Source organism: Rousettus aegyptiacus, unplaced genomic scaffold (genome assembly GCF_014176215.1).
Source record: "Rousettus aegyptiacus isolate mRouAeg1 unplaced genomic scaffold, mRouAeg1.p scaffold_m13_p_1, whole genome shotgun sequence".
NCBI classification, from domain to species: Eukaryota; Metazoa; Chordata; class Mammalia; order Chiroptera; family Pteropodidae; genus Rousettus; species Rousettus aegyptiacus.
Genome location: NW_023416284.1, coordinates 75,881,394 through 76,009,557, shown reverse-complemented (window position 1 = coordinate 76,009,557; position 128,164 = coordinate 75,881,394). Strand labels below are relative to the sequence as shown.

Here is a 128,164-nt window from a genome sequence, read left to right as displayed (position 1 = left end):
CTCCAAACATAGGAAGAGGCAATGTGATTAATTTAATTTTAGAGTTTTGGTCCTCCGCCAATTTTTAGCCACCAAAGGTTGTCCCCTTGAGGCTGCCCTACTGAGTTCCATGCAGAAGGCGACCTAGATTCTAACGGGCAACACTTCCAAGCATTTTCTTGAGGGCTGCCTCAAGGGGGCTGGTAAGTCCCTCTCCAGGTGGTTGTTTCCTCTGCTCTTATGTAACCTTTCTGAAGCTGATAAGGCAGTGGGGGTAAAGGTGAAGTCATGCTAAGGAGGGAAAAAGTAAAGAGCCCTTTTCCTCCGTGTTTCTTGCTGAAGGCAGGCTGTATGCTTCCCCTGCTTTTATTTGGACTGCTATGTCCAGCGTCAATCCTGTGATCCAGTGTACCCCTGGCTTCTGAGGAGACATCCCCACTAACCTGCTTTTTTCTCTCCTCAGCTGTTTTGGGTGCTGAGCTCAGCACGGGGGCCAACGATGGAGGAGAGAAGCCCTCTCCCAGTGACCCCTGGAGGCCCCGCCGCCGCTCGAAGCGCTGCTCCTGCTCTTCCTTGATGGATAAAGAGTGTGTCTACTTCTGCCACCTGGACATCATCTGGGTCAACACTCCCGAGTGAGTCTCTAGAGGGCATTGTAACTCTAGTCATTCCTTAGCTCTGGCTTCAGCAGAGACCGGACCCTAGTAACTCTAGTTACATTTCAGGGAAGCCCCTGGTTTGGATTCTGGAAGTAGCATTTCTGACAACAGGGTAGTGCCTCATTGGGTGGGGATAGTGTCCTTCCATTCCTGAAAAGAACAAGACAGCCTGGGTCTTAGCAACAGAGGGAAGGGTCTTCTGAGACACTATGGGTCAGACTACTCATGCCAAAATAGATGGAAAGAGCTGATGGCAAGTGGCTGCCACACATTCTGAGGAGAAAATTTAAGTATGAGGCCTCGGGGGAATGTTTTCTCAGTGGGATCTGCCCCTGTTTAGGGAATAAGTTGCGGAGATCACATGGCTTCTGATGGGAGGGTGGAGACTTAAGAGGCAGAAGGGATTATAGCTTTATAATCCAATCCCTTCTTTTTACTTAGAGAGAAACTAAGACCCGAAATGTTGAAGTCACTGTGCTGTGCGAGTATGGGCTGTGGCAGTACTGTACCTCAAACCTGGATGTGCCGAGTCTTCTGTACTTTTCCTTTAGAAAAGCTCATCTCAGGACAGCAATAGAAACACTGTCCGTAGACTTCCCTTCTGCCTCCAAAGTGTAGAAAGCACTTTCTCCCCCTCTGCCCTGAAAACTAGTTCACCCATCAGCAGTAATCAACAAAAACTTGTTTATTGTGCCTGCAGTTTCCCAGCATGGCAAGGGATGACCAAAATCCAAACAAAATCAAATCAAAACCAAACAAAAGCCATCACGAGCCTAATACTTAGTAAGGTGACTCTTCAAAGGGGAGAACTTTGTTTCTTAGCTGGGAATCAAAGCAGACACATTGGAAGTTCCTGGAGAGCATTCTGGCAACAAGTCCTTCTGTAGTCATATTACCAAATTGTAGGGGACTCGCAAACATGGGAGTAGTAGGTGTTCTTCCGCCCCCTCAGAGGGCACTTCTAGCATTATCGTATGACTCGAATTGAAAATAGGTGTTCCAAATCTTGTGTGTTATGGTTTTGCATGGTTTCAAAGTCCCTCTTTTCCCTTTCCCCATAGCTGTTAGCTAAATAGAATGTTAGAAAAGGAAAAAATATGAAACAAACACCAAAACAGAGATGTCATAATTTGGGATAAGAAACAATGCTGCTTGTGTCGAGAGAAGAAATTGAACTTTGTTAAGAGTGGAAATGGAATTTCATTGAATTGGAAAAACTGGTTTCTCCCAGTTGGGTACATACGCTCAGGGCCATTGACAAGCATGTGATCCTGACTTGCCATGCTCCACTCTCTTAAGTTTCTCTACCAGACACCCTGTAGTGAGCTCCTGGTGTCCAAATGGAATAAGCGTGACTCATAGAATGTATCATTTTGATGACTGTTGATTATGCTAATATATTTTATTCCTCTCTTTTGATAATAGGCATATTGTTCCGTATGGACTTGGAAGCCCTTCTAGGTCCAAACGATCTTTAAAGGATTTATTTCCTACAAAAACAACAGACCACAAGAATAGATGCCAATGTGCTAGCCAAAAAGACAAGAAGTGCTGGAATTTTTGCCAAGCAGGAAAAGAACTCAGGTGAGTAGAAACACCATTGCTTTCGAAAAGTTTTGTGGCCTCCCGATCTTCTTCCTGTTATAATGCTGCTAATAAGAGGCATAAACTTCCACTTATAAGATAAATAAGCCATAGGGATGTACTGTATAGCACAGAAAATATGTCAATAATGTCATAATAACTCTGCATAGTGACAGACAAATACCAGACTTACCATGGTGATTCCATTGTAAGATATATAAATATCGACTTACTATGTTGTACATCCAAAGCTAATATAATATTGTATGCCAACTACACTTTAATATTGTTTTAAAGAGATTAACAGAGATACTGAGAGCAACTGAAGGTGTCATTGCTGAAATGTTTTTTCCTATGTGTATTTTAACAGGGACCAAGACACTGTGGAGAAAGGCTGGAATGACCATAAGAAAGGAAAAGACTGTTCTAAGTTTGGAAAGACATGTATTCATCAGCAGCTGGTAGAAGGAAGAAAACTAAGAAGGTAGGAGGCCCACAAGAACATCGAGCCCCCATCACCAATGCTAATAGTCTGCTCCTCCCAGTCATTCTTGAGATCTTCATATTTTATAGATTAAAAAGAGCAAAGGAATCTCTGTCAAATACTTTTTTGAAGACCTTAAATGCAGAGTGCTGCCCACTTTGGTGATCTTTAGCACATATTTTCAGTAGGAAGGGGGATTGTTCACAAACAAAATATATTTAGAGACACTTATATCCAGTCTTTGCCCTTCTGAGTCAACATATTTACCACTTTCCCTGAGAAATTGAAAATCATTTTAGAGAGAAGTCTTTTTTTTTTTTTTTAAATCGAAGTGTCATGTATGATCAAGTTCTTCAAAATGTAGCAGTTATTCAAATGGCCAAAGGGAAAATAAAGTCATTAGGTAGGGTTGGTGAGAGTTAGAACATGCTGTTTTTTGGGGTTTATTTATTTATTTCAAATAGGGAAGTACATTTGGTGGAGAGCCAATGCCATTCCCAAAAGCACTCTTGTTATCTAGTTAGTCATGAGCTGGGGCAGAGAAGGGGTCTGGATTAGGCAATACCACAGGGTTGCTTTTAGCTGCTCCACAGTGATGACCCTTCCCAGTCCTAAGTATTTGGGAATTCACGACCTAGAGGGAGGAAGCCTGCTGTCAGCTCTGTTATATGTTTTACTTTTCCCTATCTTGGTCTGTGGAAACTTTTCCTAGAAATCCAGTGGCAAGAAGTTTTATGATCTAAGTGTTCTGTGTATGGGCCCAGCCTTCATGAACAACTTCTGAGTTGTTTACCACTAACATGTGGGACATCATCATACCTGCCATTGCAGTGTCCATATTTATGGTCTCAGGCCACTGATGCTCCACCCAGATTTCAAGATTACATAAACCACAGCTTTTGAACTGACTTGGATTATTTTTTCCCTATTAGTTTCTGTTATATCAACTATCAAATCAATTACAGTTCTTCCCTCTTTCTCCTGCAAAAAACATTAAGCCTGTAAAAAAAAGTTTCTTTTTTGTTTTTTTGTTTTTTCAATTGCCATACAACCTTTGCTTTGGGCCAATGCATACACCTCCTCTCTTTTTATGTCTTTCCTAGTAAGGTGGTGGTGGGTGGGATGGGGATACAGAAGAAAAGAAAATACATCTAGTTTGCATTAAAATTGTACTTTAAAATTATATTTAATGCCCAGTTCCCTTTAGATATGACCATATCACCCTTCATCTCAGCCCTTTTCATTCTAGGTATAAAAAGCAGGCTTTCTTTTCACTTGAGGTTAGCAAAGGGTAGCACACTGTTGCGGTTGGCGGTGAAAGTTCAGGAACCAGACTTAGATTTGTTTGTGCCAGACTCTAATTTTAGATGTTTCTTTTGCCCAGGAGTGATATTTTTAAAAAATAACATTTGTTTTCTCTTGTCTCGTTTTAATAGGTTGGAGGCCATCGGCAACAGCATCAAAACATCTTTTCGTATTGCAAAGCTGAAAACTGAACTCTATAGAGAGAAGAAAGTGAACCACAACCGAACACACTGATTACAGATTGTCCTGTCTGAAGCCATCTCCTCCGCAGAGAGAACCGTGCTATGCGGCTGACTGCACTCTCTCCACACTGGCTGGGATCAGAGCAAAAGCATCCTTCTTGCTTAGATCATTTCTTGTTCCAGACTGGCAAAGGACAAGCATCCTCCTCCTAAACATTCCAAGAACGATTAAGGAGTCCCCCAACCCTTTTTCATTTGCTTTCATCAGTGGTAACTGCTTTCCTCTCTCCTCTTTTGGGGTGACAATGGACCACTCAGAGAAAGCAGAGAGACACAATGACTTGCAAATTATGGTGGCATCCTTCACAGGGAGGAGAGGAGACTCCACATGCTGCAGGTGGGGTTCCTGAAGAGAGTATGAAGGGAGCCTTTGTGTCTCACTTAGGCGCCTGGCACATTTCAGGGAGAAACTGTAAAGTCCACGCAAAGGTTTGCTAAGGAATGCACAAATTGAAAACTCTAGTTAAAGAAAAAAAGGATTTTTAAAAAAAAAATTCATAAATGCAAAACTGAAAGAAACTGTTACTACTGTAAATCAGGATATGTTTCATAAATATGAGTCTACCTCACCTGTATTGCACTCTGACAGAAGTATTTCCCCACCTTTAATTATTTGCCTCCCAAACTCTTCTCCTTTCTATTATCCCCTCCCCTGAAACCTCCATACTAAATCCTAGCCTCATTGAAATCTGGTCTAAAATGTCAGTAGTAGATATAACATTTTCATGGTAATTTACTAGCTCTGATCCATAAGAAAAGAAGATAATTGAATCAGGATATTCCCTTACCTTGATCTTTTTTGGAAACACAATGGTATGGGGTTGTTTATGAAAGACATTGAAGAGTAAATGTTGGTTAAGCTTTAAAGCAGTAAAATTACTGTTCTTTATGTAACTGGCGAATGGAAGAGGTTGGATTAAATTTTGATGTACTTATTTTTTTATAGATATTTATATTCAAACAATTTATTCCTTATATTTACCATGTTGAATATATGTCTGGGCAGGCCATATTGGTCTATGTATTTTTAAAAATGTATTTCTGAATGAAATTGAGAAAATGCTTTGTTTTGCCTGTCAAGGTAATAACTTTAGAAAATAAATATTTTTTCCCTACTGTACTGATTTTGAATCATTTCTGAAATTCTTAAGAAGTGGGTCAATGGTAAGAATTATGAAGGGAAACGATTATTAAAGATGGTTTCTTAGAAAGGTGACAATCAGAAGGAAAATAGTTTTTGCTAATTAAAAATACTTTGATCTATACTTAAAATTTGCCTTTCCATTTCATTAAGGTAAAAACAAAATCAAAACCAGCTTTAACCCCTCTTTCTTTCCCTGCATAGCAGCCTTCTGTTTCCTCTTCACCTAAAAACTCTCCAGGGACTTCATCCATTAGCTTTGCTTAGACTCTTAGACAGTATCCAACAGTTTAAGTGGATGGTGTGGTGAGAGGAGCTTTCTCCATATTAATTGACTGAAGGAAGCAATGGCAAAGCAACCTTCCAAAATATGCCCAATCGTACATAGTTCCATACCAGAGTAGCTTTGAGAAAATGGCCTGCTCAGAGCAAGTTAAGGGCCTCTAATGGCTTTTTATTTTCTCTGATTAAGAATTTTGTTTATTCAGAGCCACTGAATACCTTCACTCATTCATGGTAGCCCAGGACTGGACACATGCCCATGGAGGTAGAGGTACTAAATGCTAATTCTGAGTGTCCTGCATCACAGCACTGCCCTCCTCTCTGCTTTGCCTTGCTGGCCTTGCCAAACCATTGGGGAGAGCAGAATTATAAATGGTTGTTACCAACAGAAGCCCATAAGAGCTTGATCAACTTCTGAGAATCTTTACCACCCTTCTTTAATGGTGTTTGAAAGAATGTGTGGCATTCAACAAATATTAGCTCACAGTGATCACTGCTGTCGAAACAGTGACACATCTGAAAGATGTTAAATAACAGCCTTCAGGTGTGCTTCGTCAGTGTCCTGGGCAGAATTTCTATCTTTACTGGCATCGTTTTTCATCCTTCGCTTTTTTTTTTTTTCTTTTAAGGGACAGTCCAGTATCTTTGGGTAATTACTTATAAAGCTCACTTTATCTAGCAAACTGTTTCTCAGTGTACAGCTCTCAAGGGGACTGTGAAGTTTTGCCCACATCGACATGGGACTTGGCTTACATTTAGCCACTTTTCAGTCTTTAGTGACCAATCCCCCTGCATCGTGAGTTTCCTCATTTGTGAAGAAGATGCGTGGGAGAGGGAGGAGGGAGGAGGCTATGGCTGGGAAGAGTGAAGGGCTAAGCTTGGAGGATGTGGGTCTAATAATACATTTAAGAGGGAGTTGGGATGGGAAGAAGTTGCTGAGTAAAAAGACCAACAAAACAAGCAATTTTTTTTTCTTTTTCTTTTTCTTTTTCTTAAGTAATTTGCACCTTTAAATCCTCTTTCTCCATGCTTCCTGCTTGAGTAACTGGAAAGAATGTAAAGCCCACTCTCCTGGAGCAAAAGAGTCAGTAGTAAAATAAGTTGGAAGATTCATAGGAAATGAATATTTTTAAAGTGTGCGCAGGTAAGATTAAATAGTATTCAAGGCCCAATCCAGCTTGAGGGGTGGAAAGATGGGATGGTCTGTCACACTTCCCATAATCTTTTTTCTTGAAAAAGTGTTGTTTTGGGAATCTCATTTACGACAGATTTTTCTCTTCACACTAATGGCCAAGCAGAGCTTTGATCTCAGGACTCCAAGGACCAGAGGATCCTGGATAGGGAGTGGTGACTTTTGATGGAAGGAAAGGAATCCAACTTGAATACATCATTTTTTCCCCTCCAGGGAATGGCTTCTTTTGTGATGGAAACCATTGGCTTTAATTCAGCACATGCTTCCTGAAATCCTCAGATTTTATGTACCAAGTAGAGTTCTCAGTACTCAAGGAATTACACTAAGCCAGAGCTCCCTTAGGAAGGCCCTTGGTAACATCAAGAAAGAGCAATCTTTTGTCTTTCCAGGTGAAAAAGCCAAGGCCCAGAGAGGGAAGTGACTTACCTAAGGTAACACAGCAGGCATCTCTGAGCCTGAACCCTTGAAGACAGATGTTTTTCAACCAGAGGCACCTGGAGGTCAGTGGAGACAGACACCCTTAATATAAGATTCTGGGTGGTAAAGGCAAAATCATTCTTTCTGAAAACTTTGCCTTCCAGCTTCACAGTTGCCAGATCCAGCCTCATAGGATGAAAGGGAAGAAATGCCAGGGAAGGAAAAAAGGGATATAAAGAGGCAGACAAATCTCATGGCATCATGCAGTAAATTTTTATAGGGTGAAATGGAATATACCCAGGAACTTTTAATTATTAAGCTGTTTTAGGGTTTAATTACCAAACAATCTTTAGACCATATAAGTGAAGGGGAATTCTCTTGGTTCATTCACTTACTCTATAGTTCAAGGCAGTGTTTTTCAATTTTGCGTCTAAAGTCTTTAAAAATGCTAATTTTTAAGCCCAAGTTCTCAACATGTAAAATATTGTTTTCAGGCCCGTGTTCTCAATGGAGTTCTTTCTACCTTGGCTTCCTCTTACCTTTGCACTCACAGTTCTGGGGTCCTAGGTCTGGAACTTAGGATATATCTACTGCAAATAAGTGCTGCTGTCCTCATAACCTTATGATTTAACAGCAGCCCCTCACCTTTGTAGATAACTGCATTTCCCATAGCCTTTTCACATGCCTTCTCTCATTTGACGCTCTCTCTCAACAACCTTTTTGGGATGTTGGTGTCGTAATTTTATATTCATTGGACAGGTGAGGAAAACAAATGTATTGAATGAGTAAGTGACTTGTTCAGACTCCTCTGTCAGGCAAATAGCACTACTGGAACTCAGGACCCCTGACCCTTTCCTTTAAACTGCCCCAGAACAGAGAAAGATCCAGGGCTGGGGCCATTGGGTAATAAAAATGAGAAGGGCTCAGGCCTTGGGGACACTGAAAGATGGAAATATTGGGTCCCAAGCATGACAGACTGCTCACAGCTCTGAGAGCAGTAGGACTTCAGGGATCTGACATGCAGTTTTGCTGGTTTGGAATCTTTTTGTGTTTCTGTATTTCTTTTTTTCTGATATCTTTTTTTCGTATTCTGAGTTATTCCAGGCCTCCAATCTAACTGCTATGGAAGTATCCAGGGATGAAATTTGTAATATTAAGCTGCTACTGGCATGGCACGGGCACAGATCAATTATACAGGGACAGAGACATGGGACAGATTCCTGGTGGTCCCCAGTTGGGCCAGAGTTAAACCTCCAGGCACAACGTTAGCTTAGGGAAAGTCCAGTAGTCCAGGAAAGGGGTTGGCAGCCACTGCAGAATTTCCAGTTTTCTTGTCGCTATGGCTATTTACTAAAGAGGAGAAAAGTATTTCGATATTTTAAAAACTGAAATAGTCTCACTGATATATGCCCCTGTGTATGTCAGACTTGGAATCATCAAAACTCTTTTTCACTTAATAAATTAGCCTCTTTACATTTTCGCTGAGTGGGATCACATTGTCTCCATGCCTGAGGAAGTTTAATGCCAAATCTTTATGTTCATGTACCTTTGTTGTCTTGCTACATTATCATCCCTCCACATTGTTCTTCTCACTCTCCATGTTCTCCTCACTTATGCTTGATCTCCTTTGGTAGAAGTGGAAATATCCGAAGGTATTCTTTGTCTTCTTGGAAGTTTAGCAAAGCAATTTTGTGGTTGGCAAATCCGATGTTTGCCTTAGACCAGGACTTGCTAGTGTTCCAGATCTGCTCCTGGATTGTCATAAAAAAGAAGTTGCTTGTAAGGTTGGGTCTTATCCTCTTAGATCAACTCTGGATGGTGAAAAGGTGGCCAGATTATTTATTATTAAAACTGGGACACCTTTGATAGTGCTTGGTGAGTATCTTACAATTAGCAGAGGACCACATTCTGTTATGGGCAAACTGGGACATATGATCACCCTTGAATGGTATAAGCCTTGAAGCAGGTTAGAATTTCAGAACCACCTTGGTCTCTTAGAGATGACCTGGACATGGGCCCTGTTTAAGCAGACTCAATGTTTATATCTCTTTATCTGCAGACCAGGCTAAGGCAGAGGATGTTCACCTTCTTGAGTGCCTCTGGCATCGAGGAGAAATGTAAAACGTGGCATGTTCGAGTTTTGAACACAGAGCTTTGGATATAATAGGTTAGGTTAATAAATGTGCAGATGAGTTTCCGAGTTTTGTAAGTCAGAGGTGAGGGTGATAATTCCCAGGCCAGAATGAGACTAGACCATAGAAGGTTTATAAGAGCCACTTAAAGGGGTCTCTTTGGAGAGTGTGTGTAGCTGAAATATTTCTTCAGGCTCCACCCTGGTGGTAATTATTTGTCACAATGGAGTGGTTCTTTTTATTTCTCTTTACTCCAATCCATCCTGCACATCACCACATAATAATAATCTTCCCCAAATGCTTCAATCATAATTTCAATGAATGTAGAGCTAGAAAGAACTTAAAAACAATTCGTTATCTCTCCATCTCAAAAATATATTTCATTGACATTCTCTGCTTAGAGAAAAAAAAATATTGCCTACTGAGACAAGGCATATGAGAGAAAGACTAGATTCAAAAGAAAGGCTGGAAAGTTTTGGACATGCTGAGTTTTATATTTTTAATATGAATATCTTCAAACATATCCGACATTTGAGAGAATAGTATAATAAACCCAATATACCTATAATATAGTTTTGACAGTTGTCGAGATATGATTGATATTATTTCACTTCTACCCACACTCTGCTCACCCCCACTGGATTACTTTGAAGCCTATTTCAGGTATCATTGTCATGTCATCTGTAAATATTTCAGTAGGGATATAATGAATTTGATATGCTTGTTCAACCAAGTCCCCACAGGGACTCGGATAGTCAGGTTTAGTTATAAGTGACATGAGTCAGGAAGCAGGGATTAAAATCAGAAAACATTAGTTTGAAGAATTATAGTCAGATATTGAAGGAAGCTGGAAAGATTGAAACCTGATAAGGATTGACAATTTAGGAAAGTAACAGGAGACTGTCTAATTTACAGATAGGTACCCAAACTGATTTTTCCATAGTTGGAGAGTAAGTTAATAAAATAGCCACCAGAAAAGATAAAGTTGTCATATGTATCAGTTCTCCACAATTTAAAAAAAAAAAACAAAGACAATGAACAGGGCTATAATCTGAACCTGGAAAAGTGTGCTATATGACATATAGTTTTCCATTAAAACACAAAATTTCTCTCTACATTTGCTCCACTATTGATCAAAGATAATCTCAAAAAGAGTTTATTCTTGATCCCAAAATAAGGCTAGTTTAATTAAATTTTGCATAGTTATTTAGATAGGTATAACAACAATGGTAATTTACTATACAGACCATTTTAAATTTACTTTTTGGAAATATTCATAGGGAATTTCATATTGGACTTTTAAAGAAGTCCCGCGAGACTACGTAGTCAAATTGAGAACTCACTACCTGATTTCACCTGTAATAGCTATAAATTTGAGGATATTCCTCTTTCCTTGAAGTTTCCCAAATATCCTAAGATTCATGTGCCTGCTGAGAAGTCACCTTGCTTACTCATCTGTAAGGCTGGTTAACTAGAGATCAGGCCTGTTTGCAGACAAGAATCTTGTGAGCATTGGCTCTATAAAGCCAATCTTAATTCCTTAAAAGAGCTAATCACATCTGATTAAATGAGTATCATTCTCAAATATGACATTCCAGGCAAAGCTTGGTTGCATAACCCATATTTTCAATTATGTCATGGTAGCGAAAAGAACAGATTCTTACTGGACCTATGCAGCAATATTGCTATGAAAATAAAAATACTCAGTAAGAACTTTTGAATTCTGGAGTACTCAGACAAGGAGAATAAAGTATCACTTACAAACGTTTCATTTCAGTTTACAAAAGCAGAGTCTACTTAATCACCAGTTATAAATACTTTAAGAGGAAAAAGAAAGGATTTTCTTATATATCCAAAAAATAGAATATTAGAACAACCATATTCCCAACAAAACTTCGTCATTTCTCATCTGCTCATTCAGTCTTATGTGAGTAAGTCTTGTTCTGCTCAATCTGGAGTTAGTAGTATCATGAACCCATCTGTTTCTCAACTAGAGTTCTAGAAATCCCAGCACAGTCCGCTGCATGATCTCCAAGTCATTTAAGTGATGCCACCAGAACTCTGTACCTAGAAGTACTTGGCATATTCCTTTTTTACAAGGCTCTGAGTCAGACCTTCTGTGTTGAAAGTGAGCTCTTTATTTCAGCTACAAGATTCAGCTACAAGCCAGAGTGTAGCTGATTGCAAGAGCCTCCAGGGGAGCATTAGACTAAAATAAAAATCCACCTGTAGATGACTATCAGTGATTAACTTGTTACTGATAATTTTCAATAGTGCAAAATCTGATGATAGTTCATTATAAGAATAATGCAACTGACAAGGATATTTGGTTGTTTATGTGGAATGCAAACAAAGATACTACAGTCAGCCCCAAAAGTTTTAAACAAAATCATCATAAACATAATGACTACACTTGTTTTCAGCGAGTGGATGTTACATTTAATTTATAAAAATAGATGAATATTATCTTCACAGAAAAGAATAACTTCAGATATAACTGTAATAATCCTGATACAATATAGTATACCAAGCATATAGTTTTAATATACAAGACTAAATCAAGAATATCAAATAAAAAGATTCTGTCAGTCTAGAGTACATCCGAAACATTCATCTGTTAATAAAACTCCATAGGGAAGTGATGTGAATCCCAAAGTCGCTGGCCCAGAAGATGCCAGCTTCACATTAAAGAAGTAAAATTGTGACCAGGTTAATATTTTTAAAAAGTAACTGAAATTATGACCTATATAGCACTATACTATTGTTGTCCAGTATTAGGCAAAGCAGCACTAAGACTCTGATAAATAGCAACATGCCATGGATAGTGTTGGCACTGATAATTCTCTAGGAATTCTGAACATCAGAATCAAATCTTTCCTGTGCTGCCAATAGACAAGGGTCTGTAGCACGTGGCCCGGTATAGTACTCACCAATGGGTCTCCATATTGCCAGTCAGGAGAAAGAGGGCTCTGCTAGCCTCATTTCCTGGTGAGAATGGATTTCTGAAGATGAGGTCTAATTCTATACAAGCCTTTGTATCCAACTGAGAGAATCCTTGTTTACAAGGAGAATGTGGGAGGAAAGGGGAGCCAAATCAACACAAATGTGTGAAGGAAATTGCCCCAAATGTAGTTAAATGGCTAAGAGCATGGTCACTGGGTTAAGCATACTTAGATTTAAATCATGAGTCTGCCACTTACCTTCCTGAGTCTCCATCTATTCATATAGAACATGAAGATAATAATACCTACCATATAGTGTGATTATAAAGATTAACATTCCACAGAAAAGAGAACTCCAGAGTTCAGCCCACAATATATCACATAAACCCTTTGCTATGTGCCTCCAACTTACTTTTCCTGTTTTATCTTCACTCTCTCTTTCTACCTTCTATTCTGAGTACATTTTATGGCAAAATTTACCAACTTTGGCGTGCAACGGAATTACCTATAAAGTTTGCCCAAAATGAAGATTCCCAAGCCATAAACCCCTATGATCTAGTATGTGGTGAGATACAGAAAACTCTGTTTTAGCAAGTATCTAGGTGGTTCTGGTGTAGGTGTCCTTTAGATTATAATTGAAAAAAATATTACGTTAGCTGTTCCTCATTCTGGCTGTGAACTTTCTCTGAAGGCTGGGTTTTCACTTGCTGCTTCCTGAGAGCAGAATGCTGGTGAAATTTTATTTATTCTTCTCTTGTATGAGGTCTTCCTGGACTTCTTCAGGCAAAGACTTTGTCATATCATCTCTGGTATTTGTTTACACGTTGAATTCTCCACTTGACAGTGAGCTCTTGTAGTGGAGAAACTGGGTCTTATTTATCTCCATATTCTCAGCATCTAGAGAAGGAACGCTTTGAATGTCTGGTAATTGAAATGACAACCTCAATTTTATATTTTGAGGAGAATGATTGGAATCTCTTCCATCCTTGGCTTTAAATGCACACACAAGCCTGAACTGAGAGTCTTACAAAGTTTCAGGCTAGAAGACAGTAAGTTTTGTCAAGCCACAGGATTGAAAAAAATATTCGTAATACATATGTCTAATAAAAGACTGGGCATCTCTCTGCAGTACCGGTCTCTAAGAAGTGGTATTAACACATCACTGTAATAAATCAGAAAAACAGTGCCTGTTAACACAGGTTTTCACATGCAACTCCTTTAATTCCTGGCAAAATAGAAATCTGATCTGCTTTTGCCAAGTAGATAGTTCCCTTGAGTAGAAACGAAAACTTTCCTAGCATTAACCTATCTCTGCTATTTTTGCACATGGTTTTGTTACTAGAGCAATGACAGGTGGCTACCATCCAAGTCAAGCCATCTGACAATCACCCAAAGTTAGCACTAACAGACAGCTGACATTCTGAAATCAAATAAAGCATGACGAGGTGCTCCTTCTAGGACCAGTGCTTTGTAATTATATGTACGCGACTGATATCCATTTAAAATGTGAGTAAAAATTGCTCTCTGGTATGGGCAACAAAAGAAGCCATGAAATAAAAGGTAATTCCAAATAAGTTTACATGACAAATTTAGTAATATGTAAACATGCAGAGCTTTACAACTTCATGAATAAAAAAGCAGCTCCAATGTTAGGAATGAAGAGAGTCACTCACTCCCTTTAGGAGCTGGTCGTGACTGGCAGAGAGCCTGAAGGACTTCTGACATTCTATTTATTTCTTGGTCTGGGTGCTGAAAACATGAGTGTATTTAGCTTGTGGGAATTCTTCCAGCTCTACATTATGATATATGCTCTTTCAGTATGTGTGTTATGTTTCAAGAAAGTTTACCTCCCTCTCAAAAAGCAGCCCTCCGCCTCCACTTTCTTCATTAAGTAGATTCTGAACAAATATGTGCAGTCTAAGTTTGAAGGGGTGTCAGAACTGCAGCACACCTCAGAGAGCATCGATGGCTTGGTCTGGCCTGGGCATCAGATGTGTGTTTTCACTCCATGCAGTTCATTTTACAGTTGTTCGTGACTTAATTTCCCTCTTGGGAGTAAAGGGCCCCTTAGCATTTTTCTTGAATAACATCCTCGTCTTCACTGCATGTTGCCCAGGAGCCATTGCCCTGCCTCAGATTAGTTTACCTGTACGTGTTGCCCGGCTTTGTCAAGTCTTGACGCCATCCCAAAGATGGTAAAATGAGCCAAGTGACTTCATCTCTCATGGCACACCTTGAGGACATGACTTGGACATGAGCCAATTTACTGCTCACGGCCTGAGAAACATTTTTTCCCACGAACTAGTTTACCGCCCTCTCTCTTACAAAGAACTTCCTCCATGGGAAAGGACACATCGGGGACTACAGAACATTGTAACTAGTGGGAAATATGTTTGACAGTGGCGATACTGTCCCCACTCTCTCCTTCCCCACCCACTCCACACTGATGTGTCAACTCTAATTTCTTACTAATGCTTGGGTTTCACTCTAAGCTCTTTCTCTCTCTCTGCTGGCTCATGCCCATCAACAAATATATCTAGGAAAAGAAAGAGCATCAGGAAAGACTGGCCTATACGTAAGCAATTCTTTGTTGTGGCTTACTGGCTTCAGAAGCTTGGAGAATGTGACTCCTGGAACTCACTAATAGAAGTAGATTCCCTATGAGAATGCTTCTCTCCGCCTATGGCCTAAAACTAAAGATGATGATGAGCATCGATTGGCAGTATGTGTTTGCTGGTTGACACTTGACTGCAAGACCAAACTGAGCATTTACTTCCTTTCGGTCAATTGCACTAGTCCTTCCATTTGGTCAATTCCATGACTCTCTGACCCAGGGCCAGAAGAACTTTGCATCTCTGCTAAGCTGGACACAATTGTAACACCAAAAAGTTTGTGCTGAAGTACACAAGAAGTTAGATGCAGAGTTAGTATTTTGTCAGGTTGCAATAGTGTTGCACCCAACTGGTTTCAGGATGTTTTTGTTTGGCTTTCCTCCAATAAATACTATCAGAAATTTTGTCTTTGGTTTCTACAAATTATGAATCTTTCTTATTAAAAAAAAATATGGGGTATAATTCATATACAATAAAATGCCTAGATCTTAATTATTCGGTTTGGTGAGATTTGATAATTATGTATACCTATCTAAATGAAGATATAGAACATTTCCATCACAGAGAAAAATCAATTGCAACTTTTTTTAGACAGTTCCCTTGCACAAACACTTTCTTACCCCACCCTACCCCCAATGAAACTTAAAGGAAACCATTGTTCTGATTTCTCACACCATAAATTAGCCTATATAAAATGGAGTCATACAATATGTATTCCTTTGGGTCTGGCTAATTTTTCTCAACATATTTTTTTTGATATTTGTTCATGTTATTGTCCACATTAGCAGTTTGTTCTACATTATTCCTTAGTATTCCATTGTGTAAATATATCATAAATGTTTACCGATTCTCTCATATGGGTACAATTGGATTACTTCCAGTTTGGAGCTATTATTAAGACTGCTATGAACATCTTGTAAAATCTCTATGTGTTCACTTTTTTTTACTTATGCCAATATTTAATATTTGCACTTTTTATTTATTTCATCCATTGTGGCTTGCGTGAAATAACATTATGGCATGAGTTGGCACTCCTTGATGATCTGTGATGATCTTTTCATGAGCTTGTTGGGCATCTGTTCTTCTTTTCTGGCTTGTCTGTTCAAATCTTTTGCCTATTTTCACTTGGGTTGTTTGTCTTTTTATTGTTTGCTTTTAAGAGTTTTCCATATGTTCTGGATATGAGTCTTTTATCAGATATATGTATTATGTGTATATTTTCCAAACTGTGGTTTGAAAATTCATTTTTAATGGTTATTTTTGATGAACAGAAGTTATAAATTTGCATGAAGACTGACTCGGCAAATTTTTTTTTTATGTTGATTGCTTTTCAGCTCCTCTTTAAGAAATGATTGCCTTTCCAAAGGTTGTGATAGTTTCATAAGTTTTCCCCTAAAAGTTTTATGATTTTTGGCTTTATGTTTAGGTCTGTGATTCATATAAAATTAATTTTATGAATGGTATGAAGTAGGGGGGTTGAGATTCATTTCTTCCCCCCAAAATCCAGGTGTTCAAGCAGTATTTGTTCAAAGACTTTCATTTCCCCATTAGAATGACATGGTGCTTTTGTTGAAAATCAGTTGGTATATATTTGTGTGCTTGCCTGTTTCTTGGTGCTCTATTCTGTTCCATTGATCTGTTTCTAGACTCTTTTCAGTTCTGTAGATTATGTTCTCAATTTCTATAGCTTTAGAGTAAATCTTAAAATTGGTTAGCCTGAGTCCTCAACTTTTTTCTTTTTTATTAAGATTATTAGGTTATAAATCCTCAGGGTTTCCATGTTTTTGTTAGCTTCTTTCTTTTAAGTAGTCAACCAGATTTTTGATTGAAATTGAGTGGATTTTATTATCAATTTAGAGAGCTGTGACATCTTAAGATATGGAGTCTTCCAATTTATAAAAATGGCGTTTCTTTCCATTGACATAAGTTTAGCTTCTCTTAATGTTTGCAGTTTTCAGTATAGAAATCTTACACAAATTTCACTATATTAATACCTAGTTATTTAATTTTTGGACAATGCTATTATAATTGATGTTTTAAAATTTTATTTGCTAATTTTTTTATTGCCAAAGTATAATGTATTACTGAGTTTGTATCCTGAAGCTTTGTTAAATTTACTTTTTAGTTCTAATAAAATTTATGCAGATTCCATAGCATTTTCTATGCATAAATTTTTTTTTTAATAACACCAGTTTGATTTCTATCTTTAAAATCTTCATGCTTTTTATTACATTTACTTGTCTTATAGAATTGTTAAATATTGCTGAATAGAAGTGTTAAGAGTGCATAGTCTTGCTTTACCCCTTAGAGGAAATTCATTCAGTGTTGTTAGTTTGAAGAATAGCTTGTACTTAGATTGAGAAAGTTTTATTATATTTTAGTTTGCTGACAGTTACTATCATGAATTGGTGTTGAACTTCGTCAAGTGCATTTTCTATAGCCATTGGGATGATTTTATTTCTTTATTTTCCTAATATGACGAGTTACATTAGTTAAACCAATCTTGCTTTTCCAGATAAACCTAACTTGGTCATAACTTATTATTGTTATAGTACCTTTCTGAAAATACTAATATTTAGGCTACCTTGAGGTCTGGTTATAGTGACTATTTTTTCTTTTGACAATTTTTGTTTTGTTTTGCTTGTTATTTTGTGTGTGTGTGTGTGTGTGTGTGTGTGTGTGTGTAATTCTTAATTTTAGATTCTATGACAGACAGTATGTATTAAAAAGAATGGTAGAGACTGATACAATTCTTATTTGTACCCAGAAAAAGGCAGGTCTCATCTTCTGTCAAACTTTTAGTATGAAAGTTTGGTCAATAATTTCGTATTTTAAATTGGCTGAGCGCTGATGTTGCTTTAGTTATATCAGCACATCACTAGTTTCAAATTCACCCAACAACACACTTCTTCAGCCTCCTATTTAGTATAGGTACTGAGGTGCCAGAAGGTATCTTTCAGGTCTTTTATTCTGCCCGGAGACTTCTGGAGGCCCTGTGCCCTGCTCACAGGAGTGGGTCTCTCTCAGTATTTCTGGTCCCCATCCCTAGACTGTCACTTCCTGACACTTGGTGTAAAGCCAGGAGAGTAGGGTTTCTCTGAGTTCTGACCCACCTTTTAGACTTATGTAGATCTTATGCAGCTGTGGCTTTCTCAGCTGTCCATCCCCAGATGTAGACAATGCCTCAAACTTAGCATATAGTCCACAGTCAAGGGTGAGTTCTCTTGGTTTTCCTGCTCTGCCCTCAGCCTTAGGCAGACCCCATGTACCTATGCTTCAGAAAGGTGTCTCTCAATGCTCTGATGCTCCCCTTGTGATAGACTGGTGCTGCCTAATATTGAGTAAGTTCTGGAGCATGGAAAGTTTTCAGTTCTCCTGCTTTATCTTCACACTTAGGCACATTGCATATTCCTGCATTCTTCACAATTCTTGACTCTTTCCCAGTTGCAGACTGTCACTCCCTGCTATTTGCTATAAGGCTTGAAGGGTAGGGCAGTTTTCTCCATTCTTCTGCTCTCCTTCCATGTTTAGGCAGCTGGCATATTGTGTTAGATTCAATCTGCCATTAGCTCAGATCTTTTAAGACAGGATCAGGACTTTTCATTCATCTCGGCTTGGGATTTAAATGTCAATGGGACTTCAAATATCTCTTTATGCTTCAAAAATAACAAGCAAAAAAACCCAAAATGCAGCTTTCTGAATTTCGGGATAGCTCTCTCTGCTTTATAGTCTGGTTGCTCGATTTTTATGTCAAGTTTTTCTCTCTGGTCATTCATCTAGTTTTTGTACTTTGTGTGGTCTTTCTTTTCCCTTTCGTCCCTAAATAGCTTGTTCTTGGTGAAAGACTGCTGTACCTCAAAAGGATTTATCTCAGTTCTTTTGCCCTGATCCCAGCCTTCATCAGGCCACTGTGCTACCCTTAGTGAAATCCTGCAGTGTCTCAGGGACACATCTTGTAGTTCTCTTCCTGCTTCCTGTGAAGGCCCAAAATGCCTTGACAGGATCCTATCTCCTGTCCTGTCTCTAGCCATTGAAAGCCTCTGCCTTGCACTAATCAAAAGCCCCATGAATCTCATGAAAGATATTTCTCAAGACTTCTGCCCTGCCCCCAGCATTCTGTGTATTATCCCTATGTTTTTGGTGAAGGCCCATTGGAAAAAATTAGAAAATGGATGCAGACTCAATTTATAACTGGGGCTTTTTGAGACTCCATTCCACCATCCTAGCCAACCAGTAGGCATCAGAGTCCTTCAAAAGTTCAGCTGACTTCTCACCCTATCCACAGTGGACTCATCCTTTCCCCACCCTTGGCCAGGGCTTGAAGCAGTCATAAGCTTCTCTCTCATGAAATTCATCTCATTTAAGTTTTTTTTTTGCTCCACAGTTTCTGATGAGTTTCTTCAAACTATAATTATGTAGCTTGTCTGGATTTGTTTCAGTGTATAGGTGAAAGCAATGATCTCTTGCTACGTTTTATATCCTACAGGAAGAAAATGTCTAAAAACTGTGTAAAAATTATATAACTGCAATTCTATTAGGAAAAAAAAAAAAACCACTGGTCACCTTTTCTAAGTCAGTCGTTCTCAATTAGAGATATTCTTGCTCCCAGGGGACATTTTTGATTGTCGTGGTGGGGGAAACAGTGTTATTGGCATCTGGTGGGTAGAAACCAGGGATCTTGTTAAATGTCCTACAATGAGCAGAACAGCCCTCAACAACTAAGAATTATCTGGGCCAAAATGTTAATGGTGATAAAGTTGAGAAACCTTGTTCTAAGGGAATATGAACAAATGCTCATAGTAGATTCATTATTGTTTTTTTTTGTTGTTGTTGTTGTTGTTTTAGCAAGTTCTGGTGGTTATCAAGCAAATCAAAATGGAATGGAAGAGAAAGAAAGAATGTATGTATTATCTCTGTAATCCTTGGAAGACAGCAAGTGAATCTTACACATTGCCACATCTCCTGTCACAATGACTTGCCATAGTCAGATCAATAACAGATCTTTGCTGAATGAATATGTAAATGAATGTGTGAGTGAATGGTTCAGTGAATGATGTGAAGGTGTCACCTGCTATGTGATAGGCCTTTTCTATGAAGTCTTTCCCTGAGCACTTCAGTACTTGTCAAAGGACTAGAGTATTTAAAATGTGTCCCAGGAGTTAGTACAGTTATGTCCTGCTTTTAAAAGTTATCTAGTTCAAGTATCTCCTTACTTAGTTTATATGTTCTTTCAAAACCATCCTTTTAATTCTATATTTGTTACTGGCTACTACTGTGAGGCACTGTGTTGGGCTCTAAGATGATATATTGACTACTGCATGGGCTTTGCCTTTGAAGAATCCTTTCTAGTACATGCTTGACAGAAAAGTATGTATCCTGGAGTCACTAAAATCATGTTTACGATTATGGTTATTCTGAAAAGATAAGGAGAGACAACTAAGTTTGCTGTATAGTTGATTAATAAATTTAACTCACTTGCTGAAACTAGCATTTTTATTTTACCAGTTATCAGTAGAAATTCATATTTTCAAATAGTATTTTGGGGATAAGATGCAAATCTTACAACCAATTTACCTAAACAGAGAAGTACTTTGAATTACACTGATGCAGTTGCTGGCCTTTATCTTTATTTTTATTTATTTATTTTTTTAGTTATCTGATGCAAATATTCGAATGGATGATTTATTATTATTTTTGAGTCCTGAGGCTTTTTCACTGGGGCCTAAATAGTTAGTAAGGAAATATTTTTCAAATATATTCCAATTCAAAGGATTTAAGTAAATTACGTGTGTATGTGTAGGCATGAATAGCTATGCTTTGCATTGTATAAGAAAGTTCCAGTGGTTTTCTTTTCCTTTGACAAACTTTCGGACTAATTAATAATAAATAATAATAATTAATAAACTTTCTCCATCTTTTTGATAACCCTTTTAACTCCCCTCCCCCTTATTTATCCATTTTATTTTTCTATAGATATCCTGGATTCATGAGATTTAGACTCTTTCTTAAAATCACTGTAGTTTTAAGAGTTTCGGTCGAGGGGTAAGGACATGGTATTGCCAGTTCTCAGGCACAGGCATTTAGAGCACAAGTCTGTTTCAATCAAACCTACCCGGAACTAGGACCTCAGCCAGTTCCATCTACTCATGATCACACTCTATGTATTCACCTCCCAGTTAGGTCATCGTGAATGAGGTCCCCTCAGTGACCATGTAAGTTAAAAGGGGAAAACCCCATCTGAAATGAAGAAGCCAGTTTGTGGTTAGAACAAAGGAATGAAAAGCATACAGTGACTAGTGACTTATTTCTATGGGGCTCGGGGACTAGGCACGTCTCAGGTGTGATTCATGAATATGGAATGTGTTCAGTTAGCTTAGGGAGGCCACAGACTGTATTTGCTATCCTTGTAGAAAGTGCCCTTTATTCAGCCGAGAGCCCAGCCTACTAAACAAAACTGCATGATTCTGAATTTGAAAGAGACAGTCTCTACAGCAAAGGCTGGAATCTTTGTTCATCTTGGAGCATTTACTCTGTAGTAGATCACGGAAAAACAATATCCTTTTAATTTCTCATAAAATCTGGACTTAGGAATGCTGAACTCATCAATGAAAAATGAAGCCCACATCAATATGCCTTCTAAAACAAATTATGGTTCCTCCATACTGGTCTCTTTTCTCCTTTACTCTGGTAAAAGGGACAAGGGTATTTGCCCTTCAAGCCATTACTATATAATTATCATGGAGATGAGGTCAGCAGATACATGGTGAGTGCTTAAAGTGACAAATTGAAACCTCACCTCTCTCCTCTGCTCCTCCAACAAGGATGTGATGAGGAAATATAGGAACAGGGAGGCACCCAACCCACCCACCCACCTACCCACCACCAGCCTAGCAGGTTATCTCACTGCTCTAGAGGTGGCCCTTCCTTTTTCTTCTCAGTTTGTAGTACCCCCAGGGGCAAGACATCTAAAATGGGTTTGTCTATCACTTCTGGGTGGTAGGAACCCTGCCAGCTCATGGTGGGAGATTCATAGCTGAGGAGGGACCTCGTCAACATCCTGGGGGTGGTAGCAAGATCTCACTCATTAAGTGTTTGTTTCAGGAATCAACCACCTAATTAGGACTTTTTTTCCTGATAGAATTAGAAGTATACCTTTTTAAAAAAAAATGGCTTAAGAAAAAGAAATGAGATTAGGGTGACCATACGACAATCTTTTAACATATGATAGCTGCTGAGACCTAGATAAGAGTAATATACACTTCTAGCATAAAGAATTACTTGGCACTTGATATCAAGACTAAATTATATTGTGAAATTTTATTCCCTGGTTATTTTAAAGAACACGATAAAGCATAATTTCTCTACAATTAGCAAAATAAAGCCACCTGGAGGAAGCACACAAAGGATGATTTATTCATTTACTCAGGAAAGTTAATTCAGCACCTGCCAAGAGACAGGAAGTGTGCAAGATTGTTCCAGAGAATACTGTTAATTGGACCCAGCCTTTAACTCTCATGTAGCTTATAATCTACCTACCATAGAATTTGATGACTAATTGAAGTTCCTTGTTTTTAATTTAATATAGAAAAAAACCATACTTAGTAATGTTGACAAACTAGATTTTAATGCCTGGCGTTTTATATAGATCAGGCTAGATGGTAGAGATCTGCCTTGCTTTGCAGTTTGCTTTTTAAAGATCCATCATCTCACAGATGAACTCAGTGTGTCAGTTTGGCTCTTTGGCTTTTTATGCTGCTGCTTTATTGCCGCCCTCCATTCTTAACTCTGCATCCACAGAGCTGTTGACAGGGAGGTGGGGAAAGTAGAACACATGACAGACAATCGGCAGTAGCTATTGGTCAGTAGTTACTGGGTACAAATCTCTTGAGCTAGTGTTGTAGGTCTGAGGGACTGACTGAATTAGGTAATTCATCCATATTCTGCTCAGTGCGATTAGGTAAATTGCTAGGGCCAGTGTATATCCTGGAGAGATACCAAGAGCAACATGTGCCAGGTACTAAATAGAACATGGAGAGACTAGATTCCCATCCCTGAGGAGTTTCCATTCTCCATGGAACACTAATATTCCTCCTCTTCCCTGAGAACACCTCAGGCAATTTAATTGTCAAAGCAAGAGGAAGGCTCAGAAACCTGTACAAACTATCCAGGAGTGAAGGGAAGAAGGAAGAGAAGAAGAAAGGTGAGGATTTTATTATTGTCTCTTGCAAGAACTACTGATACTTAAACTTCTGTATTCCACTTCCAAATCCTGGGATCTTAGTTTGCACGCAGTTTATAAAACTCATAGAAAGCATCAGTTTATCAGCTCCAAATCTACACAGTGTGGTTCGTCAAGAACGTTAGGTAAAGATTTCATTTCTTTCAGTTCTAATCTAGCGATATTTGCTAAGTGACAGACATATGCTAATGCTAAAGATGTGGGGATAAGCAAGACGGCATGTTAGGAAGTTTACATTTGCTGGAGGACATCATCATGAACAAATGAAATTATATGAGACTAAAAGAAATATATGCTAAATATAGGTGTGATAAGATGTAGACAATTTTGATCAGCAGAATTCTTTATTGACACAATAATTTGTTTGGATGAATTGTTTGGAGTATGATTCCAAACATACTCTAGTAATAATGGATGGTTTCTAAATTACCTTAAGGAAAGAGCGAATATTGTTAACCAAAGAGCATTTTATATCTGAACACTATGATGGATTTGATTATGTGCTTTTTGGGAGAAGTCTCTGGAATAGAGATGAATACCTTTGCGTAGCATGGAGGGAAAAATATTAAGTCAGCATGGAGCAGGGATCTGGACAGAAGAGAGCTGTCTACCAGACAGCATAATGGTCTAGTGCTACTTTCAACATGGCTGGCGGTGGTACTGTAATATACAATCATATGCTGTCTAACAACATTTAGGTCAACCACAGACCTCATACAGGACCGTGGTTCCGTAATAAGATAATGGAGAAAATGGAGGAAATTCCTATCACCCAGGGATGTGGTAGCTGCTGTTACATTGTAGTGCAAAAGCATTACGCACATGTCTGGGTTAATGCTGGTGTAAACACACCTACTTGTTGCCAGTTGTAAAAAAATATAGTACATACAATAATGTACAGTACATAATACCTGAAATGATAATAAATGGTTGTATTTACTATTCTGTACTTTTTATCATATTTTAGAGAGTACTCTTTCTACTTATTAAAAAAGGTTTGCTATAAAAGAGTATGCTGGCAGAAACCTAATACATCCCATGTTTATGCATCTCTCTCGATTGCATTATTTTCTCTTGTGCTTGATTTAATCTCATGTTGTTTTGTACCGTAACATGCTGTTTAGGCTTATAGCCTGGGGCAATATGCTATACCATACAGTGTAAGTGTGTGGTAGGCTGTATCATCTAGCTTTGTGTAAGCACACGCTATAATGTTCATACAATGAGGGAGTTGTCTAACGACACATTTCTCAGAAGGTATCCTAGTTAAGTGGTACATGGCTCTAAATAGTCCCCTTCTTTAGGACTATCAAAGGAATCTCTGGTAAAGTAGACAATGGTTAATATGGCTTTTGTCTGTCTTTTTGAAGAATTTGAAACCTCATTTGAAGTTCTGTCCGGGTTGGTGGTAAGAGGGTGAAAAAATCAGCCTGTGCAGATTCCATTACCAGTAATGACTACCAACAACATCAAGTGTCTGGCTTGTGGAAATCGGCTCTTAACTGATTTTCCATCTTTCACCCTTGCACTCCAGTGATGTTTTCTACACCAAGCATTCCAAATGATCCTTTAATAACATGAATCTGAAGGTGGCAGACCTCTTTTCAAAACTCTCCAATAGCATGCATTTCATTTAAAACAAAATCCACTTTCATAACCATAGCTAACAAGTTCCTACTTGTTGGGTCCCTGGCTGCTTCTCTGAGCTCATTTCCTGCCGCTCCCTTAATTCTTACTCTGCCGCAATCTCATTTTCTTCTCCTCGTTGCTCAAACACTTGAAGCACTTTCTCATGTCAGACATTTGCATTTTTGTTTGCTCTGCTAGGACATCATCCTTCAAACAGCCATCTAATTCATTTTTTCTTTCTTTCATGTCTTTTCTCAAATGCCGTCTTCTTGTTAACATCTTACTAAGGATTCTTAGTAAGTATTCCTCTACTCTCCCCACGCCTGACCTGGCTCTATTTAATTTACAGAGTTTATATGTTTGTTTATTATCTCTCTCCCCACCCCACCACCTGTGTGGAATGTAAATTGCATAGGAGCATGAGCTTTGTCAGTGTTTGGGTGCTATATTTCCAAAGCCTAGAATTGTCCCTGTACAATTGTCCCTGTACAAATGTAGGCAAATAATAAGAGATGTTGAATGAGTGGGCAAATGAATGAATGAGATTGTACAGATAGAGACCATAGAGTAAAAGAGAAACTTGAAATAGATTAGAAACCTAGCCAGCAACTAAGGTTTATAAGAATAGTGGTAGAGAATTGTTTCCAAATAATCCTATTCATTCTTTAAAATTTTTGACTTGGAGCAAGGCACATAATGATATGCTTTGTTTTATCAAAAGGATAAAAAAAAAGGGATAAAACCTCTGAGGGAGGCAGAGGTGAGAGGGTAGGTCTGACCCTTTCCCTGAAGATTCACGAGTGGCCTTTGGGCAATAAAATTCCAAGGCAGGAAGCCTTGGGAAGGCAACCCAGGCAAGTGTGCATCATCATCCATGCACCAGGTCTTCCTGTCTTTTCATGCCATGGGGCTCAGGTCACTTTCTGTTCAGGTAGCTGACCACGGTCTCTTTAGGTTAGAAGCATAGAGAATAAGTTGTAGTTGTGACTACTTAGGGAGCAGGGCAGAGAATGAAGAAGAGTGGAAAAGAAAAAGGAAAAAAAAAAATAGTGAAGCTAAGAAAAGGTTTTGGAGTAAGTATGATATAAAAAACCCCAGCCAGGTGAAATATGAAGGCGATGCAGAATTTACTCACTTTTTCTCCACTAGGGTATTGCTCTTGCCCACTCTATCTTCTCCATCCTACTTTGGATCACCAACTAGGAGAAGAAACACAGCAATTACTTGGGTCTTTGTATTGCTGAATCACAGATACTTGGGCTACAACTTAAATTTTAGATAATAAGACACTGCAAATGATATATATGACAATAACAGTGACAATAATGGCTATGATTGTTAAGTGCCTCTACTGACCAAGCTCGATAAAGCCCCTTTCCATATAGTACCCCCAATCTTTACATCAGCATTATAAGGTAGGTATTATCCTCATTTTAAACATGAAGAAATTAAGGCTTGGGACACATCAAATGAATCTAGAACTTTTGCATCTTGGAAATACTCTTCTTTGATATATCTCTCTCACAGAAGCTGACATGCAGCCTTAAGTAGAGTTGAGAGTTACTCTAAGTAGTAATGAATTGAAGGAAAGTAGAAAAGCAATAAGAACTAAATTCTCATTATCTTTGACATAATAATAGTGTGTGACACTGTACTTTAATAAATTTCTGGAGTTAAGGGAATAAATAAAAATGTCAAAAATTAATGATTGCAGACAGGGCAGCAAGAGGAAGGGACTCATGTGAATTCGTCATTCCCCTACCTACCTTACTTAAACCCTATGTTAAAATGACAATATTGTGTGCTTAAAAAGTATGAATTATTAGACATAAGGGACTTATTTCTTTGGGGAGGGTGGTTCAACTATTAGAACTGCAAAGGAGAATCTTTAGCAAGCTCTATAGTTGCTGGATAAAAAAAAGACAATAGAAGAGAATATCTCAGGGAGTAAAAGGAAGTAAAGATTTGTTCTAAAATCAACTTTTGATTACTTATCATCAACGGGCCCAGAGTGAAGAAAGGGACATAGAAATGTAACAAACAAACAAACAAACAAACAAAAACACAACAATCTCAGAACCTCATTTTCATTTCCTCCAGCAAATCTGCTTGGGAGGCCATTAAAAAGTCATTAAATTTATAGATTATATTTTAGTTTCCTTCTGTGTCTTTCCTCTCCCTTTCCTAACACAAAAATGGACGAATAGAGGGAATTCAAGACTTTATCATAGAATGATTGAGATTTGGTTGTTTGCAGTTTTAAAGGGAAAGAAAACTTATTCTCTAATTTCTTTGTGTGTGGCTGAAAGCTGTCTGGTCTATCAGGTGACCACATTAAAAGCTTGCTAATTCGTCCATTAAAAGATTTGTCAGCTAAACAGCCCACCACACAAGAGCTGCCTTAGGCTTCAGAGGAAAAAAGCCAAAACAAACATTGGTGGGGCCCTTGGATTTGGGTCACTGGAAGGAAAGGAAAAAAAAAATGTTTACGGGCGCCTGACTAGTTATCTCTTCCCAGCCTGCTGCTCTTGGCGTTGACTGCCGTGCGGCCAAGTAGCCGGATGAAGTTCCTTGCTGAGAGGGCCCAACCATTCACTCACCCCTTACTTTTAATTCTTTCAACCATTTATTCATCCATTCATTCAACCTCAGCTGACTTGACTTCTTCTGTAACTCTACAAGCTGGGTCTGAAGGAAATTTAGAGTGCCTGTGAAGAGTCTCAGATGAACTAGATTATAATTAATGTCACTACACTTCGAATATAAAAGAAATGCTTCTGTTAACAAAGCAGTGAAGTCCTTGCCAGGAGAGGACAAATAACCAAGAAATCCATAACATTTGAGGCCTAAGCTTTCACCTATTTAGCTCTTATCACTGTGTAGCGTAACCGCCTACTTATCCGTGTTCCACTCAACAGTCAGCTCCTCGAAGTCTTGTATCCCAGCACCCAACATAGTTCTTGGCAAACAGTAGGAGCTTAACAAATATTTGTTGAGTAAATTGAATGAGATTGGGCAGTTTCCCATGATGTCAGCTCATGAGGTCTTTTTTCATGAGGTAGCTCAACTCAGCAGCTCCTCTGGAGGATTCTAGGATAAGTGAATACCTTGGGGGCAGGGACCACCTCTCTTTCATCCTTGTATCTGGAGCACACTGTTTGCTTAAGTAATGAGTGAAGATCTGTATTGCTCAAGGTGTGTGTGTGTGTGTGTGTGTGTGTGTGTGTGTGTGTGTGAGCGAGATAACCTTTTCGGATATTTCCACCCCATCTTCAGCTTGGAAGGTCTTCAGGAGATCAGCACAGATGCCTGGGCTTTCCTGGAAACCTCCAGAGAGAATCAAATCGAGGGCACTTTATACAGGCCATACTAAGCTGCTAGGAAACAGTTCAGTGATGCAAGGAGTTGGCCAGTGGGGCAAAAAGGCCAAGCCCTGTTAGCCAGTTTGGGGATAGAAATAATAAGAGCAGAAGAAAAGGCTTTACCAATAGTATTTCATTACGACTTCCAGAAAACCACCCAGGAAACACACAGCCCACTGCTGATAACTACGAAAACAGGAAATGGACAAAATTAAATATAAGATGAAGAAATAAATGAGTAGTTTAATAGGAAAAAAAGAGACCTAGGGCTTTTAAATTTACCATGACTCTACCTTACTCAAGACCATTCATAAAAATAAATTCAATATGAACTTGAATTAAATACAAACATTAAAACATAAGAATTATAAGAAAATATAAGAGGATCACTTTTATCTGACCTTTTGAAAGGGAAACTATTTTTAAGCACAAAAGCAAAAGCAGAAAGCCAATTACAAAGCAGCACCTTTATGTATTATATTAGAATACATAGAGAAAGCTTCATTTTCTTCTTTAAGACTTCATTTTTATACTTTAAATAAAATATGTGACTGTCAAAATCAAAACAAATAAAAACATGCAATTAATAATTAAACCAAATGAAAAAAGGTATGCATTTGTTCCCAACGTGACACACTGGACAAAACACCACCCCATTTCCCCCTGAGGTTGTCTTTTTTGTGTGTGTTTGCTATTAAATTTCCAACCTACCTTCAAAAAATTGCATAAACACATATGCAGAGGACTAAGGAAGGCTCAGAAAGTACATAGCACAATTCATCTCTGGTCCTGGAGCTTATCAAGAAATGATCTGTATTTTTAGATGTCCCTTTCCTAATTATCCTAATGTCCAGGTATTTCCATCTTGAGAGAAATTCCTTCTTTCATTGGCCCTAACTCCCCCTCTTACATTTTACACTTGTTCCTTCCTATTTCTTAGCATGGCATTCTAAATTTCTCACAGTGGTTTCCAATAACCTGTATTCCTAGCCCCCTGCCCCCTTTGGCACAAACACACATAATATACTTCATCTGCCATCTAGTACACTTTAGACCTTCGTATTGTTCTCTCTGCCTGAATTTTCATTTTTTCTCTTTTCCATCTAGCAAATCTCATTCATTCTCGAAGACCCAATTCAAAAGAGATTTCATGCATTATCAAGCCTTTCCTAATGCTCTCTGTTGGAGGGCACCTCCCCCTTCTCGGTTCCTACAACAGTGCCCCCACATGCCCATTTTTCTACTTTATCACATTACAAGTATTAGCTGCATGTGGGTTTGTACCCCCGACCTAACATGTTCCTTGAGTCTAAGTCTAATTCAGCTTTGTGTCCTCGATGTCTTACACAGTGCCTGAAATAGAGTAGATACATCTTTGTTTTATGAATGAGTGAATGACACAGGGAATGACAAAATAAAAGCTGGTTGTTACTTTTCTCTATGAAATAGTTTTTAATTCTTTAAGGTGGAGTATCAAACCATTCTTTAGCAATTTGGCCTGAGAGAATTTTCACTTGAAGTCACGTTTGTTTTATGTCTGTCTCATTTTTCAACCTTTTGCATATTAGAATCTGAAGCACAGGATTGACCATAAAGTATCCATAAAAAAGGTCAAGGAACACTCCAGCCTTTGGGTTCTATTTCTTGTTATTGTATATTTAAAGATTCAGGTATTTCCAGTTACTTAGAAGTAAATAAATTCCTAGAGCTTTCCCTTATTTGTCTGAATTAGTGTATTTATTCCTGTGACAATTATTATATTACTTCTGTAATTCCAAAGAGCAGCTAGAAAGCTTCCAGAATACGTGTTGTGTGTTTTAGTGAGTAACTTATTTACTTAACCACAAAATTGGCCCACTATATGCTAATAGGCTACTACCTTTGCTGCCTTTCTTTCCTTTCTCTTTAAAATTTTATTTTTTTATTAATTACTTTTTTTATGGTGACATTGGTTAATGAAATCCAATAAGTTGCAGCTGTACATTTTAACAGTGAGGCATATATATATTTACATTGTGCGTTCACCTCCCATAGTTAGATTTTTTTCTGTCACCACATATTGACTCCTTTTACCTCATCTACCTCCCCTTCTTGAAGGCCAACCAAAAGTCTAGAGGCATCGAAGGTGAAGGGCCAGCCTGAAAGGACCAGTTTATTAACTGGTGATCAATAAGTAACTTTTATTTTATTGAGGGTTACCCTGTGCCAGGTACCTGTCATCTGTTATCTTATATATAATATTCATAATAGCCCTATTTTATTATTATTAATTTATCATTATTCACAGGTATAAAAGAGAGCCTTTTATAGCTATAACTAATAAATAACTAATAAATAGAGATATAGCCAAAAGCTCGCAGATTCTAAAGCACTTGTTCTCTTCACTATACCTTGTTATCTCATAATAGGGGAAATTTGATAAGTCAACAGGGGATGATAGTGAGTTTTTATCAGAATCTGTTAGGGTTCCTTAAAACACTGCACTCACTATGAAAAAGCAAATCCTCTGAATGTCCAGGGTTTCTCTTAGGTAGACTGATTAACTGAGCTTCTCAACAGTTATTCCCTCAGGAGAATCAGATGTGAGCTGGTGCCAACCTCGCCCAAGGTGGTTACCTGCACCAGAATATGATGGGAATCTGTCCTGTTCTGCAATTAACTCCAGCCTTTTATTTTTTACTCAGTAGCCCAGATTTTTCCAATTGTCCCATTTGCACAGACCAAAATTTCAGTCTTTGCTGGTTTCAGAAGTTCCTTATTTGTGTATTCCCCTCCCCAACTCTTTTTTTTTTTTTTTTTTTTTTTTTTGCCTATTCGGGAAGGAATGAGGAAAGGCCACATCCAGACTTTCCATGTGGGTCAGAAGTGACCCCTTTTCTTGCAGAGTCCTGAAGGGCAGAGCTTGGCTGAGAGTTGACATGATTTCACGTACCTGCTGACAAATAAACAAAGGAATTTTACTCGTAGCCCTAACAATAACAACAAAAATCTTCTGTAGTCACATAGCCCTGTGGCCTTAAACATGGAAGAATCTAGAAATAATCCTCGAAGCTCCTGCAGGCAACTAAATTTTACCTGCTCAGCACAGAGCTATGCAGGGAGGAATGTAGGGTTTATCTCCAGACCTTCACCCCACACTTCTCACCTAAGCAGTGGTTTGCCAGTGGCCAGCTGATAAGGGCTTTCCCTTATCACTTTCCTACAAGGAAAATTTGCCATTTAACAGATGAAGTGGGGAATCCGCAAGCCTAATTTAGTGTTAAATGTTTATTTCCTCTGTGTAGTTCTATTTCACATATTTTTCTCTTCCTGGTTAGAACTGATGAATTACTTAAGCACTTAATGAGACCTTTTTTCTTCCAAACGCCAACAAATGAAAACTCTGGCTGCCATGCACATTTTACTTACCTTCTTCATCCAGATAGCTCCTTGTTTGAATCAGACAACACCCAGAGATTCACAGGCTGTTCAATCTCAAATAAATATTAGAGAATCACATTAACAGCAATAATAGTACTAATAACATTTATTGGGCCAAAATTTTTGCTAATTTTTTTCTTTTTTTTAGGCGAGGTAACCCTTTTTTGACCTCACAGATTGCAAGGACCTTGTCAGTTTACAATCTTTTTATTTTTTACACCTATAGCACCTGGTCTTCCTAGGTGGTCCCCCATCCAAATACTAACCAGGCTCGATCCTGCTCAGCTTCCGAGATCAGACAGGATTGGGCTTGTTCTGGGTGGTATGGCTGTAGACCTTTTGCTAAATTCTTGTGTTTTATTGTTTCATTGAAACTTCATAACAGTCCTAATTATCTCCACTGAATGGAGAAGTGGGCTGAAACTAAGGGCGTTAAAAATTTCGCCAAGCCCATTCTCCAGCCCATTCTGGCAGAAACATGGTGCCACCCTTCCTAACCCAGTCGTACTCCTTCAATGCAACGAAAGCATGAGGACATTGGTGACAGCCTTAAGTTACACAGAAGGTTACTGGCCACATTGCTTCTGCTGTTAACGGACTGATAAAACACACAATTCTCTGAGATTTAAAGAAATGAAAGTGTGTATTTAGAATGATGGTTATTACAGTTATTTAAAAGTAGGGAAAACTGGCTCCTTCAGAAATCAGAACGCCTAGGTAGCTCCTTTAAATCTGTTGATGTGTGGTGAAGAGATTTGCAAAGCTGATGATGCAGATAATGCCCAATATTTTGTTCATTTACATTGGCACTCATGATAGAGAAAAAAGTTAACAAATAGGACATCCCAATCTTTCCTTTTACAGTTCTTCCCTTCAATTCTCCCCTTAGCCCTGTTCTGCTAGAAACACATTTCTTTGCTCTCTCAGTTCTTACTCCTCCAAGACTGTAAAGGAAATTCTGAGTTCGTCTGCTTGCACCTGGCTTTTGTGATGTAAAATAGGGAAAGTGGAAAGAGAGGAGACAGAGGAATTGAGACAGAAATTTAGAGAGCCAAGGGAGAAAAGGAAGAAATGAGAAGGAATCCAAAAAGCTGGGCCAGAGGAGGCTGTGTCTTTGCAGAGAACAGGAATACTGAGTTGAGAATGAGGGATGAAAGTTGAAAGTATGAGGTTTGCGAGCAGCAGCAGGTGTGGAGAGAAGAGGACAGGAGTTTTAAGAGGGATTTCTGAAGTTGGTGAATTAGACTTTCCTCCTGAAAAATTTCTCAAGAGACACAGTAATGATTTCAATTACTTTTTAATTTATGTTGATGCAATAACAGGACACACGGAGCCCTTATTTCTACATGAGTTGCACAATCTTTTCCAAGCATTTATCGAACATCTATTTTGTCCTAAGATGCAAAGATAAACAAGGTCAGAGCTTTACCATTATGATTTCACTTATATGTGGAATCTAAAGAACAAAATAAATGAATGAACAAAACAGAAACAAATGCAGATTCAGAGAACAAACTGATGGTTGCCAGATGGGAGGAGGTTTGGGGGACTGAATGAAAAAGGTGAGGGGATGAAGGAGTACAAATTGGTAATTACAAAATAGTCATGGGGTTGTGAAGTACAGAACTGGAACCATAGTCAATAATATTGTAATAACTATGTATAGTACCAAGTGGGTACTAGACTAATCAGGGAGATCAATTCATAAATTATATATATATAAACATTTAATCACCATGCTGTACACCTGAAACTAATGTAAAATACTATTGAATGGCAAATCTAATTTAAAAAAAAGAGAGAGAGAATGTTACAAACAGATGTCGCCCTTCCTACCTGAAATGTAGCTAGAACTTTGCCCTTCTTGGCTGTGTGCCACCTGATGGATAGATCTGGACTCAATAAGAAACAAAACAAAACAATAACAAAAAAACAAATTCAAGGTTCTTCCCCGGGAAGGGGTGGACTATAACCCACAGTGTTGGAATTGAGCTGAAAGGCAAATTGATTCCACTCCTTCATTTTACAAATAATGAAACTGACGCACAGAGATGAAGTGGCTCACTCTCCCAGGGTTATGGTGCAGCAGGACCCCAACAGGGACTGAGACACCTCACCATCGGTGTCCTTGCACAGTGAGGCTCTAAATCTTTACTAAATGAATCTGAGACCCCTGCATGGAATCCTGTCTCACTGATCCACAGTGGAAGTGGAAGGAGCTGTCAGGGACTGTGAGAGGGCCTGGGTACACGCTAGAGTCTGGAAGGTCCTTGCACATTGCCATGGTAAACGTCTGTGACGTAAGTCACACCCTCACTTGGAAGCAGGGTAAAGGCCTTCAAGGCTGCTCTCAAGTCCTGTACCCTCTTGGATTTGGGTGTTAGCAGCCCCTGGATGTGGACCAGAGGACTCTGGTCAATTCAGTATTGCCTTTTGTGGAGGGGAAAGGGACAGAAGGCAAAAGTGGCTCTGCTCTTTTCTGAGGAGTGTGGACTTTCTGCCTCTCCCCACAGCCTCATCAATGGGAGGCCCACTCATGGGTGATAAATTGACACTTGGGAAGATCAAAGGTTCACCAGGACAGTAATTCATTGTGGTGATTTATCAGCTGTTTGGGTTTGTCCTTGTGGGGAAAGAAAAGACAGTTCTGCTTGAGGTGCCACCAAAATGCTGCCTTCATGGTGGTGGAGCCGAGGAGGCTGGGCAGCTGGACATGCCCCCACCTGGGCTATTTGTCAATGGTGTCAGTCACTCTGACACCTGACTTACTTGTTCATTCAGCACGTGGGAAGGAAGTATTCCACTGGGTGATAATGTTGTGTGAACCGACCTTTCTCTGTCAGCCCAGCAGTGAGCCTGCTACCCTCCTGCAGAGCAGCTCAATCTCTGGAATGCAGTGTCAGGACAGAAGAATTGGGGTGGGGGCAGATTTTGTTGTCACCAATGATTCTTCAGGGCTATGGGTCTGCCAAAGTCCCAGCAGCTGGAGGGAGTAAGCAAGTGCTTTTCCTTTCTTGCTTTCTCTCAGATGTGTGGGCCTCATCCTGGTGTCCTCTCCAGAACCATTAAGGAGGGTATTCTCCCGGAGGCACTGTGACCCGGGTCAGCCCTGGGCTCTGGACACCCCACCAGGGGCCAGGGTAGATGACAGTCATCCTAACCTTTCCTACTCCTCTCCCAGAAATGCAGGCCACACCATGAATTTACTGTGTGATCTTGAACAAGCCACTAAACTTCTCTGGCACTCGGTTTTCTCCAATTATCAATAACTTACCTCTGTCCAGTCTTAATAAGCTATTGTGTTTTCCGGTGTGTAGTTTGTGTCACCCTCTGCCACCGCTTCATGTCAGAATTCTTAGGGATGTTTCCTTAAAATATGGATTCCAAATGGATTCCAAGATCTCATGTCAAGGAATTCTAATTTAATGGTACTGGGTGGACCCAGGTATCTGACTTGTTAACAAACTCCCAAGATGACATTTTAATGCATTTTGCTTCCCTAAATCTATGTTGTGGTGCTAAACTGAAACATTTCATTTAGTGCTGGATTACGTCATGTATTGTCTTGGTTTCTAATTACTTCACTCATGAAATGCCAGTCTGCTTTGACAAGTGTGCAAGCTCCATGACAGCCAGCGCTCTCTTATTTTTTTTCTTTTTCCAAATTACCCTGCAGGAGATATTGATTAGAAAAGGGCATGTGGGAACTTTCTAGGGTGACAGAAATATTAGGAGTTTAGGTTAAACTGATGCAGCCATTTGTCAAAATTCATTGAACTATAACATGAAGACACTTGAGATTGTATTTCACAGTATCTAGATTATACTTCAATTTTAAAAATTAAATCAATTAATAATAAAAGGAACAACAACACTGACTCAAAATTCATCTACAGATAACACGAAGGCAGCCAGCATGAATCAGAAATGCTTCCTTTAAGGTATTCTTGTCAGCAACATTAGAAAAGTCTCTGTCATTAACAATTTATTTCTAAACTTAACCATTTCCCACCTTCCCCACCAATGGGAAGGCAAGCCAAACATAGCTTCAGCAAGTGGAGTGGGGACTGGCAGAAACTCTAGAATGACTCAAGGGAGCTGAATGGAAAAGGAGTGTCCAACTTTTTATCCCGTTCTAGGCTTTTATCGGGCCCACGACCATCATCAGCCCTAGTAGCTAGCTCCCCTCCCTGCGTCTTCCGGTGCTCTCTCCCAAGAAAAGTTGTGAAGACTGCCCATTTCATTCTAGACATTTCTCTTGGGGTGGTTTCACAAATAAAAATTTCATTCATTCATTCGTTCATTCATTCATTCCGCGTTAATTAAACATCTCTGTATCAGGTACTGGTCTGACCCTATAGTTGCAGAAATGAATGAAAAACAGCTTCTGCCCCCAAACCTTCTCAGTCAAGGGGACCTGCTAAGTAAATATGCAATTTTAGGATAAGATATGAACCATCCGTCACAGGTCCAGTGGGCCTGTGACCCCAGAGGAGGACACATCACTGTAGGATGGGGGGAAATGGCTCCTGAGGCATCAAGGGTCTCTGAGTAGAGGAGGAGGAGCTCCGGGAAGACGAGATGGGATTATTTTGGCTGGGGCAAGTGACAAAAAAAGAGGTTCTTTAGACCAGGAATTATCTAAGGAGTTTGGACTTTATCCTGAAGCTGCAAATCCTGTTTTTAAAGTTTTTATCCTTAAGTAAAGGAGTGACACGCTTTGTATTTTATTTCCCTCCCCCTTTAACCTAAGGAAATGCACAGTAATTTCTACTATCCTGGTCTCCACCCTAAACTGCAGAAAGGCCCAGGGTTTAGGGTTGTACGCCCTTGGGTGTCACCTTCACCACTCCCCTTTCAGTAATGAGGAAATCCAGAGGCTCAACATGTGAACCTCAGGTTCTTCAAATACGATCTTAATATCTGAATCCTTATCTTCCATAATCATACCTGGGCTCTTGAACTTACTGCTTTTAGTGACTTCCAAACTGTCTTGTTAAATAAACGGTTCCAGTTAAAATGTAAAGTAACATCTCACCCACCCCAAGATGGTTTGTCTAGTAACCTCAACCACGCCAAAGAGAGCTGGGAGTAAGAAAGTTTTCAAATGTATAACTTCAATGTCACTAAATTCATGCTTTAAACATTGTTGGGACATATTCAGTTGTTCAGTTCTTAGAGGCTGATCCACTCATGTTAAACACAACTGAGACAAGCCTGGCACTTTCCCTTTCCAACCCAGGGCAGTTTAGAGGCAACAGCTGAGAGTGAGGGAAAGAACAATTCCATAGCAAGCAGGCAGGAAGGAGAATTTAAAAGACACAACCACCTGTGGCCACAAAGAAGAGAGACAAAAAGGTCTCATACCTCCCCTTGGCCATGTGGGCATTTCTGTCCAGTGAAGCAAAAAATTTCATTGTTTCAATATAACAACCATTTTAATAGTCATATAAAGGCTACTCATGTTTGTCATATTCTGTTTAATAAGACAGAAACAGGTATGATATACTTTAAAAAAAATCCATCATAATGATGATAATATAATAATATTGGTGATTCAGGGAAAATATTTCAGTTGTTTGGAAATTTTATTTACAAGGACTATGTCACTCTCCCATGGAACAAATGAATGAAACATTTCTGTGTTCATAAATTGCACTGAATTCTATCAGTTAAATAATGTAGCTGAAATGGCCTTTACAGCTAATCTTACAAATGGAATTTGAAACCTTTCCATTCCCAGTTTCAACTTTCCTCCATGGATAACAAAGTGCTTAGAAAGGGCTCCTTTAACCCCTTCGTACATTAACGACAGCAATGCTTACTGAGGCTGACGTAAGGGTCTTTCCCAACACCTGTGAGAAGACACCTTTTCCTTCCAGCCCCTCAGGACTGCATTGAGAATAGTTGCTTCTCTGCATTAGGTTTCCAACAGCATCTATTCTTAAATCAAATGACTATTACAAATGAATCCCATGTACATTAGCATCTGGTGACAGTGTTATGGGTGGACAATTTTCTAGTAAGCCAGCATTAAGGATTTACTTCTGATTCTGTTAACCAGGGTGTGGTAATCTGATCAAGAAGATGCTGTTAACCAGGGTAATCTGATCAAGGATATGCTAACGGCCAACTGTTAACCAGGGTGTGGTGATCTGCTCAGGGATGTGCTGGTTGCTATATAAACTGCCTCTTCTGGGAGCTCGGGGCTGATCTCTTCTAACCCTGTGTGGTAGAGAGTCAGTCGCTGGCTGGCTAATGAAGGCACACAATTCATCTCAATTGGCTCCCGTGGGTCTTGGATTTGATTGCATCACAACAGTCTGCTGTGACCATAATCAACACAGCTATATGCAAGTGATGTATTGGTGGAGTGTTTGGTGGAGATGGAATTCTGACTCGAGGCTGAGTGAGGTTGGGATCCTTGGATGGTAGCCTCCAAGCTTGAAATCCAGGGCAGGGTGGGGTGGGGTGGAGTGTGGATTAAAAAGATCTCTATAGGAGCTATCATTTAGTTCTTTGAAAACACTATGCTGGTAAAAGCTCTCAACTTCTATTCTCTTTCTAATTGATTATTCTCTATAATTTACAAAATACTTTCAAATGTACTACCTTTTCCCCTACATGCTTCCCAGGGCTTCTAAAACCCTCCATTTTTGTCTTACTTTGGCTCCATATGAAAAAAACACATTCAGAGGAATGGCGAGTCTCTGTTTCTGTTAATTGAGGTAACAAAATGGAAGTTTCTTCATTGGCTAACTCGTGGTTTTTCTGAAATCTCCTTCTGCTAAAAAATTAGCATAATCAAAGGGAAAAATAAAAGTGCTGTTTTCCTTCTCCATGTTTACTAGCATCATTCAAATTCTTTAGTGTTGCTTCTAACAAATGGTTTACTTGGTGAGGTCCAAACCCTCGTGCTGGCTCAAGTCAGGGTTTTAGGTTATTTTTGCTCAGTGACACTCCTCATTTTCCTAGCCTTGCTTTGAGTTGAGTCATATAGTAGCCCGAATAGGAGAGAGCACAAGAGATACACGCTCAGGCCACTTAGCATCTTCATATTTGGCTTCCTCAGCTACCACATGAGGCTAACATACCTCCATTCAGTGTTGCCTCTCTCACAAGGTGGTAGGTGACCAGTGGGAGACCAGCCACCTGTGAAAGCACTCTTTAAAGTACGAACCCTTTACATAACACTAAGACAAGGTTTATTTTCTGATACACTAATCAATTGCAACTCATGGGGCTAGAATGCACCCTTCCTTCTCCTTGAGGAATTGTTAGAATTAACCTCCAAACAAATAAACTCGCAGAAGTTATTTATGCATATTTTGGATATAATGTTGAGTTCCATGCTTCTTATCACTTTATACAAAGCTACTCTCTTGAGAAATTAGTGACATGGTTAAGGCTATTCAATGTATTGCTTTAGGTATTTGCTTGTTGCAAGCAAGAGGAAGAAGAGTATCAGGAAAGTCTATTTATATCTGCTCTTCACTTGAAATGTTTCCTGGCTTCAGTGTGTTTGCAGAAGGATAGTGAGTCAGCCAACTCCTGCTAGTGGGGATGCCTGAGGGTATTGTTGCAATGGGTTCCATTGTGTGTAAAAATATGGTCAGTCACACTTCTTGCTGCACTTCGAATTTTTAGCTTCTCACACACTTCCGGTGGGAGAGAGTGAGACTGAACAAGTGTCTGTGGTATGAGTGCGACCTTCCTGGCATTTACGGCCTCAAGAGTCTGTGGATTTGGGTGGATGCTTTATTTGCCTTTCACCTGCTTTGCTGAGCTCCCAGCCAGCTGGTATTTCCACTACCTCCCTGTTGTCTGCTGCAGCTGGGGATGTTTTGGCTTTTCACTGATTGGAACTAATTATTGACTCTGTGGGGTAGGTTATCATCTTATGTTAATAGCATTACAGGAGGCTTTGAGATGCTGCTGCTTGATAAGACTTTCTGAGGCTGTTCTCCTGGGGGCTCCCAGGAACCTGAGAATGACACCCTGACCCCACAGGGACCAACCTGATTTCCTGAGGAGGAAATACTTTGCAGTGAAGGCAGGGAGCACCCTGTCCTCAGTCTGGCTTCCTGATCTAACACCAGGAACCTCAAGCGGCCAAACTCCTTTAGGCAATGAGGTTCGGGTTTCACATAGAGCTGTCCTATTTGGCAAAATTAAGCAGCCTGTTCACTTATATTTTGGACTACTCTTCTGAGCTTCCTAAGGACACCCTGCAACCTGTTGTGGAACCTTCTTGTTGTGAAGTTAGGGGAAGAACAATTCTAGAAAGGTGTCTAAAGTTAGTCAGCCAAGACTATATATTGAGAGTTCCTTTGGGGCGGACACCACATGGACTCTGGGAGACGGGGAGGGGTTAGAGATTCAAAGGGAGAGAGAAATGTGGTCAAGGAAAAGGACTAAAGTGAGGGAGACATTTGTCCCCACTTTTGCCCTTGAGTAGTGAGTACTCTAGCACAGGGACAGTACCCTGGCCGTGGAACTCTGCTAGAGGTTTAAGGAACATGCTTTCACCATGACTTGCTATCACAGTCTGAGTGAACCAAACATGACCGAACTCTTTCCTAGAGGCTCAATGCCCAGAGTGTACTTGCTACTTTTCATATACAGCAAAAATCTTCGGTTCACTTCAATTTGTTCAGCATTTCCAAGCACTCAATACTAATTGGTATGAAATTCGTCAGAATGGTGATAAGCACTAGTGTGAAACGGGCCCTCCCTTTCCGTGACCTACACCCCACATTTTTATCCATCTGTCTATCCTCCTGGCCAGCTCTCCATCCCTTCTCTCTAGTCGCTCAGCAGCTGTCTTTTCACCTCTTCCAGCAACCCTGACCCCCGAACAAAGCCTGCTCATTGGGAAAGAGCCTAAACCAACTTCATCCACACTAAAAAAATTCAATCTGTTACCGGTTCCAATAATATTGTCATGATTATTATCCTTATTAGGGAAAAAAAGCTCTAAGTCAAAGAAAAACATATCTAATGGTTAATTTCTGAGAGAAGGGAAACACGCACTTATTGAGTATCTACGATGTCCCAGGGATCATGCTATGCACGTGATCCAATTTAATCTTCAAAACAATCTTCTGAGGAGGCAGTTATATATTTATTTCCCCAAGAAGAAAAAACGAGAGTAACTTCTCTAAAGCTACACAAAGGTTTTGGCCTAAAATGGCTTCTGGACTAATTGTTCTACCCCTGGTTCATCAGGATTCTGGAGTGCATGGCAGTATCTCAGAGCTCCTCCCAGGAAACAGAAGAAGCTGAGCAATTGAGAAGAGAATCTGGGCTTTCTCCTTAGCTTCCACAGCAATGCCACTTGCATACATTTTAATATTGGATTTCAGGAAATCTTCTGTATTAAGAGCTTAACTAAAAAATAAAACTTTAAAATAACTTCTTTGGAATAGGGAATTTTTCGAGGAGATTTAAGCAGTGGTATAATGTGGTCATATTCACTTTTTAAGATATCAGCCTGAGGCTGTGTGGAGAATGGATGGAGCCCTGAAACAATTTTCCAGGAAGAGATACAGAGAATCTGAACTAAGGCAGTAACAGAGGGTGTGGACACAAGGAAGCAGAGGTGAGAGATGCCAAGGAGGTCATCTTCTTAAACCCTGGTGATTACAAGCATGGTCTTGCGGAACAGAAACCTCAGCATCATTTGGAAGATTATGAGAAATACAAATGCCCAGGCCCCACAGTAGAACTACTTAATCTGCATTTGACAAGATCCCCAGGTGATCCATATGCCCTTTTGAAATTTTAGAAGCTCTGCCTAAGCCTGCTAGCCCGGCAGAGTGGGATGAAGAAAGACTATTAAGGACTTTGACCCACTTCAGACATTACAAATAGGTGATACCTTTCAGAAGAAATACTTCCCCCTCAGTAGCTTAGTGGCTATGGAAAGGGCTTTCTGATGCCGTGACTTCTACCTAAATGAGCTGGCAATAATGATGTTGATGTCCTACTGCAGACACATCACAAGAAAGCAAAGTTCTTCAGAAAAGACTAATTCTGGGAAAAATAAAAAAAAGGCAGCAGGAAGAGAGGAAGAACATATAGGAGGTGGATTGACTCCATAAAAGAGCCATAGGCATAAGTTTACAGGAGCCGAAATGAGCTATTGAGGATAAGACGTTGTTGACAACGCTCATGGGGTTACCAGGAGTCAGAGCTGACTCAACAGTAAGTAACGCACATTTGCTTTGCTATGATATTTTTCTTTGCTCTGTTGCTACAGATTTTTTCAGGCGTCCAGGCCCATTTTCCCTGACTACAGGTGTCTTACTGAATTGGTTCATTGTGAACTATTGACACCTAGATTAACCCTGACTTTCTTTTTTTCTCCCCCCAACACATCCTTATCTAATGTTTTATTCTCTCAGGGCTTGCAAATTTAAGCTAAACAATACTCAGATATTTTACTTCTTCAAAGAAACATTACAGTATTAACAGAATCTTAATTCAAAGCCATTAGAGATTATTTAAAGCATTGAGTTAATGAGGAAACACTTGGAGGTATGGGGGCCTTTGAGATCCCTGAAACGAGACAGCATCACCTCCTGTTGCTCTTCCACACATGCGTGTGCTCCTGAAATTCTTGATCTCAAAATGTGTTCATTCATACATGAAATGCTATGCCCCGGCTCCCCTGCCGCCTCCAGACTGAGCTAGGTGCCCCCTGTGTGGTCTTCTTGGGCATATCCCCATCACAGTGTGCTATTACATTATACTTTAATTATTGATTTACATGTTCCTCCCACACTTGATTCTGTGTCTTTTCATCTTTATACCCTCAAAGCATAACAGACTGCCTAGCTCATACCGGAGGCATAATAAATATTTGTTAAATGAGTCAATGAAAGAATGTATGACTGTGGACGAGGCTAATTTTGGGGAGTCAGCACAGTACATTGAGCAGTAGGGAGTGCATTTAGCGGTTGGGGATTAGAACTCATGAACTTCTAGCTTTATGCCGAGATCAAGGAGTTACTCTGTATTCTGATGCGGGTGGGTTTTAAGTATCTCTGAATTACTCTTAATACTCTAATGGACCGTTCTGACAAAGTGTAAGCCAGAACCTGCCTCTCCACCTGCACTTTATGGGTGAGCATTAAAACCTGTTGCTCAATGTTATTTCCCTGAAGAAACTTACATACCACTGACTGTAAAGTGGGTTTGGTCACTTATTTTCACTTTCATGAGTGTTTTAAATTGCAGAGGTGTTTTTAGCTTGTCTTTACTTTTCGAACACTTAGAGCTCAAGGAACAATAGGCTTACCCTTAGCACAAGTCTACTTTACCTCTTTTTGCAGAGAGATTCCCAGGCTTAAGAAATGATGCACTTTCACACAGTCTAGCTACCCCAAACAAATTCTATGGCAGTAAAAGGGATGTCAAGAATACTAAAGTGAGAAAATACTTTTGTTGTAGCTTTAAGCTTGGAGAACACATTCCTCCCCACCTTTACTTAAATAATCTTAGTACGGAAAGAGAAAACAAAGACAGATCTCTGGGAACACAGAATGATAGAGTATGTGTGTACATGAATGGACACTAATGCATTTTCATTGTTGGTGTTCTCCTCAGTGATCCTTTGTTGTTGCAAACAAAGGCTATAATTTATCCTGATTGGCAAGTGGGCCTTATGCTTGATCTTTTAATTCTCCTCTACTAATGATCCTCAGAACGGCCTACTGCTCACCTTTTCCTTGCCCCTTACCCACTATGAAACATCTGTGAAATGCAGTTCTCACTGTTCATACTCTCGATCCACACAGTGGCCATCTTTTTTTTTTTTTTTTAATTTCAACTCTCCTTTTTCCCACAGTTCTACCTAATGTATATAACATTATTAATGTATTAATGTGTAATCCACAGTTATACAAGGTTATGCATTGGTCTTTTCTCGTCATTACCACTTAATACATTATATAAGAACATTGAAAGTATTAACTTTGAAAACAAACTCGAGATTTATTTACAGCCCTTTCCCATGGCAATGAAACTGCTTGGCTTACTAGAAATTATAAGTGAGCCACTCATATGGATAAAGATCATTTCTGGCTCCCCAGCAGAAGGACTGTAGTCTGCCTCTCTTGCAACATTGAAGAGAAATGCCCCAATTTCATGTTCTGATTATCAGAATTTCATAGCATACACATGGTCAAGACTGAGACAATCTGAAGATGAATGGAGGTCCTGGAAATAATGTTCATTGAAAAAAGGGTGGCGCTAATGACCCATTTTTTGTCTCTTTCACACTGTTTCTCAGCACCAATACCAACTTTAGTTATATTACTTTAGTTTTGCCAATTCTCACAACAATATTGTTTCAATTGTAACAGAATTTTTGACCAACTGGAATCTAAGATTGCCTTACACAAGCCAAGTATGCCTGAAAGATTAATATTTTTCCAAGTTTCTTTGTTGCGTGTCTTGAGTTAAATTCGTATTTAGGTTAAGATTCGTCAACCATTGTGACCTTGGGTTACCACTGCTATTTAATTAATGCAGTTGATCAAAGTAGCTTTTGACACAACAGTGGGTGCCTGGCTATGGTATAATCATGGAAAAGCAACAGCCCTTAAATTTATGACATAAACCACATGCTTCATTTATTATAGACTAGTCAAAAAAAATAAAACGTCATGCCGAAATTAAAAATGCACTAATCATATCTTAGTGACAATAGAAGATTATTTTTAACATCTATGGAATGGGCACAAATATATTGGGAATCCTTCATTCCTTCATTTTATTAAAAAAAAATCATAAGAATAACACTTTGCATTTAAAGTCTCATTGGAAAGTACATCATTACTCATTCCATTTTGATTCTTTTGTTTCCTTCCTTCCTTCCTTCCTTCCTTCCTTCCTTCCTTCCTTCCTTCCTTCCTTCTTTCCTTCCTTCTTTCCTTCCTTCTTTCCTTCCTTCCTTTTTAGTAAATGTGTATTTCGTTATTTTGTTGTCTGGAAGATGACAAATTATATAGTTCAGTGACATAAATTACCTGAACAACTTACTAAAAATTTCCTGGCAGAAAAGGCCACCTAACTCCTGTGTTCCCTTCTTTGCTACTATGAGAACTGGATGTTCCCTCCAGAGCCTGGTGAAGCCTGGTTGGGCTGTATTATTTTCATATTCACGGTTAGCTGTTTCCTCCGAAGGTAGTAAGTACTCTCCCACTCACTCTGTCTAAGAACGGTCATGTCAGACCTTGTTATTGCTCCCTCAGTTCCACTATTCTGCCTCCAGTAATGTTCAGTGTTTGATAATTTAGGCAAAAGAAACCACCAGTTATATACCTAGACAATGATGAAATAAATGCTGTTCATGGCATGTGAGGATTTTATAAATTCCAGCCTGTGATCAGTTTCTACTCTGAAGAATGTGTTCTGATTGTGTCTATCTTTTCTCGCATATCTACAAATAAGATATAAACATAGTTATTAATCATCTGGCACCTTTTAAAGAGACAATCATCCTACTGTCTAGCTTTTGGTACTATTAAGGTCTGATGTGCAGCTGTGAGAGGTTCTAGTGTTTCCTTTACTGGCTCCAAGTCAGAGATGTTCAAATGTTTGCAGACAAAGTCTCAGCCAAACCTCTAAGCTGTCGAGGCTCCTTTTACCTGAACAGAAAGCGGTGGCCCTACCATTTTCTCCAGGCTTATCTCTTGTCTTTTTCATATTTTTCCTGGAAGGCATGTGTATAAAAACATTAACTGTGCCTAGAAGATAACAAGTGTGGGTAACATAGTCTAAACTTTAGGCAGTAGTGAGCTTACTGATTCTAAGTATTCCAGGGCAGGGAATGGAATGGAATGGGATTACCTGCCTTCCTCCCGTTCTGTGGTCTAGTCATTCAAATGTGAGTTTGGTGTTGCCCAAATATCAGACAATAAAACATGCTCGACTCCAAACAGAACAGTGAGCTAAAGCCATCAGTTTCTCTTCCAGGTGGTCAGCTGGTCTCCAATTTCCCATTTCTGGGACTAACACCAGTATCTTAGGTGTGAACACCTGACCCCCTTTACCTTTTAAAGCTTCGGTAAAGTTCTTAGATGCATCTTGTGCTCATGATCACTACTACTAACTACCTCAAGTGACGTTCATGTCTGCATTGTGGAAGCAGCTTCTAATCAGTTTATTTGCATTTAGCTTTTCCCTCTGCCCTCTACATAACTGTTAGAATAAGCTTCTGCGAATGCTATGTGTGGTACATTCAGTGGTACAATAAATTCAGTTTATTACTTGAACCCTCTATCAATTGGCTTTATTTTTACTTTTCTCCTACCTTCATTATTTCTACTCAACATGCACTTTCTATTTTCAATTCGGATAATGTACTTATATTTCACTTCACAAGACTGGCTAGATGTTTGTCCTTCAGACTTTGCTCAAATCTTTCTTCTAATCTGGCAGGTTTTCTTCATAGTTTATTCTCTCTGCATCTCTCAAGACCTGAACTCCTCATCCAGGAAACAACTCTCTTTAATGAGGCTCCTACTCTGATTATCTCTTCTCTCTGCTTCCTCTGTTTCCTGTAAGTTCTTAGTTTATTGAAGTTTGAGTCAGTATGAATAATTTTTCACTGATGATATTTTGTTGTATAATTACTCACAAAATATTTTTAGTGCATTTGGAATGCATTTTAACCAAACTCCTCTTAACTGGTCTACATGATAGAAAACTTTTTGAAGCTGGAACATGTCTCCTATTGTTTTCCAATGTCATGCATCTATTCAGCATTCATTCAACAAACGTCTATAAACACATAAGGAATGAGGATACATGAGTGAAGAAGATAGGCCCAGTTCTTAACCTAAAGAGCCAGTGTGGAGTAGGCTAATTGAGTTAATATCTCTGGGACATAAAGGGAAAATTAGGCACATACTTTCCAAAGGAATAAGAAAACATGTGACAGCTTCACAAATAGTGACAATAGAAATGGGAAAACCACATCCAATTTTTTATTTTATGAAGCAGTTAGGAAATGCTATGGCAGTTATTGGGACAGGCCATCTGCCAGATTCTATAGACCTACTATGTCCTCTCAAAATAGTAGAATTAATCTTCTGAGGGGCTGAAGATGTTCTATATTTTGATCTGGGTAAGGGCTACAGAGGTGCATATATATATACATATATATATGTATATATATATATATAATTTATTAAGCTGTAAATATGTTATAGCTCAATAAAAAAGTTATTTTTGATTGAACATGAAAAATGGTAAGAAGAAAAGCAAAGCAAAATTTGGCTTTGGGCATGTCCTCTTATGCTTAGAAATCCCAAGAATCAAAACTGCACATATCTCTAGGACCCAGGCCAGGTGCATTTTGGGGGGGCAAAGAGTGAGCATAAAGTCATCTAAATGGATTCTTGTCTTCTAGGCATATGTGCCTTGGAGTCAGTGATTCTTAGAATGTGAAGAATCAATAAAAAGCCCGAAGATCAATAAAAAGCCTGAAGATCAGGGCAGTGATTCTGATTCTGAATTCTGGCTACATGTTAGAAACAGCTGGGCCGGGCGGCGGTGGGGAGGAGGGCGCGGGGGAGGAATTAACTAATTATTAAAAAAATAAAAAGAAACACCTGGAGCCTTCTTAAAGAGACACCAATGCATAGACTCCATGCTTAGAGATTCTGATTCAGTTGGTCTGGGATGGGGCCCTGTACTGTTATTTTAAAAAAATGTGCCCCAAATGTTTTTAATGTGTAGTGATAATTTGGAATCCCTAGGAGTCCCATGCCCTTTTTATAGATTTAAAGATATACAAAGTCACAATGTTTTAAGTGATGGGCCTAAGGCATTCTTCTAGATGCCCTTATCAATTATGGGAAGCATGTGGAGTATATCCATGCCTGGGAAGAACCACTGGCTTGAGGTTACAAAGGAGTAAATGGTTAGAGCCAGGAATCGAATCCAAATATTTTGATTCCTAATCTCTAGTTTGTTCCACTTCATCTCCCTCAAAATGGAGACTTTACTATTGGCAAGAGCTTTTGAAGTCAAAATTGCAGCTATTGCTTTAATCTAAATTTGAACTCGTTAGAGCAATCCCACTGACTAGAAACAGAAAGAATCTAGGAGGATGAAATTTACTCTTCCAAATTCTTCTTGATATGACTAAACATATCAAGGGTCTATTTAGGTCTTTTTCTTCATTTCCTTCTTCAAGAATCTGTCACTAATACCCCATTGACAAAACCTGTCAGTTGGGTTAATACTTTTGATTTAACAGATTTTGTGGCATCACTCTGGCACACTCCCCAATAATTCAAGAAACCAGAAAAATGAGGAAAAAATTAGTCAGAAAAAGACTAATAAAGAAACTAATGTATATTGAAATATTTATTTAAGAAAGCTGTCAGTGAGATTTTTTTGCAAAACTTTGCTAGACTTTGCAAGTCTAGCTTAAGACTTCCAGCAATATATAAGCTGCTCAACTAAAATGACTTCAAGACTCTCTATAAGGGTAACTTGAAATCTATAAGAAGCTATTGTAGACATCAATATGGTCCACTGGAATTTCATTAGTGAGATCACCATTTAGAAGTAAATGTGAAGGACTTTCTCAGAAATTCATCCAGAAAGAATGAATGTAGTTCATTTTCCTACTGCTTTCTACCATATCTTTCCTTTGAGGTAATTCACATGTGATGACTACTTTTTTCTTTATTTTATCATTTTCCTCTGGATAGTCATGTAAGTTTTAGCTGGATGATCATTATGGTTTTTTTTTTTTTTTTTTTTACAAGTGTACATAGTTTATTCAAATACAAAGGAAAAATAAATCTGTTAGGCTCTGTTTAAATATGGTCTAATAAGTTGAGACATTGGTTTAGATAATATCTAATCTTCTTTCAAAGTTGGCAAATATGAGAATTAAATTACAGAGGAGCACTGATGCCAGATAACACTCTGAATATAACTCTGGACTGACATGGAAAAGGATGGCATATGGAATTGACCTTTAGATGCTCTAGTCCTTTCTTTCTGGCCTGAAGAAAGAGTTAAGTCACTTCATCTTTCTTTTCAACACTAGACGCCTCATTTTATATTCTCTGTTGCTCCCATCCTACCTCCTCCAGGAACTTGCCGTATCAGCCATCCACTTTTTTTTTCTATTCTCTTTAATTTCTAACCTCCATAGAGGCTTCATTATCTGCTAAAAACTCATAGTCTACTTTTCTTTAAAGAAAAAGAAAAACAAAACCAAACCAATAAGCTGATGATTGATCCTACTGACCCTTCAAACTCTTCTTAATTTAATCTCTTTCATTTGCTCCCAAATCTCTAAACCACAATGTCCAAACTCCTTCAGTTCTCTGCATCATTTGCTATCAATGGCTATTCTTTTGGAAATTCTCTTTTTTCTTGGTCTTTGGATGATCTAATTATTCTAATTCTTAACCTTTCTTTGTCTACTTTTTTTTACATTTTCTCTATCTGTGTTTCTTTTTCCTCTCACCTCTTAAATGCAAGGATCATACTTGATTTTACTTTTATCTTCTTCATACTCTTTCTTCATCCTAGAACTCATCTGCTCTCATAATTTCAACTTTCCTCTGAATAGAATGTCTTTTAAGATTGTCTCTGACCCTGACAGTTCTTCCTAAGGGCTAATCTTACTTCTTTAATATCTTTTAAATGATCTCTTTTAAATGATCCTCTACTCTTTAACAGTATTCACAAACCCTTGCTTAATGGACCAGCTCTTTTTCTTAAGAGCCTTATTTTGGTACTGTCTTCCTTATAAGTACCCAGGCTCAAAATATTTGAGCCATCTTGCTCCTTACTCTTATTTGACTTCTGTGACCAATTAATGACCTCTTGATTTTTCATTTCTAAAAATCTCACTCTCATTTTTCTTTTATTTCAACTTCCATTGTGTGGCCAAGTTCAGCCCCTTATTATATCATGTCAGTACTATTGTAGTAATCTCCTTGCTGATCCCATTATCTCCACGCTCTTACATATTATATTTTAGGCAACATAACTGAGTTGCTGTTTTTACATTGTCATTTGTATAACACATCTTTAGTTAGATTGTAAGCACAGCAAGGTCTTTAACCAAATGCACACATTTTAGATATTTAATAAATGTTGATTCATCTATTTATTCATTCATCCAATGAATATTATAAAGTTGCCAACTATTCGACAAGCTCTGCTAAGTATTAGAGTATAAATATAAATAAAATAAAATCCATGATCAGAAAGGTTCTGTGGATTCCTTATTGAATGAATGAAATGTAAGGAGGGATGCAATACAAATGCCTAGAGGAATTGTAATAGTAGAGCAGTGTTAAAAAAAAACATGAGCTTTCAAGTCAGGCCGATGTTGGTTCAAATCTAAAAATTACTTCTAACCTGTTCTGTGACTGCAGTCAAAAATTCAGACTACCATAAGCATTCAGTTATGCTTATCTTACTTGAGGTCCTGAGAGAAGCAGAAAGCAAAACAAGATATGACAGATTTATTTGAGAAAACACCTGTGAAGGGTAAAGGAGGAGAGTGAAGGTATACGTAAGGAGAGAGCTCAGGCTACAATGTGGGTCTGATCCCTGGAAAGAAAAGAAGAAAGGATGGAGGGTTAGATAAAGAGAGAGTCTTAGGTTCCATCTCAGTTGTAAGAAAGTTTTGGCCAGGCTGATGGGAGTCCTTGAACCAAAGTCACCTGTTGGAGGAACTCTGCATCTCACAGGAATGACATCTGTGCTTAGCCATTAGGTAAGAGCTGTTTGCGTAAAGGGTGACTTTCCAGAATGTGGTTGTGGATCCAGAGGGTAGCAGCTGGGGTTGTCATTTATTATGGTCCCTTCAGCAGGACATCTGACCAGCACATGGCAACCACAATGCTTTGTACTGAAAATGAAAGAAAACTCAATATTTGTTTAAGTCAAGAGTTAAAAAAATTTTCCTATAAAAAAGAAGATAGAAAATCTCTTAGCCTTTGTGGGCCATACAGCTCTGTTGAAGGATAAGAGCTGCTATAGACATTATGTAAATATGTAGGTATGACTCTTTACAAAAACAGGCAGGCTGCCAAAGTTGGCCTGTGGGGCATAGTTTGCTGACACCTGGATTATGTGAATAGGTGATATTTTCCTCTCACTATGAGATGTCTGGAGATAGAAGATTGTCGGAGGTAAAAGATTGATTCTTCAGTGGCTCAACATAACAAGAGGTGGTCATCCTTTTGCTCATTTATTCTCAGCATTTTTATAGACAACAATGACTTATTTGATACTTGTCCCTTATATAAAGGAAAAAATTATTTTTCCCAAATCCCCTACCATTAATAAACTAATTAATTAATCATATATTAAGTAGCTATTTCAGGTCAATATTGATCTAGATGTTCCTGCAATTAGCTTAACAGAACAAATCTTTGTCCAAATGAAGCTGACATTTTAGTGAGACAGACAGTAAACAAGATAAATAAGTAAAATATGTAGCACTAGATGATGATAGATGCTGCAGAGACAATAAAGCCAGAAAGAGGGTAGAATGTTTCAGTTGGTGGTAGTGGGGAGAGGTTGCATTTTAAATAAACTGGGTCAGAAAAAGGTGTCGCCGAGTAATTGACATTTGATTGAAGATAAGAAGGTGTTAAGAGAGTAAAACATGCAAATAAATTGTGGGAAAATTTTCTAGAAAGGGAGTCTATCAAGTGCAAACATCTGATACAGATTAGTGTGGCTAGAGCACAGTGAGCTTGGGGAGAGGGTGAGATAAGGGGGTCAGGTCATAGAGACTTGTGGGCTTCTGTGATGACTTTGGCTTCTACTTTTTTAATACAAGAGCTATGGAACTCTTGTGAGCAGTGGAAGGGCATGGTCTCATTTATATTGTAACAGACCCACTCTGGATGTGTTGAGACTACATTGAAGGAGGCGGCAGGATGAAATCGTGGAGACCCATTAAGAAGCTTCTAAGCAAAAGATGCTGCAGGTTAGCATATGGGGAGTATGGAGAAGCAGGAGAGCTGTAGAATCTGAGGATTGATTGGATATGGCAAAGTGTAAGAGAAAGAGGCAAAGATGATTAAGTTTGTGGGCCTGTGTACCTGGGGCAATAGAGTTGGCATTACATAGATGGCAAAGACTGACAGAGGGCAGAGGTAGCTAGAAAGGTCAGGAGGACAGATTGGACATGTTAGGCTGAGATTCTTCTTAGCTACCCAATCAAAACTGTGGAGTAGGCATTTGGATATATAAGTCTGGGTTTAGACTAGAGGTCTAGACTGAGATGTAAATTTGGGAATCTTCTGCATATGCTTACATATCATTAACGAGAACTTTGTCATATAGTAAGATTAACCCTAGCTATGAAGAAGGCTGAGAAGGCGAATGTTTACCTTTTCTATCTTCCATAGAGAGAGACATCAAGAGAAAAATAGCTTGGTAAAGTCTGTTAAGTCATTCAGCTAACAATGTCTGGACTTACTTTATCCCTAGCTCATTACATACAAACTAAAGATAATGAAATCTACTTTGCATCGTTGGCAAAATTTACCAGAGTTAAGCTATAGAAAGCTGCTGGCATGTATAACATTTTTAAATATATGAGTTCCCCTTCCTTCCCTTTCGGTGACCTGAGATGTTATGGTAAGTCGTTAACTCAGTTGAGAAAATTTATTTTTACATTTTCTCATTAAAAAAAATAATGACACTGCCATTTTTACAATTACTACTGTTGCAGAAGACAGGAGCTTTTTTTCTCTCCCTAAAACTACTCATTTTCTGAAGTTGAACTGGCAACGCTGAGTTCTTTTCCTTTTAGTCATTTTCTTCTTCTCATTTCTGGGATTTTGTTTTTACTCTTACGCGTCAGTTTCTGTGCTTAATGGTGATCAAAGTATTTTCAAATTCTTGGTAATGATTAACCATCCCAAGACATATGTAACTCTCCCTCATTCTGAAACTTTTCTGGGGAGTGTCTGGGAAGGACATTCACAAAGTACAAAAAGTCCAAGGCAAAACAGCAGGTGTCTGGTTAAAGGCCAAGTGGAAGCATGCATTTGGGCCACTTTAAGGAACAAAGCCAAAAGGAACCCGATGACCATCATTGGAAAATAACTCTAAAGAAGTTATTCTCCTGGAAAGAGAACCCTCCACTCCCAAACCTGGCAGAAAGCTATGTGCTATCATTCTTAAGTCTTTTCCTAGTCCTATCAGTTTACTTTATATTTACTTTATACTCCTTTCTCTCTCCCAGTGTATGGAGTTTTTTTCTGTATGTTTATACCTGTAGAGGGTGGCCATAAAGTCTTGATTCTGAGATAATATTATTTTATTATTTATTGTAATGTAATAACAATAAATCTTTTAAAATGTGTTTGTTTTCCCACACTTGTGGCCACCCCGTGTGTGTGTATGTGCATGTGTGTGTGTGTATGCATGTGTGTGTGTATATTAATTCGCTAGTATTTTGTATGTATAACAAAGTACTACAGATTGGGTGGTTTACACAAAAGAAATTTAATTTTGCATAGTTCTGGAGGCTGGAAGTCTAAGATCAAAGTGTCATTTTCGGCTTGCAAATACCTGTCTTCCCCCTGTGTTCTCACATGGTCGTTCTTCTGTAAATTGTCTATATCCTCGTCTCCTCTTCTGATAAGGACTCCAGTCATATTGGATTAGGGCCCATCCATATGACCTCATTTGAACTTAATTACTCTTCAAAGACCTTGTCTCCAAACACAGTCATGTACTAAAGTATTGAGGGTTAGAACCAACATATGAATCTTGGAGTGACACAACTCAACCCATACCGTGTATGTGTGTATGTGTGTGTGTGTGTGTGTGTGTGTGTGTTATCATATGTGCATTTATATGATTATATTATATATAAAAATAAATATGTAAAATATATGTAATATGCTTCTTATACATATACATATATACATATACATTCACTACACATACACAATTCTGAGATGTTATCCAATTTGTACTTGAAACTTCCTCCTATCTGTAGAAATACCAGTTTCCTTACTGCCTGGGGCATCTTTCCCCATAACTGTAGATCTCATGTTCCTCTGCTCTGCCAGAGGCTGGTTGTCAGGATTAGTTAATCTTTGCAAAATGCTTTGAAGGGCAGGCTACTTTAAACTTCTAACCCCACCATGCCTGTTAAGTAGGTAGGGAGGCTCTGTGCTCCTGGGGCAACTTCACTCGTGGAGTCTATCAGTGGATCTCAAAGGAAAAAGGCCTCCTGGATGGAGAGTGAGGGTGGGTGGAGTGGTTAGGGGACTCTGTACTTTTGTTTCCCTAAAATTCTTTTAGCAGCAAGCAGGAAAAGTGAACAAGACAGGGTAGACTTCTGTTTAGGCTGTGGAAACAGGGAACCAGCCAAAGACCAGGAAAAGACCCATGCTTTTGGGTTAAAGATAAATTGAAAAGATATTTTAAGAGCTAGCTGTTGTTCCAGTGGGAACAACAGATAAGTTAAAGGCCTGGGGATTAAGCCAATTTCATCACACAGAGGTTTTGTTTTTTCTTTCTTTTTTTTTTTTTGGGGGGGGGGGCACAGAACTAAAAATGACATAAAAATTGGCCGTAATTGTTCACTTGAAGAGAGGTTTTTCAAGAACTCTTGAGTTTTCCCTTGACAGATGCTCAAAATGGGCAGAAAGAGTTTATCTTTCACTGCAGCCCAAACTTCACTCATTTGAGGTGATTTCTCTGTTTGTTAATTACAGACTAGTCAATTTATTTTAAATCATATGGAGGTACTAAGTTCTCACTACTCAAAGTAGCAAGCCTGAGCCAGCAGAGTACATATCTCTTTGGAGTTTGTAAGAAATGCAGAACCTCAGGCCCCAACCAGACCTACTGAATCAGAACCTGCATTTTATAACAAGACCCTCAATTGATCTATGTTCATATTAAAGTTTGTGAAGCAGTGGTCTGAGGCCCTTCCATCTCATTAGTGACTTGTCTGAAAAGTAAGGGCCACATACTCTTTTAGGAATTGGTTTCATATAGCACCTGATAATGAGGAGATAATAAACAAACATGTATATTTTGATGATTGGTAGGTTCAGCTTCTTCTTGCTTTTTAGTCTATGCATTTGCAGCTGTGTTATTTACCTAATTACATGATTTTATGCTATACTATCTTGGGTCAGTTACTTAACTTTCTATGACTCAGTTTTGCCTTCTGTAAAATGGAATTTAAAGTAGTATTTAATAATATTCTTATAAATTTTAAATGAGTTGATACTTCTGAAATACTCCTATTGCATATTGTAAAAGCCCAGTAACTGTTAGCTAAAGATACAACACAGTAGGACCTTCATAAGTGCTTATGCTATTAAACTGTTTCTAGGTGAGAATTGCTATGATATTTTCCTTGAATGTGTTATCTGGTTTGTATTTGCATACTACTTTCCTTTTTGCTCTTTACATTTCTTGAAATAAGAGTAAAAGACAATTACTGTCTTTCTATAATGCTATATAACACAATGCTCAGTACACAATAGATTCTTAGTATTATAGAATTGTCTATGTTCATGTGCAAAAGTTTGGTAGTTAAAAGTGATCTGACTTGTTTGATATTTTCCCACTGCCGTAATGACTAAATTGGCTTTAGTTACACATTCACTAATTCACTCGTTCATTTGACAAATTTTTGAGCACCTGCTATGTTTCAGATTTTGTCTTGGATGTTAGAGATACAGAAGGAACAAATCTTCTGAAAATATTTTGAGAAGTTTTACTCTAAAGCAGAAAAATTAGATGTTTGGGGAGAGAGATGAGGAAGATTAGTGTCGAGAAAAAAAGATGGAGAAAGTTACAGCATGTATGCACATTCTTGGAACCAAGACAAGGTGAGGATGACAGTGACGATGATGACGATGATGATGACAACAGAGGTGGGGAAACTAACTCCTTGAGATAACGAGAGTAGGATCTAATGCACGAGTGTTGAGATTGGCCTTAGTTGGCAGCAGTGCCAGCTTATCCTTAGAGGAATGGGCACAGATAGCAATTGGGTAGATATGATGGTGGGAGAATGGGGATTTCTTTTCTAATTGCTACTTTAAAAAAATTGAAGTAGGAAGCAAGGTATGTAAAAGCTTAGAGAGATGAATAAAGGACAGAGATTGAAAGTTTCAGAAGAGAGAATGTGGGAAATAGTCAGCAAGGAGACTGAATAGGCTCTGCACATACAGAAGGCCTGCCTGGAAATAGTAAGGTCAATTTGAGGTTCGTGGTCATGAGTTTAATGTGAAACAAGACAGCATATTAGTGTGTTTTTCTTTGGTCTTTTTCAGTTATCCAAGTTCCAGTGTGGAGTAGGCAAAGAATTGTACTTCATCAGGTTGTGCTTTAGTACCATATACACATAACCCATGGAAAGACTAGATGTGCCAGTTCCTTGAGAAACTTACAGAAAAAGTACACTGGACATGAATTATTCACATTGAGAAAAATAATTTACTACCAAAGAATATGCCATTTTCTTGGTATTATTCTGTTCATTAAATTTCTAGTTCTCATTTTCAAAGACATTTACCCCTGGGGAAGTGACATAGTCACATATTCATTCATCCATGTAATTTTTCAACTCTGCTTAGAATCAGAGTTTATTTATGCCTTTACATGTTCCTTAATACAAGGCAATATTATTTACTGCCTATGCCCTGGAATGGGCAGCCCCCAAAAGGAAATCTGTTTATTCTGCTGACTTAGTAGTTTGTTGAAAAACCCAAAAAGTTTAATGCAGCAATTTCTGAGGCTTTCATAACTTCTGTCAAGATATTGCTTATTTTATGTTTAAAATCAAAACTTTTTGTTTCTCCCACAATGTTGAGGAAATCCTTAAAGACAAATTGGTGTCACCCAAATTTCCTTTGTTGTCCCTTACTCCACAGTCAACTTACATTGTTAACCAGCTTGTATGACTGTCCTTTACCTGGAACAGCATATTTGAAAGAGTTCTTAAAAGCTTAGGGCCCCAAAGGGGAGGAAATAAATGAATTTTATTCTCTTGAAAATCTTTTGCAACCTCCTGTGGTGAGTACAGGGAATGCTCTGTGCATTCTCTGTTCTCCCTAGTTGCTGGGCCACTCTTGGGCAATGGGAAGCTGAATATGTTCCTGGTCACTAAATTGTCCTTGACATGGAGGTTGTGTTGTGCTCTCCAATGTACGCATTGTTGGCTGCATATTTCTTACCATGCACAGGTACAGGAAGTACCCAGGAGGCTTCCCCACAGCTCTGTATTATGCATATGTTTGTCTTGATCACATCCTGTACCCTCTTCACACCTCCCTTCCCTCAAGTCTTCCCTGATAATGCCAGGATAGGAACATTCTGTTCCAAGCTCATTAGTCAAAAATGTTACCAGACTGCCCCGAAGAGGGTTTTCTCTGGTGTGGGCTCTCCCCAATTGTGCAGAGAATCTGAAAATCATGCTGTTTTTATACTGAGTTCAACTCAGGATTGCATTTCCTCTCCTGTGTCTAGCCACTAGTCAGATGATCTTCACAATTCTGGCCAATTCACAAAAATGCCCAAATTAATAGTTATCCAACATATGAAAGAACTTGATGTCTTTCTGGGATAGTCATCCTTGTACTCATTTTCCCAAATGGCTCAGGATTTGACTTTGTTTTGCTGGGGAGAGTAACTCTTCTAATGCTCTAAGTCAGAGGAGGGTAACATTTGTGCCTGCCTGCAGGTTCTGTGTGGAAATCTTTGGGAAAGCCAAAGGGTCAAGCATTTGATTCATCATTATTTATCAACTGTGTATCAGGTGCTGCACTTCAGACAAGTGATTCTCAAATTTTGCTGCATTTCAAAATCCCCTGGGGAGCTTACACATAATTCTGATGCTCATTTTATGGTCCATGCCAAATAAATCTTTGTGGAAAAGACTAGGCATCACAATTTTTTAAAGCTCTCAGCAGATTCCAATGTCCGGTCAAGGCTGGAATCAGTGTTTTTGACCGTGCTCCTCAATTTTAATGTGCAACCAAGTTTCCTGGACATCTTGTTAAAATGCACATTTTAGTTCAGTAGACCTAGGGTGAAGCCTGGATTCTACATTTTTCTAAGGTTCTCAAGGAATGGTGATGCTGCTGGTTGCTGGTCTGAAGACCACATTTCTAATAGTGAGCAAAAAATTTATTTCATTCCTTGATGTCTCAAACTTTCCTATTCTTTAACCTTTATACAGGCTTTTCCTTTTTCACTGGAACCACCTCCCTGGAAATCCCCAGCAAAGATGCCTTTTCATCCTTTTGTCTTTCAAGTTTCCCCTGATCACTCAATATATAATAACCTCTAACCTCATTCTCTGTTTATGTACTGCTTAGACTTACACAATTAATAATAATTTATTTTTTTCTTTTTTCCTTGTTTTTTCAATAGTCCCTTCCAGTAGTATAAGCTCCAAGAAGACAGAAACCATATCTATCTTCTTCTATATGAATTATACTCAGCACGTAGCACAGCATCTAACACAGAGAAAGGGGTCAATAGATATTTGTTGAATGAATAGAGGAGCCTGGCCAGGTTCATTAACTTTTTAAAATTTATTATTTTTTATTTCAGGTGAGACTAGAAGCAAAAGTGAGAATAACAGAAAGTTTTTCATGAGATAGAAGAAAGTATCTTTGAGCATGTCTTACTACCCCTTTTCCTAAGATAAACTTTGACTGAAGAAGTATGGTCTAGCTCAAGACTCAGAACCTTTCCTAAAAACTAGCTAGAGGGAAAACACTAGAAAAATCTATTGCTTTGCCCAGGGAAGTCACTCAATTTCTGTAAAAGGTTGAATCATCAGTTTGCCAGTATTATCTTTTCAACTCACTGCAGCTCACTAAGATAACATTGAGGTAAATAATCAGTAAAGAAATACCATAAACATCTCAGACATTGAGGTGACCTTGGAGCTGATTCCTTACTAATCTGATATCATATCAGAGGCCTTAACTTGCTAAGAGAAGAATCTTATCCTTGGGCAAATCTGGGACTGAGATGACAAACACATCAAAGATCTTGTTTAACCCTTTATTTTAAGTTTAATTCATGAGAACACAGAAAATTCTATTGATTTTTCATGGGTGGTGTAGAGGTCATGTGTGGTTTTGGTAACCAGCCATGGAAAGCCTAAGAAGTAATCTAGTGGGATTAAGAGAAGAGAGACAAAATTTGTCCAGCCTCACAAAAGCCCAGGAGGAGAGGAGAGAGGTATTATTGTCCCCCTTTACTCTTGAGAAAACTAAGGCAGAGAAGGACTAATTGATCACCTAAAGTCACTAAATTTGGAAATGTGGGGTAGAAGATTAAGACCACAACATCTCTGTTCCCAATTGAGACCTCAATATACACAGTGATACAGTTTCTTTCTTCCTAAATTTACTACAAGTGATTTATGCATTATGCTTTCTTTAATTTTTCTAAATTGGGTATGATGAAATCTCAAGCCTGTTTCAAGCATATACATACTAAGGATAATTAATTTTTGTGTTTGTCTTAAGTGTTCATTTAATTTTCATTTTGAAAAGTCAGCTGTTACCATTGACCTTCTCCTTGGTGCTGAGAATGACCATAGGATGTGTATGCTGCTGTTAGTGACACCACCTTTTCCACAATGTAGAATAACAAACCAGCAAAGGACACATATCATCTATAAATCTGATGACACTGCTTGAATAAGTGCCACAGTATTACTTAATCTGATCCACATGTGGAGATGGAAGCTTTTGATAAAATTGTCCATCTCTTGCTCGCATTTCCAAGATCTGGAAGTCTTTATAGGGCCTAGAGTTGTGATAGTCTGGGTGATCAAAGTTTTTGAAAGCCTCTACAAAAAAATAAGAATAGACATATGCCAGGGGAAATCTCTCTATCTTTCCTTCAGCCATTCCATTCTAAATCCTAGGAAAAGGGATTGAAATTCATTTTGTTGTGGGCTCTAGGATAATCTTTGAAGAAGAGGAGTTTGATCAGGGTACATCTCATGGTGCCAGTAAAGCTGAAGAAGAAACTGCCTTGAGAGATCATAGAAGTCATAGGATCTCATCAATGAATACCACTTACTAACAGGCAGGACTCTTTAGAGAGCATCCCTATAGTCCTGTTGAAGAATGGAGAGCTAAGAACTTTAGGAAAAGTCATTCTTTGTTGGTTCTAATTTAAAATTATGTCTTCCTTAATTTGACCCTATGTCTGTATCACTCTAACTTTACACACGTATCTTAGTTTTACCTCTAAATCCTTATTCTGAGATTGGGTTTAATTTTTAAGTTTATAAAAGAAAGACTTCTTCCCAACAACAATCCAGCAATCATTTGGAAACTTAAACAAAGGTATTAAGACCTGTCTTACTTAATGTTATTTTCTACACTTGGAATGTACATGACTTTTTTTTTTTGTATGTGGTTCTAGACCCCTCGTGCTAGATGCCCTTCACACATTTATTTATTCATCATGAAATCACTTATTAAAACAATGCTCTATGTATTTTTCTGAAATATACAGAATGCAGAAGGACTGTTATTTTCCTTGCACCTTCGGTAAAGTAGGCTCTCTGTCTATTAGCTTCTTTATTACCAACTTTGTTACATAGTCCTGATATGCTTTTAATTGAGTCCACCTCCTTCTGGCTGTGACTGCAGAGATGTCTGTCAAAAAATTCATGATAGATATCTTCAAATACATGTTAAAACTGTTTTGAGAGAGGGTGAAACTATAACAAAAAATTGATGCTATAAAGAGGCAGATAACCATAAAAAAGATAGATAAAAAATTAGAGTTTAAAAAATGTAGTAGGTTCTCTTGCAGGGTAGCAACTTTCCCTTCCCTGGAACTTTATTAGATGCTGTTGAAGGGCTTCCCACCACTAGCAGTATGAACTATAAGATTTGATTCAATTATTTGTCTGTGATTTCAGTTGTTGCTGTATCTTAAGACTTCTCCACTTTCTTTTTCAGTTATTTGGTGTCATTTTCAATAAGTGTAGGGAATAAGCCCTTCTCTGCTGCACTGCTCAATAAAGTAACCAGCACACTTTTTGCTGCAGTTGGCCTAGGTAGAGACTGTACCATTCACTCAGCTCTAGGCATGGCTCTAAGAGCTTTACATACATTTAATTTTGCTATTCTTCTAATAGTTTTATGGTTTTAGATCTTACATTTAGGTGTTTGATTCATTTTGAGTTAATTATTGTAGATGGTATAGGGTGAGGATCCAACTATGTTCTTTTGCATGTGGATACCCAGTTCTCCCAATATCCATTGCTGTTCTTACCCCATTGAATGGTCTTGACACCCTTGTCAAAAATCATTTGATCTGATTTCCAGGTTTATTTCTAGGCTTTCAATTCTCTTACTCTAAATGTCTGTCTTTATGCTACTACCACACTATTTTAATTATTCTAGCTTTGTAGTAAGTTTTGAAATCAGGAGGTGTGAGGCCTCAAACTTAGTTCTTTATCAAAATTGTTTTAGCTATTTGAAGTCCTTTGTGAGTCCATATGAAATTTAGAATGGATTTTTCTTTGGAAAAAAACACCACCGGGGTTTTGATACGGATTGCACTGAATCTATAGGTCACTTTGGGTAGTAGTGACACCTTAACAATACTAAATCTTCCAATCCATGAACACAGAATGTCTTTGCATTTTTTGGTCTTTAATTTATTTCAGCAACGTTTTGCAGTTTTTGGTGTATAAGTCTTTTGCCTCCTAGGTTAACTTTATTCCTATGTATTTTATTCTTTTTGATGTTATTATAAATGGAATTGTTTTCTAAACTTACTATTAATATCTCATTTTACAGATGAGAATACTGAGGCACAGAGATGCTAAGAAACTTGCCCCATTAGCAGTAATAGTAATGTTACCGCTAAACTGTAAAGCCAGGATTTGAATTCATGTAGCATGACCCCAGAATTGTGTTCTTGAGTGTCCTACTTTGTTGTTACTATAGTAAGTAGACTAGACTCTTGAGGGGTTTCAGGATAGTGAAAAAGTCTAGTTGATTTACAGTGGAAAATCAGAATTTCTGTGGTTTCTGACCACTCCTCCCTGTCCTCTCTTCGCCCTTCCCAACTATTTCTTTCCAACATTTCTTTATGAAAGGGAGACAAACTGTAAACAACAGACCTTTAGCTTTCAAACTCTAGAAGCTTGATGAAGATTTATAGCCCATTCTCTTTAGAGTGCCCCTTTTCCTTCCTTCCTTAACTGGACTGTGAATAACTCTTATCTACTTTTATGAAAAAATTTTATTTTTTTACATTTTACTTCAATTTCTCAGAATAATTTCAATAAATGATTAAAAACTGGTTTGGAATACAGCAATAAATTTGAGCTGAGCTTTGTAAAGCTTTTTAAGTTGAGCTTTGTAGTAGCGACTTTGGCATTTTCCTTATTATGGATATGTCTGGACTGTACAAGGATCTCTTTGTATAACCAACCTCAATAAACAGATGGGCCAAACAGAGGTTTCATTTAAATCTGGCACAGTAGCACTAACCTACCTCAGATGTCAGACATGAATTAGTATGATAATCTCTTTTATAAACCCAGGTATCAAAGACATTAAAAAGTATGTGGGAATACCCTAATGTTTCACCTGTTTTATTAGGGCAAGGTTTGATGAACTCAATGGGGAATCCCCAAATGAGAAAACTGGAAAAAGTATCTATTATGTAACACCCTCTGTGCAATTAAATGAGAAAATAATGGAGAGAGAAAAAGAGCAGTGGTTCTTTATTCTTTTTTATCTTGTCTTTCATCCAATTAACACCGGATTTTACTCATCCTTATTCCTAAATATTCTTTCAGTCTATTCACTTTCTATCTCTATTGCCACTATCTCCCTGCAGGCTACCATTATTATTTTCCCAAATTACTACTGCAGTCTCCTGACTACACGCCTTCTTCTATCCTCCCCTCAAGAATGTGAGAGTTAGAAAGTAAAGCAGGTACAGATATGCAAAGGAGAAGGGGAAAAGAGAGCAATTGAGAGTCATACATATGTTCATTTTTTTCACTAAAGATTTATCTAGCATTGGTCTGGGTCCTATGAATACATCTCTTCACATGAAAACACTTGATCTTGAATACTACTTTCCTTTTCTCTCCCTTCTTTCCATAATATGTATTTATTTCTTTTCCTTTAGCTAGAATTACTTTTAGGATATTCTCTTTCTGGAGCACTATCCCTCCTTATCCTGTATGTTAATTAAGGTCCACTCAGGAACATGAAACTATTTTAGTTTCGGACAAATAAATATAATATAGGGAATTGATTATATAGATGATGAAAAAATTGAGAAAGCAAGCAGGGAGGTCAGCAACTCAGAGATTGCCAAGAACAAAAAAATAATTACCCTCCTTATGCTTGGAGAGATAATATGAAAAGATTGTGTTACTTGATCCCAGAAACCAGGTAAATGCTAAAGTCTGAGCAAAAGCTAAGGCCATGGAGAGAGGAGATATCTTGTGACACCTGGGGTCATGGAGGAGGTGCAGCCATTGCTTGAGATCATACTAAAAGAAAAAAAGGAGAAGAGGACAAATACTAAACTTTTCCCCTTCTCTTACTGTCCAGTCTCCCACAATGCTTCTTATTGGCTGAATTTACACTGAAGTCAGAGGAGAAAAGCCCTGGGAAATGTCAGTCTTTCTGATACAATCCAAGGCAGAGAAGGGTAGAAGGGTGATTTGTATATTCAACTAATTTTCTCTTTTCAAGATTCAACTTAAATATCATATCATTTCTCCTGGAATACTTTCCCTATGGTCTTCTTATTACATTAATTACTTTTATTTTAGATGCCCATTTAGTTACTGTTTTCTTAGCTAACCTGTAAGGTCTCTTAGAGCGGCAGTCCCCAACCCTTTTGGAATCAGGGACCAGTGCGCCTATGCGAATCTAATTCCTGATGATTTGAAGTGGAGCTGAGGCAGTGATGCTGGCACTGGGAAGTGGCTGCAAATACAGATGAAGCTTCACTTGCTCAGCCATCACTCACTTCCTGCTGTGAGGCACAGTTCCTAATAGGTCACAGAGCAGTATTGGTCCATGGCCTGGGGGTTGGGGTCCCTTGTGAGAGCATCCATGGTACAAATAACATAGTAATATAATAATAAATATTTGTCGAATGAGAAAATAATCTTGATAATTGCCCTCCATAGAAGCTGTACCTGTATCCTAAATCATAGTGGAGATACTAAGACTCTTTCCTTAATATCCAGTAGAAAAAGCAAATAAAAATATTAATAAAGATATAGATTATGTAAATAACAGTATTAACTGAGTTACTTTAATTGACAATAGAGAATATTGCACCTAAAAATGATTAAATTAACATTTTCAAGGGCACACAGAATATTTTCTAAAATTGACTGTATGTTAGGCCTTAGGCCATAAAGAAAGCATAAAGAAAGCATAAGGAAATTCAAAAGATTGAAATTATTCAGTGCATTCTTTCATCATATTGAAATTAAGCTAGACATCAATAACAAAAGGATAAATGGAAATGTCCAATAGCCTGGAAATGAATACTTCTAAATAATCCAGGAGTCAAAGAAAAGAAAAAAATGGAAACTATAAAATATGTTAAATGAGTGATAACAAAATTACAACACAAAAAACATGGAAATCCAGTTAAAGCAGTTATTGGAGGGGAAATAATACCCCGAAGTACATATATTGGAAAAGAAAAAAGTTTGAAAAACAGTGATTTAAGTTTCCATCTCAAGAAAATATAAAAATAACAGCAAACTAAACACAGCAAAGTAGAGGAAAAAAATTCAAAACATACTGAAAAGTAAGAATGAAATAGAAAAGAAACAATTGAGAAAATCAACAAAGCCAAAATTTGTTTCTTTGTAAAAAAAAAAAAAAAAAGATAGTAACAATAAAACCCTATTAAAAATGATCAAGTAAAAGAGAGAGAAAGTGCAAGTTATAAATCTCAGTAATGAATAAGAGATATTAGTACAGATCCTAGAGACACCCCAAAAATAAGAAAATGCTATGTATGATTTTATTACAATAATTTGTTAATTTGAATGAAATATATAAAAATCCTCAAAAAATAAAGCTTCTAAAGCACAAAGAGAAAATCTGCATGATATTGAAAAGGATAATACACTACGCCAATTTGGATTTATTCACCACATTAACATCAGAGAAAAATCAATGGTTATCATGATCGGTATAGGAGAAACATTTCACAAAAACTCTTAATAAACTGTAAATAAAAAGGAACTTCCTTGGTTTAATAAAATTTAGAAAAAATTTATAGCAGACATTATTTTGAATGTTGAAATATTAAACACTTTCTCCCTGAGATAAGAAGTAAAGTAACAATCTCTTTGTAAGCATGTGTAAAGTGTGTTGAATAGTGGCTGGAACAAAATAAACACTCAATAAATATTAGACATTTAGCAATTTTTGAAATTATTTGCTTAATTTCTTTCAACTAACTGTCTAATTTTTTATTACTACCTTTACTTATTTATGACTTTTCTTTTTATCTATCTGATTTGTGTTTAACTAGCTTTTAGTTTTGCTTGGATCTTATTTTAAAACTTCATTACATTTTTATCTTTTCTACTTTACTTTCTCTCTTTAATTTTTAAATTTATTTTCAATTTTTGTTATAGTAAAGCTCTTATTGTTAATTATTTACAAGTACCATTTTAACTATCTCCCAATAGTTTTTCTCTCCATATTTTTGCCGACGTTTTGGTTAGTTACATTTTAATTTTGATAATCTGATCCTTTTAGTAGTCATTCTTAAATTTTACCTATATACTTAGTTTTATTTCCTAACAAAGTAAAAGAAAAGTTATGGTTAGGATGTGTAGGAAAATAGAATCCTTATACACTGTTGGTGGGAATGTAATTGGAATAACCATTATGGAAAATATATGGAGCATCCTCAAAAACTAAAAATAGAACTACCATATGATCCAGCAATCCTTCTTCTGGATATTTACCTAAAGGAAATGAAATCTACACCTGAAAGAGATATCTACGCTCTCATGTTCATTGCAACATTATTTACAATAGCTAAGATATGGAAACAACCCAAGTGTCCGCTGACAGATGAATGGATAAAAAAATTGTGGTATACATATACCATGGAATATTATTCAGCCTTAAAAAAGGAGATCCTGCTATTTGTAACAATGTGAATGAACCTGGAGGACAATATGCTAAGTGAAATAAACCAGGCACAGAAAGACAAAAACTACATGATCTCACTTATATGTGGAATCTGAAAAAGTTGAATACATAGAAGCAGAGAGTAGAATGGTGGTTACCAGGGACCAGGTAGTAGAGAGAATGGGGGACTGTTGTTCAAAGAAAGCAGAATAGCAGTTACATAGGATGAATAAGTCTAGAGATCTAATATATAGCATGATGATTATAGTTAATAATACTGAATAATACTGAATACTGGAAAATTAATGAGAGAGTAGATTTCAGGTGCTCTCCTCACACACACAAAAGGATAATTTTGTTAATTAGCTTGACTGTAGTAATTACTTCACTGTGTATCTGTGTATCAAGTTATCCTGCTGTACACCTTAAATGCATACTATTTTCACTAATAAACAGTCTTATATGCAAAAAATCCCCAAACAGAACAAGATAAAACAAGTCATTAATCAGTATCTTTATCTGCCTCCTTATACAAGACAGGGTCTGAGTATGCTGTTACTTCTTTTTAATGGCCTTACATTTCATGATAGAGATGTATAGAATTTTAAGTTTAGTGCAATTTAAACACGAAAGAAAAAAATTAGTGCTGTAAATATGAATTATATTTCTATTCAATATTTCGTTAGATTTCCAATGATTTTAGATCACTCTCTTTGTTGCTTTTTGAACTTATTACTTCCTTTAGTGTTCATTCTTTTTTGCTCAGAAGTACATATTTTATTATTGTTTTGATGAGCGAGTCATTGTATCTACTTATTTTTTTAGGTGAGGCAACCCTTGGCTGATCTTACACATTGCAAGGACCTTGTCAGCTTACAACCCCTTATTTTTTTTTTTTCTTTTTTATGCCTATAGCACCTGGTCTTCCTAGGTTGTCTCCCATCCAAGTACTAACCAGGCCCAACCTTGCTTAGCTTCCGAGATCAGACGGGATAGGGCTTGTTCAGGGTAGCATGGCCGTAGATCGTATCTTTTATATATGAAAATCTCCATATTTTTCACTTACTCTTAAATCATAGTTTTATGCAGTCAGGAAATCTAGGGTCACATTTTTTTTTGTTTTGTTTCGTTTGTTTCTTTAATACATTAAAGGTTTTCTACTGATTTTAGCCATATGTTTCTGCTAATGAGAAGATAGATGGCAATCTCTGTCTCTCTCTCTCTCTTTCATAGATACCATCTCTTTTCTGTCCAGTTGCTTTACTACAATTATTCTGGTTATGAATTTATATTTACTCATTTTTCTTGATATATGCTAGAATACTTTTTCAAACTGAAGATTCATGTTTTTCTTTACTTCAGTAAAATTTTCAGCCATTTTCTCTTGGATTATTGTCTCCCATTCTTTCTCTTTTCTTTTTTTTTTTGTGCACTCTTAGTAAGTAAAACTGATTCTATCCTTCATGCCCTGACATATTTTTCTGTGATATTTTCTCACTTCTACACTTCAATTCATCATCTTCTCTTTAGCTTTATTCATTCTAATACATACCATAATCATTAAGTTTTATTTCTAATACTTTATATTTCTTCCTTGAGGTTTACAACTAAGTGGTTCTTATTTTATAAACTTATATTTTTTATTTTGTTTTTACTTTAAAAAACTAATTTTCTTATCTCATTGAAAATTTTAAACATCCTTTTTAATTTTAGAATAAAATGCTTAATGTTCAATTCATCATAAATACAACATAAATGGAAGATTTTCTTAATTAAAATCAGTTTTTATTTTATTATGAGTCAGTAATATTTTCAAAAGGTGACATGCTTGAATCATGAGTTATATTTTGTACCAGTCTTATAGTAGATAAAGGAATAAAGGCATGTTATAAAAAGGCTATTATTCAAGATTATCCAAATTTCTTTTGATTTTTTCTTTACATAATAGGTTATAAATTTATCAAAGTTTTTTCTCTTAAATATTTCAAGTTAATTTTTCATTAATTGAAATCAAAACATACTTATTTTAAAGTCCTTTTCAGAATGACTATTTATTCTTATTCCTTTAAGTATAAATTCTCCAACTTGTTGCTTTGATTGACTCCCTTTAATAGTTCTTAACTTATTTGTGTACTTTCTAAATTTTAAGAATCATTATCTCTTTGGATTTTCTCTTTCTTTTGGACAGTTCTCTGGCTGCTTAAGCCTCTAGCCCCCTAGATAACATGCCTGAATCAGTGGCTATACTTTAGGTCCTCATCCTATGTATGTGGTAAAACTTAGTGCCCAGCATTCTTACATGGTTCAAATCCAGTTTCAGACTTTTCATTTCACTCTCAGACATTTTGGATTTGGGGGTCTGTCCAGTGTATTGTAAAATATTTAGCAATGTTGCTAGACTCTGCCCACTAAATGCCAGTAGTACCTACCTTCAGTTGTGACAACAAAAATGTCTACAGACATTGCCAAATGTCCCTTAGGGGAAGGGGGACCAATTTCCCTGTGGAGGAAATCAGATCAGGAGCCTGTGCTCTATTCTCAGGGACAATGTAGGTTTAATTATCACAATAATTAAAAGGGTAAAGTGATATTCAAAGTGTTTGGCCCACAGGGATCTATAGCGATAGCTAATTGATCATGGGATTCCAAAGAATGACATTAATGGGCAGCACACTAAAGCACTCCACGATGTATATTGGTAGAAAAATTCTAGGTCTAATGGGCAAAAATGTAACTCTAGTTGCCATAGTGGATATTCATAACTTCTTATTCATCTTTCAAACCTAGGCTGGTTTATAGATTTTGAACCTCTCAATCGTAAGAGAGGCCAAGTTCATTTGAGAAAAGATTCTGCAATGATGCCATGAATGTATACTGTGAATCTTCTTCCATGACCATTTATCATGACAACTGTGCACTTGGGAAAGGAAAGTACCCAAAATAATGATCTGAGATGATCATGTACTAGCTCTGAATTGATACTAATCTTTGGAAATCTAAAATATGACCCTGATCCACTAGTCAGAGTGGGGTTTATGAGATCAGCTGACAGAGTTTTGTCTAACAGTGAAAAAGAATCAGAAGACTATTCTGTAGTTATTTCCTCAGTCATAGAATATATAATGGGAATAGATATGCTTACCAACTGGCAAAATTCCCACACTGATTTCTCAACCCTTATAGTGAAATCTACTGTTGTAGAAAAGGCCACGTGGAAGCCTTTGGGATTGGCCCAACACCACCTAGCCAAGATAGTAAATGAAAAGCAGTCTAACATACCTAGGGGAATTACAAGATTAGTGCCAGTTCAGGTAGGTCTGATCTACATTCATTCATGAGAAGTGACTGATGAGTTAATCTACAGGATAGAAACTTAAAAAATTAAAATATTTGCGCAAGAAGTTCTGGGAGAAGTGGTAGTTAGGTGAAATTTTGGAATGGGCAGAGTATGTAGATATTTGTGTCCCATATGAATGTCCAGACAGTACCCATTTCAGAAACTCTCAAAAATCTGGTAGTCAAGATAAGTCACTCTGTGGATCTCAGCCTCTTTTTCCCATCACCCTGCATTACTACACAATGGGGCATGAAGGCCTACCCTTAGAACTTAGTGGATTCACTAGGATACCTCTGAGTACTGCTCTCTTGCCCAGCAGTTCTGGTAAAGAAAAACTGTGGCAACCCAATAAACAGAATGACTAAGCACTCATATCCCGCAAAACTGAAGGTTTAATTACACCCTCATAGAAAACCCTGTCAGACCAAGTTGAATGTAAGGGAACATGGAATGGGTAGTAAAAGAAGGTAGATATATTTATCAGCTTGGCCTCCTGACCAGTATGAAAGTAGAAATATGTTTCATATTAACTGTTTCTCCCCCTCCCCACTGTCTTACACCTTATATAATGAATAGTGACAGTAATGTATGTTTTAAGTTTCCAGTGGAAGTATGACTAAATTTATCCTGAGAGGATACAGCAATTACTAGGACCATGTGTGTCTCTTGTGTGGGTAACTAAGAGAATAGCATGCTAGACAGAGAGCCAGTGATTTCAAAGGGCCAGTGTCAAGTACGCACTTAACACTTTTAAGAATAGCAAGGTGGTCAATGTGGTGGAAATATGTGACTGATGCAGAGATTCATAGGAAATGAGATCAGAGATATAGGGAACCTGGAAGAAACTTAGACTTCACTCAGAGAATGATGGGGAGCCATTTTGAATAGAACACTAACATGGTCTGACTTAATCTTTAAAGGATCACTCTGGCTCAGTGCTGAGAGTAATCTGTACTCAACTAGGGCAGAGACTAAGAGGCCAGACAGAAGGCTGTTGTAGTAATCCAGAAAAGTTTGATGGTGATGTAGGCCAGGATGGTGGCAATGAAGGTGATGGTGAGAAGTTGTTAAATTTAGGATATATTTTGAAATTAGATCCAACAAGCATATTGAAGGATTAGATGTGAAGGAATTCAGGAGGCACACACACAGGGAGATAGAAGAAGAGAGGAAGAGAGAGAGAAACAGAGAATAATGATTTCAAGGTTTTAGATTGAACAACTGGGATATTGGAGTTGCTATTTCCTGCCATGTGGAATCTAGCAGAAGGAGCAGCTTTGCGAGTGAATAAGGAGTGCGGTTATAGACATATTAAATTTGAGCTGCACATTATGTATCTCAGTGGGGATCTCAGGTAGACAGTTGAATGAATTTATGTCTGCGATTCATGTTAGAGATTTGGGATAAAGACTTACAGTTCAGGAAGATCTCTAGTGCTCCGTAATAACATCTATGTATTCTATATTATTTTAAGTAAACTAAACTCCTTAAGGCCAGCCAATACATCTGACTCAACTCTATTTATAGGACCTAGACCAATGCTCAACAAATGTTTACTGAACAAAATGAATGTGTGTGTGACTCTCATTTGCCCTCCTTTCCCCTTCTCCTTTGCATATCTATACCTGATTTCCTCTCTAATTCTTATCTTGAGAGAAGGTGACCTGCTGGCCCATCTAGTTACTCCTATGATCCAGTAAGCCCAGTAGGTTCTCCAGATATATTTGTTACATTAAATTAGTTATCCCATACTCTATTTAGCTCAATTTGCGTCTGTGTTTAGGACGTGCTTTTTAGATAAATAGACACTATTATAATTTTGATATGGGCTTCCCTGCAAACGGCATCTTCCTCCATCTCTGGGTACTATTTAAATGTCAGGCAAAATTAAATATAGTAGAAAAAAAGGGAGGCATTTACTCCATTGCCAAATACAATTGACTTTAGCATGCTCAAATATTATTGATAGTATTAATATTCCCTCATTTTAGAATGTCTTATAATTTCCAAAGACCTTTTGTATACCTTTTCACCTATAATTTTTAAAACCAGTCTGTGACAAAGGGCCAGTGAGGATGTGACTTGCCAAATACCACACAATTATGAAATAGTAGGGCTTAGACTCAAATATTTTTTGTTACTCTCATTTCAAGACTCCTCTCTCCACACAATCTTGTCTTCTTTGTCTCTATATTTTTCATGCACTATATTGAGTTTTAAAACTCTACTTTCTACTGAAGACTATTGTAAGATATATCCTGACTCTGTATCATGATAACTTTTAGAGCAATTAAGAAAACATACATGGTGAAATTTGAAGATGATTCCTTACAACTATTAGAATGGCTATTGTAAAAGAAGAAAAAAAACAAAAGATAACAAATATTGGTGAGGATGTGGAAAAATCGAAACCCTTGTGCACTGTTGATGCAGTCAGTATGGAAAAGAGTATAGTGGTTCCTCACAAAATTAAAAATAGAATTATGATCTGATCCAGCAATCTCAATTCTGAGTATTCATTGAAAATATTTGCAATCAGGATCTTGAGGAGATATGTACACTCCCATGTTCATTGCAGTGTTATTCACAATATCCAAGTACTAGAAATAACATAAACATCCATTAATGGATAAATAGATAAAGAAAATGTGACAATACACTCATACACACAAATACAATTCAGCCAATCAAGGAAAGGAAATCTTTTTACATGCTACAACACAGATGGACCTGGAGGACATTATACTAAGTGAAATAAGCCTGTCATGGAAGAACAAATACTATATGATTCCACTTATGTGAAGTATCTAAAAGAACCAAACTCATAGAAACAGAGTGTAGAACAGTGATTGCCAAGGGCTGGTGGGAGAAGAAAATGTAGGGGCTGCTGTTCGATAGGTATAAAGTGTCACTTATGTAATATTAATAAGTTCTGGAGATCTGTACAACATTGTACCTATACTTAATAATACTGTATTGTACGGTTAACATTTATTAAGAGGGTAGCTCTCAAGTTGAATGTTCTTACCATGATTAAAAAATTTAGAGGTTGCCCAGAATAGAGAATGTAGGACTCCACTTTTCTGATAAAATGCTGGAAGGATCACTGATTTGCAAAGCAGGTTATAAGCATTTGGCATTAGCAGTGTGGTCACCTTGGCATAGACCTTTGATAAAAGAAAGAGATCACATTGTAGGGCCTTAATGGGTGATTTTTGTTTTCACATTTTCGGTTGCAATTTTTTAGTCAAGGCTTGGAATAAGACATATAAACTTCTGTTTACTGAGTTACAAATGTTCCAAAATGTAAAGCTGATGTCATTGTTTGCTGCTTTTTCTACCAGGCATTCTCATTTTTCTTTCTTTCTCAGAAAACTCACCCACCCAGCCTGCCCACCAAGAGCTACTTGGCCTTTCTTCCATCAATATTTCCCCCGTGGATTTAGAAAAGAACCCTGGAAAAGAGGTGGGGTCGACACCATGGCTTCTGCTCTTATCTCGAACGTTTATCTTTTCAGATTCACCATTTAGAGTATTTTCTGTCTCTCTTAAATTTGCTGTAGAGCCAGACAGATATCAAAGGAGGCTGTTTGGATTGCCTACAAGATGCAGACGACACAGCATCCACATAGGACATGGAGTATTGAGTGTTGAAACATCCAGGCCTTTCTGTCTCTCTCTGAGGGGGTTTTCATGAGTGTGTTTACTCCCTACAGTGACGAAGATACAAAGATGTCTATATATAAAGCATAACCAACCTTCCACACATCGTGCTTCCACGATCTGTTTGCACAAAACTGCTGGAAGAGGACCAATATACCCTGGCACTGTAGTCTCACGCCATTATAGCACATTGCAGAAACTTTCCCAGGAGAAGCTCTGAGTTGTCCGCTGTTGCAGAGCTGCAGCTTTATTCCATTCAGCTGAAGTGGATTTGTCCACAATCGAGGCATCCTTTTCTTCATGATCCTCATCAGGCTGGACTGCTCTGGTGATGTGATACCTGGATCATTCTGGGAGTCAGATCATTCTGGGAGTCATTCTGTAGTTGCATGCCCACCCAAACTTCATCTCCCTTCTCCTCCCCAGTTTCCTTGTGGGTGTGTCCAATTCTGGCAGCTAGATTGCAAGCCTGAATTATGCCATCTTCCTGGTCATCCATGTCATCCTTCTGCTTGACGATTGTCTTGCTGGCTCCTTTTACCAGTTTGTTTACGTCAGGATCATTTTGTTGACCCTGCTGAGCTAAAATAACCAGCATAATTAGGAAATTCCTGCATTTTTACAAAAAGCTTTCATTCAATCATGGCTTCTCTTGGAGGCTTGGTTGTTGAGGTCAGAATTTTAATAGTGTCCATTACAAGGTGTCTTCAGTAGAGATAATAATGCTATAGGTGTTTGAATGCTGTTACAGTCTTAACTAAAATCTAAAACAATACAACTCTACTATTGTATTTATTCTCTGCATCAATATTTCATGGAGATCCAAGTGGTGTGTTTTATTTTTATTTAACATTTTTACAGAATATAAAAATTTTACACATCTAAATTTTAAATTATCTTAATACTTTCTTTAACTTATGGATCTGCCTACCTCTTACTTTGGTTAATATAATCATTCTTTAGAAATGATAAAAATGGAAGGGGTATTGTAAATTGTAGGGACACATGAGGACTAGGTCTCACATTTGCCACAAAGAGCAGATGTTTATGATCTATAGTAGTGGGCCAAACACTAATTAGATATTTAGGTCCCGTCTTGGTCTCTTTCTCTAGAATTGGATAAAATAATAATCCTGTACATTTCTTGTTCCCTACTACATATTTTTAATTTTCTCTGACTGCCATCTCCTGGTTTCTTTAGGAACCCATACCTTTGTCCTGGGGAAATTTGAAAAACATAAGCTTCTAATTTTACCAGATTGGAGAATTCATAAGTAAAAGAGACTGTGAAAAACATGGCCTCCTTGTACAATGGGAGATAATATATATTTTTAAGAATCTAATGTGACTAGAAGCATTTTTTAATTGGTTCCTTTCAAATTTTTTTTAACAAAGTGTACACATTTATATATTTATTCCAACACACGTGTAAAGTATGGGAGAGGCCAGGATCTTGTGAAATGGCCAAAGCTTCCTTGTTCTTTCATGCACACTACTCTGTGAGAGGAATGAACCCTTAGGAGAGTATTATTACCATTTTCACTCTCAGAAAATAAATAAACATATTCAGAACAAAACAAATGTAAATAATCATAATAACAGAAACAGAAAACATTGTAGAGCCAGCATTGTAACTTCTTCAAAATTTAAAGTAAGAACTGTAGAAAATTTAGGGGGGTGGTGGGGGATGGTGGAGAACTGTAGACAATTGAATTCCAGTGGGAAACATCATAGATTTCTGTCTTGAATTCCTATACCAAAGGGAATTTATCTATATGCTGGTATTTTATCCATTCCTTGGAAACTTACAGTTATTGTTCTTATATACTATCCTAATTAATTATTAATTTTTGACCCATCTGACAAAAATTGTAAGATCGTACTATAGAGATGATAAAATCCCATTCTCTTCTATTTAAAATTCATCAAAGATTAAGATTACCTAGATTAGTCCACATTATAAAACAAGACTATTAAAGATACTCTCTGAAACACTCTCACTGCCACCAACACTCACATGGTCATGTATTTAAGAACACATGTATACACAGGCATACATGTGTGCATGCACAAACATGCACTATTTCAGGGGTTGAAAGTAGGATAATTTCAGTTCTTTTCCAATATATCATGTGCTCTATGTACTAGCTTATGTACCATAAACTCATGTACTAGAGCTTATCTGTTAGTGGTTTAGTTGAAGGAGTTGAAAAAAGGAGTGGCATTTTAGGAGTCTGCCCTGAAGATGATTAAGATGGACTGCTTAAGGGGCACAGTGGAATAATATCTTTTGTTGTACATAGCAAACAGATAGCAGTAGACCCTCACCCTCACTCCCCTCCCTCGGTTCCTGGCTCATTTAGTCTGCTTGGACTACTTCCTGAGGTTGCTCACACTGAATAGAATCTTATCTGGGCTTCCCCCCTTTTAATTACTAGTGCTCCAAATGCTCCATAGGGTTATATAGTAGGTATACTGAAGGCATATTATCATTTATTATTCTCAATTATTCTAAGAATTATATACTATTATAATTTCCATTCTACTGTTGAAGGGATTGACATTAAAGAGGTTACCCTGGCCTAAGTCTCTGGGCTAGTGAATAGTTTGTTTTAGGGTCTATTGGACCCTGCTTCTAACTCCTATGTAGACTATCTCCAGAGTTCTGAAATCTAGCCTGGACTAAAGGTGTTATCTGTCTCTATCCTAAATTTAAATTAAGGTGGAAAGAGAGAAAAACTTACATACATATTAAGTTCCTCTACTAGCCTAACCTCCAGAATAATCAGAGTATCTTCCCTTACAAAAAACTCTTATTCAAGAATTTTTCCATCTGTGGCCATGCCACTCTGAACATGCCCAATCCTATCTGATCTTGGGAACTAAGCAGGGCCGGGCCTGGTTAGTACCTGAATGGGAGACCTCCAAGGAAGACTGAGTGCTATAGGTGAAAAAAAAAAAAGTTTTCTGAGCCACTATAGTCTGAGGTTTAATAGGATTATAAGTAACAGCAATAAAACAGAAATCTATGGTTTAGCACCCGCTAGTATCCCAATGTAAATACACATTAATTTTAGACTAGAATAAAAAATAAAAAGCATTTATTTTAGTAAAAAGAGCTGTAGCCTCAGAGATACAAATTCAGGTATACACTTAAATTGTGTCTCATGGAGACAAAGGAGAGGTCACTTTTTATAGCAAAAGTTTCCCCCGAGAATCATGATTAGGTCTGTTTTATGTAAACGAGGTATCTAAATTGTGCAGTTCTGATTGGACAGGGTAGGTCTCAGTCCATTGGTTGAAAGATAAAACTAGGGCTTTCCTAGAGCGGCTGATTCAGCTGGTGTAAACAGGCAGGGCACAGTGTAGGAAGCCAGGAATTCAGTCAGAGGTTCCTCCTGGTATAGAGTACATGAGATGCTTCTGTCAGCAAATGGCAGCTAGACTTATTATTTACAAAATTTGGGCTCCCAGTTGACCTTAAGGAATCTGTATCGTGGATGAATCCCTTCTTGAGGTTCACAACAACTGAATCTTTCTTCTTGGGGTCCACATCAGACTTCTTACAGAGTTTTCCTTGGGAGGGGCTTCCATGTTTTTTCACCTCTCAAAATGGCTTTCTTCTCCCACCTCTTCATGTTAGTCTCTGGTCTTCAGCTTTCCCCATGGCCACCCACAAAGCTTGCATTCTATCTCACTTTCCTCATTAGTGATAACGTTGCTGTGATCCTCACTGCGTTTCTCTTTGGCTCACTGAACTGGATTATACCCTCATACTTTTGTTCCTAGGACACTGAGCTATATTGAGTTCTCAGTTTCTTCTTGTTCTTTCATTAATTCAGGACTCTATTCCCCATTTCTTTATGATCCCCTAGTCCTCTAGTCACCAAGTTCATTCTCCTTAAGGGCGATCTAGAAGATAATCTGGGTATCATGTCTCACACTAGTTAGAGCCCCACGCCAACTTCAGTTACTTTGCCTATCTATCTCCATTAGGGACCAGGCTGGGTGGTACGAAATGGCCTCTTTTCCAGGAGAGCCCTATTTCTGGACTTCAGCCCTCAGTCTCAGTATATTTTTCCTAAGGCCACTTGGGCCTCCAGACGGGCCCAGACATGCCTGAATTCTTGGGTTCATATGAGTTAGGCCATTGTTCAGGGACCTTTGTCACCTAGCTTTTTTTGTGTGTGTGTGCCTTTTCTCATATATTTTCACTTCAATAATCCTCTGTCAGATATTCTTAACACTCTAAAACCCTGTTTTTAACACTCTAAATGCCCCCACCTTTACTTATCCAACTCCCAACCAATAAGGTATCCCCATTTTTCTGTCTTTTATGACTAGTGTTTCTATACTATTTTCTTTTCCTAGTATGCAATTCCCTATCATTAGGTTAAATGAGATCATAATCATCCCTATAATGAGGTACACCAGGCTGCTGCTCCTAGAAGTACTACTGCTTCTCATCCAGATGGCATTGTTGAGGTATTTGCGCCTTTGCTGGTGAGCAAGGCAATCTTTTGGTAGCAGAAGAAGAAAATATTGAGCTACTATTTTCATTTATGTTTCACCTAAAGGGAAGTAAACAGTAAACTACATAGTCTCTACTCTGTGTCTTGACACTGTTGCCTTTGGTTTGAATGACGAAAGTACCTTATCACACATGTTCCATGAGGGATCCTGAAGGAAAGAGGTACTGAAAGCTTGACTGTCAGTTGGTCACTTTTTGTCGGCATAGTAACTCATGTTGTCCATCTTTTGGAAGGGGAGAGAAGTAAGGGGATGATTGAAGAGTAGGTTTTTATCAGTAGAAAATAATTTCTTAAAAAATATAATCAGAGTTATTACCAAACTTCACAGAAAATGCTCACTTTAAAGGGAATTGAGAGCAAAGATACTTCCTTTTTCTATGGCTCAATCAAATTTTGGACTAAAGGTAATGGAAGAAATAAGAACTAATGGGGATGATGGTGCCTCTAAGTTATTTCCTCTTCTCAGTTAGTACCACTCTTTTATCAGCAGGCAAGGCTTTCAGGAAAGAGGTCATACACCAATTATCATTAGCTGTAACACAATTTGCAGACTTTTCTGAAGTCACACTTTTCCTGGACACAACTGAGATATTGCAAAAATGAACCAAATAGTTACTTCCCATCTGCCCTAAAAAGACCCTTGTGCAGCATCTTATTCTTCATTAGCTCTTATAGAACAGTCAAATTATAGTTAAATGGACTTCTAAGTAATTGGCTTTAATTTTTCTTGTTTCTGATTGTTCTCAGGGAGAGACATTAATTATAGGATATATGATCTATTTTGATAGCTTTGTTGGATTGGCTGAAATACAATAATCTTATAATATTGTGCATGTATTAAGTTTTAAAAATGTAATCTTGCCTTCAAGATACCTCTACATTTTTGTTAATGGAGAAATATCTTTTAATGATAATCAATCAATAATCAATTATCATATTTTTAAATTTGTTATGCAGAAAGAACTTTGTTGTTAATATTAAGAACCTTGAAGCTAAGGGCTTTACATAATTTTCTTTCTTTACAACATTATATGTGCACGTGATTGACGCTCAATAAGTTTCTTAGATAAATGAATGATTCAATCTATAAATGAAAGATTGAATTTAAAATGAGTATCAAAGACATGGTTTTTGTCCCTAGGAATCTTAAAATGTAGGTGAGGAGACAATATACCACCCAGTAGAAACATTAATATGGAATAGTAAATGTCAAACAGGTGATACAGAGAAGTTCTAATGAACTCCAGCAGTGAAAAGTCCTCCTGGCGAAAGTTGAATTTAAACCGCATATTGAAAAATTAGTAGGGTTTCAATAACTGGAGAAGTTGTTATTTTATTTCTAGCATGGTAGCGATAGCAGTAAGGACCTAGAAATAGAGTTAAATTCTTATGTTCTGCGCATGGTAAAGAGGTTAGTTTAGCAGAGGAAGCAGGCCTAGAATGTCAAAGGGAGGGGTTTAGACTTTATCCTGTAGACAGTGTTGAACTATATACAGTTACAGAATTTATTCAGTTGTCAAATACAGACTCCAGGGGAGATGCTAGAGACACAAGTTAAGAATAGACATAGACACAAATAAGAGCCACAAAAGCGATAGGTGCTATGATGAATGTGTAAATTAGAGTATGGCAGTTGATTCTGCCTATGTTGGCTTAGCATAACTTTTTATGATATCATTCATGTATTAAGTTTTAAAAACATAATAGTTTTGATAGGTCTTTATTCCTATCACTAACCTGCTAGGAATACCCTAACATCTTCTCCAGTTATTGAAATCCTACTCATTTTTCAATATACAGTTTATTTAACTTCTACCAAGCCTTTTCACTGCTGGAGTTCATTGGAACTTATCTGTACCACTCTTTTGACAGGGCTGCTTGGCCCAAGCACTGTCTTTCATGTCAGACATTTTCTATTGTGCTCAGATAGAGAAAGAAAACAATGGCTGCATAAAGAAGCATCCTAGATGCTCAGCCCCAAGAGCCGTCTCCAGACAACTCATCTCATTGTCCAATGTTTTCTCATGAGAGCTGAAATCCTGCTCAACAAAATGGCCATCAGACAGCCTCCAGTAGCACAAATTACTATTTTCCAAGGGCTCCAAATCTGTCATGAGTCATGTAGAAAATTTCTAAATTATTTTTAAGTTCTTTAAAAATCACAGGGCAAAGTCATCATATTCCTTAATGTTTAACACATAGGACATTAACATTGTCTTTCCTTTGATTAAAACAAACAATAGAAAATAACTAAGATTTCTTTATATTTTAGTGACTGTGAAAATGAAAATTAAGGGTACATGCAGAATTTTTTCATCATTTTTACCCCCTTCAGGGAGTAGCAAGAATTAATAAGTAACCAATTTAATATTTGGCAATGTAAAGAATTACCACAATGTTTTAAATATGGATTATAGAGACACACGTTTTTTTCATATATCTATAACCATAGTCTTTTAGTTTTCAAGTAAGAAGAGACTAAGTTTGGCTAGGTTTGCAAACAAGGCACCTTAGCACTAACAGAAATTAAACTTTCTTTAAAAGTGAACTTCAAGAAAACAAATCTATTCAGCATTGTAATGTGGGGATGGGAGTTTTGCTTCCACCAAGACAACTTGATAATCTTTCCCTGTTGAGCTCTTCAATCTCCCAGCTTGGTAGACTAGAAGAGTGTTGTGAACTTGGAGAGCAATCCTTGTAGAAACACCAAAGCACAACAGGATTTGGCATTAATGACTCTGATAGCTTAAACAGATGAAAAATGAGGAGCATGTCTTCTCACAAGACAAAAGGAGGTAAGGCGGCTTTCATTTTCCAGTGAGATTTGGTGTTGGTAAGCAGGCATAAAGTCAGGGTCCTTGCCTTGCTCCAGGTGGTTCAGGATAGTCACCCTTAAATGCCTCCCTGAATCGAAGTCCTCCATTGAGGACCATATAGGCAGCTCCTATTTGGGATAGACCTTGTCTAAGAATCTTGTTTACAACAGCATTATCTACTTGCAGGTGGTTTTATCTGACCTTTTCTTAGCTTTTCAGCATTTTTGCTGGCCAGACCTCAGATATCTGTCTTTCCAATAACCTATGACCGACCGCCCTGGATCCCTGACTTTCTTGCTGTGATCTCTGGTAACACCATATGCTGTACGTATTTTACCTTGACCACCTGAGCTTCTGACATCTGGCTGGTGCTTGCATTAAGCCAGGAGTGCACTCCATATAGTTTTCAGTCCTGACCTTGACTTTGATTTCCTTGCTGAACTGCCATTTTCAGACATCACACTACTGTAAGACCTCATTAAGGAGGTTTGTGGAGTCACTTCCTTGGGAAGTTTTCATAAGAAAGGCTGAATAAACTTGCTTAGATATATGAGTCTGGCCTTGGACTCAAATGCATCCTAATAATTTTATGGTCCTTACCAACGTTGTTATTGCAAACCACACAGTGCCATGCTAGAAAGGAAGGGTTTCTGTGGGTTACAAAAATTTCTGACAACCTCTTCTCAGGTTCAGTTCTAGGTCCCCCTCACATGAGATGTGTCCTGCATGTGTGAATTCAAGTCTCAGAAACATTTAAAGAAATGTGGAATTATGATAATATAAACCAAAGCAAGAACAAAAATAAGAACTTCCATTTTTCTCAAACCATTAAGTATTTCTAGTAACAAATCTAAATTGACATTCAGTATCTATTTTTTTCACTTTTAGAGAGGTTTGTGACCACCTGAACATACTTTTATTTAAACTGTTGTATCTTGCTTTTTGTTCAAAGGAATGAAAAAAAAAAAGTCGGGCCTGTCTGAATTAAGCCTCTCCATATACCTAGCTGTGAAGCCTGGGAAGATGCAAGATGAGGGCGTGTGTTAAAAACACAGGACAAGATGAATGAATGTCTGGCATTAAAGAGTTTGGAAAGGATGAGACCCTGGCTAGGCTGCCCCATATCAACCCAATGTGAGATGAGCAGGACCCGACAGAGGTGAGGTGAGGCAGGTAGTGGGATTACACTAAAGAAAGCCCTTCTTTCTCTTAGTGTGTTGGTTTAACAATCAAGGCTTCTGGGCCCAGGCGCTGCCTTTCATGTCTTTTCATGTTGTACATCTCCATTGTGCCCAGATAAAGAAAACAATGGCTGTATGAGGAAGCACCCCAGATACTCACCCTGGGAGCCATCACAAGGCAATTCATCTCACTCCCAACTGTCCACTGTTTTCCTACAAGAGCTGAAACTGTACCCGACACACTGACCACCAGACAGCCAGAGCTGGGAAGCTTGAATTCCACGAGCCTTTACAGGAATCCTGACGCAAAAATGCACCTCAATAGGTAAGAAGTTAAAAGAACACAAACAAACAGGGGAAATAAACTGGGAGATAAAACATTCTTGAGCTCCGGGGAACTCAAAAAGGGTATTTGGAGCACAATTCATACTTGGGCCAGCCAGCTCTGTTCATGCTGATAAGTCATTTTGAGAAAAACAAATGAATTCATATCTGATAAACCAGCACATTGATAATACCAAATTCCTTTTGCCTTTCTAAGGCTCTGTCAGGGAGGGGGGATAGATAAGTTCTTGCTGTACAAGGGCTGAGGGAGGTAAGATTTACTGTAGATGCCACATAATGAAATATTTCTCAGTTTAATCAGTTTCACAGGAATTGTACTGATAAATGTCCCTTCCTCCCAAATAATTAAGACATGCCTTCATATCGCCATACCTGCTGTTAGAATGGCAGTTGATAAAATCCATCTCAAGAGTGTCCACTGTTCTACTTGCAAATAAGAACAGCTGAGTGGACCCCAGGAGAGTTTTTATGATTTATTAAAATGTTTTTGAAGTGGTAGTTCAAGGTGCCTTCTGAATGGTACTGCCTATTATACACATATACACATGTACATACATAATAAAAGTTATTCTCCTGGATAATCAGCCTCAGACACCTAGTAACACAGTTATCTCAGAGAAAAGTGGGGTAAATAAATTAGGGACTGGTGCTGGATTTTGAATTGCTAGGTTATAGAGAAACTTCTGAATTCTCCATCTGGATTTAGCACTGACTAACACTTGTCATTTATTCTTTGTGATGTTAAATGCAGAAACAAAAAGTTAAAAAATGTCTGAATAATCCAGTGGCTGTAAGCAGCACTTATACAAAGTAGAAAGAGAGACCAATAGAGTGATTTCTGATTATTTTGGGGCGAATTGAGGATTAGTTTATACAAAAGGTAATATTTTAGCTGGATCATGAAGGGTTGGTAGGAAATAGGCAGGTAAAAATTCATTTCCCAATACACCTGTCACAGTGTAGGCATGCTTAAACATTTATTCATCTATTCATTCACCAGAATAACCCACATAAGTGCTGGGGATATAATTAATAAGATGGACTTGGTTGTTTTCAATCACATGAAATGATGTAGTCGTTGAAGCACTACGGATAGGTAAAAAGACATTTATAATACAACTGATAAAAACTAAAAAGGGCTTGAAAAGAGGGCTGCAGTGTTCTAGCAACACATAGTAGAAGGACAAGGAAGATTAGGCTCTTTCTTGCACTCTGCCCATCCTTGGAGCTTCCTGGATGAAAGGCAGAGTCAGTATTCTCTTGTTATTGTTTTCACAGTAATTAATCAACCCACTTCTTGAAGTCCGTTGGGAGAATTGTCTGATATAATTTTGATCAAAATAATCATAATCAAGGCTAAATATGTCCTCCTGCTTTACTCCCTTTAGTCCAAATTAATGAGTCTTAAAATATAGATTAGATTTTGTTTTCCACCACCAACTACAGGCCTTGGCCTGTAGCTCCCCTCACTTCTCCTGGCTCAATGCTGTGGATTCTAAGATAGGTCTCAAGAGTCCCAGAAAATATCATGGTACAAAATGAGATGTAGATGTCTCCCTTCTCTTACCTGAAGCTGCTCTGCCTCACACTGTAGGGGCAGATGTCTCTCTGGGCCTCAGATTCCCTCACTTTTAAATAAATTTAGACTACATTCAAACTAAATTTAGACTAAACTTTTATATTCAGAATTTCCTTTTTGGTTTGTTTGTTAGGAGATGAGTCTTTGAAATCAGTGGTGCTTTTGAATCATTAGAGGGCAGACTTCCCTTAGAGTAGGAAATGAAGGAGAGTTTTGAGAAATTCAAGTATTTGATATAAAGCATTGGTTTCTTCTCTTGAGTAGTGTCAGAGAGGGGAGGGATAGAGAGCAGTGGTGATAAGGAAGAAATTACCTAGAGCAAATGTTCACTGTTAATTAAATGTTAGTGTACAGCAGAGTGTGTCAGACTACAGGTCCTATTAGTAAATCATGAATCAGCTTATTGCATCATAAATATTATTAAAAAATAAGGTGGAACAAAACAGAAAACAATGAATTCTGTGTAGTAAGAAGAACTACTGTTTCATGAAATTTTGTTTCATGTGTATGTACATAGAAATGTGTACAGAATCACAATATAGATATTATTTCTAACTGTATGTGGAAGTCAAACATTTTGACAAATATTGGTTTAAGGGACAAAATGTTACTTTTAGGGTTAAGTTTTTAAAATATGTATATATGGACATATAAATTATAGTTTAATATATGGTTGAAGCAAGGTAACACTCACAGAGATAAACTAGAGTAATAAGTATTACAGAGTTAATAATCTTGAAGAAATAGAATGTATTCCATTTTATCCACAGATACCAACATCTTTTGTCTTAGAATTTGAAGCACTTTTCCTCTTTTTGAAGTTTTCAAAAAAAATTTTTATATATACCAATTATTGGCTATATATTTACACCTGCATCCAGGTCCCAATTCTACCATTTTCTATCTGTATGACTTTGGGAAAATTATTCAGTCTAGTTTGGCTAATTTGCCCTCTCTTTAAAATTAGGATAAGTGTACTTTGCACACAGTGTTGTTTTCACTATATCAGCTAACGTATGACAAGTACTTAACCCGGTCCCTAGCATATAATAAGCTCAGTACATGATAGTTCTCATGGTTAAAAGAGAATTAAATAGTTTCCCCTTCTTCTTAATTTTGGAAGTCAAAGTGCAGAACAAGCCATGAGATGGCCGATAAGCCAACATGGAGATTCCTCTCTGAGTGGATTGCATCTTTGTCTTCATCTACCTTTGAGAACCTACATATGAGGTAAGAACAATAAATTACCATGGGTAGCAAAGAATAAAAGTTGATCTCTGCTCATATTCATGTCCTTCAAACTGTCACTTCAATCTGGCTAAGAGCTGTATCATTTCTGGGATGTTTTCCAGTTGAAAAATTAAAGAACACAATGTCTCTGTTTAAGGTGAATAAGTTGGCTTCTGATGGGAAAACTCACTGTCCTGAATGGCATCCCTATTTTCACTGCTGCTTCAGGTCATGAAGGACAGCATAAAATGACATGTTTACATGTGGTAGCTTTTACAGTGTTCATGACAGAGGAATTCCATACAGGTTATACGGTTGTTTTTTAATGAGTATCCTATGAAATTTTTGAAACATGAAACAACTTTTTTATCTTGAAGGTCATTTCGTGCCCTCTTTATTGTCAACAATATCAGGGAAACTAGACTTGGAATTTCCAGAGATTGAGCCCACGGTCCAACAAGTTACATGTGCTGGTGGATAGCTTGAGGGTTTGTCTAAAAGGTATGACAGAATTCTTCAGTTTTTGAGTTGTGAGACATTATAGAGATCATCTAGAGCAAACTCTTTATTTTACAGATGAGGAGACAAAGCCCAGAGATATTAAAATTATCTGCTCAATGTTGTCACATGGTTAGTGTGTGGCTCAAGACCTGAAATCAGACATCTTCTCTCCAAGCCTAGTACTCTTTCCACTGTATTCTAGATTCCCAATAATGAGAATAAAGTAAAAGCAGTCCTTATAGTTCAAGGTCATGGCAGAACTATTTAGAGTCACCATCACAAAGCAGGCAGGCTAATTCTCAGTCGGCCTGGCCACAGGACAGAATTTCCAAGAGAGGGAGGAAACTGGGCTTTCTGCCACTCAATATGACATAAAGCACAAAAAAGGACCAGTTCCCTTTCTGAAGGGCATTTGATTTCAAAAGCTTGGTGAATATTCATAACTTTTAACCCAGTGATCCTATCCTAGAAATTAGTCCTGAAGAAAGAATATGGATGAGGGCAAAGATTAAGCTACAAGACAGCATGGCATTGTTTTTATAATAATAACATCTTGAACCCAAGGCGAGGGACATTATTTAAATAAATGATGATATGTTTTAGATGATATATTTTATTTTAGAACCATAAAAATGGTGTTTTAGAAAATAGCATCTAATAACCTGGGGGAGAAGTTCTTGATGTACTATTCCTCAGGAAAAGCACCTTACAGAGAGCAGTGTATATAGAACAACTCTAATTTTGTAACAAAAGTCTATATTTATACTTATGTTTGTTTAAAATAAGGATTCAGGTTAAATATTTCAACATATCAAGAGTGGGTGGTAAAATGACTGGGTCATTAATATTTTTGCCTTTGAGTTTTGCTATGTTATCCAAAATTTTGTACACAGACATACATTATTTTTGTAATGAGACAAAAATATCATTTAAAGTTACATTCTGATTTCTTCCTTTGTTCTGCTGCTGGAGTAGTCCCAATAAGCTGAAGATGTAGGGGATCCCTCTAGACCTTAAGTGTGGGTGCAGTATTGAGAACAGGAGAGGATCATGCTCTAAAGATTTATTACATGTTATATTTTCAGTCCTTTGGGTCAATTATAAACTTCATCAAGAACGAGACTAAAAAAATATTTTCTTCTAGACTACAATCTATTCCCACTCTCTATTAATCATATAAAATTAGAGAAAAGCAAAATAAAACATGTTACAGTAAAATTATTGCTGGCAATATATAAGAATTACTTACTGTATGTGAAAAGCATATGAACTTCTATACAGGACTTCAAGTTATAAAGTCATGTCATGTAAACCTAAAACTAACCTAGTAATGTTATTACATCTATCTTGCTAGTATGTTGCAAATTATTTAAATAAAACAAACTGATAGATGGCACTTTTTAACTGAAGGTGTTACCATTCATGAACATTTTGAGGGCTTATTATCACCTCTAGCATAGGTGTGAATGATTCCTATTTAAATCATAAGACACACACACACACACACACACACACACACACATCTTAGTTTAGTAATTTGGAAATTATAGGCCAAAAATAAATTCGAAGCAAAAATGCATTACTACATTATAGGGTCAATCAAATAAACTACAGCAAACAATTTCGGTAATAATAAAGCCTGATCAAGAGTAATTTATCACTGAAAAGCAAGAATGACAGCCATTAAAAACAGTATCCAAACAAAACAAAAATGATGAGACACTGATTTGAAAGTCACTTTATAAAAAATTATGGAATTCCAAATATTGGCACATACACCTATGTTATTGGGTCTGGGCAGTGCTGCCATGAAGCTCGATTTTTAAAATAGAATATGAGATTAGAGTCTTAAGTAAAATCCAACAATAGGCTTTTGTTGGTTTATGATTGTGGAGTTTGTGTAACTTGTAATAATTTACTTAGCCGATTGGCTCTAGGTAAAATAGAAATCTATGGCCTTGCACTGCCACCTGCCTGTCACCTACCTGTAAGATTGTAGGAAAGGACACTCATTTTAGAATCAGCAATCTGTCTGAGGCTCACAGATGTCCCAGGTTTAGGAAAGTCTTGATCCATGTAATGTGAGGAAATGGTAAGAATCTGATGCATTGGTTCACCCAGGAACCAGAGGGAAGGCTAAGAGACTTCTTCTGAAGAGTGTGGAGAAATCCAGAAAGCTTTTCTTCATTTTTTTTTGTTCTATTTTCTTTTTCTATCTTCTTCTCCCTTACGATTTAAGTAGTGACAGAAATAGAAGATTGGTTATGGGAGGACATGCCATGGTAGTGTGTGTGTGTTTTTTTTTTCCTGGTGATTTTTCATTTTCTTGATTCCTTAACAAGCCACCTTTCATCTCCGAAGAATAACTTCCTTTTCCAATTGCTACACATCCCTATTCCACAGAAATAAAGGGAGAGCTTGAGAATTTTATAAACGAAGAGAAGATGTTGGAACCTCTTTAATAGCCACCACCCTCAGGGAATTAGGGATTATGAGGAAATTCCTAACTAGGCCCAAGAAGAAAACCTAGGAATCCTAACCACTAGACAGGCACTGTGATTCCTGGGCCTTTGGGGAGTTTAAGAATTAGCTGTGAGGATATTGATTTCAACATCTGAAAGGGCTTTTTGCACAACCCCCTTCTTTTAAAAATGGTTTGGCATGTCAGATGTCATCTGGCCCTGACAATTTACATGTCTCCCTCTGGGAAGGGGATCATGACAACAGTAGCAGAAGGCTGGAGGCCTCATGATCTTGTGAGACGACAATGGGCTGAGGCACCAGCTGTGTGTTTGTTGCATGGCCAGGCTCTGAGGCTAATTAGGGCTACCAGACTTGAGGGCGCCCCTGGTTGCTTATGCCTTCTGCAGGGGCTCCACAACTGCTGAGGCTGTCTGGTCAGGATGAGTCAAGCCTTGAAACCCTTGGACATCCATGAAGTTTGTCTTCTGAGCCCCTCCCTCCTGCTGTCTTTTCTACTTTATGCAGCCTCTTTGCACTTCTCATGATATTTTGACTCCATTTCTACCCCAGCTCACTCTCAGAAAAGGTTCTGATCTTCGCCTGACATTTTGAGTATAGACTTAGGTTGACCACTACTTTTCTGAATGAAATTGTCATTCTCATGTTTTTTTTCCCCCCCAATGGTGCAGAGATCATGTCTCTTGATCTGGCAGAGTTGGAGTACTATTTTGAGGACTAGGGGGATTTCCTAGATTCCTTTAAATTACAGAAGGGTTGCTCCTTCCTCAAATAAGGTTTTGCTCCATGAATACAGTAGGACAGTGTGAATTCAAGTTGAAAATCATTACCAACCACCTCCATCTCTCTGTGGAAGGACTTCCAACAGAACTCAGATTTGTTACCCCGGGGGAAAAAACTGGGTCATTCAGAAGTGCCCCAGTCATGTCTTTACTTACTTTGTTCTGACTATAGGGAAGTACCTGGACAAGTGGCTTAAATTGGCTATGCCTCAGTTTTCCTCATTTACAAAATGAGTATAATCAAAATAGTACTATCTTTAAGGTAAGTTAAATGTAACTGTATATGTAAAAAGGCATTTGCAGGAGTGCTTGCCACACAGAAATCACTTCTGGGCCCAGTGACTACTTACCTCTGAGGCTTGAGGAGTAAAGAATTGAAACCTAACTTTCGAATAGTACCTATAGGTGAAGCTCTTGTTTGTGTTTGTTTGTTTGTTTCTAAACTGAAAGAATAAAAATTAAGTAGCAGGCCTCCTTTACTCACCTGGGGCATATTGTGATCCTCGTGGCGGGGGCTTATCTCCAGGAATCCCGTTTCACCTTGAAGTGGTTCTCCTAGGTCAGTAGAGCATGTGTGCCCTAGGCTGCATTTCCTTTCCTTGACCTCTCTTCTACAGGAATTACTTACTTGTCTGGCTTGGTTTGCTATGTACTTTCATCTATTAATTTTGGTTTGTGTCTCATGTCAACCACTGTCCCAAACCAAGAACCAAAAATCTTTCTCGGTACACAATCCTTAAAAAGGAAAGGAAAAGAAATGAAGATAAATGAGAGAAAAAGCTTGACATGTTCAATTGGCTACCAAAAGATTAATCCTCAAAATCCTAATAAATTAGCATACATTTTGGTCACTTTGGCTGATGGATATCATAGTACAGATTACACATGAATATTACAGTTATGCATTTTTGCATCCATCATACTAAATTCAGCACCTTGAAGTTTCCAGTGTCCTTGGATTATCCCTAAAGCCAACATGGGAAGTCCCAGGTATATGTTACCTTCTTAGCCAGTGATTTACTTAAACTTTGGTTACTGAGATGAATCAGGGAGGGCTGAAATTAGGGTTTCATTCTAGGGATGTACACACTAATAGGAGAGACAGAATCACATGACAACCAAGAAAAGAGGCCAGGCATCTTTGTGCCTTCTGGGGCCCAGGACAGCATGAATAGCTAGCTATGTAGCTAGCTCTGATTCTGTCATTGACATGGCTATTCTTCTGTCTGTCTCTCTTATTCAGTGCAGGGTGCTACAACAAAATACCATAGACTACGTGGCTTATAAACAACAGAATTTATTTTTCACAATTCTCAAGGCTAGGAAGTCCAAGATCAAGGTGCTGACAGATCTTGTGTCTGGTGAGGCCTGCTTCCAAGCTTCACACTGCCAACTTCTTTTTGTATCCTCACATGGTAGAAAGAGAGCTAGCTCATTCTCTGGCCTCTTCTTATAAGGGCATCAGTCCTATTCATGAGGGCTCCATCCTCATGATCTAATTAATTTCCAAATGTTCTATGTCCAGATACTATCGCATTGAGATTAGGCTTTCAACATATTAATTTTGGGGGACACGGTCATTTGGTCCATTGCAGTGTCTCTTTGAGATATCAACTTCTAATGCTATCAACACTGTTCCATACCCTCTACCTCCACTATCCTAACAGACAGTACATAAGTGGACTACCTAGGGGCTGTGCATGGGAAATGACTGACATCTCTGCTCCACAGTCTCAGCATCAATCCCTAGAGCATGGCAGTAGCCCCAGCATTCTTTTTAGTAGCTTTACCCTATGCTTCAAGGGAATGAGAACAAGTCAACAGCACCACGTACCAACAGGGTCCCAAAGGGGCCTTTTCCCACATCCCTGTGCCACTGGATTAAGTAGCATTAGAGTCAGAATTTGGAACAAGGTTATTTTTATTGTGACAAACTATCAACAGACATGACAATACCCAGGACATGGAAAGTTACATTTCTAAGAAGAGCTAGCCAATATTCTCAATTCTGCAACCCTGTCCCACTCCATCTGTGGTTATAGCCTTCTCTCTTTTCCTCAATAAATCACTAAGCAACTTCACATTATTACTAGTGAGAAAAGGACAAGAATGTGTATGCCAAGAGAGGAAGGCTCATAAGGCACAAATCAGAGCTGCCTTAGTCACCTGGATGGAATGCTCTATTTTTGTTTTTTTTTTTAATCTCAGGCCTTTTGGTTTAGAGTTGCCTCCATTCTACAAGATGGAGAGAGAAGAAAGCAATAAGCAATCCACAAGGAAAGAGATTCAAGAGGAAGAAGATAAGTTATAAGAGAAGAATGGTGAGTAGTTGATCTAAAAGGGAGAAGAAGCTGAAATACTGTTTAACTAAGGAAAAAAATTGCTACTTCTCTTATTAAAATCACTTCTTCTTTGTCTTTTACCTTGTCTCCTCGGGGATGGAGAAAGAGGGGCCATCAGCACAGGAAGTCATCCCTGAATGTGCTCTCCCTAATCTGAGAAAAGACTTCATTCTCCTTTCCTCCAGCTCCCAGAGAAAAACCTATTATTGCAGCACGTGCCACATGATGGTGAAATTGGCTCCTTCTCATGTAAAAGCATTATTCCTCTCAGTCGTGGAACCAACTTATTCATATTATACTTCAGGGCCAAGCACCTAGAATGTTTAAGAAATATTGTTTGAAAAGATTGTTCTCTGATAAAACACAGTAAAACAAATATTTTTGCTATTTGCTTGATAGATTAAAAATCCTTAAAGGAGAAGCCATGTGTAACTTACTTTTTCTATTCCTGTGACCATTGAGAGTAAGTGTTAGTTCTTAATATGGATAGAGCAAGAAAGATCACAGTTCATGCAGGACCTATATATATTGATAATACTGGCAATAAGGTATAATGACAAAGTCCATTATTATCATGGCTTAGCATGTTCTTTCTTTGCTGGGATGAGGTTTGAAGTTGGCTGAGAGGTCATTGCTACCTGGAGATCCCCAGTGAGCTGAAGCACTTATAACAAGAAGCACTTGTTATAAACGAGTTGTGAGGGAACCCTCTCCTTGGTAGCATCAGAACACAAAGGCAAGTGGGGGTCCTGCTAAAGCTAGCACCGCAAAGTTATCAACACCAAAATTCATTCTGATTTGAGAGATTTTTATCTTACCCTGGCTCAATTTTTTTTTCTTTCAGCTTCCCTGACAAGCTATCATATAATAGTTATGGTTAGAACAAGACTCCTGTAAGCAAGTTGTAGCCAAAACAATAATAACAATGAAGAAACCTCTCAAGCTGGCTCATTGTTCTTAATACAACACATCTCATATAGATCTTATTTCAATTGATTTAAAAGAAATAGAGGAAGTAAGATGAGTGCAAACTAGATAACATCTTAATCACTGTCTCCACTATTTCATCCTGACCCTGATACCTCTGCATCATCTTCCTGCTGGATGCCCTCCCATTGTGCATTCCTGTATTCTTCTTTTTATTATTACTTGGCGACCTCTGTTCTGCTCAGAATGGCATGTGAAATGACTGCTTGTGGAACTGCTCTCCATTGTTAAGAAGACAATAAAAGGATGTCTGATAAGCATCTTACGACAGACTTTTCTCCAGCTGAAGCATATTGGCGGCACAGTTTTCCAAATTTGCATTCTACCTGGGCTCCACAGAGCTAGCTGAGACTCTTTGCCAAGGGAGGACATTGTTCCTTAATTTCTAGAGGCCACAAGCAATTACCGGATTGTGGTAGATATTGTCTTAGAGCTGGCTAATTCTCACACTATGAACTGGCAACTATAAATCCTTGGTTGTTCAAAAGACTTTAGAACTGCCTCGATGTTTCAGAAAACCTGTTTGATTGAGAAGCATGTGAGCAGGTATAATGTGGTCTGAGTTCAAGAAGGTGTAGATTTAAATATGGTAGTTCACCCTTATCTGTGGGGTGATATTTTTCAGGATCCCCGATGAGTACTTAAAACCTTGGGTAGCTTCAAAACCTATGCATTCTATATATTTTTTCCTATACGTACATATTTATAATAAAGTCGAATTTATAAATTAGGCACGGTAAGAGTTTAACAACTAATAGTAAAGTAGAATAATTATAACAAATTACAAAGATTGCTTGAACCAAGGACTGTGTTATCAAGACAGTTGTTCTGATGACCAAGATAGCTACTAAGTGACTAGTGGGTGGGGAGTGCATGGAATGTGGAGACACTGGACAAAGGGGTGATTCAGGTCCCAGGCAGGACGGAGCAAGATGGTGCGAGATTTCATCATGCTACCCAGAAAGGTGCGTAATGTAAAACTTATAAATCGTTTATTTCTGGAATTTTCCATTTTGGACTGATGTTGACCTTGGATAACTGAAACCACGGAAAGCAAAATTGCAGATAAGGGGGGGACTATTGTAAACGTGGAAAAAGCCAGATTATTTTTTAAATAGTAGAATGAAAATGGTGTTTTGCTTTATGGAACATTCACAAAAGGAGGAGAGAAATATTTCAGGCTCTGATGTAATAGTTGTTTTACTTTAACTGGAGGTTTTCAACAGAGGCTCAATGCCCATTTTCATGAACATTCTAGAAGGTTATATTTATGTGGGTTGGAAGCTACACTATGACTTCTTTAAATAAGAGCATTCTTATATATTTAACATATAATTTGATTAAGAAAATTTCAAGAAATCTGCCAATTTGTAGAAATGTTCATCGGCTGAAACAAAACTCTTGTCTAGGATCAACTGTATTTATTATGCGTGTGCAATGTACAAGGCACTATACTAAGCATTTCGAATAGTAGGAAACTAGAGACATTTCTGATGGCCTCAATAGAAATATCTATTGAAGAAACAAGTTATAGGTAACTAGAAAATGAATTTTTAAATGCCATGTTCTCTCTATGATCTGAACCCAAACATCACATTCTTAAATATGGTGTTTGGGTTCAGATCATAGAGAGAACATTCTAGACTTGATGATGAGGAAATTTTCATTAAAGAAGTGGAATTTAAACTGTCCTTTTTAGTTAAAAATCACATAATATCACTTATATGCGGGATACAAACCTAAAAGCAACAAATGAACAGGACAAACAGAGACTCAGGGACATGGACAATGGAGTAGTGGTTACCAGAGGGTAGGGGGTGGGGGAGGAGGTAAGAGGTAGACAGGGTAAAGGAGGTCAAATATAGGGGATTTAGGGGAGGGTGAAGTGGGTAAAGGGTTCAAACATATGGTAGCTAAAAGAAACTGGACTCTGGGTGGTAATCACACAATAGAATATAGAGATGTCAAATTATAATATACACCTGAAAATTATAATATACACCTGAAAATTATAATATACACCTGAAAATTATATAATTGTTACCAATGTTACCCTAAGAAACTTTAAAAAAAAATAAACTGTTCTTTTTAAAGAAATTTTTTACCTATGTGTTTCCACTGCTTCCATTTAATCGTGTATATGTTATTATCCAGAAATCAGCCCAGAATAAAGCTCTTTTTGTTGTTTTCTATATCTCTCAGAAGACCTGAAAGGTAAGCAGAAACATGGAAAGTAAGCCAGAAGCAGATTTTTAGGATAGCTAGAATTTAGAAAGATAAATATGAAGGGGGAAGGACAATGTCGTTTATTGACAACTCACATCTTCAAGAATCTTGGTAATGATTTAGCATCTTGGTTTCATTTATTCAGTTTAAACATAACAGTCAGTAACAGAAGAATAAACAGCTGAAGGCAAGTTAATGCCTCAGAAACTCTAGGTCAACATTATCAAAGGGACAATGATTGCAACATTTTGAAATTGTTGAGAATAACCAGTGTGTTTCCTTCTAATGCAAAGTGAATAATAAGGGAAAGTTTCAGGGATGGGACTGCATTTTGTAACATTTGGTAAACATAAAACTCCTCCATTTTCTGTTCACCATATGTGCCATATTTTCTATTAACATAAAATTCCAGTGCTGCTTAAATAATTCAGATTCAATGACAAAACATGACTAAAATTCTGTTAAAATTAAATAGATGAATAACATTTTATTTAGTCTCTTACTTTGAAAGTAAAATAGCTTACCTAAGCCACTCATATACATATTTGGTAGAATTTCTTATTTTTGAAAACATTAACAAAGTATTATTTAAGACTCAAATATTTATTATGAACTAGTTTTATGATAGAATAGTAATTTTTGCTTAACCTATTATTTATTTTAAACTTTTCATTAGAATTGATAAGATGAGCTTTCTCACTTAATTTCTTAAGCAATTGAGTTTCAATAGCTTTTTTTGTCCTGATGTTTTGGACAAGGCAGAAGGAAGCAAAAATCAATGGACAAGAAGCATGCAACTTAATCCACCTGGGGAAAATTAAATAATTTACAATTATTTGTAGAGCATGTACTCAGCCTGGTGCTAATTACCCTTTTGTATATAAAGAAGTGATTATCGGTCCAGATCCAAACAGAGCTTCTCATCTTATTAGGGAAAGAAGACTCCTACAAGTGACCCAATTAACGAATAAGATCTAACTTGAGTAATTCAGAGTCATAATATTTAGAATGAAGGATACACAAGTGAGAATCAGAGCCATGAGGGAATTTTTCAGGGGAAAGTAAGATCTGAAGTGATCTTTGAGATGGATTTTATTCTAGACAGTCCTGAGAGCAACAAACAATGGGAAAGAGCCATTTTGTTCATGGCCAGTGAGAAATAATCACTTAATTAACAGAGAAACAGAAAGCAATATTAAAAACAAAACAAACCAAAAAACTTTCTCGACTGGAGTAGAGAAGTTCCCTTGAGGAATAGAGGACACAACTGAATTAGTAGCTAAGGTGTGGCCAGGTGATGGTGAGCTTTATAATTTAGGTGGAAGAATCTCTAGTGATATGGTGACTGCTTGACTGCCATATAATCCTGAGGAATAGTGGAGAAACCCAAGCTGGATGAGATATTTTGCTATTAGTATAAAATTACATGATTTTGGTTTTGTTCAATTTTATTATAGATATCTGTTGGGAGATAAAATTATCTCATTCTAGGTGATGTGAATTTTTTTTTGTTTATTTTTGTTTTTTTTTACCCCATAACTGCTTGAACTTTTGGTGACTGCGAATGATTGTTTTCTAGCTTAATTCTAAAATACATTAGGAATGAAAGAGGTATTCAATCATTTGAAATCTGACAGCTTGCTTTTTGTTTTGTCTTTAAAGAAGGCTTGTGCTTGGGGTTCTTTTTGTTATATATATTTATTACAGCCAGATATGGCAGTTGTTCAGTGTGATAACTAAGAACATAGACCTCAGAGATGTGGTAAGATTGGATTTAGCCTCAGCTCTACCTCTTACCAGTCTATGACCTTGAAGAAATTATTTTACTTACTTATGCCTCAGTTCCCTCATATGAAAAATGTGGATGATGGTAATAATAATACCTACCTCATTGAATTACATTTGTATCTATAGTGTAATATAAATTATATATATACATACATATGTATAGTTTTTAGAATAGTACTGGCACAGAAGAAGCAATCAATAGGTATTAGCTATGATTATTTTATAATAGCAAAAGTGTCCCTAATATTATTATACCATAATGAAATGAATTCACATTTTATTGTATCTACAAATAACTATAAAACCTAGATATTGTATAAAAAGGTTTGAGAATCACAACCAAAAATAGGAAGCAATTATAATTTTTATTAAAAGAGTGACATGATTGATGAAAATGGTTTTCAGGAAGATTTGTTAGCTTTCTTCTCTTCTTAACTTATTCTCACTGTATACATTTTACCTGAACAATCTTATCTATCCCCATGGCTTTATTTATAGTATTTTTTATATGATGACATTTAATTTCTTATCTTCAAACCTAACCTTTTCCCTCTAGTTCCTAACCTGTATATTCAATTGACTGCTAGAAATCTACTACTTTTTCAGGGGACACAGGAATAATGTTTCAAACTCAGCTGTAGTTTAGATCTGTCACATTAGTAGAACTCTAATGTGTGGGTTCTCAGAATATGATCCCTTACCAGCATCATCAGCATCGCCTGAGAACATGTTATACATACAAATTCTTGAGTCCTACCCCAGATATAGAGGAGTGAGGGACAACAATCTGTGTTTTAACAAGACTTACAGGTGAACATGATGCATGCTAGAGTTTGAGAACTATTGGTCTAAAACTAAGGCTTGTGCTTTCTTCTTCTGTAACTAGTTTGTGACTCCTTCACCCCTCACAAGAAGGTTCAGATTTTCAAGTAGGAAAGATGGCTAGTGAGCTAACAAGAGTATGTGCAGGAAGGAACAAGACTAGTACTAGAGACACCTACCTGGTGAATAATGAAATAATACAGATAAAAGCATCACCTAGGGCAAAACAGTGGGCCGTTTTATGGCTAAAGCGAGAGTATTCCAGGTTTTATTCTTTCAAGTCTGTTATTGAAACTGCTATTAGCTCCCTCCCTCTAACTATGTACTCTTAATAAGCTTCAATATTTTAGTGGAATTTTTTAAATTTCTAACTAAAAGTTATGATCATAAATACTTTTAAAAGGTTGATGAAGGTGTTTTGTTTGCCAAAGATAAAATAATGTACCTAGATTTTCTGAATCATGAGTCTTTGTGCTCATTAAAAATAACCTTCAACTTCTAAAAATAGTCTGGGTGCGGTAGACAGAGAGATTATTTATTAATTTAGGAAATGGTATCCATGGAATTTTCCCAAATAGATCTTAATGTACTTGGGAATAGTTTTTTTTTTAACATTAAAATCTGTGTAAGAATTAGATCATAAGGTGAAATTAGACTTTAAAAGTATTTTTATTTTTTATATTTCTAATTTAAAAAATATATACCTTGTTTTAACTATTGATTAAATTAGATGCCATTCATAGCAAACCATCTGCCAGATGATTTTCTCCTTAGAACAGAAATGTAAGAACTCAAAGACTTCTTTTTCTTTAATGCAGGCTTTAAATATGGGAGGTGAAATATCTTTCAAGAAGGTAATACAGAATAAAGATAATTTCAATTTAAACTAAAGTTTACTTGATGTTCTAACAACTGGAAGAGAAAAATATCAAAGGTAGGTTTCAAATCATTCTGGAACTTAGTATAATTAATTTTCCAAAAGCATTTATCCTAATGCACTTAGAAAGCTTGTGGGAAAATTATATAACTTCTTTTTTTTTCTTTCATTTAGATTTTTATTTATTAAGTTTTAACTATTACCAATGTATTTGTTTGGTTTTGGTTATAAAAAATGCATAAGACATAGAACAACTAGTCAAGAAAAATCAGTAAAGATGTAGATCTGAATATTATAAACAATATTGACCTCATTGATATATATATATAGAACTCAATAACAATAGAAAGTGCATTCTTTACTAGTGCACAAGGTATTTTCACAAAGATAGACCATATGTTGAGCCAAAGAAAAGTCTACATATACCAAAAGAGGATAAAAATCATGCAGAATATGTTCGCAAATCACAGTAGAATAAAATTAGAAATCAATAACAAGATCTCTATAAACCCCAAATATTTGGAAATTAAACTTCTACATAATTCATAGATTAAAAAAAGATATTTAAATTTTTTTAACTAAATGAAAATTAAAATACAACAAAGATCGGGGTGCAGTTAAAATAGTGCTCAAAGGCAAATCTACAGCTTTAATTGATTAGAAAGAGTGCAGTATACTAATGACCAAAATAAATAGAAATAATGAGAAGTAGAAATTAATAGAATAGAAAATAAGTAATAGAGAAAATTAACAAAGCCCCAAACTGATTCTTTGGAAAGATCAATCAATCTTATTAACTTTTAGCTAAACTGGTTAAGGAGAAAAGAGAGAGAGAAGAAGAGAGAAAAACAAATTACTAACACTAGGAAAGAAAGTAAAGTTTTCATCGTAAGTCATATACATTAAAAGGGGTTTAAGGGAATCTCGTAACTGCATGCTTCCAAATTTGATAACTTAGATGAAAAGTACAAATTTCTTGAAAAATACAATTTACCAAAATTGACACAAGATAAATAAGAAAATCTGAATAGCTTTGCAGCCACTAAAAATAATTAATTTATTATCTAAAAACTTTCTACAAAGAAAACTTTAGAGCTATGGGATTTTGCTGGTGATCTCTATGGGAACACTCATGAGTAATCATACCTTTTTTACGCCTTCAGAGGAAAATGTTCTCATCTCATTTTTATAAGACCAAAATAACCCTAATACTAAAACTTGGTAAAGAAAATAACATATCAATAACTCTCATGAAAATATATGCAAAAATCCTTTATTATATTAGAAAATTAAATCAAGTAATACATAAACATTCTCTTTAAAAATTGAATCAGACACTGTTTCTGTTGCCAAGCAATGCATTATTTAGAGAGTAAATAAGACTATAAAATTTCATCATGTCTTCAAATAGAGTTAAACAATAGCAAAGAATATTCATGTTTCCTAATATTTGACAATATAATTAGATAATTAAGGAACAACAAACATTTAATGAAAACTAACAGCATCAAAATCCATATTGAAAGAATAAATGGTAGAAATAAAAAATAGTACAAATGATGGGGAAAATGGCGATAGAAGAGAAAAAAGGGTTTTGCTTTTTGCATTTTACTGAGGAATTAAAAATAACATTACATCTTAAAATATGTATACAATGCTATAACGAAAAGAAGAATTCAGAAAACAAAAGCATTCTTGAAAAATAAAATATGATTCTTAAATAAAAACACAAATCAAGAGACAGGCTAGAGAAAATAGGAAGATAATGAGATGAAAATTATGAAAAGATGAATTTAATAGATCCAACATTTGTTTAATAAAATTTTGAAAAGTGAATAAAGGAGGAAATTTGGGGAAAAAATAATCTGAGGAGCAAAAGTTGTTTTATTAATCTTTAGATTAAGTGCTGAAGTGGGTAAATTAAAAACAACAACAAACAAATAAAAAATCCCAGACATATTATGTGAAAATTTCAGAGTAGTATAAATATGATGATCCTAGAAGTATGCATTTTCAGAAATTCAAAGACTTAGAAAGTTTATCTCCCATGCATTATTGCTATAAACTTCTGTGAGAATAAGTTAGCAAAATGAAAGAACACAAGGAAAAGAATATGGAGTTGAAGAGAAGGTATAAAAGAATGACTGAGGGGTAATCATGCAGCAGACAGAGAAAGCGTTAATATCAAGTTTGAACATGAATATCTGTTCCTCTGAGAAAATATCATTCCAAAATGAAAATATTGTACATTTAATTAAATGAACAATATTTGTGATCAAGGAGTTGTGATAGCTTATGAACGTAGTTAAGGTGGCTTATATTTCTTTTCTCAGTAAAAACAAATAAAAAAAGAATGGCAATTAGAAAAAAACTAAATTTTTATAAGCTGATTATAATTTAACTATGAAGCAAACAAACATTTGAAATGATTTGGAGAAATTCAGGTGTGGCAAAAAATCCCCACACATGGTGAAAGAAAATAGGTTTCATTTATTCTTGTCCTCGTAACATTTTCAATTTGAGTTGCACAGAAAAAGGCATAGAATTTATTTTCTTTCCAATCATACCAGTTGTTTTTATAATGGATAATATTTTTCAATAAAAACATTTTAAGTGATATTTATTGATTTTCCTTTTTTGATAGTTTCTACTTCTCTACTGAAATTCTCTATCTTACACTTGAAATCTTTGAACATATTAAGCAAGGCTAAAATTTGTGACTATTTCTGAATTTCTGTGGATCTGTATGTATTGTATGTTGTTTCTCTTTCCCCTCCTCCTCCTTCTTCTATCAATTTATTGTCTCCTTTATCCTTGGTTATTTGTGTTTGAGTGCTATACATTCTTTGTGAAAAAATCATGAAATTAATTTCAGGTCTACAGTGACATTTTTCTAGAGAGAATTCATGTCCATTTTTGTGAGATGGAGATGTTTAGAGGTGACTTTCAGTTTCATCCTATTTCTGGTTCACTTTTTTTTTTTTTTTTTTTTTAGAGTAATCCCTTCAGAGTCCCAAGTCAAAGTGTCACTGCTTTACCAGGGTCCGTCCAGTTTGCAAGCCCTAAACTCTAATTTTTATCCCATGGCTTGGTAAGACTACTGAAAAAATCTAGCTCATCTCAGAAATTTACACTTGAATTAGAAGCTACCTCTAAGGGAAAAGCAGCCCCAAATGCTGGGTTAACCTCCTTGTGTATAAATTATCTAGGATGCCATCATTGGAAGTAGAACTCTCTTTTATTGATTTCTAATTGAGAAAATATTTTTTAAAAAGTCTAGAAACTTAAATATATTTTAATTTAATGTAAATATTATAAAAATTGATAATGTGAAAATAATGGTTTCTTTGAAAGAAGTAAGAAAGTGGAGAGTGAAGGAAAAATGAAGGGTAGTACATGCATAATTCATAATTTCCTTGTTTTACAAACCACAGATTCAAGATTTAGTGTCTAAAGTTAGTGAGACTAGAACTAGAGGTTTTACACATATTAAGTTATATGACTATAATAGTTATATAATTATAAAAATAGCATAATTATAAAAGTTACAAAAATAGTTTATGTACCTAAAAAGCAACAGTAACAATGAAACTGAAAAATTTAGAGGTATTAGGAAAGTGAGGAAACACATAAGAACTAATTTGTCCTCTTTCATATATCAGTAGTCAAAAAATAATGCAGAACATTGATAAATCAACTTTACTTAGAAATGTGGCAACAAATAACAGATCTAAATACAAAAAGTTTAAAAATGGATATCTCTTGGGAATGTGCCTAGAAATCAGGAAAGCTGATTGATTTTTTCTTTTTATATACATCCACTCTAAAATGTTTAACTTTAAAAAAACAGAACTAATTTTAGGGAAATCGGGAAAAGTTTTATAAAGATATAATGCAAGCTATATGCTAATGGATATTTTTTATCTCTTTGTTAATAAAAAAAAATGTGTTCATTTTAAGCAGAGAGAATGGTTTGTAAAAAGGCTTGGACATTTGATATATGGCCTGTTTTAGAAATGAAAAAGATTCTGTAGATTGCAGCATCCAAATAAAGGAAGCAAATGGTAGGAAATGAGGCAAATTAATGAGGTAGGAGCCAGAGGATAAAGGGTCTTTGAAGCTTATTTCCCAAGATTTTTCATTTGAGAGTCTGGGAGGTGGTTCTCTATTTCTTGAAACAGGGAATACTGGAGGCAAAGCAATCTCAAGATTTCATCTCGGTTTTATCTCAAAGCTTATAAAGAAGCTCCTTGACTACTATATGTAGTATATTAAATGTATAACTATCGTATGCGGTAGAGGAACTCAATAAATATTTGCTGATTACTTTGGCACAATAGTACCTTGAGAGGATTTAATAAGATAATTTATCTAAAAGTCTCTACTTGCACTATGCTTTCTGAAGAAAAGAGTTTTTGAAATTTATTATGTCTTAGTGTGCTTTGTGAAACATTGCCCTCATTCTCATTCAACACAAATAATCATCCTTGGCATTCTCAAAAGTATATTCAGGTCCTTTTAAGTTTGTATATGATGGATAAACATCTATACCACACTGGCAAAAAATAATACCCATTCTGATCATGGTAAATCCTGTGCTGGTCTGATGGGCCCTTCAGATTATGAACAACTTTAGGCTTTTATTCTATGAAAGGGGAACAAGGGAAGAGCTTGTGTATTTTGAATACCTCTTTTTAAATAAGATATTAGTTTACAAAACTGGTTTTATTTGTATGAAAACTTTTAGGTTAGGTTTGCTAAGAGTTTGTGCAGTACAGAAGGAAGTTTGCAATGTGACAGAGATATTAACATGTGTTAATTTCCCATGTTTTAAAAAGGTAAGGGTATGGATCCTTTTCTTGATTTGCAATTAAAGTGGATGTGTGGTCCCACTTTCTCATCTAAGTAACTGTAGATTCAAAGGTTTATAAACAAGATGCCGAGAATCCAATATGAGGCAAAGTGAGGACACAGATGCTAGCCTAGTTGCACTATAACTATTGATACCGCACTTTCATGGAAGGATTTGAATATTTTTTAATAGCTGGGCTAGCTGTCACCCAGATTCATACAGAACAATTATTACAGAATAGGAGGTAACTGAGGACATCTCTGAACAGATATTTATTGTCCAATCTCTTCAGTAAACCAAGATCTATGAGCATATCTTATATCATATATCTTTCTTCTTGTTATGGGTTCAACTGTGAACTGCACCCCGCCCCCCACCCCCCAAAAGGGTACCTCGAAGTCTTAACCTCAGTACCTCAGAATGTGACTTTATTTCAAAATAGGGTTGTTTCAAATTAATTAGTTAAGATGAGGTCATACTGGAGTAGATTGGGCGTCTAATTCAATATGACTGGTATCCTTATAAAAAGAGAGCCATGAGAAGACATAGAGACACAGGAGAAAGCCATGTGAAGAGGAAAGCAGAGATTGGAGTGATGCAGCCACAAGCCAAGGAACACCTGAGGCTACCAGAAGCTGGAAGAAGACAGGAAGGATCCTCCCCAAGAGGCTTCAGAGAGCATGACATCTTGATTTCAGACTTCCAGCTTCCAGAATTGTGAGAGAGTAAATTTCTGTTGTTTTAAGCCACCCAGTTTGTGATACTTTTTTACAATATGCCTAGGGAACTAATATACCTCTACTGATCCCTAAATGCAGATAAACTGGAATATAAAATTAACCTCTCAATTAAACTGAGAAATCTCATTATAATGGCTTTTAATATTTTGGTCTTACTATCTGTCAAGTTTTTTTTAAACATCTACAGCACCTGGTCTTCCTAGGTGGTCTCCCATCCAAGTACTAACCAGGCCCAACCCTGCTTAGCTTCTTAGATCAGACAAGATTGGACATGTTCAAGGTGGCATGGCAATAGATTCGGTAAATATTGTTATCAAAAAAATCTTTTGCAAATGTTTTCCTAAAAGGCCATATAATTTTCTGCTTTGTGGAAACAGTAATTTATCTTCTAATTTCTTTTTGTTAGCTATTTAACTTGTTTATTTTTCATCCTTTTTAATTTTTTTCTTTTTTTCTAAATAGAATTACAATAAACATTTGATAATCAAATATTTGTTGACTTTTTGACAATTATTTTAGGAAAAATATGTAGAATAATTACTAGACCAATGGGCATGAAAACTTTAATATTCTTAATATACATTATCAGATTGCTTCCAATAAAGCAACGTTGTAGCAATTTATTACTTGCTCCTGACATATTTTAAAAGAGCCTTTTCAGAGCTGTATCCCAACATTCAGAATTTTCATTAAAAAATATTCTCTGCTAATTTGACTAGCAAGGAATTAATCATTTTAATTTTCATTACTTTGAATACTGAGATAGACTATTACCCCCAAATGTTTATTAACTCCTACTACTATTTCTATGACACTTCTACTCCTGTTCTTAATTCTTTTTTAAAATAAGTTCCTTGTATGAAATGCATTTCTTCTTTGTGTGTGGACTATACTGTCATTTTTTCAGTGTCCTCAGTTATAACATCAAGGTAAGAATAAGTATTCTCTAGCATTGCAGTAAAAAACTAGATATGCTAAATATACCAAGTACCAGGAATACAATGCTTCTTAAAAATGGGAGTACTTTACTATTATTTCATGTGAGGCTAAAATCAAATGACCTGCATATATTCTCACTTATCTATAAGATTTAGCAGCACAATTACTTCAACTCTTCAAATAAATTGAATTCCTATTTGTGGAGTGACTTTGGTCATTTTCTTCTGTACTCTCTATAGTCTTTGCGAAGGCTGTACAAAAGTGGAGAAATTTGCTTGTCTGGAGACTCACTGTGGGAAAATTCACAGAGGTGTGGAACACTTGCATGGGGTAAGGATGAAGACTGTGCAATAAGACCACCTGGGTTCAAATCCTGACTCTATGTGTTGGTAAATGGATGTGTTTGGACAAGCAAATTAATCTTTTTATGCCTGTTTTCTCTTCCATAAAATGAGAATTAACAATGTTAGCAATCTCATAGATTATCGTTAAAGTTAAATAAATTCTATTAGTTATCTGTTGATGCATATCACATTACCCCAAATCTAGCTGCTTAAAACAATAATTAACATTTATTATCTTACACAGTTTCTGTGGATCAGGAATTGGGCATAGTTTAGCTGAGTAGTTCTAATTCAAGGTCTCTTAGGAGGCTGTGGTCAAAATGTCAGCTGGGGTGATAGTCATCTAAGGCTTGACTAGGGCTGGAGGATCTGCTTCCAAAATGATCATTCATGTGACTGGCAAGTCAGTGCTAGCTTCTGCAATCAGGCCTAAGTTCCTTGTCCTCTGAATCTCTTTCCAGGGCTGCTTGAATATTCTAACAACATAGCAACTATCTTTCATAGAATCAAAAAAGAAAGCAAGGAGGAAGTTGCAATGCCCTTTTGGCCAAATCTTGAAAGTCTCAGTGTTACTTATGCCATTCTCTAATAATTAGAAGCTGTCACTACTTGTGTCCTATATTCAAAGGAAGGATAATTAGGCCTCATCTTTGAAAAAAAGAAGTATCAAAGAATTTGTAGACTTACTTTAAGACAACCAAATAACATATGTTCTACATGTAGTTAAGTTAGCAAATGGGAAGGGCTCAAAAGATGTTAGCCATTGTATCGCCATAATCATTATAATCTATAGCACTACATTAAGGAACTGCAAGTTGTTCTGTAGTGGTGGCTTTGGGGTACATGTGCGGTGTAATAGAAAACGATACACAGGAGACAGGTTGAAAAGGGCCTCGCATGTAATAATGCAGCATTTGCATTTTTCCAATAATTCTTTGGTTTTCAAACTGGGCTACTCCTAGGGCATACCTGTTATGTCTACTGAAGTACTATTTTATTTTATTTTTTTAGGTAAAACTAAAAAGTAATGAGTTATCAAGCCATGGAAATACATGGAAGAATCTTAAATACTTATCACTAATTGAAGGAAGATAATCTAAAAAGGCTATATACTTTATTTTTCCAACTATATGCCATATGGAAATGGTAAAACTGTAGAGACAATAAAAAGGTTAGTAGTTGCTAGGGGTTAGGAGAAAAAAAAAGGGATAAATAGCAGAGCACAGAGGATTTTAGGGCAGTAAAACTATTCTGTACAATACTATTATGGTAGACACATATTTGTCAAAACTTACAGAACGTATACCGCCAAGAGTGAACCCTGATGTAAACTATGGACTTTGGGTGATAATGACTTGTTAATGTAGGTTCATGAATTGTAACAAAGGTTCCACCCTGGTGGAGGATATTGATAATGGAGGAGCCAATACATGTGTAGGGAGTAGGAGATGTATGGAAAATCTCTGTACCTTCTGCTCAACTTTGCTGTCAATGTAAATCAGCTCTAAATAGTCTGTTTGAAAAAAAGTAAATATATTGAAAAATAGATTGTGAAGTTGCTTGGATTTTAAAGATGAAACATTAAACATAAATGTCATGTTGCCTTTCTGATGGGCTGCTTTGGATTATACACCCTATCCTGACTAAATAATTTACTTTGTCTCCATTTGGAGAATCTTAATGGAGAAATTAAGTGACTTAGTTGATGAGGGGTTACTGAAGGATCTTAGGCAGGGGAAAACTAGATATTTTAAAACAATATCTCAGACAAGAATATTGAAAAAATTTTTGGTAAAAGAAGAATGAAAAATATTTAAATTTACCTAAAAGATATTAAAGGCACTGCAATGCTCTAATCATTAAGCATTTTAAAAAATAGGACAAAAATAAAGAAATAATCTATTAATAAGTTTAGTTGTGTCAGAAATAGATGCTGGAATATACCTAAAAATCTAACATAGAATGAAGTAGGTATTACTGTCAGTGGGGAAAAAAATTAATTCATTGCACGTCAGAGGGAAAATTGGCTTTTGGAGGGGGAAATCCATTTCTAGCCTTGCCTTGCATTATATATTAAGATAAATTCCAGATAGATGTGATAAATGTAAAAATACAATCATAAGAGACTTGTAGAAAATGGATGTCATTTACTTACTATCTGGATGGAAAGGGATTTCTAAATATACAAGGATTAGAAGGACTCACTAGGGAAAACAAGTCAATAGATGTATAAAAGTATTAAACCTTTGTATAACACATTAAAAATTTTAAAACAAACCACAAATACTGATAGATGGCATTCATCATGTACCAACTATGTGCTAAACATCATGTTAGGAGCTTTGTCTAAGTTACTTACCTTTCATCCTCACATGAAACACCAAGGGCTCAGTATTATTACCTACACTTAATGAGTGAGGAAATCAGTCGTTTACAATTCTGGTTCCACACTGAATTACACAAAGAGCTTTAAAAAGATCCATGCCTAGGCCCCATACCAGAACAGTTTAATCAGAATTTCTGAAGTGGCACCTGGGCACCCAATGCTTTGCCCAAAATCACAGAACAAAGACAGAGCAGAGGCCTTTCTGTCTCACTGGACTTTTCCTATGCCACATGGAAGAATTTCTTTAAAATATAAACAGCTGCTTAGTTTTCAAAAACTGCAAAAACCTAAATGAAGTCTTGACTTAAAGCAGAAAAAATGTTAAGTATGAGGATGTATTTGTTGATCCATTTGCAATATGAACTCCATAATCTGTGTTTAGGGTATCAGTAAAAAACTGATTGTCCTGGAGTGGACAATGCTCTGAGAGCTCTTTCAAAGATATGTGCTGAAAGAAATAATAGAAATGTAGGATGACTAGGGAAAAGATAGCATTTTGATGATCTAACAATTTGGAAACAATTGGAAGTGCATGGACAAAATGTATGATGTTTGTACGAATAGACTTTCTTTGGCTTATTTTTGCCATTGTTGCTTCTCCCCATCAAGTGATACTCGATCTGCATGAGCAACTTTATTGCATTGTTTTGTTTCATTTTGTTTTGTTTTAATACATAGGATATAGATAAGTAGGTACACACAATAGGATTTTAAATTTGAAAAATAAGTAATTATAACTCCTGTAAACTGATGATAAGAATATAGGAAAGTATATACTTGAAAACCTTTCAGTACCATGAGGTATAGAACGTACTAATATTTTTGCAAAATAATTTTCACGCAGTTTTAACAGAGGGATTCACAAGCCTAGTGTTGAATTAGATGTTTTGCATAATGTACATTTGGTATAAATATTTAAAGTATTAGATAAAATATATATTTTAAATTAATTATTTTTTAATAGTGACATTGGTTAATGAAATCCAGTAAGTTTCAACTGTATGCTTTAACAATAAGACATATATATATTTACCCTGTGTGTTCACTTTCCATAGTTATATTTCTCTCTGTCACCACATATTTGACTCCTTCTACCCTATCTATCTCCCCCGTCCCCCTTTTCCTCTCTCCTCTGGTAACTAATAGTCTATTGCATCGTTTTTAAGAGCACAGATTTTGTAGACAAATCACCTAATTTAGTGCCCCAAAATACTCTTTATAACTGTGTAATCTTAGGTAAATTACTTAACTTCTCCATGACTCAGTCCTTCAACTGTAAAATAGAAATAATAATTGTATTAATGATGTGTAACAAATCACCTGAAATACTAGTCGTTTAAGATCTCTCATGGTTTTCATGGGTAGGAATGCAAGAGCAGCTTGGCTAGGCAGTTCCAGCTCAGGGCTTCTCTAAGCTGGGGCTGTAGTCATCTAATGGCTTGTTTAGGGATGGAGCATCCACTTCCAAGGCGGTTCACTCACACAAATGACAAAATAGTGCTTATTGTTGAGGGGAAACTTCAGTTTCTCTTCATAAACTCCTCTCTACTGGATTGCTTGAAAGTTCACATGGCATGCCGTCTGACTTCCTCCAAATTAAGTGATCCAAGAGAGCAAGGTAGAACTTGCAATGCATTCAATGACTTAGCCTTGAGATCATACACCATAACTCTTGCAGTATTCCATTGGTTACACAGATCAACCTTGATTCAATGTGGGAAGAGACTACATCATTGTGCCAGGAAGTAAGGCTCATTAGGGGCCATTTTGAAATGGCTACAAGTTCCTAATTTATAGGTTTGTTGCAATGAATATATAGATACTTAGAATAGAGCTTAGACAAATAGTGTAGAACATACTTAGACCAGAGCAAAATACATATATATGTATATACATATATATCACATTTGAAAAAGAGTTTAGACATTGAAAATATTATACATATGTATACACATATATACACATGCACATATATATCACATTTGAAAAAGAGTTTATACATTGAAAATATTATATAACTAAATCAGAAATAATATATTGTTTATATATGTATATATACACAGACACATATATACACACATATATATGTATTTCACATTTGACAAAGAGCTTAGACATTGGAAATGTTATATAACTTAATCGGAAATTCTGAAAGTGGGGTCCAGGCATTAGAATTAGTAGTTTAAATATCACTTCAGGTGACTGTAATAAGCAGTCAGTTTTGAGTAGCACAACACTTAGTTTCATGGTGATAATCAATCCTGAGAGGTTCTCTATCTTGGCTACACAGCAGAATCATCTGGAGAGCTTTTAAAAATCTAGATGTTCAGACTGAACACTGGGCCAATTGTTTTAGAATCTCTGGGGCATGGGACCAAAGAATCAGTATTTTTTAAAAGATTCCTGGCCATTTCAATGCACAATCAAGTTAGAGACCCATTACTCCAATTATTTAACTTGGATGATTTTATTCCAGCCCCTCATTTCTCTGGGAGCTAAGCTCTAACTCAGCATTTAGATCCTCAAAACCTAATTTCATTTGTTGAAAACAAAGGAAAGACCTTTGACTCACCCTAATGTGCTGGGAATGCTGAAGATGGGTGGGAATGTGTAGCATGGCGCCAGTTGCTCTCTGTCTATGCTCTGTGTGTCTGGAAGATTTGAGCCTCCAGCATGTCAGCCAGGCTCCTTTGGCCGGATTTTGCCTTCATGCAAGAGTAGAAACCTCCTAGGCATGTGATTGCTGGGCCAGGAAAATGTCACCCATTGCCAGAGAAAAACCAGCCTTCCACAAAACTAGAGTGAATGACAAATGAAACCAATTTAGCCAAGTGGTTGGAGAAGCAACAGAAACATGTGAGATGGCTACATTGTTCTGGAAATGGGGCCTAAAAGATGCACCTGGTAATGTTTAAAGGTGCTGTTCAGGTATAGAACGTGCCTCAAATTCAAGAACATGGATATGTCTACCTGTTGTTCTGTGAGTCTGCTTTCATAAATAATAATTAGCATGGTATAGAGAACAATCAATTACGATTTGGGGAGGACAAGCACTAGAGAACAAATGGCAGCTGTATTTAGGTCAGAAAAATTCTAGCTGAATGGCAGTTCTAGTGAATGATACCATCAAATAAGACAGAAAACTTGTGGTATGCTGGTAAAAAAAAAAAAGATCAACCCTTTTTGCAAATATTTGGGCTTGAGGGAAGCTCTTAACAGACTGCCCATAGTTTTCTTTTCATATTAAACCTATGTTTGTTTTAAGTAAAGTTTAATCCATCTGTTTCAGATTCTTTTACACATAACTCATCAGAGAATTTATTTGGGGGAAAAATTTAATGACTAAGATGCCTTTGTTTTTCAGCCTTTTAAATAATTTTTTTCTTCTTTGTAAAGGGGCTCAAATAGCATGTTCGCCAAGATTAGAGCCCACTCAGCTTTTGTAAATGCAAAATTTTGACCACTGTTCAGGATTTAAATTTCTTCACATTTGCCAAAAATGTAACTTCCTGTTTATTTTTAATACAGAAATCCCTTTTTAAAATTGAGTTTGTGACTCTCAGTGAACCCTGAATACAGTGGATTTGCCCATACATAAATTCCTTTTTCCCTATTGTGGAACTTATTAATTTATTTATATTACAGTCTTTCTGACTCTTTGGCACAATTCTAATTCTCGTTGCCTAGTAATAAAAGAAAAATATTTTGAGCTTGTGATAACACCTTTAATCAAGGATCTCAAAGCTTGCTTGCAAACATGAGCACGGAGCTATGACAACATTAGTCTCCATTTATCCTGCGATGAGTGCAGCATTTGATTTGGAGGAATAAGAAAAATGAAAAGTAAGACTATAAAAGGAGGGTATATAAGCTGAAAGCAAGTCAAAGGGGGCACTAGGACCCCAATAATTATTTTCACATATGTCACTTAAGAAAACTAGTTAGGTGTCTCTGCTTTATGACCCCTATTTCTTAGACTAAAAGGTAAAGGGAACTGACCATGTTAATTAGACTGAATCAAAGCTGTGGTGTTTTTAACACAAACTAAATAAATGTTAGTCAGCTATTCAGGTATATTTATCTGCATAATGCTGTATGCCCTTTATTTGGAATAGCTTTCTTTTCTTTATTAATTATAGATGCTTGGTTTAGGTAATCAGGAAGAGGAAGGAAGTAAAGTTTAAGGAAGTTGTAATGAACTATTGTGAAAAGCTGAAATAATTATTATTTTCATAGACACAGTAAACTGGTATATTATTTTATCCTCAGATGAGCAATTTGGTCAGCACCATCAATGTTGATTGTTATTTGGTAATGCTGAGACATTTATACAGGAAGTGGAAGTCATAGTTCTTGCCCTTGAATAACTTAAGATTAAGAGAATTTATAAAATTTTATTACCAAATATAAACTACAAAAAAAAAAAAACCAAGAGATTAATTCATAGCAATGACAGATGTTCAAGCAACTCAGTATTGGGGGAAGTAAGGAAGATAGAACATTAACAGAGAGACTGAGTGACTGTATCCTAGGAGACTTACAGTGCTTTGACTGTCAGAGCACGATAGGAAACAGTAGATATGAGTTTTCATACAACAGATTCATTTTTGAAAAAAAAATGATATAATCTAAATTGTTCTATTTTATACAGCAGTCCCAAGTTTGATATTTAAAGAGAAGATCAAATTGAATATTGCGGTGGACAGGAACATATTTTAATAATTACTATTGGCAACTTGAGTTTATTTTCTGTAACAAGGTTCATACCCACTATCTGTACTTAATACATCCAACTGGATCAAAACGTTTGTATTATAGTGATTAGTTTTTAAGTGAATGCTATGAAGACTAGTCTTTGGAATGGTTTGACATTTGATAAAATATATCAACACATTTCCTTATTTTATTTTAATTTATGTTTTGCATGTGTAGACATTTTATCTCAGGGCTAGGCTCTTAAATTCCAGTGATTAACTTAAACTACAGTTGTCACTTGAAGAATATACAAATTTTTATTAATGAGAAGAAAAATCAGACGTTTTAAGGAAAGGTTTCGAATGTTTTCTCTGGTTGGCTGATCTCAGTTCAGTTTGTCTCTCAGTCCCTTTTTTCTAAAAAGTAGGGCTATTGCTTCTCGGAAAGATGTGTGGGAATGGTGAAGGCTTGAAATGGAGATTTGGGCTTCATAGTTACAAGAATTATTACTCCTGGGATTCTGAGAAGTTGACAGAGTAGGAAATATGAGAAATTTCTCTCCCTATCTAGGCAATTGTACTGGCAGAATCTGCCTGATGTAACTATTTTGGAATTGTGGAGTTCATTGAAGGCTTGCAACTTCCAGGGAAAGATTTAGATGCTAAATCGTGACTAATTTTCATCAATTTCAGCTCTTAGCACAGTAGCCACTAGCCCTCCTTCACGCCCCCAGGCTTATGGCAGGTAACTGTGCTTGTGTTCTAGGAGTAGCTTGCACACAGCTTGTGGAAGCCAGGGTGAATATACTACTCAGTGTTCTCCAGAGAAATGGAATCAATAAGATATATATAGATATAATAAGAGGAGATTTATCATAGGAATTGGCTCATGTAGTTAAGGAGGCTGGTAAGTCCCACAATCTACTGCCTATAAGCTAAAACATCAGGAAAGCTAATGGTATAATTCAATTATCTGGGCATCCCTTAGTCCAGTCAAGTTGGCACACAAAATGAAACATCACAGTGGGCAAAAAAGGACCTTGTTCTATAAATATCAGGGATCTTTGCTCTGATTGCTGCTTCTTATCTCACAGGTACAGGCAGAGTTGGGTAGCCATTGTTGTTGTACCTTCCCCCACTCTTACAGGCTCTTCTCCCTCTAGCTGAAATGACTGTCAGGGGATTTAAAGGGCTGATATCCTTTTTTCCCCTTTTTCCTTCATTTCTCTCTTTTCCCCTCAAGGAGTCCGATATTAAAGATCAGGATATTTAAAATTAACTATATACAAGGGGTATTTAGAAAGTCATAATGCATGCTCAATATCGCTAATCATAAAGGAAATGCAAATCAAAACCAAAATGAGATATCACCTTGTGCCTGTTAAAATGGCTATAATAAAAATAGTAAGAAATAAATATTTGTGAGAATATAAAGAAAAGGGAATTTCTGTGTACTGTTGGTGAGATTTTAATTTGGTATAGCCACTATGGAAAACAGGAGGATCCTCAAAAAATTAAATATAGAACTACCATATGATCTAGCAGTTCCACCTCTGGCAATATATCTGAGGAAACTGAAAACAATATGTTGATGAGGTATCTGGATCCTCATATTTATAGGAACATTATTACAATAGCAAAGACACAAAAACAACCTAAGTGTTTATTGATGAATGAATAAAAATGTTATGTGTGTGTGTGTGTGTGTGTGTGTATGCAATGGAATGTTATTGAGCCATTAAAAGAAATTCCTGCTATTTGTGACAACATGGATTGAATTTGAGGTCATTATGCTAAGTGAATTAAGTCAGAGAAAAAGAAATCAGATTTTTAGTTGCCAGAGGCTGGAGGTGGGGAAAGGGAGAATTAGATAAAGGTAGTGAAAAGGTACAAACTTCCAGTTATAAGATAAGTAATTCCAAGAACATAATATAAGAGTTACTATTGTTAACTCTGCTGTGTAGTGTATTTGAAAGTTACTAAGAGAATAGATCTTAACAGTTCTCATCACAAGGAAACAACATTGTTTTTTTTCTTTTCTTTTTATATCCATGTGAGATAACCATGTTTTGAAGCAGGCCATGTGATATCTTCGACTGGTCCCAAAAGCCAGGTTCTATTTCTATCTTTTCTCAGCAAATTTAAGTGAGTCATTTAATACCATTGAGCATTCACTCAAAATACAATGCTGATAATTTTGTTCCTTCTGCAGCAGACAGGACTGACTTACACTCACTCTCATTCTCTTCTTTTCCTTGCCTATCTCTACTGTAGTCTTTCAAAGTTAAATATGAATTTTCCAGCTAGCCTTGCAGTTAGAGGTGGCTGTATCATGTAGCAAGTAGATGTAAGTAGAGATGTAAGTACCAATGAGATGTAAATACATGTCTGCTGAGGTGCAGTGGAAAATTTTGAAACACGTGTTCTTTCTGATAAAATGGCACAGACATCGCTGCTGTTGCTGCTCATCCCCGTTTCTCCCTTTTGCTTCCTTGTATGCAACTGCGATATCTGAAGCGTGGCAATCAGGTTGAAACTATGAAGTGATAAGCAGAATGAAATATCCAATGTGCTCAGGATAGCTGAATGAAAGACAGAAAGAGTTTGAACCCAGCAAGACCTTACTGAGCTTCTGAGTTGACTCCAGCAAAAGCTAACCTCCTGATTTCCTGTTATGGAAAGGAAGCACCATGCACCACAATTTATTTAGGCCTTTGTTAGTCAGGAATTCTTGCTTTCAGCCAAGCACATTACTAGATGCTTACCCTTTCCACTTAAGCTTGTTGTAAGGGTTTTACACAATTACTTAAAATGTGTATTTTACATTATTAATATCATATTCTCATTTTACATATAAAGAAACGTGGGCTCTAAAAAGATAACAGAGGAAAGTCAACCCAGGTCCTCTAATTGCATGTCTTATGATCATGCTTTATGCCTTTCTGTTCCCTTTTAAAGAATACAGAGTGTATCAAAGAATTTTATAAATGATGATGCTCTTATAATAACTCTAAACATCTGTCTAGTTATTTAAAATGTTCAATGTATTTTCAAAAATGTCATCAAGTTTGATTTCCAGAGCAATTCAGTGAGGTAATTCTTAATATCCCTGTGTTACATAATTACTGTCATTATTTCCCTCCATTTCTTTCTCAACCACTACTGCCACTTGGCCTAAATATTCTGCCATCACCGATTAATAGTTTCCACTTGCTATTCTTTTAAAAAAAATTTTGACGAGTTCATGTTCTTTCTTTGCCTTATGTTTTTGCCTCATTGTATCTCTATTTATCCCTCATACAATTCTATTTTAATTTAGCAGGGCATGTAACCACATCAGAGCACACTTCAGCTTGGCTGAAGCCAAGGACCTTTGGAAATTTCACTAGTGAGGCTGCCTACATTGCCAAGTTCTCTCATTAAAAAAAAAAAAAAATGCTTATAGTATTAGGCGTGAAATGTGATTATGCCCAATTCTGGCCAGAAACACCTTTTCCAAAGGCAGTAACTCTGATTCTGGAGGAATCGCAGTCCACTTTTTTCCTACCGAGCATGCTTACTTAGAGGAAACCTTTTTGCCTCATTTGAGCTAACTCCACGAAATCTGCCCTTCACACACACACCTCCCCTGCTCCACACTAGCAACTGTAAAGTGATACCACATGTAAAAACTAACACAGGTTTGTTGAAATAGATTCTGTGTGTAATGAAACATGGCAATTTCATTTAGCCTGGGAGCTAAGAAGTTACTTTACTTAGACTCTTTCACATTAATCTTGCTACTTACTCCAGGTTACTTATGTGGCCTGGGACCAGAATCATTAGCATCACCTTGGATTTTGTTAACAATGCAGAATCTCAGGCTCTACTCAGACCTACTGAATGAAAATCTGAATTCTAACAAAAGCCTTTGAGGATATATATGTATATTGAAGTTTCAGAAGATTACTGAGAAGAGCTGTTTATCACATAGTTGCATGAGTTATGGGTGCCCATGAACCTGTCTTTGCTGGAGTGTACATGCTTGTTGTCTCTTTTATATCTTTCTTGCAGTGCGTAAATAATTTCAGTGACCAAAAATGCACACCCTTATTACACTTTTTATTATTCAAAAGTGGAAGTTAGTTTACTAATACTTATTTTGTAGTGAATATGTTTGAATGCACCCACATTGAGCACTGGTCAATGTTTTACTCTATTACTTGTCTTCTCTGGTCAGGTTGGGTTGAATATCATAACTGAATTCCTGAGATCTTATTGATCCTCAGGTACCACTCCAACTTGTAAGGTCAACTGATAAAGTATATGAAAGCATGTAGCACCATGTCTACAATAGAGTAATATGCAAAAACAATGGTCTTGTGAGTATTTTTGTTGTTGTTGAATTTTATAATACTATTGTTTATATTTTGGGATCCATATTTAGAGGATATCGAAGATAGAGGGAGAAATATGGACTGTGGCAAACTTGTCTCATAAAATTTTTAACATTTGATTATGTACAAATTATCTCTTAGTTTCCTGCATTGACCAGGTGATGAGCGTGTAAAGATGAATGAATACAATCTCTCTCCTGAAGTTGTAGATGCTCATGTTGAGGCAGCACCCTGCACAGCTTGAATATAATGACATGAGCCATACTCCAGTCGATGTGAATCCTGCTTCCTGAAGCTGGGCCCTATAGGCACCTTGATGATGTGCAACTAACAGCAAATAATGAAATAAAGCAGAGATACACTTAGGAGCTCAGGTAGCACAGTGGTGGGGTATCTAATTCATACTAAGTGAAGTGTGACTGTGTGCATGTATATGCATGGTGTGTGTGTATGTGATGTATATATGTGAAGTGTGTGTGTGAGAGAGGTGTATACATGTGTGAATCTAATTTGTGTGTCTGTGGGGGTTATGTGTTACATATATGTGTATGAGTGTGTGAAATGTGTGAATACCCTTGTGTGTTTGTTAAAGGGAGAAATGGGAGGTGTGGGTATAGGCAAAGCTTTCTGTAAGTAGTGATGTCTGAGCTCTCTATTTATGCAACTCCAGTCAGGCTTTCTTCCCCATATTCCACTGAAAGGACACTTGCCAACTTCTCAGTGTCCTCGTCACCACCAAACCTTAGGATTCTTAGTTTTTACTTTATTTATTCCACTGAATTCTCATCTCTGTAAATGGCACCTGCTTCACCTAGATGCTCAGATTGCACACCGGGAATTATTCTAGGCTCTTTCTCTCACACTGTCTGTCCAATCCATCTACAAATCCTATTAGTTCTACTTTCAAAACAGAGCCAGAATCTGAGCACTTCTTACAACTTTTACCTCTAGTCAGAAGCTCGATATCTTTTTGCCTCGACTGTTAAAATAACCATCTGATTGCCCTGTTCTTCCTTGACCTTCTTAGAGTCTACTTTACACTCAGCAACCAGAGTGACCCCTTCACTATCTAAATTTGATCATGTAATTCACTTCCTTGAGATATTCCAATGGCTTTCCTTTATCCGTAGAATAAGATTCAAATTCCTTGCCAAGGCTGTACATGACATCGTCCCTGGCTTCCTTCCAATTTCCTTTCCAATTTGTCTCCCGCACTCAGACCTCTGTCCACATTGGCTTTCTTGTTGGTTTTTGAACCCACCTAACGTGCTCCTGCCTCAGGGCTTTTACATTGTTTTCCTTCTGGTTGTAATGCCTTGCCTCCAGTCAGAAACATGTTTTTTTCTTCTCTTTATTCAAGCCGCAGACTTTTCCTGGTCATTTGGTTTCCCTCTCCACCTTATTTGGCTTTACTTCTTATAAGCACTAATTATAATTGTAATTATAGTTATAAATATACTCAATATTTTATATTAATGTGTTAAGTACCTGTTTCCTCACTAGAATGTAAGCCTCATGAAGTCAGGAACCTTGGTTTTTTTTTTTTTCTTTCCCTGTATCTCCAACTCATAGCAGAGTGCCTGGCATAGTTAAGTGCTCAATAAATATATACTTAATGACTAAATAACCAATTGACTAAATAGATTAGGACAAAGCATAAGGAATGCCAAGATCAAAGCAATGGATGTGGAGATGAACAGCAAGAACAGAATATCAAGGCCATAGGACTTGGTTATAAGTGGAAGTGGTTGAGAAGAAGCTCTCTGCTTTGGGTCACTGGGTGACTGTAATTCCATTTGATGAGACCAATAACAAGGTGATGGGAGTAAGTTTGGAGGTAAAATGATAGTTCAGTCCTGGACATTTTGAATTTGATGCCGATGGAGCATCCAGTTTGAGATGTTTAGTAAGCAAATGGGAATATGCACCTGGGGCTAAGGTTAGGAGATTTGAGACTTGGATAATTACAGGTAGTAGTTGGAATCATAGGAGAAAATGGGTTCATTCTGTAGGCAGTCCTGGAGTGAGAAAAGAAAATGCAATTGGCTTCTCTAGAGTCTTGAAGTATCATCCATTCCTATTGATTTTTTTTCTCCTCATATTTGCACTATTTTCATTTTGGCCAAGACCTTTAATAGCCCGTGCCTAGGTGGTGCAGGTAGAGGCTAAAAGCAATGTTCTAGATCTGGACTGCTTATGTTTGAATTCAAGATCTACTCTCTATTTAATTTTGAACAAGTTGTATCATCTCTTTATATTTCCTTTCTTCATCTGTCAAATAGAGGCAATAATGCTATCTATCTCATAGACTTGTTGGAGGATTAAATGAATTGGTGCATGTAAAATAGAATAGTCCTGACACATCATAAGCACTGTTATCAGAATTTGGTGTTATTATATATCAGTCTTTACATAACTTTCTAATTGTCCTATCTGCTTCCCAACTCTTTTTCCTTAGAGCCTCCCAGGAGATCTCCACCATTTTTCTAAAATACTTCCATCATGTCCTTCTCACTGAGGGTCTATAATGATTGCTATTTTCTTTCACTTACAGGAAAACTGTTTTACTTGCCTTTCAAGGTCCTCCATAACCAGGTACTATCCTGGATTGTCACTCTTATTTCTCACCACTTAAAAACATTGTCTACACTTTAGTTTCAATTCCAAGCACAGTATGGTAGGGAGATGAAAGGAGTTGAAAGAAAGGAAGAAAGAAAGGAAGAAAGAAAGGAAGAAAGAAAGGAAGAAAGAAAGGAAGAAAGAAAGGAAGAAAGAAAGAAAGAAAGAAAGAAAGAAAGAAAGAAAGAAAGAAAGAAAGAAAGAAAGAAAGAAAGAAAGAAAGAAAGAAAGGGTCATACCTTGCTTTTCACAGACCCAGTTTAGCTTCGGATCTAGTTTCCAATCCCAGCTCTGTGTGACCTAGAAAAAGTAACTTAGTCTCTCTGAGCTTTGTTTTCTTCATCTGTAAAAACACGAGAGTAATAATTCTGTACAGTATTACGAGTATTAAATAAAACGATATATGTTAGCTATTTTAAGTCCTTATTGGAACGAGTCTGGATATACGTAAAATAATTAAATAAAGTATTATAAACATAATATAAAAAATGAGCTTGAAATGTGTGTAAATCAATGAAATATATACAAAGACACCTGGAATGCATGCAGAGTACCCGAGAGTTATGTAAATTTATGGGATATATATGAAGAGTTGACATAAATTCATTCTAGACAAGTTCATTCTCATTTTTTTGCCTTAGTTAAAACTGCTACTTGCTTCTGAATATTCATCTTATTTCTCTCTGCCTTCTCATCTTAAAAGTTCAACTCCGGTCTTGAAATTTGAAGTATGTCTCTTTTCAATTTAGAGTTCTTTTTCTTCCTTATAATATCTACAACATGTATTATCTAGACTGCTAACTTAGGATTGACTATGAACTTTCCTGCTCTATCCACAATTTGCAACTGATTTCTTTTCGATAGGAACATTTAAAGTGAGCTTAGGAGAAAGTAAGATCCAGTGAGAGCAAGTTTCACCATGAATAATACATAAAGCATTTTAGAAACAATCTTTTGAAACTCCCTGCTCTTTCCTCATCTGGAAACTTTGTTTTGGTTTTATACAGATTTTATTAGAAATTTAACTTGCCTTGTTATCTATTTTAAAGTGCAGACCACATAGATTCTGATGTATTATAAGTAATCTTATTTTAATATTTAGATGGCCTGAGCTAATTTAGGCTTTCTGTCCAAACACATTACAGAAACAACACCTTCCTCAACAAACACTTTAATACTGACAATGGTGATCAGGGCCACAGTCTTGACACAGCCTATTGGAGAGTAAAAGAGGCCATTCTTGATATGCTTTGGAGATTTGTTCTACAATGAGGTTCAACAGTCATTCCAAAGAGCCTAGGGCCATGTGAAGGAATTTTGATCCACAGACTGAAGAACTTGGACAGAAATGGATCAGCCTCTGCTTTAAAGGCCTTATTACTCAGCCTGTTCAACTACTAGATTTCTAGCACCAGCGCCTTGACTTTAGCATACCCTTACACACTTATCAGTAAGTTAATGACTTAGCACTTTATCTACTAGTTGGAGAGGCAATGAGACTAGCACTGTTGGATCAATAACTCTATAAAAATAGTGTTCATATGAATACTAGTAACAGCTCTATTTATAAAGCCCTCTACTAACAGCTTGCTATGTTATCTCATTCTATCTTCATAGCAACCCTAACAAGGCAGGTGGAAGGTGGAAGGTTCAGGTAAGTGACCTAGTACTTAAGTGTCAGGGATATTGTTTGAACCCAGATTCAGCTAGCTCCACAATTTCTTAGGCCAAATATCATTACCAAAATGTGGATGTTTCTTGAAATAATACATATTTTGGTGGCTGAATCTAAATTATCAAAGACAAATGACTCCATATGGTTTTAAGCAGTGTGTTTACTTTGAAGAAAATATTTTAGTAATACTTAATAACAATGGAGAATGTAGCTACATGGTAGATGAGTGTATAAATCTTTTAAAATTTATTTATAAATGTTCTGACTTTATACTGATTACCTTTCTGTGTATTTAAGTATTGGGGATGTCTTTGACTAGTAAGGAGTAGAGAGTTGGAAATGTTTAATCTTTTGATCTTGGCAGTGTTTATCTGGCTGAATACTCATGTAAAAAATTATTGAGCTGTATACTTAAAATTGGCACACTATACCTCAGTAAAGACTTTTAAAAATTAAAAATTAAAACACCTTAAAATATTCTGTCTTCATTGTTTTTGGTGGAAGCTTAGATCATTGATTTAATACATTTCTTCTATTCTAATATGAGTATTTTATGCTACAATTTTTCTCTAAGCATTGCTTTAGCTGCATTTCCTACATTTTGAAATATTGTGCCATATGCTCACTTAATTAAAAATATTTTCTATTTTCCCTTATAAATTCTTTATTGACCCATCATCTTTGGAGTAGTGTTGTTTAACTTCCAAATAATTGGGGGGTTTTCTATTTTTAATTTCTATTTTAATTCCATTGTGGTCAGAAAACATATTTGTTTGTTTACAATTCCTTTAAATGTTTTATGGCCCAGAATATGAGCCCTGGTTTATATTATATAAGCTTAAAAAGAATGTATATTCTGCTGTTGTTGCATAAAATGTGCTATAGATATCGATTAGGCTAATTTGGTTAATAGTGTTGTTGAGATCTTCTAGATCTTTACTGAATTTCTTCCTACTTGTTACAATCAGTTACTGAGAGAGAACAATTGAAGTCTCCAACTATAATTGTATATTTGTCTTTTTCCTCTTGCAGTTCTACCAGTTTTTTATTCATATATTTAAAAAAACATTTACTAGGTATATGGGATTATTATGTGTTCTTAATTAATCGAACTATTTATCAATAAGAAATAACCTTTATTCCAGTAATATTCTTTGCTCAGAAATCTGCTTTGTCTGATATCAATACAACCATTTTAGCTTTCTTTTGGTTAGTGTTATAATGATATATATTTTATCATCTTTCACATTTAACTTATATTTTTGTCTTTATATTTAAAGTGAGTTTTGTTGGCAGCATGTAGTCAGGTCTCACTTTTTTTATCTAATCTGACAATTTCTATCTTTTAATCACTATGTGTAGACCTTTTATATTTAATGTGACTACCAGTATGAATAGGTTTAAATCTACTACATTGATTTAATGATCTTATCTATTCTTTGTACCTTTCTCTTCTTTTTTTAACCTGCTTTTGAATGAATTATTCTTATAATTCAGTTTTATTCTCACTTTTGGCTTCCTATTTATAGATCTTTAAAAAAAAATGGTTGCCCAAGCATTTACAATACACATATTTAGTCAATTACAGTTTACCCTCAAATAATATTACACTGCTTTAAGTATGGTGTAAATTTTTATAGCAATGTAATACCAGCTGCTCTCTCTCATCTTTTATTCTATTATTGCCATACATTTTGTATTTTTATGGTATAAACCCACAGTAGATTACTACTATTTTTCATTTAGACAGTAACACCTTTTAGAGCAATGAGAAATAAGAAAAAAAAAAGTGTTTTATATTAACCCGTATTTTAAACATTCCTGGAAATGTTCACTTCTTTATTTAGACCCAAATTTTTATCTCCTATCATATTCTGCTTGAATAATATTCTTTAACACTTTTTATAATTCAGGTTTGTTAAAAATGAATTCTCTCAGTTTTTGTTTGCCTGAAAAAGTCTTCTTTTTTTTTTTTTTGGTCTTCATTTTTGAAAGATATTTTCACTAGGTAAAGAATTCTAGACTGACAATTTTTTTCTTTCAAGTTTTTAAGATTTCTCTTTACTGTTTTCTTGTTTGCATGTTTCTGATAAGAAGTTTGTGATAATACGGATCTTTATTCCTCCATAATGTGTCCTTTTTTTCTGAGTTTCTTTGGATTTGTCGTTCATCTTTGGTCTTCAGAAATTCACATCTGGTATGTTTAGGTATATCTGTGGTGCTTGGTGATTGTTTTTCTTGGGGTTCTCTGAGATTTTGAATTTGTGATTTGATATCTTTTTGTATTTTTGGAAAATTTTCAGTCATTCTTATTTCAACCAATGTCCGTATTCTTTCTCTTTTTTAGAGCATGTTTCTCCTTAGATTTCAGGCCTGTTACCTTGCTCAAGGACAGTTATGATACGACAGTTTATTTAGTTTTTTTCTGTTATCAGACTGGAAACGACATTATGTTCTAAAAGGAAGTGGAACTCTTTTTATTATTTGAATTGGAAACTTCAAATCAGTATCTGTTTGGCATATGAAACTGTCAAAACTGTAAAGAGTTTTAAATTTTTTTTTACTTGCAAATTAATGAAGTAATCTGCCTCCATTTTATAGATGCTGGCCAAAGACACAACATTCCCTAGTCAGATTAAGGTTAGTTTGTTATTCATAACAATGGGAGTATGGAGAATACCATCATTTTTGTGCCCATTCTTTAAGCATGAATTCCCATAGGGCAGTAAGCAGAGGTCCAGGTGACACCAACACATGCAGTGAGTCATACTACAGAGCAACCCTGAGTTTAAGGAAACCAAAATCTTTTATAATGGGCAGTAAGTACATTTGCCCTTTGCTGTGGAGGGAAATACTATGTCTCTCTTGACTGCTATACTAATGTTCTTGAAGAGATAGTCCAGGACAAAGGCAGTAGTGCCTCTACTTCCAAAATATACAAAAATGTGAGAGATCTGTGGAGAATTGACTCCCAATAGAGAAAGCATCTTATGAGCTGACCTATTTTCTTAACCCTTCTCAATCTAACTATATTAATTATTCAGTTCTACATTTTGCATCCCAGAATCTATTTCCATTCATCTCAATGATATTTATTGTGGACTTCTCCTGTACTAGCACCTTGACCTCTCCTTTGCAGGTACTAAAGATATTGTAGTGAAAAAAATAAATGTGGTCTATATTTCTCTCAGCTGATAAATTGGGTAAAGAATTTTGCAGAGTTTTAACCAAGCCATACAAAGTCCCGATGAGCTAAAATGCCAGTGATGGGGGAATTTAGGTATTCAAACCATAATACCTAAATGCCATTTACATTTACATTTCTAACCTGATCATAATTCATTTTATATTATCTATGTTCCTGTAGGAATTTTAATAACTATGAAGTTTATAAAAGCAAGAACTGCATTTTATTATGTTCTGCTTTGCCATAACTTCTCACATACTTTCTTACTGCATAAGAGACATAAGAAATTTTTTTGTGCGTGAATTTGCCCTTAAAGGTGTCCTCCACACCTCACAGGTTATTTCATTAGAAAATTACACTTTATTCTACTTTTTAATAGCATGGTAAATAGCCAAAGAATTTTTATCTGGATGTTTGCCACAACAAGAAGCTTTGAATCATTAGGCATAACATGCAAATTCTGATATTTTATCTCCAGCAAACTTTACTCTTCATAAAATAGATGTGGTACTTCCTATTTCTGTATATGAAGGTGAGAGATAACAAAATTGAAGGAAGTTTGGATTTGCAAATGACTTGGAACCATATTGTGAACACTGTTTTTTACCACATGTCCTTTTCAAAACAGATATAAAATGTAATGTTTTTTCTTTTTTTAATTGCCAGGAATAGAAATATGATGGCATTTCATTTCTGATAAACCATCACAGGGTTATCTATTTCCCCCAAATAATGCCTTTAACTCAGTCAAACCCAGTCAATGTGTTTTCTGAGAGTTTTGCTCTTGATTTTTAAGCTCCATAAGTGTGTATACATCTGTATCAGTATCTCTCTATATACATAGAAATATAAAGTTTGAACTATATTTTTAATTATTTATGCTTCATTTTGGTGTCTTAAATAGATGTGTCTATGCCTGAGGTGTCTTGTCAAGACACCTTTGTAAGTGCTGACCTTTGAACCTAAGAGTTATGTTTTAACAGCACTCAACTGGGGAAGGGCCAAAGTTCAACTCTCAACTCTGTGTGTGCTGCTTGATTTAAATGTGAAACTTGGCACTGAGTGTTCTCCTGTGCCTGGTTATTATTCTTGGAATGCAAAAGGTACATGTTTTTGTAATTCTTTGAAGAGCTACTCTATAGCTTTTCCAGAACCTAAGTCAGATTTTGCTTCCAGGGCTATATTCCAAGACCAAAAATTCATTATTTACCAGCTTTCAGACAGATGGGTGCTATTTTTGAAATCCATATGAGTTTTCCTGTCTGCTAGGGTCTATTTAATGGTCTATGTTACTACTACAGAAATACACTTACTGCATTTGTTCTTCCCTTGCTGCATACAGGCTTCTGATTTCCATCTAAAATACTAAATCAATACTGGAGAGGAAAGGGAAAGCAAGCTCATTTGCAAGTGAACTTCAGTCAGCATTTCTGAACTTCTACAGATTGCATGTCAACATGAGTTTGGAACCTCAGGCATTATGAACAGTAAGAGTATGGTGGCTATAAGTATCTGTGAAGCTCAGGAGAAGGAAATAAAAAAATGACATATATGCACATGCTATGATATTTATAGCTGGTATGTTCTTAAAACAGTATGGGTAGATTGAGGTTTGAAAAATTAAATTACATTTTAAACGCACTAAGAGGGCATATCAGAACAAATTCTAATTAAGTAAAAACCAAACAAAACTGTATTTGAAGGCCACTTGGTGTACATTTTATAATTCCTGTTGTTTGGAACTCTGACCTAGCCTACCTATACTCACCTAGCTTGTAATTCTTCCCATTTGGAACATAACCCAGAGTCACAAAATAAACCAATGGTGTTGCTGCAAGCTAAAATTAATATTACAATGTTTATGCACTAAAGCCCAGGAATCTGACTCAGAGGCAAGCTCCACTTCAAGATATATTTATTCATGGTTCATGAACAATTCTAAAAACAAGCAATTTTCATATTACTAGTTTGTATTGGTTGGCTAGGGCTTTCATAACAATTACCACAGACTGATTAAATAAAAAATGGGTTAAACAAAAGTAATTTATCTTCCCAGTTCTGGAGTCTGGGAAGTCCAAGATCAGGGTGTCAGCAGGATTGGTTTCATTCTGAGGCCTTTTTTCCTTAGCTTATAGATGACCATCTTTTTCCTTTTTCTGCATATGGTCTTTTCTCTGTGTGAATGTATGTGTCTAAATTTCCTCTTTTTATAAGAACAAATTCATACTGGATTAGAGTCTACCCTTAAGACATCACTGAACTTAACCTCTTTGATGACTTTATTTTCGAAAACAATTACACTCAGAGGCACTGGGGGTTACAGATTCAACATGAATTTTGAGGGAAACGATTCAGCTCATTTCATTATTCATAGCAATTTTAAATAAAAAAATAGAAATAGTGACTATAGAAAGACATGACATTAATCAGGTATACTGATAATAGCAATAAGCAATAACCAGAGGCAAAAAAAAAAAAAAAAATCAGGAAATTTATTTTAAAAGTATATGTAAGCATATTTATAAGCACCAAAAGCTAGTGTAAACATCCTTGTATCTCTCAGTAGGTCCTAGATCATCTATTCAACTACAGAATTACAACATAGGAAAAATGAGGTGTTCAACATGTAGAAGCAGCAAATTCTCATAAAGTGACAGATAGAAGTTTAAGTTCTAACACTGCCACTTGGACAAATCATTCAAACTTTTTAAGTATTTGTGCTCTCATTAGTACCTTGAGAATAAAATTATTTGTGCAAATATCAGAGATATTTGATAAGAAAGCCATGTATGGGTAAGTGCTTAGTAAACCAATAAGTATTCAATAGAGAATAAGGTCTTAGATCTAACAAGAAGGCACGAAATCTGTATTATAATTAAAAGGGATCTAGATTTATATGTCAAAATGATCAGGACAGAAAAATATTAAATTTTTAATAAGGTCTATCTTTAGTTATCTGGAAAACTAGTTTTTAAAAATGAAAGGCTAAATCAATACCTGAGTTCTCAAAGGATTTATTGCAGTGAACTTTCTTAAGGTAGAGCATGGCTTCTTGTTTAAAAAAACTATTAAGGTCCTTCTGACTATATTGTTTTTATCCAAATTTAAGAAATAGAGGCCATAAGAAACAATATGGTAAGTGGAAGGAGTTCTGCTCTATAAATGAAAAGAATCTAATTCTAATTAGAATTTTGTAACTACCTTGAACTTCATTTTGTTTTTCTTGGCCAGTTTCCATACCTTTAAAATAAAGGTTAGAACCAGATGGTTTCCATTCTGTCTACTAATAGTAAAATCTTATGAAAAGCCATTTCTATTTTCTTCGCTTTCACTTCATAGAGTTGGGAAAGTTCTAAAAAGAAAGATGACCTGTACTTACTTATCAGCTCTCATCATCGTCTACCAGTTTGTTGAAATGAAAAGGATGAGAATATAAAATACCAGGAAACCTGCTCTCTACCTACACAGCTGCCTATCTTATTATGGCAACCTTGACTCTTTGCATTTAAGTGTTAGTTATCTGTTCCCTGTGTTGAGGCTTCCAGGACAACACATGATTGTCATACCTAAATCACATAATAGGTAGGTTGCCATTGTAAGCTGCTAATTCTTCCTCAGCAAGACATCAGACTCTGCCCTACTCTGTTGGAATCATGTGAATCTCTGACATTCAGAAGAAACAAAATAACCTGACAAGTCACAGCATGCATGTAAATTGTGTCAATAGGTGTACCTTTAAATGCTGTCAATAATTTAGTAACTGTAAGAAACCCAGTGCCCTTAGCTTTTCTCTTTGTCTGAAGTCCTAAGCAAAAAGTCCTTGTCCTAGACAGAAGCACATCTAAGAGTTTTTCTTTGCTTGAAGACAGTAATAATCCACTATGTGTCAAAATAAATTCTTCAATCCCTCTACCTGAAGCAGTTAAGGATTTGGGGATGCAGCAGAAACATCTAGCAAGTAAGCATTTTCTCAGGCTTTAAGTGATACAAGGTCGTACGTGAGAAGGTAACCCTCACAAATCTCATGATCTAGACATGAAAAAAAAAAACGGTGGGGAGTACTGATACCAGGGATTTAAGAAATAAGGCAATGCTTCTGCAGCAGAGCCCACAGACATTCAGATTTTGAACTCTCAGAGACAATTTAAATATAACACCAGCAACCAAATTCATTATTTACCATTCCCCAAACCAAGCTCTCTTCTAAGTCATTCAAACCAGGAAATTACATTTCCTGTAGCTAATCAGAAACTAAGACCTACTGATTCCATCTTCTAAGTATCTCTCAAATCTATTCAATTCTCCTGTTATTATTGTATCACCTTAGTTAAATATCTCTTTCTGTAATCTTACAAACCTCTATCTAGATCAACAGATTTTCTAAATAAAATGCAAATTTAATTATACTAGTTCTCTGCCTCAGCTCCTAAAAATAGCTCCTTATTTTCTTCAATAGAATCCAGCCTCCTCAGAAGGGTATAAAAGGCCTTCTATCACCTAACCTCCTTTGATATGGCCACTCTACTCACTTCCTTTCCCATTTCCCATTTTAATCCTCCCATTCTGACTTTAGAACATATTGATTCCAACCCATTTGTATTTCATTACACATTGCTTTAACATACTTTACATTAGAAAAGCAACATAAATATTGATCATTTTATAGCATAAATAACTCATAATAATTTTATGGATTTTCTGGAACAAACAAGTTCTGCATAAGTTTAAATGATAAGACACATTTTTCTTCCACTGGATCATCATTTACTAAGCTAAGTATTTATATTCTAGGACTTTATGATGAATATAGAACCCTAGATGAAAGAAAGGTAATAATAACTTTTATAAGCCAGTAAACTATTTACTACTATTATCTTTTCACCATACCTAATGAAGTTATATTGAGTAAGATAAAATGATTTACAGAACACGAGTTTAGAAATAGTAGGAAAACAATCTAACAGTCAGTCCTTTGATTAGCCTTGTTTAGTGCATGTCATTTCTTTCTATACACATAAGCATAACTAATATTGGAGTGGGATGGGGAGGTAGTGAAAAAAA

General features: G+C 36.7%; 1 protein-coding gene, 1 long non-coding RNA gene and 3 pseudogenes across 2 annotated transcripts in view; 2 read left to right on the top strand and 3 right to left on the bottom strand.

Annotated features, from left to right (window-relative positions):
- Window positions 1-5,373, top strand: part of EDN1 (endothelin 1) — a 7,170-nt gene extending 1,797 nt beyond the window's left edge. The window contains exons 2-5 of the mRNA XM_016154343.2: window positions 443-614; window positions 2,064-2,222; window positions 2,593-2,706; window positions 4,143-5,373. Coding sequence (XP_016009829.1) covers window positions 443-614; window positions 2,064-2,222; window positions 2,593-2,706; window positions 4,143-4,245 — 548 coding nt within the window. The 3' untranslated portion in view covers window positions 4,246-5,373. The remainder of the gene's footprint in view (window positions 1-442; window positions 615-2,063; window positions 2,223-2,592; window positions 2,707-4,142) is intronic.
- A 61,335-nt stretch (window positions 5,374-66,708) lies between these two features.
- On the bottom strand, window positions 66,709-66,827 carry LOC118604207 (annotated as a pseudogene).
- Window positions 66,828-75,633: 8,806 nt separating this feature from the next.
- LOC118604757 lies at window positions 75,634-75,752 on the top strand (annotated as a pseudogene).
- A 10,600-nt stretch (window positions 75,753-86,352) lies between these two features.
- Window positions 86,353-91,008, bottom strand: LOC107515472. Its single transcript, XR_001598016.2, has 3 exons — window positions 90,673-91,008; window positions 88,734-88,984; window positions 86,353-87,212 (listed from the first exon to the last, which is right to left on the bottom strand). It is a non-coding gene; the product is annotated as an uncharacterized LOC107515472 (long non-coding RNA).
- Window positions 91,009-103,061: 12,053 nt separating this feature from the next.
- On the bottom strand, window positions 103,062-103,180 carry LOC118607193 (annotated as a pseudogene).
- Between the last annotated feature and the right edge of the window lie 24,984 nt (window positions 103,181-128,164).